The following is a 143419-nucleotide window of genomic DNA, read 5'->3' as shown; positions in this document are numbered from 1 at the left end:
GCTGAATCTTAAATGAGGAGGAATCGGTCCAGACAGGAGATGGGAGATTGGCCAGAGGGACCAGCAAGCGTTGAGGTGTGAGCCTCACGTACTGTGGAGAGCTGGGAGCAGGTAGCAGGTCAAAGCATCATTTAGCAGCAGGGAGTGGTGTAATCGGTGATGGGGACAAACACCGAGGTGGGGCCCTGTTCAAGAGTTTGGGGTTCCTTTCGTAGGCAGCAGAAAGCCACAAAGGGTGTCAAGCTCGACCGCTTCCACATCCAATCTATGTGGGACAAAGGCCACTCCGGATGGGGAGAAGGGGGAAGGGCAGGACTGGGGTTTGGGAGGCCAGTTAGGAGGCTGACTTGGTTACAGACAGCAGTGGCCTGGACCACAGGAACCCTGATAGAAAGTTGTCAGGATGCCCAGTAGATGGCTGATTGGAGAAAAGGGCTTAGAAAACAAAGAAGGAAGAGTGACCCCTGTTCGGCTCCAGGGCCCTTAGACTGGAATGAGGCCCCTTGCTTAGGACCCTTCTCACAGGGCAAGGAGTCTGCAGAGCCCACCAGGACCACCCTCCTTCCAGATCATTTTTCAGATACTCAGGGCCCTGAAACTCTCATGTGCAGGGTCTATGTGGGCTGCCTCCCCAGGTTCACCCTCCAGGGTGAAGCCTGTCTGGGTTGCAGGCTGAGTGTGGGGGATTACATGAAACTGGGATGGCCATGTGGTACTCTTAAAGCCCCTCTCAGCCCAGGTGAAGCTGGGGATGGGAAGGGAGGGGAGGCTGGCAGGGGTTGGGGGGTGCAGGTAGGGGAGCTCAGAGGCCCAGCTTCCCTGCACTGCCCTGTGCAGAACTCCAGGAAGCCTGAGAACTCTCAATTTGAACCTGGCTTTCCAGATCCTTAGAAGGTGTATGTGTCAGCCTGGGAGAATAGAACATATTTTATTTAACAGTTTGTTAACTTGATTTATAACTTTTAAATATTTAGACATATGGAATGTGGGCCTCCATTTGTACTTTTGCCCAGTCCAGGAGGGGTGAGTGGAAAACTCCCCAGAGCCGGGATTGTATCTTATTTGCCTTGCTCACCCTCTCTCCTCCACCCCATCTCAGGGCCCCTGGGCCTTGGTAATTTCCATCCAGCTGGACAGAGAGTCAGATCCCGGCCCGGTAGTGAGAAACGTGGACTTGCTCTGGCCCCAGGGAGAAGGTTCATCAGGCAACTGACTGCAGAGGCCTTTGGATGGTGCGGCCTGGGCAGGGGGTGGAGAGGACATGGGCTGGGGCCTAGACGGTGAGGACCTGGGACCCCAGGCACAGACAGCCCCATTCACAGCCCACCTCTGTCTGCTCTTTAAGACTGTGTGGTTCTTGTAGGACAGGATAATGAAAATAATCCCTAATTATCCCTACCTAGCAGAGCACTGGGGGGGAAGAGGCAGTGAGTATTGGCATGTAGTTACTGCTGCTATTATCACATAAAATGGTCCCTTTGAGGGAACTTTTAAGCCAAGTTAGAGGGCAGCTCCTGGCAAATGAAAGGAGCTGAAGTTGGATTTGGTGACAGAGCTTTCTCTTCCACTTTATTTTTTTTTAAACTATATATATACATTGTATATATAATATATATATCTGTCTGCAATGCAGGAGACCCCTGTTCGATTCCTGGGTCAGGAAGATCCCCTGGAGAAGGGATAGGCTACCCACTCCAGTATTCTTGGGCTTCCCTTGCGGCTCAGCTGGTAAAGAATCCGCCTGCAATGTAGGAGACCTGGGTTCAATCCCTGGGTTGGGAAGATCCTCTGGAGATGGGAAAGGCTGCCTACTCTGGTATTCTGGCCTGAAGAATTCCATGGCAAAGAGTCGGACACAGCTGAGTGACTTTCATTATAATATATATATAAACTTAAGTAAATGTATTTCATTTTATCTTAGTTTTTAGTATTTATTTAACTGTGCTGGGCTCTAGTTGTGGCATGTGAGACCTTCAATCTTTTTGCAGCATGTGGGATATTTAGTTGCAGCATGCAAACTCTTAGTTGCAGCATGTGGGATCCAGTTCCCTGACCAGGGATTGAACCTGGGTCAGCTCCACTGGGAATGTGGAGTCTTAGCCACTGGACTACCAGGGCAGTCCCTCTCCCCACTTTCCAAGTTCCCCATGAGGAGTCACTCAGTGATCAAGCTGTCCCTCCCCCTGACCCCCTCTAACCCCCCACCCCCATCCACCACCAAAGCTACCTGTTATTTCTTCATGCTTCACCTTCTCCATCCTTCCATTCCCTGGAAGCCTGGCCAAGCAATTCACTTGCACAGGACTTGTGGGATCTTAGCCCAGGATCCTAACCACCAGGCCACCAGGGAACTCCCCACTCCCAAATTCTTGAGGGCCCTGTTCACAGGAAGATGTCAGTGGGTGAGAATGAGCCCAGCACTGTGCTCACTGCCTGAAACACACCGTCTCATTCAATCCTTTTAAATAATCCAATGAACTTGGTTCCAGATGCTGGGGTCCCTGTTTCATACAGGAGGAAACTGGGGCAGAGAGAGGTTAAAAAAACTTGGCCGGGATTTCTCAGCAGATAAGTTACAAAGCCAGAACCAGCACCCAAGAATGAGTGGCTGGAGTCCATTCTCTTTCCCAGGAGGACTCCAGCCATATTTGGAGCTCCTGTGACACTCCCGTGGAATAGCGTTTAGACCTGCTGGAGACAAGGCCCTATTCTGATGGAGGCACTTTGATGGGAGGATAGCAGGCACTTTAGCTGGCTGATGGCAGGCTGAAGATCTGGTTTGTCCGGGAGAGGAAGTTCTTTTGTTTTCCTTCAGATTATAGCTGAGGACCTTCCAGGGAAAAAACAAGCAAACAAAACAACGCTCTCTTTTTGAGGGAGGAGGGCTGTGAGTGGGTCTGGAAAGGAAGATACTTGGTGTTTTTGAAGAGGCTTTTGGGGGACAGCACAGGTTCCCGTTGGAGGCGATTCTATGAGGACAAGGAGCTGCTCCTTCCCCACCACAACCCTGGTGACATGGGCTCCTTGGAACGCTGCCCAACATGGGGAGCAAAGGCCCATGAAGTGACACGTAGCCATCATTTGCTTGTTGAGTGGAGACCGACATTTGATTCTGGCCCCTGCCTTCAAGAGCTTACGGTCTCAAAGGATGATGGATACACACCCTGGAGGAGCTTCTCATGGAAAGAGCACTTGCTGAGGCCTGCCTTCTGGCCCCGTTGTGAGCCCACTGTGTGACCTTGGGGGAGTCACTTGCCTTCTCTGATCTTGTTTCTCATCCATACAGTGAGGAAGTTAGTATTGATCACTGGAAGAACCCTTGTTTTTCCTTTTAACAATGAGACCTGGAATTCTAATGCCATTCAACACAGGACTCTTCTGCAAACAGCTGAGCTGCTCTGCTTCTGAGAGGTAGGGAACCCATACTCTATCTTCTTCCTCTTCTTTTTAGATAATTTTCCAGGGCAGCTCTAAGTGTCTCTATGGTAAGGCCAGAACCACATGGAGAAAGCGCAGGAATGACATGGAGGAAGCTGGATGGTCTTGAAAGCTAGAAGGATTGTGATGGCAGGAGGTGTGGGAAGGGCATACCAGGCTGGAGACAGGATGTTAGAAAAGATGTAGAGACAGGGAAGGGCATGGTTGACACCTGTGCACAGCCAGCCTGGCCCAGATGGAGGAGTTCTACACTAGAGGTGGGGAAAAACAGCAAGAAAGAGATTCCCAGGTGGCATCCATGTGACTGTCGTAGGGACACTAAGAAGTAAAGATGATTTCCACCACAACTGGGAACGTTTCCAGGCTCCTTCATACAGAGGGGCAGGGTATGCCCTGCTGTGAGGTTGGCGGGGTGGGGGTGGGGGGGTGGAGCAAGAACCAGAATCTAGGAAATAGTAATAATAACGGTGTCTACCTCAGAGTGTTGTCTGGAGAGTGGAATGAGTTAGCATATGGAAAGCCCGGAAATGCAGCTGGCACATGGCGAAATTTGCATAAGCTTTCAGTAAAGTCAGACCATAGAGGACCCTGAGGTTGCCAAAGCTGTGCATCCTTTCTACCCGCTGGACTTGCATTGGCCAGTCAGTCAGTTCAGTCACTCAGTCTTGTCCAACTCTGCCACCCCACGGACTGCAGCACACCAGGCTTCCCTGTCCATCACCATCTCCTGGAGCTTACTCAAACTGATGTCCATTGAGTCAGTGATGTCATCCAACCATCTCATCCTCAGTCGTCCCCTTCTCCTTCCACCTTCAATCTTTCCCAGCATCAGGGTCTTTTCCAATGAGTCGATTCTTCACATCAGGTGGCCAAAGTATTGGAGCTTCAGCTTCAGCATCAGTCCTTTCAATGAAGATTCAGGACTGATTGCCTTTAGGATTAGTGATGGTTTTGGATTTCTCCAGCTTCTATGCTCGCCCATGCTGGTGATTCTGTGATGTGTGTGTGTGCATGTGTGCGTGCAGGCATGCATGCGCATGCACGGGAAGGGGATGTAAATGCAGGTGTCTTTCTGGGCCACTCCCTGACACACGCACACACATTCCCTCCCTCATTTCTCTGTTGCTGGTTTGCTCCCAGCCATCCCACCCTCCAGAGCCCCTGACTTCCTTCCTACCCCCGCTCCAAGCCCACACCTCACCCCAGCCTCCTCCCTCGCCTCTCCCAGAGCCCACAGCCCTCCCACTCACCATAAATCTGTAACTCTGGAGCGTGTGTGTTGGGGTGGTGGAGGGGGTGCTGGGGTGGAAAGGCAGCAAACCAAACCAACCCCAGCTAATGAAAAGGGCAATAAATCTCCATCCATCAGGTTTGTTGTGAGCACAAGCATTGCCAAACAAGGGCCCAGATGGCCTGTGGGCCCTCCTCCCCATGGTTTGTAGAGCTTTAAATGGAAACGGTTGCTTTATACATCTATTCACTATGTGGAAATGGGGGTGGAGAAATGACAGTATCCAGGGGTGCTGGGCCACAAAACAGGATTGGGCCAGGTGGGAACCCTTTATGCCCCACCCTCAAGCAGGGTTCCTCTGGCCAGTCCTTAATTCCCCTGCCCTGTTCCTGGAGAGAACCCAGGGTGAGCCCTGTCTGACATGGGCCAACTGGGGGAGGAGGGAGAAGGAAGAGGCTGCCTCCACAGCCTGGACTCAATCTGTTCCAATCCCCAGACACATCCTGGGGCAGCCAGACCCAGCTCCTCTCTGTTGTTTCCAAAGTTCTTCATCCCTTGCCCAGAACTTTCCTTCCTTTCCATCTGGTCAGTTTGAAGCCTACTCTATCTTTCAAGCTCAAGCCAAGCTCCACCTCCTCCAGGAAGTCTCCCTGCCCCCAATCCTCCTGGACCTGTCCTGGCTCATTCCTACAGCCTGGCCCACTGGGAGTCCAACTCAGTCATTACCAGAGGTGGAAAGGCCTAGGTGCACAGCTGGGCTTTACCGCTGAGCAGAGGGACCTGGAGCAGGTTAATATGTCAGCCTCAATTTCTTACTCTGTAAAATAGGTATAATCACGGCACAGTCGGGCTTCCCAGGAGGCTTGCTGCTGCTGCTAATTTGCTTCAGTCATGTCTGACTCTGTGCGACCCCATAGACGGCAGCCCACCAGGCTCCCCCGTCCCTGGGATTCTCCAGGCAAGAACACTGGAGTGGGTTGCCTTTGCCTTCTCCAATGCATCAAAGTGAAAAGTGAAAGTGAAGTCGCTCAGTCGTGTCTGACTCTTAGCGACCCTATGGACTGCAGCCCACCAGGCTCCTCCGTCCATGCGATTTTCCAGGCAAGAGTGCTGGAGTGGAGTGCCATCACCTTCTCCGAGGAGGCTTGGTGGGTAAGTAATCCGCCTGCAATGCAGTAGACTCGGAAGACGTGGAGTCAATACCTGGGTTGGGAAGATCCCCTGGAGTAGGGCACGGCAACCCACTCCAGTATTCTTACCTGGAGAACCCCAAGGACAGAGGAGCGTGAGGGCCACGGTCCATGGGGTTGCAGAGTCAGATACGACTGAAACGACTTCGTAAGAAGGTACACCATAATTATTTACGGACCAAAAAGGATGTTTGGGCTAAGGGATGGGAAAACCTGGACTCTCCCTACTGTTCAGTTTATTATTATTAATGTTTATGTATTTATTTTGTGGCCTTATTTCCCATAATTCTTTTTTTAATTTATTTTTTAATTGCACTGTTCAGTTTTTAAGTCAGTGTGCAATGCTGAGCAAGACACATGACCTCTCTGGGCCTCATCTGCTCCTTCTGTAATATCAGGACGCTGCCACCTTCTCTATCCTATAGTCCTGCTGGGATGACATGGAATGGTCTTTGGAGGCTGCTCAGAACAGGGAAGGTGTGGCTTGTGATGATGCTGATGTCAGGGATGGAGTTGGGGGGAGGTTCTCCAAGTCAAGTCAGAGGCACCCCGTGGCACATAATTCATACACGCTCTATGGTTAAAACACACAGGCGTGTTCCCCTACCCCTAATGGGGTACCTCCTATCTCTTCCTATCCCGTGACAACTCCAGACATAAAGGACCAAGAAAGAAAATGCCAGAGGCTTTGAATTCCTGATCCTCTGTGGGAAAACCCCCAAAGGGAGCCAAGGGGGTCCAAACGGATGCTCTATGGTTCCTTATTTCTAGGTCACCAGGGGGGTTTACCAATGGCTGGTGAGTGAAGAAACCATTTAGGATAAAAATACTTCACTTGAGAGTCTTGGAATCCCTAAGATGCCCATGGATAGGCTTTGCAGCTGCTGCTGCTGCTGCTGCTGCTGCTAAGTTGCTTCAGTCGTGTCCGACTCTGTGCGACCCCATGGACGGCAGCCCACCAGGCTCCCCCGTCCCTGGGATTCTCCAGGCAAGAACACTGGCGTGGGTTGCCATTGCCTTCTCCAATGCATGAAAGTGAAAAGTGAAAGTGAAGTCGCTCAGTCGTGTCTGGCTCTTAGTGACCTCATGGACTGCAGCCTACCAGGCTCCTCAGTCCATGGGATTTTCCAGGCAAGAGTACTGGAGTGGGGTGCCATTGCCTTATCCGTGGATAGGCTTTAGGAGTTGCTAAATCACTTGAAAATACTTGTAAAATTATGTATGTGAATATATGTGTGCTTATGAACTGCTCCATGTTGGTGATCTGGAACTTCCAGTAAATTCTCAGAGGAGTCCATGACTCAACAAAAGTAGACTTGCTCTATCCCTGATCCCTCATGTCAAAGGTGGAGGAAGCTGAGGCCACGAGAGGGAATATGAACTGCTGAGTGACCCATACAGAGCCAGATGAAGCCTAAGGTCCCTAACCCTGTGGGGCTGTGTGGATGGGTTAGGGCTGCACAACCAGAAATGCAGGTGAGGCCCCCCAGGAGGCTGTGCAACAGCCCACAGTGCAGTGCAGTCTCTCCTTGCTCCTGGGGAAACATGGACAGGAGGGTGGGTGCCGATATCTGTTTCCATGGAAACCAAACATGGAAAGAAAAGGAACTCCCTATTACCAAGAAGCCTGGGCACACTGGTGGGCCTCAGTTTCTAGGTCCACCTCCTATGAATGAGTGTGACCTTGGACAAATCACTTAACCTCATTGGGGTCAGACTGTCCATCTGCAAAGTGGGGACACACACTTACCTGACGAGGATATTATGAGGATGTGATGAGTCAGTGTCAATGAAAATACCAGTAACGGCGAGCAGCACTTAGTAAGTGTTCAACAAACAGCAATTTTGTTCCCGTTGTTTGATAGTTGGCAACTTTGCAGTTTCTTTGTTCACTACAAAGTCTCTGACTCTGTGCCCCTTGCATCTTCTCCACTCAGTTGTAAATTCTGCAGCTTAATCAACTGTCTTGTTTAGAGTTGTATCTCCCCAAGCCTGGCACGCGGCGTGCAACAGGTATTTATTAAATGAATGAATGGAAGTACCAAAGCACATTCTTAAGGATGAGAAGGAGCTCTGACAACGTGAGAACACTCATCAGTCTGGATCAGCCCCAAGATCAGCCCCAGAGCTGTGCCAAGAGCTGTATTAAGGATCAAGAGAGTTGGCTTCCGGTCCCAGTTCTGCCACTTAACTGCTGAGCCACCTCAGCCAAGTTGCCAGACCTCTCTGGGCCTCTGTGCTTCCTCCAAACCGTGGGAGCCCTGAGATTCCCCGGCTTCCCCCTTCGAGGCTGGCCTCCGACCAGCTGGGGAGTGTGGGAATGTGGGATCTAGGGATAATTCAGTCACTTCATTAATGACAAAGAAGCAGAAATGGGAGGGGATGTTAGGGCGGGGGAGGGGGGTGGGGGAGCGGAGTAGCAATCTTGGAAGAAAAATCAACAAGAGCCTGAGCAGCTGCGGGTGGGGGTAGGTTTGGGGACAACCACGCTGGTCCAAAGCGCCAGGGGTTGTGCGCCCCGGGAGCGTGTCTCCTCCACGGCGTGTGCCCCCGGGGCTCGGCCTGCCCCTCCCATCCTTGTGCGCCTCGCCAGTTCCCGCCGCCACTGACTTTCTGACTTCTTAACTTGTCAGCAAATCCCAGAGTTAAAAATGCACACGCACGCCGGCCAGCCGCCAGCAGGGCCGTCTGGCCGCGGCTCCAGATGTGGGGCCACCGCGCAGGCCGCCCGCCCCGCCGCGCAGACTAAACAATCAGCCTTGGCCGTGAGCGCAGCGCAATTCCAGATGCCGCGTCCCTCGCGCCGCGCGCTAATTGGGCCGCGGGCGCGAGGCTCTGTCAGCGCCGGCCAGGCCCTGCCGGGGGCGGCCTTGGCCCCGGGCCGGTCCGCTTAACAACTTAGGGCGGCGGCGGGGTCGGGGGTAGAGGGCGGAGGAAGGAGGGAGAAAGACAGGGACTCAGAGACAGACAGACAGCCAGACACACGGAGGCAGACAGCAAGGGACAGAGACATTCTCAAAAAGAGACAGAGCTAGACAATGAGAGAGCCAGGCTCAGATTTAGGGAACAGAAGAAAGGCAGAGACACACACACAGAGCGGCAGAGACACACACACAGAGCGGGAGAGACCGAGAGCAGAGGCAGGGCAGACTAACTCCACAGCGAAATCAAGAGGGCAGGAACGCGTGGAAGGCCGGAGAGACCTACGCGTTTGCCGCGAGTCTACGCAAGGGTGTCCACCCTCCTGTTTTAAAGAACCTCCTTCTCACATTCTCACTTTTTATAATTCTTCCTAGACCCCGGCGAAGCTGGGGACTGGGCCCGCCGCCTGGCCACCTAGCCCTGGCTGCGAGGAGCCTGGGGGACTGCGCAGACGAAGAGTCCTCGCCCCAAAGGAACCTGAGCCGTCGAGGGGTCACCACCAATCCTGGCTGGGAGATTTAGAAGTTGCGGGCGGGAGCAGGAGGGGGGCTCAGCGGGAGTTTGCCTGGAGGCTGGGGGATGCCCGGAATGACTCCAGCAGTGTCCCTCCTGTAACCAGGCAGGCACTTCGGCGGCGGCGGCGGCGGCACCCTCCTTCCCCTGGCGCCCTGGGGCCTCCGGGGGGGTTGAGGGGGCAGAGACGGGGGATGGCAGGTTAAGCCGAGGCCCAGGGCAGGGAAGCCCACTGGGGACCACCCGGGGGAGCCCCCCCAGCCTCTTGTTCCGCCCCCGCCGGGAGGCCCGGGCGCCCCGGGGGTGAGCGCGGAGGGCAGTGCGGCGGCCCGGCGGCTCTTGGCGGCCCCTCTCTGACAATCTTTCCTTTGTTTGTTTTCTTAAATCTGGGAGGCCCGAATTCCTGCCGGATTCCGTAGGTTTCTCTCAGGAAGGAGGCGCCCCCACCCCCACCTCCTCTCACGTCGGGCCCGGCTGCTGGGGGAAAGGCAGGTTCTTCCCGGAGGCCCGCGGCGCGTAGCCCCGCGGCCCCGGGCACAGCGAGCGGGCGCCGGGCGCGGCGGAGAGTCCCGGGCGCCCTGCCCGCGCGCGCCACCACGCAGCCCCGCCGCAGGGCCACCGGCGGCCTCCGCCGAGAACATTAAAAAAAAAAAAAAAATCAAACCAGGAGAGTTTAAAAAGATACAAAGAGCAGCTCTCCCCACTGCACCCCAGCCCCATTCCACACCCCTCCACCTCTCACACTCCCCCCCCATTTTTTTATTTTGGTCTCCAAACTTGAGCCTCATTAATTTCCAAAAAAAATTTCCCCCAATAAAAGGCAAACATGGAAAGAAAAACAAACTATTAGAAAATAGAGGAGGGAGGAAATGTTATTTAAAAGGTTAGCAGACCGCATCATTTTCCAATGATATTATATACTCCCAGTAGTATCCAAAATATATATGGGCCCTAGGCCAAGAATGTAAAAAAAAAAAAGAAAAAAGAAAAAAATTAGAAAAAACCCTCTCTTAGACACAACATCTGGAGCTGGGAGCGAACAAACCCCCCATTTATCACACTTAATCCTCCAATGAAGCAATCGACAGTTGACTTCTGTTTTGCTAATTTAGCTGCTTTCAAGCGCCGGCCCTGTCCAGACCGGGAATTAAGTGTCACTTGTGGAGGGCCTGCCCCACCCCCGCCGGTCTTTGCTCCCTCCCCGCGCCCGCCGGCCCTCGGATAGGGAAGAAAGACCATTTAAGAAGAAAGAAACTTTTTATGAATTCCCTTTATGACTGCCCACTCGGGTCAGTGAAAAACTCCACTCTGACCTTCTTCTGCCCCCTGGGTCCAGCACCCTGACATCCACTTCCTTGGTGACACACCCCTACCAACCAGCTAGCTGCCTCCCCCTTCAGACTGGCGTATCAATGCCAGCAGCTGGCACCAACGCCAGCAGGCTCCAGGCGGTCACCCCTGCTTGCTCACCGGTTGCTCCTCGGGTTGGCTAGGTGCTGCCAGCCTCCTGTCTGGCATCTCGACCCTCAGGCCGGGACAGCACAGCAGAGGGAGGCCCCTGGTGCTTGGGTGGCAGGGGCCTCTAATGGAGACTGGAGGCTCCGAGGTGGAGGCCCAGGGCCAGCAGCATTTGGAGACTTTAGGATTTGGGGAGAGAAGCGGGAGGGAGAATGAATCAGGGAGAGTGTATCATTTGAGGATTAGTCAATAAATCCCTGGGACCCTGGCCCAGTGGGGCTGGTGCCAGGGACTGGCCGGGAGCGCAGACTTCCCTCCTCAGGAACCTTCTTTACCGCCCACCCCCAAAGGCCTCAGTGGGTCTCTCCTCATCCCTCTCTGTCTGTCTCTTAGTCTCTAAGCCTCCTCTCCTAGACTTCGGAGCCCAGGGCACAGCCATTTGCTGTTCCCTTCCCCTGTTGCTGGGGACAGCTGTGCAAGGGAGCAGTGAAGGTTATAGGCTTAGGGGACTGTCCTCAGGGATCTGCAAACAGCAGAGCCTGGAGCATGTGCCCCAGTACAGCCGGCCCACTGTTCTTCACTCAGCCCACCCTGGCCTCCAGCTCCTGTGTCCTGGCAGAGCCCCCAGGAACAGCCTGCACTCCTGAAAGAGGCCCCCAGAACCCTGAATTCCAGTCTTCTGCAGGCTCTCATGGTGGCCTGGCAGGGCCTCAGACTTAGTTCTGGCCCTTATCTGGATGTAATCCCACCTCCTGACCCTGCCCTCCAGGGCCCACAAAAGTATCCTGCGTATGGACTCTATCATTCCAGTAGGCATCTAAGAACACCTACTGTAGGCCAGGCAATGTGCTAGTGTCAGGGTATGGAGCTGCAGGATGATCCTTGCCCCTGGGGGCTGAAGCCTCTACTGGGCCCTGTTTTCTGTTCCGAAGAGGATATTCAACTGTCTTCATTCAAAAAGCAGTCACTGAGCACATGCTAAGCCCCGGGGATCTGGAGATGCGTGTGTGCTTAGTTGCTCAGTCGTGTCTAACTCTGCGACCCCGTGGGTTGTAGCCTGTCAGGCTCCTCTGTCCATGGGATTCTCCAGGCAAGAATACTGGAGTGGGTTGCCAAGCCCTTCTCCAGGGGATCTTCCCAACCCAGGGATCGAACCCAGGTCTCCTGCATTCCAGGTGGATAATTTACCGCCTGAGCCACCAGGGGTAAAGCCAGCTATCTGGAGATGACGGAAGACCATTTGTGTCTTTAAACTTGCCAGAGAAACGGACATGCCAACAGTCAATTCTAAGACAAGGCAGAAAAAACTAAGAGCCCAAGTAAGACATTTATAAAAGATTCAGGGTGTGCCCAGTGGAGAGACTGACTCACCCATGGTGGGCTGGAAGGAGGGTATGATGGACCCTGGCTGGTGGGGAGGCCTCATTGCATTTGTTCTTGCAGCTCAGCCTAGGGGTAGTACACCTAGTGGTTATCAGCAAGCGGTCAGAAGCCAGGTGGGTGGTTCAGCTTCCTGCTCCGCCACACCACCTGTGGGATCTAGGACTTCTTAGCTTCTTTGAGCCTTGGTTTCATCATCTGTAAAGTGGGACTAACAGCAGCAATTGTTTTGGGAGGATCCAGTGGGATAACGCAGAGTAAGCAGCTGGCATATGGTGAGGTCTGAGTGAATGTCCACTTTAGTTTTCTTTCTTCCAGGGGATATGGATGGACACCTTGTAGCCTCCCTACCATCCTCCCTGCAGCCTCTCCCTCCTGCCTAACGAACCGGCACAGTATGCTGGGTACACAGAGTAAATAGAAAACCTGTCAACTCTTGGCTCAAGTGACCGCAGGTGGACAATGCTGTGCGCAGTTGGATGGTAGACTTGGATGTGCCCTCTCCTCCCTCTGATACCTGGCCACGGACTGGGTGAGCCATAATTGCTGTTTTTCTTGCTCTCATGTCTCTGGAAGCCGCTCAGAGGAGGACCCTCTGAAGCTCTCTTTCCCTGCTCAGCAGAAAGTCAAGAAATATCTTTTTGGCCTAGAGTCACTATTTTGTGACTCTGATTTGAGCTGAGACCTCACTTGCTACATGTCCTGGTGTAAGACATGTCCCCTCTCTGGGACTCAGACTCCTCGGGGGTAAAATGGGTGAATGTTCTCAAGCAGCTTTGCAACTCTGCTTCTCCTTTGAGCTGGGGGTGCCTTCTCGTCTTTTCTGGAAGCTGCCCCTTTCATCTGACGGTGTGGTTTCTACGCCTCCATTTCTCGCCTGCCTCTTGGCTTTTCTCTGTGATATCCCCTCTTTCTCCCTTCTTCTTCCTCTTGGGCCTCCTCTGCTTCTCGTTTTTAAAAAATTGCTTTAATTAACTTTTGGCTGCGTTGGGTCTTCCTTGCTGCACGGGCTTTCTCTAGTTGTGGTGTGTGGGCTTCTTGTTGTGATGACTTCCCTTGCTGTGGCTCTAGAGTGCAGGCTCAGTAGCTGTGGCACACGGGCTTAGTTGCCCCGCAGCATGTGGAATCTTCCTGGACCAGAATTTGAACCCATGTCCTCTGCACTGGCAGTTGGATTCTTAACCACTGGACCGCCAGGGAAGTCTGGCTCTCTTCTTTTTCTCTCTCTCTTTCTCTTCCTCTGCCGTAGTCCTGAGACCTAGAGAGTGTGTGGATGAACTGATTTCTTCTCTAGGTTTCCTCCTCCCAACTCCACCCAGCTTTTTGATCCCCAAACAGAATCTGGGCCCAAGAAGCCAGGCCTCTCCACCTGTCCTCCTGGCTGGGGCTCTGTCCCTCCTGGCTTGGGTGGTACCCTGACCTTTGACCTCTGACTTCTGAGAGAGTGGGGCATTAGCATCCCAGCTGGACCAAGAGAGTGCCTAATATGGGTCTTCTGTCCCCAGAGACTGGCAGGCTCTGTCTTCCCACGCTGCCTCCCCCCCCAGAATCCCAGGCTTGGGGAAGGGGGGCAGGAAAGGAAGCCTTTTCTAAGCTTGCTGATGCTCAGCCCCCCACCCAGCTCCTCCACAATGCCATTTCCCACCTCTGAGGCTAGGAGGAGCCTGTCATGGAGGCCCATGTGCCTGGAGGTTATTAGTGTCCCCAAGGAACTGACTCGTTATTGTCAGGAACCATTTCCAGAGAGCCTACTGCAGGCCATGTACTGTGCCCTGAGCTCGGAGGAGGCGTCTCTGTTGGAAGCGGGTAGGACAAAAGACTAGGGGGTGTGCTGCTGCCAAACCAGGCTCGTGGGCAGAGGGTTTGGCAGTGCCTGTGCGTGGGCCGAGTTGGAGTGGCACCTGAGATGAAGCCAGGTCCCGGAGGCAGGTAAACAGGATGCTGTGTGCTTTGTGTGGGGGAGGAGGAGGGGGACAGGGAGGGGTACAATGGGCTATTGTGTGCTCCACTCACTGTCACTCCTGGACTCTGGGCTTCCCCTTCCTCTCTGTCACCCTCCCTCTGGGCTTTACAAACATCAAGATGTGTGGAAGATGAATTCAGAGTCTTCCACTTTTGGGATCCCCCCCTGCCCCGTTCTTACCTAGATCACAGGGGACCACGATGGTGTGGTAGATGCTGCATGGCCCCAGCCCTGTTTCGTTTTTCCCCTTTTTCTCCCAGCTAAGGAGGGAACAAGGAGGGAACAAGGAGGGAACATCTGGTCAGGTGGTTGACAGAAGTGAGATCTAGCCAAGTCTGGTGACCGGGCTCTGGCCTCAGCTGGGTCCCAATGTCTGTCCTTGGGAAAGTCACACAACTGTTCTAAACCTCAGTCTACTCATCAGTAAAATGGGCTAAGGATGACCTTCACTCTGTCTGCCTCAGAGCATGGTGTGGTGTTGTGACATCCTCTGGACACTGGCAAGGGCCGGACACAGGGAAGAGCTGAGCTTGCCACTGTTATTTCTCTGCTGCAAGACCCCTTCTACCTGCCAAAGCTTCCCTGCTGGGGGCAGGAGTGGGGAGAACTGATGACTGCCCATCCCACGATTATAGAAAGACCTAAGAACAGGAATGAGAATTCGGATTCTCAAGGTATTCAGCCAGCCGATCTTCATCCGTTCACCATTCAGTCAACTTTTTTTTTTTTTTTTTAGTTTCTTCTCTAAGCCAAGTACTTTGAAATTCTAGGTCTTCAAAGATGAACAAGGCATACCTTCTGCTGTTCTGCTATTGGGGAACTAACTCCCAGTCAGATGGGAGAGGCTGAAAACACACATACACACACATGAGACTTGAATGTATAATAACAACAGCTAATATTTATTGAGCACTTACTGTGTGCCAGGAATGGGTTGAGCACTTTACATACATTAATTCATACAATCATAACCATTCTGAAGATGAAGCAGTTGAGGCCCAGAGAAGGTAAGCAACTTGCCCAAAGTCACATAGCTAGTAAGTAACAGCCAAGATTAGATTCAGGCACTCTCTTTAGAGTCTGGACTCTTAGCCAGTACACAGTACACACAACATACATGAACCTATACAAACAAGGGGGAAAGAAGAGTTAAGAGAAGATTGGGTTGAGCCTCTGAAGGAAGAGAAAAGGGGAGGAAAAATTGACCACTGTTCACTTCCACTGGGGCAGGGCAAGGTGAACCAGCCTTGACTTACAGCTGAAAAGACTTGGAGTAGGGGCTCTTGGGATATGTTTTTAGGGCAAGAGGCTGAGCCGGTCTTTCTTGAAGATAGCAGAAAGCTTTTTTAAAAAAATTATTTATTTATTTGGCTGTACTGGGTGTTAGTTGTGGCACGTGGGATCTTTGATCTTTGTTGCAACCTGTGGAATGTGGGTTCTTTCAGCTGGGGCATGTGGGATCTAGTTCCTCGACCAGGGATTGAACCCGGGCCCCCTGCACTGGGAGGGCAGAGGCTTAGCCACAGGAACACCAGGGACATCCTGAGAGCTTTCTTGTTGCGATAGATGCCCTGTCAGCCCTCTGCTTATGGTCCTTTCCAGCACAAAACTGGGAGGGAGGGTTCTCAAGAGGTTCTCAAGAAGGTAACTTCTATGTATGAATGGAGGGTGCCCCCCGAAGTCTGCTGGGCCCCTTGCTCTTTCTCGTGCCTGCAAATGCTGGTGAGCTGTGAGGAATTAAGTAGGACTGAATGTTACAGAAGGTATTTCTTTGGGAACAAATGATGGAAACCCACCTCCGACGAGTTTAAGCAGAAGGCAAGGATTCATCGACATAAATAAGCATGAGCAGGAAGGGCTGGAGTGGTGTATGTACACGTACAAACATGTGGGGTGGCAATGGGGGCCCCAATTTAGACAGTCCCAAGCCACATAAAGATACCATCAACTTTCTCTCTTTCTTTTTTGAGTTCATCCATATCTTGGCTGTGTTGTTTGTTGTGTGAGAGTCTCTTTTTCCCCGTCCGCCCCCCCCCCCCCCCACCGGGGATGGGGAAAAAAGGGAGGTCAGGGCTTCTCCTCTGTTAGAGGACAGGGAGAGGTCAGTAAAAGACCATGGCAACAATTTCATATTCACATCTCAAAGAAAAGAGAACATCTGTCACTCTCAACACCCTCTGTCCATAAAATCCTAGGGGAGGACGTCTATTGGCCTAGCTTGGGTCATGTGCCCACTTCTGGGAAAATGGTGTGCAGTGATTGGCTAGACCTGGCACATGCCCACCCTAAGTCAGGAGGGGTGGGGAATTATGACTGGCAGCCCCATGGATTGGGGAAGCAGGCCTTTTGTGAAGGAAAGAGGTGCAGTCACCAACGTGGACGAGGCTACCAGGCAGACACAAACAACAGATGCCCCCAGTACAAGGGACAGAGGAAGGAACAGAATAGACTTAGCACGTGTTCTTGGAGCTTCACGATTTGGGGGGAAAAGCTTTTATGACATTTTAAGCATGATTTTTATTTATAACACACATAGCTATGATCTGGAATAAAATTTAAAGTTCATATAGACTTCTAAGATAAAACAGAAGATATCAAAAAATGGGGGGCTTGTAGCAGGCTGTTTTCCTTACCTAACCCCCTCCTACTCATTTTTTCAAGCTTCTGTGATATTAAGGATGGAGATAGGATGGAAATGGGGTAGGAAATTTGAGTTTCACGTGGATCTTGGAGACAGAGAGATGTGATTTAAAATCTTGCTCTGTCATTTTCCTAGTGAGTCTGTTTGCTTCCCTGTAAAATGGGTACATCGCTGCCTGCTTGGGGGAAGGGTTACCATTAGAAGTAAATGACCTAATAATGAAACACCTAGCCTGGAAAATCCCATGGATGGAGGAGCCTGGTAGGCTTCAGTCCTTGGGGTCGCTAAGAGTCGGACACGACTGAATGACTTTGCTTTCACTTTTCACTTTCATGCATTGGAGAAGGAAGTGGCAACCCACTCCAGTGTTCTTGCCTGGAGAATCCCAGGGACGGGGGAGCCTGGTGGGCTGCCATCTATGGGGTCGCAGAGTCGGACATGACTGAAGAGACTTAGCAGCAGCAGCAGCAGCCCCATGTCTGGCTTGAAGGGAAGACACTTTGTGAATGTCAGCTCTTACTTCTGTCCTTCCCTCTGGCAATCTAGGGCCATGAGAGCAGAGAAGGAAGTCCCACTCAAGGCCCTGAGCTAACCTCCTGCTGCTCCTGGCAGAAGCCTTGTGGCTGTCTCCTCCAGGGAGCTATAATCATAGACATGAGTGCAGTGATAACTGGCTTTGCCACCTGGTAGATACTGAATAGGCAATTAATCCTTTACTAGTGTAGACAAAACATCACCCTCCAAGGGGGAATTCACTGACCCACGTTCCCAAAGCTCCTTGTACTAACTTCTCTTGTGGTTCACATAGCTGAGCACTGCAGTGATGCGTTTACCTGTTTATATGACTTGTGAATTCTAAGAGAGAGGAATTGTTTTCTCCATCCCTGTACCTCCCTTCAGTGCTCAACACAGAAGCTGGCATGGAGTAAGGACCCACTGACTCTTTGATGGCTAAATGAAGGAATGAATGGATGGACCTGCTGCCTTGGGTTGCTTTTTGTCCAAGGACTGAGTTACCATCACTGCTTGCTGCTGCTAAATCGCTTCAGTCGTGTCCGACTCTGTGCGACCCCATGGACAGCAGCCCACCAGGCTCCCTCGTCCCTGGGATTCTCCAGGCAAGAACACTGGAGTGGGTTGCCATTTCCTTCTCTGCTTACTGAGCCACTAAAATGTATTGGGCATATATTAGAGCTCTTCCGTTGTTCTTTCACATAATTCCCAAGACAACCCTGGGTCACAGAGATTGTAACTTGCCCCCATTCAATTCAATTAATTAATTATTTTTTTCCACATCATGAGGCATGGGGGATCTTAGTTCCTTGACCAGGGATCAAACCTGTGCCCCTTGCTTTGGGAGCACAGAGTCTTCACTACTGGAACGCCAGGGAAGTCCCCTTGCCCCCATTTAAGAGATGAGAAACTGAGGCTCAGAAGGTTAAATTATTTAACCAGGGTCACCCAGTCTATTCATGGTGGCATTGAAATGCAAACCCAGTTCTGTCAGATGTCAAAGTCAGGGAATAAACCTCTACATGCTTCTGTCTTCCATCTCAGGTTGTACTGAGGTGTCCAGAGAAGAGGGCTAAGGTAGAGAGAGCCCCCCTAGAAATGAAGCTGAAATGGGAGCTCTTTTAGAAAGAGGCAAGGGTTGGTGATCAGAGAGGCCACTGGCTTTGGTTGGGGGGAGGGGAGGGGAGAGGGGGGCTCTTGGGGGCTAGAGGTCATGGTGAAGTTCAAGGGGACTTGGGTCTGGGGAGAGGGAGGAGGTGGTCAAGTCCTGGCAGGCGGTGTCAGAGCAGGGTCTCCCTCTCGGAACTGGCTGGGGCTGAGAGTCAGCCCTTTCAGGTCGTTTTCTAGCTGGATTGGGGGGTGTTTAATATTAATAGTAATGACTGTGGCGGGAAGATAATAGGCCTCAGTCAGATTAGAAGGGGGTAAGCGCTTATCTCTGGCTGCTGAAGACACATGTCTTTCACCTGCTCCTTTAATATCCCCCCTCTTTCATTCCACCGCCCACCCCCTCCCACCAGCCTAGAACAAAAGGGGTATTATGGGCCGGGTGTTTTCAGGCTGCAGCCAAGGAGACCTCCCCTTCCCCCTCTGCTCCCCCTGCATACCCGCCTGCCGCGCCCCCCCCAAGTCTGAATGAAGCTTTTTCCTCCCGTAAGAGATTAGCTCCATTTGACAAGGCAGTGAACTTTGGGAGGGGTGAGTGGGGGGTCTCCTCCGGGAGCCTCCAAAGTGCAGCCCTAACGGATGCTGCTGGAGAGAGAGCCCAAGAAACAGCCCTGAAGACAGACAGACAGACGCAGGGCAGGAAAAGCATCGAGGTAGGGTCAGATACCGAGGCCCAAGAACACAGCATGTGCTTACACACTTACACACACACAGACACACACGTTCCAGGGTGTTGGAGAAAAAGAGCAGAGATGCGGGTCAGGGGAGAGACAGAGAGAGAAAGACAGACACACAGACATCCACAAAGAATGAGGAGACAGAGAAACAGGCACACACTTGTCACCAGACAGACCCAGAGAGGGACAAAGGTAGAAAGATGGGGGGCTGGAGACATAAAGCCAGAGACACCAAAGACGCAAACGAGGATGAGGAGAAGATGACAAATGGAGAAGATGAGGTGAAGTTGGCAAGAAGCCGGGGGAGCATGGAGCCCAGAAGAGACTTGCACAGGGGCCTGCTGGACCTTTGACCTTCCCTGGCGCTGGCTCTGTTGACCCTGGTCTTGGATCAGGGCCAGTCTGGAGCGGGTATTTTTATAGCTTGGGAGGAATGGGGTGGAGATGGAGCATGGGCTGGATAAAGGGAGTGAATTGGAAAAGCCATGGACAGACAATGCCCGAGGGAAATGTGAATTTCCTTGATAAGGTAGCCCCCAGTCTCTGATGGGTGCCATCAGGTGTGGGGGTGATGGGCTGGGGGACACAGCTCTGAGGAGGCTTCTTTGGGGGTCATGTAGGAGGAGGATCCATCCCTCCTGCTGGTGGCAAGATGGAGACAGAAGGAAAACCAGGGGCCACTTCCGCCACAGTTAAGACTCCTGGCCCCACTGCCTTCCATGTCGGAGAGTTCTGATGGCTTAGCAGTGAGAGAGCTGGGCTGTTGGACCACAAGAGTCCTGGGTCTTAATCTGTGCTCTGCCTCGACGTGACTTTAGGCAAGGGACAAAAACATCTTAGCTTCCCTTTCCCTATTTACAGAGGACTTCCCAGGTGGCACTAGTGGTAAAGAACCCGCCTGCCAATGCAGGAGACATAAGAGATGGGGGTTGGATCCCTGGGTGGGGAAGATACCCTGGAGGAGGACATGGCAGCCCACTCCAGTATTCTTGCCTGGAGAATCCCATGGACAGAGAAACCTGGCGGGTTATAGTCCATAGGGTCACAGAGTCAGATACAAATGAAGTGGCTTGGCACACTCCATCTACAGAATGGTAATAACAACAGTATCTCCCTCAACAGTGGTTGTAAGGTTCAAATTAGGACAAGGTCTTGGCATCATTGAGACCCAGAGTAAAGACTGATGTCTATTTGCTACTTAGTATTTGCAGCCTCTGTTCTAAACAATCTTTCCAGTGTTATCTCATTTAAACCTGAGACGAGCCCCTCCAAGACCTGACTGGAGACCACTGTGAAATCACAATCAATCCGTTCCATGGTGGAGCCGTGATTTGGTCCTAGCCGGCTGGGGACTGTCCACTACTGCTTCCTACATCCCCATTCTTATTAAGAAGAGACACATGGTCCCCATCCCCACTGTCCAGAAGGAGCTCCACTGCCTTTTCCGGAGGAGAAGCTGATTTTTATACAACCAAAGGGGCTTGCAGTTCTTGCTGGTGGAAGGGCAGGCGAGGCAGAGGTTCTCCAGGAGGGAAAAAAGAGTGCTTGCCAATTTCCATGGTGTAAATACTCCCACCATGGCCGGCTCCCCGCTACCAGGGTGACCTTGACTGGACAGGAATCTGGAAGAGATGCCTGCAATCTGCTCCGAAGCCTGGGTAGGCTGGGTAAGTGGGGCCCAGGTTGCCTGTGCAGAGAGAAGGTGACTTCCGTGTACCTGCTTTCACCCCTGGGAGCTTCCTGGCTCATTCAGGAGAGTAGAGGCACCTGGTACCCACACTCAGTGCCCATGCCAGGGGCTGAACCGAAGATTCTAAACCAAGGGCACATGCTATCGAATTTGTAGATGTTTAGAAGTGGGAAGGGAGCATGGTATGGGGGGCGGTGGTGCTGTCTCGTGTAACCCTCTGTCCTCCGTGGCTGGAACTCCTAAAGGTCAGGACCGCCTCTTCCCCTCCCCACCACCCTTGATCACTTCAGCACCCTTTTCCCTCCCGAGTGCCCAGAACAGCCCTCTAGGTGCTGTGAACCGGTGTGGGGTAACAACAGTGCCAGGGGTGGGGTGGCACCAGAGGCCTGTGGTCCCCCTCCTCTGGGTGCCCCCAGTGCCTTCTGTGAAACCAAACACTCCCCAGTGGCCCACCCGGACACCTGACTCCCTCCTGGGGCCCACTCAGGGTGCAAGCCATTTCCTGTCTGGGTCTTGGTAACCCCCTGAAATCCCAGCCTCCCTCCCCCGATCCCTTCCAAATGCTTATTAAGCCGTTTGCAAATCCAGGGCTGAACTGAGCGGCGTGAGTTTAATAAAGCAGAAGACAGATGCCATCCATCACGGGGGCCCCGGGTGGGGTGCGGTGAGCTGATGGACGCACACCCTTCTGGCTGCTTCTAGGTCAGCCAGCTACACATCCAAACAGACCTTCTCCTTGCCTACCCTGGCTGTGGTCCCCATCAGGACCACCTCCTGGCTGCATGTGGCTACTCTTAAGGTCACATGCCTGCCATGGATCCTGTTGGGAGGACCATGGCTCACTCTGGACAGAGAGAGTGTGGGAATCAGGTGAGGGGGCAGCCCAAGCCTGCATTCCACGTGAATATCTGTAACAGGCAGGGTCCAGAATAGGATACAAATTTAAGCGGGGGCCCTACACCTCAGTAATCAAGATAAATATTTTGATGTAAATTTTTAAAAGTCAAAAGCAATGCTAAAACATCCATGATGAATAAAATGGCATAATTTTGAATAAAGATGGTCCATTTTACTGATTGCCCTGTTGCTTTGGTCTCCGGTATGAATCATTGTGGTCTGATAGCAGACACCTCAAATGCAGAGGGTTCAGAAGCAAATTCCTGAACTGCCCCTAGATCTACTCCTTCAAGCATCTTCCCGTCTCAGAAGACTCTGTCTGGCCAGTTGCTCAGGCCAAAAAAAAACTGGAGTTATCCTTGACTGCTTTCTTTCTCTGATCTCTCGCACCCAACTTTTAGGCTGTGATTTCAAAATACATCCAGAATCTGATGACTTCTCGGCACCTCCACTGCTGTGTTTCTGGGCCCGTGTCACCCTTCTGCTCAGCACTCCCCACGGCTGGCACTGCACTGGAGTAAAAGCCCTTCCAGTAACCATGGGGCCCTGTGCGGCCCGCCCCCTTCCCTTCTCTGACATGCCTTCCTCGCTCCCTGCACTCTGGGAGGGAGAGTGCACACTCTTGCCTCAGGTCCTTTGCACGTGCTATTCCTCTGCCTGAAACACTCTTACCCGGATATCCACATGGCTCCTTCCCTCATCTGAGGTCTGTCCAAACATCACCTTACCACGAATCTACTGCTGCCCACCGTGGTCCTCCCTATCCCACGTGCCCTGCTTTTATTTTTTCCTCTCTCTCTTTTTTTTGAGGGCAGAGTTTGTCTCTAAGTCCCCGTTGTGACCACAGTGCCTGGCAGTTGGACACAGTTAATGCTGTCTGCCAGCCCCACCTTTGAACAGAAGGCTGTGCACTGAAAGTGTTTCCTTCTGCCTATCTGCCAGTTTTTGATCCTTGTCTTGTTCCAAGTCCTACAAAAGGCACCTCCTCCAGGAAGCCTGGCTCTTGGCCAAGGGTGTGCAAACCCGAGTCAGAACTAAGGGCTCTGAACAGGGACAGGAGCACTGAGATTCAATCCTGCTCAGGATCCAGCTCCCTGTGCCTCCTTGAGCAAGTCACCTCTCCTCTCTGGACCTCCATTCCTCCTTTAAAAAGGGTTTAGATCAGGTTCCTTCTATCTCTGACCTTTGAAGATTTTAAAGTCTTTCAAGAGAGCCTAATGTGGTTTCTGGAGTCAGACTGTCTGGGCTCAAATCCTGGTACCACCACTTCCTGAAAAATGAAAGTGTTAGTTGCTTAGCCGTGTCCGACTCTTTGTGACCCTATGGACTGTAGCCCTCCAGGCTCCTCTGTCCGTAGGGTTCTCAGGCAAAAATATTGGAGCAAGTAGCCATTCCCTTCTCCAGGGGATCTTCCCAATCCTAGGATGGAATTTGGGTCTCCCGCATTGCAGGTGGATTCTTTACTACTTCCTAGCTGGGCCTATTAGATGTTCCAGGCATCTTTTGTTGCATCTGTAAAATGGGGACAATTATGGGCCCCACTTCACAGGATTGTTGTGAAAACGAAATGAGAGGATGAGAGTGTGGTCAATGACTGAGAAAGCACCTAAAATGCTCCAGAAATATTTACTAGTTTCAGTTCCAAGGGTAGTAGAAGAATCCTGAAGAATTCTAGAGTTTCCTAATTGGCTTTTTCCCAATTTACACATATTTGTAAAGAGCAGGAACAACAAACTTTTCATCCCCAGGAAATAGAAAGGCTGACAAGGGGCCGAGGGGAGCTGCTCTCACGTCTTGCCCCTGGACAGTCCTGGCTTCGCTCATCCCAACCAAGGTGTAGTCAGTGGCCTACGTCTTCCTCCACCCCCTACCCTCTGCTCCCAGCCTCCTCCCTGTGGCAGCCCACGGTCCCAGCCTGTCCCACCGGGCATCCCCTGAGCTGGCTCCATAGCCCCCTGAGAACTCAGGCTGGGCTGCGGCTCGCCTTTCACACCCAGATGCAGGAGGCGGCGCGGGAGCCCTGCCTGGGGCTGGGCCAGGGGCCAGCTCGACATCTGGCATCAATTACCAACGGTGGCTGCGGAGTGGACTCCTCTGCCTGCCACTCACCTATCTGCCGGGGTGACAGAGGAGATGGGAAAAAGGTTTTCACAGCTGGAATAAATTGAGGGGAAGTGGAGGGGGAGGGTTGCAAAGAGACAAAAAACAACATTGAACTCAAGATGGAAGAAAGACAGTGTTAGGGGAGGTAATGAAGAAAATATGTGTGAGCGTGGCCTGCGTGCGTGTGTACGTGTGTGTGTGCGTGTGCGTGTGTGCGTGTGTGTGTGCGTGTGTGTGTGTGCGTGTGTGTGTGTGCGTGTGCATGTGTGTGTGTGTGCGTGTGCGTGTGTGTGTGGTGCTGGCAAGTCAGCCAGGGTATTCTATTTAGTGTTATTTAGTATTTTGTTTATTTGGGGGAGGGGCCGCCTACTTCTACTGAAGACTGGGTAGAATTTCTATTTGAGGTCTCCCAGTAATAAGAGGTGAGGTGGGTGAGAAGCGGGAACAGGGGGAAAAGCAGGGAAAAGGCCCCGGTGAGGACAGACCAGGAGGTACTTACTGAGGGGGCAAGAAAGGGAACAACAAAAAAATAAGGCCCTTGGAAGAGGAGAAGAGGATAAAGCCAAGTGGCCCATAAGATGCCAGAGCCTGGCCTCTAGCTCAGTGCCTGGTACCCTGGGTTGGGCCCGGGAGCCTGTGCGCCTCTGTGTGCCGGTGGAAGCTGGGGAGGGAAGCCCTCCCCTCCCCCACCTGCTGACCCCACACAGCTCACTCATCCCTCCCTCCCAGCCACCCACACCTCTGAGTTCAGGCCACAGGAATTCCCCTCTTTCTCCATCTGCTCCCCACTGACACGAAGGCACTTTCAATTGCCTGCTCATTAGTCATCAAGATCCTTCCCCTGGACACACCGGTCCGGTTTCCATCGAGAGCCAGGGCCACAGGGGTCCCCACCCCACACTAGGCCCCTATCGCAGAGAACTGGGCTGTAATAACCTCATCAGAAGGCGGTGGAGGGGGCCCCTCCAGAGGCCCTCGAAGGGTTATGTGAGGGGCTGAGGGGGGGTGTGGCCCACTGTGAACAGCCCACTTGAGGCGGCTAACGCCCCTTCATATTATTATCCCTGTTGAGTCCATAAAAGCCCCCTCTAGCGTTACAGCATTTGAGAGACTATTAAGTTTTAAGGCCTTGGACCTCCGGGGAGGAGGCAGCTTGACAGGGGCGTGTTGTGGGCTCGGGGTTTCCGTGGCAGCCGGGAGGCTGACAGGGGCTGAGGATGCGGGCACAGGCCTTAGGAAGCGGTGGGCAGGGGGCAGGCCCAGGGGCAGGGCAGAGGGTAAGGGGCACACAGGGCTTGCAGGGGCGCTCTCCCCTTCGCTCCGGGCCTGGTCAGTGGCTCCCACATTCTTGAGGGGGGTGAGCGGGGAGAAGACAGGGCTTTGCCTTATGAGAAGAGGAGGGCTGAGGGGCTCGGGGCCTTGGCGAGAGACCCTCGGTCTCCCACCCTCCGCTGGGCCAGCTCTTAGCCCCGAGTCCTCGCCCCGCTCTGGTCTCCTTCCCGGGCATGTGGCAGCCGTGCTTCGGAATCTCCCGCCTCCCTCCTCTGGAGGCTGGGGCAGGGGCCCCAACACCCCAGTGCCCCCTCCACCCACACTTGTCCTGGGCCCTCTGTGCCCTCAGGCCATCCCTGAGGCAGTCCTGGCAGGTGGAGAGGCCCACTTGGGAGCAACAAAGGTCCCCACACCCTGGGACCTTGGTGCTGTTCTTGGGACCTCACTTTTCTTGCCTGTCGCCAGAGGGGTTGGACTGGGTCATTCCTGCACTTAGCACACCAGTCCTCTGCGTCTAACATCGTGGCTTTGTGTGAGGAGTGAATATTAGCCTCAAGTGAAAACTCAAGCACGTTTAGAATAATAGCTGATGTACTTGAGCGCTCACAATGCGCTGGGGGCTTTACAGGTAGCCTGTCATGACAACGACCCTCTGAGTGGCACTCTTCAGTCCCTCTTTGCCAGTGAGAACACCAAGGTCCTGGGGGATGAAGTGCCCGGCTCTAGGCTGACCGGATGGAGGGCCCATGGCTCCATACTAGCCAGCCCACCGCAGGGCCTCGACCACCTGTAAACCCGTCAGGTGCTAGTGTTGTGTAGGAGGACTGGTCTCTGGATGTGGAGAAAGGACTGCCTCAGGCCTCTATCTGTTCTCAATACCCACCCATGAATACATTCTCGGGGCTAACCCATCTGAGCCTCACTTTCCCCCTCTGCACCTTGAGAATGATAGCGAGATGAACAGTGCCCATCTTCTGGACTGCTGGGAAAGAGGAACAGGCCCTGAGCCCAGGGCCAGACCACACGGAGGGTTCCACTCTTGTTAGTTACCCTCGTCATTGTCACCGCCATCCTCACAGGTTGCAAGAACCCCCTCTCCAGCCAGCTCTGGAGGCCAACCAGCCAGAGAGAGTCCATGTGGTAGCCCAGTGTGGTCTGGAGGCCAAAGAACCAACTCCCTACCTGTCTCTCTTCTCCTAAAGCCTGCAATTTGGAGATAATAGTAATAATAACACCGCACATTTGGAGAGCCCTCTCTTTAGCATTTCAATTCAATTCTGCAAATATTTACTGTGTGCTGACCATGTGAGGAGCCTTCACATTGATTACCTTCTCCTAATGGGCCAACCCCTCCCCTCGGCTCTGGCATCCACACACAAACCCATGTATATGTGTGCATACACGCACAAGCACGCAGATGTGAGCACAGGCACACAGGGACACATGCTGACACACGAGCACACACCCGGGGCTGTTGTTTGCCCTCTCTCACCTCTCAGACTCCATATATGTTTTAGCCTTAATTTGGGACATTCACCTTAAACTCTAAGATGCTCAGAAGGCTGGGACCCTGACCTCCTAAATCACCCTGCAGAGGATATTTGGGCAGGGTCATAGGAAGGCTCAGAGCTAGCTGGGTGATTCGCACATGGACTTGGGAGTCAGCCAGCTCCCGTTCAGATCTCTGTTCTGCTGTTTAGCAGTTCCGTGTCCCTGGACAAGTTGCTACATCTTTTTGTGCTTCAGCTTCCTTATCCGTAAGATAGGGATGACAATAGCAGCCACCTCGTAGGCTCAGGGAGAATTAACAGGACAACACACCTGGCCAGGGTACAACCAGGGTTGGTGGTGATGGTATGATGACGGGTATGCCGACTGCTTTCCTGCAGATAACTCTTCACACAATAACACTGAGTGTCACTGTGAGGGATCCCAGCTAAAATATATTTTCCCTTATCAGTTTGTGATCAATGCCACAATCAGTATTTTGGGTTAAGGTATTTATTCTTTAAAAAAAAAAAAACTATGCCTGAGATTCACTGGCTTATCATCATCACAGGAATGAGTTTAGCAGATCCTTTATAATTTGACCCTAGTTATGGGATGGTCCCCTTCCCCTTCTTCAGAAAACATCTATTGTTCACTTCCTATTTGCTGAGCGTCAAAGACATGAAAGTGAATCAGACACAGAACCTGCTCCCAAGAAACTCTCTGACTGGAGGAGGATCCCACCGTGGAGACCAGCGAGAAGAGCTCTGACGGCTGGCAATGCAGGAGGTGAGAACGGGATGGGGGGATTCCAGAAGATGCAGGGATTGAGTCTGGGAGGAAATGAGCGTTTGGTCTCCCTGGAGCAGGTGATGGTGGGCAGGCTGAAGGGCAGTGGGGTTTTGCAGACAGGGCCATGCTGGTGGTGTGGGGCACAAAAGGGCTGGACACAACGCCGAGGGCTCGACTGTGGGGGGAGCAGGTTGCATCTACTGCGACGCTCTCCAGAGGCCTCCCTGCTGCCCCGCATTTGCCCTCCTCCACTGCCAGTGCCTCCACTCCTGGACGAGGCAACCAAGAAGCAGCTGGTTTCCTTTCAGGGCCCTCGCTTATTGAAAAATCAGTCTCAGACTTTCCTGCTGGTCCAGTGGTTAAGAATCTGCCTGCCAACGCAGAGGACATAGATTCGATCCCTGGTCCCAGAAGGCGCCACATGCTGTAGGACAGCTATTCCCGAGCACCACAGCTGTTGAAGCCCACACGCCTGAAGCCTGTGGTCTACAAGAGAAGCCCCCTCTCACTGTAACCAGAGAACATCTGTGTGCAGCAGCAAAGATACAGCACAGCCAAACAGAAATACATACATGAATTTAAAAAAAATCTCTTTTAAACATGAGCCTCTTCATGGACAATGAGATGTTCGGGCCCTGGGAGGTGTGCTGGGCTGATGGGGAAGAGCGGATGGCTGTCGGATGGCGCCCTGTTTCCCAGCTCACTGGGGCACACCCCACCTCCAGGCTATAATTGGTGTCTCTTTTTCTGCCCTGTGGAGTAAAAGGGACTCCCCTGTCGCTCCCATTGGTGCAGCCCTCACCAGTTGGCGCCAGTGGCACTCCTTGCCACGCACCAGGGTAGCGTCCTCTTTATGTTTCCCTGAGGCTCAGAGACATGACATGCTTTCTGGGAACAGCAGAGCTGCTCCGTGACCGTGTTCCTCTTTGTATTTCCATTACGTACATCTCAGCCCCAGAATCCAAGAAGAGCTGCAATACCCGAGGAGAAAGAACCAGATTTTACAAGAGGGGCAAGTCCAGAAGCCCTCTCTATCATTCTACCCCGTGCCACCCTCCCCCTCTGGGTTACTTGCCTTCATTGCTCTAGTTTTCCCCAGTCTAACCCTTCTCCTGTAAACTAATCCTCTTACTGATGTACAATATACATAGAGCGGTGCATAAGTCATAAATGTACAGCTTGAAGAAATTTTGCAAAACCAATACAACCGTGCAACCGACACTCAGAGGAAGAACAGAACATTTACTAGTACCTTGGAATACTGCCTGGTGCCCCTTGCCAGTTGCTGCCCACTCACTGCCCACCAAAAGTCACCACTCTTCTGTATTAGCTTTTAATACCATAGATTTGTTTTGCCTGCTTTCGAATTTTATATACATGGACTCATTCAATATGTAGGCATTTTGCATCTTCTTCCTTTCGCTGGATATTCTGTTGACAAGATTCATTTGCAGTGTTGCATACTGCCACTGTATATACTTTGTTGTCTATCAATAGCATGTTCTTTGTCATTCTTTTCTAGTATTCCATAGCTTCAATATTATCTCCATTTATTGCTGCATTCTACTGTTGAGTTTTTCCAGATTTTTTTCCTACCGCATATAAGATTGCCATGAAGATTTGTCGACAAATAGAATTTCTGGGTCACAGACCATGCATGCCTTCAGTTTTATTAGATAACGCCAATGGTTCTCAGTGACCGATGAACCAATTTATATTCCCAACAGCAATGCAACTGAATTCTGATGCTGCCACATTCTCATCAACACTTGATGTTCTCTGTCTTTTTATTTTAACCACTTTGCTCCATGTACGGCAGAGTTGCATTGTGGTTTTAGTTTTGTATTTCTCTGATTCATGAAATTGTTTCTTATGTATAGTGGCTATTTGGATATCATCTTTCTGTGGGATGAATATCAAGTGTTTGGCCCATTTTTCTTTTCTTGTTTTTGTTTTTATTTTCTTACTGATCTATAGGAGACATTTAGCTTCTGGATATAAGTCATTTGGTGGACATATATTTTACAAATAGCTTTGTGTCCTTTCTTTAAGAACTCTATGGGGACTTCCCTGGTGGTCCAGCATTTGAGAATCCACCTTGCAGTGCAGGGGACACGGGTTCAATCCCTGCCCAAGGAACCAGAATCCTACATGCTGTGGAGCAACTGAGCCTGGCGCCACAACTAAGACTTGATGCAGGCAAACAAACATTTTTAAGAAAGAACTTTTTGCCTACCCTAAGGTCATGAAGATATTCTGTTTTCTTCTAGACGCTTTATTGTCTTGCCTTCCACACTTGTATCTCTAGCCCATCTGGAGTTGATTTTTGTGTATACTCTGAGATAATGGGTCAAGATTCATTTTTGTTTTTTTAAGATTCATTTTTAAAACATGGGCTAGCATCATCTTGACCTTGGGCCTACCTCATCCACTTCCAAATGAAAGATCTATTTTAATCAAGAAAGGCTTTTGTGTCCAAATGTGCCCTTTCACAGTCAAATTCAGAAGCAGTCCTCGGGGTCCCCATGTAGGGTCCAAGGCAGAACTCTCAACCCGTGTGGTCCTGAACTGTGCCTGGCTCGCCTCTTTCTGGGAAGTGCCCTGGCACAGGAGGAAATCCGGGGAGAGAGATGAAGCACACTCCCACCTCTCAGCTGGGACTCTACCACCCATTGGACTCCCGTGACAAGATTTAAAGATGCCCTGTGGAGCTTCCCTGGTGGCTCAGTGGTAAAGAATCTGCCTGCCAATGCAGGAGACACGGGTTCCATCCCTGATCCGGGAGGATTCCACGTGCTGAGAAGCAACTAAGCCTGTGTACGTCCCACAGCTACAGAGCCTGTGAGCTGCAACGGCTGAAGCCCACGAGCCCACGAGCCTGTGCTCTGCAACAAGAGAAGCCACTGCACTGAGAAGCCGAGCCCCGCAGCTTGAGAGTAGCCCCCGCCAGCTGCAACTAGGGAAAAGCCTGCAGGCAGCAACAAAGACCCAGTGAGGCCAAAAATAAACCAGCAAACAAATAAACACAATTAGAAAAGAAAAAAGAAGAGATGCCTTGTGGAGTTCTGACTCTGGGATTCTCTTGCAGAATTTGGGGACTTTCTGCTTTCTCTACCGATATTTATTGACTCAACAAGGGCTTGGTTGCCTACTCTGGTCACTGGTCAGTAGACCTACAGCCAGAAAGAAAACAGACAGCAAATCACGCCCTCGTGGACCTTGTATTCTGATGGAGGGAGAAAGGCAATTAGAATAGAAATAAGTAAAACACATAAAGAAGAGTATGAAGGAAGATGACAATATAGAGAAATACATATAAAAAAGCAAGACAGAGGGCTAGGATGCTGCGAGGTTAATTTTAAGTTGGATGGTGATAGGAGGGAGGCATTATTGAGATGGAGACATCTGAGCAAACACTGGCAGAGCCGAGTTGATATCTGTGGGGAGGAGAGGGAGAGCATTCTAAATGGAAGGAACAGCAAATACAAGATCCCAGAGGCAAGAAATGGTTACACAGCCTACGTTGTACACCTGAAATTAATATAAAATTGCAACTCAACTATACTTCAGTAAGAAGAAAAGAAACGGTTACACAGGTGAAGGAAGAGCTGAGAAGACAAAGAGGCATCGGGGAAACAAGTGGATGGATGCCACTATCAACAGAGACAAAAGGAAGAAGTGGTCTTAGATCCCGCAGATGGGAGTCATTCAGCAGAAGCGGCAACCATGGCGAGGTGTAAGCTGGGGGCTGGATTCGTGGAGATGTGGCCGGAGACACAGATTGAAGGGAAAAGGAGAAGCAGGAGGCAGAGGATGAAATGGTTGGATGGCATCATTGACTAGTGTTCATTGAATTAGAGCAAATTCCAGGAGACAGTGAAGAACAGGGAAGCCTGGCATGTTGCAGTTCATGGGTCACAAAGAGTTAGCGACTAAACGACAACACAGGGCAGTCTAGGGGACCAGGTGCCCGAGACTGAGAAAAGAGCAAGGGAGAGGAGAACCGGACTTGAAAATGGACCGTCCCACAAGGAGACACCTCCTCACACTCACTAGATGGCTAAAGTGAAAAAGGTGGATTCTGCCAAATGTCGACAAGGAGGGGGAGCATCTGAAACTCTCCCACCTTGCAGATGGTGTGCAAGATGGTAAAAGCCACTTCAGAAAATTGTTTGTCAATCTCTATGGAAGTTATTTATACACCTACCCTCAGGCCTAGCAATTCTACTCTAGGGATATACCCAGAGAAGTGAGAATCTTTCTTCGCAAGGACTTGCACTAGAATTTCATCCCGGCACTGATAGTAACTGCCCAAACATCCACCAACAAGAAAGAGGCCTCCCCGAAAAACAAACAGAAAAACCGAAAAAAAGGAAAGAACCCCAAATGTCCACCAACAAGAAAATGGATTAAATTATGATAAATGCATCCCATGGAATAGGCATTATAATAAGAATAAAACTAACTGCTGCTACATGCAACAACATGGATGAATCTTCAAGACACTACACTGAGTGAAGAAAGCCAGACACAAAGAACACGTAACCCAGAATTCCATTTATAAAGTACACAGACGGACAAAACTAATCCAGGGTGATAAGCGATCCAAAAAAAAAAAAGGTTGCCTGGGGGAAGGAGGATTGGCTGGAAAAGGCCACAAGGGAAACTTTCTGGGATTATGGAAATGTTTTCTACCTTGATCCGGGGTGCTGATAACACACTTACATTTGACAAAACTCGTCAACTGTACACTTAAGATCTATGTGTTTATCACTCTGAAAATTATACCTCAATAAAGGAAGGAAATGCAAAAATAAACCAAAAAACACTTAGATCACCATCTCCCCTCCTCTGCCCCCTGCCTAGCTTGGGCTCCTCACAGGGCGGGGATGGCCGTTTCATCTCTCAGCTGTCAGCCATCTGCAGCCTCTTCCCAGCCTGCACACAGCAGCAGATGCATCCTTCTAAATCAGCTGTTGGGGAAATGGTGGGGAAGAGGTCGGGGAGGAGCAGGCTTGGAGCCCAAAGATCCCAGTTTCAATCTCAGTTCCATGTCTTGCCAGCTGTGTCATCTAGTTGAGCCACATTGCTTCTCTAGATCTTTCTTTGTCATCTGTAAAATGGGACGACTCCTCCTTCAGAGGATTGTTGGGAAGATGAAAAAAATGGGGTAGTGTCTGGAAAAGAGCTTCAGAGACTGAGGAATCTGGAAGCCATAGCGTGTCACACCAATCCACTGCTTAGGCACTTTCGATGGCTGTTGCATAGCAGATGAGGTTGGATCATTGTCTCAGTCCTTCACTCCCAGCAAAGGGATCCTGTGGCCACATCCCCTGTCACATGACTCGACTTTCCCACTGCATTCTGGGTGGCTTGGTCATGAGACTTGCTTTGGCCAATGACTTGGCCGTGGATGTGGCCAGGGCACAGGGATGTGAGGTTCGGCTTGGTCTCCTGAGCTCCTGCTGGTCCAAGGAGAACATAGAGCTGTCTGGAGCCCCACCCACAGTCTGTGAGCGAAACAAAGACTTGTTGTTGTAAACCATGAGTGTTTGTGTTCATGTGATTTGCTGGCCAGCATTACTGTGATGCTGGCTGACTAACATAGCCTCAAGGTCATCTCCAAGCGGGTCTCTCTTCACTTACCTCTCCAGTCCCATTTCCAGCAACTCAGGTCCAGCCAAACCAGTCCACCCAACATCCCATGAGACTTAGCACTCCCTTTCGCTCCCAGTTGCCTAACTCAATGTTTTCTTTTCCATCTCAATCCTTCCTCTTTCCTGAGGGCCGAAGTTTTTCTCCCTTCATTATACTAGTCTATACCAGTTTGTGCCAGCCGTACCAATCCCCAAAAGACAACAGCAGTACCACTTCTTTCCAGAAGCTTTCCTTTACTGCCCATCCCCAGCCCACCTCGGCACAACCGCCCTCTTTTGAGCTCCTGCCGCCCTCCCCTTCGTGGGATGCTGAGCACACTCTGACCAGCATCACCATTGGCTAAAGCTTTCCTTCATCTGTGGTTTAGGAGTCTTTTGTTAAACTGTGCTTGGGAAATACCTGTTGAATGAATCAACAATAGCCTGTGTAACCTGCTGCAGAACACCCCACTTCCCAGAAACTGTGATTTGCAAGTCTAGCTTCAGGCTCAATCTAGCAGTTATAGTTGAGGTGGAGAAAAAGGCAATGAACCTCAGCCACCCAGCAAGAGAGAGAAGTACCCCTTAGGGTCAAGGGGAAGAGAAGGGCCTGGCCTAACTCTCCTCTTGTCCCTTCCCCATCCCCGTCCCGTCCTTTTCCTTGTCTCTGTCTCACCGAATGGCTGTACTGACTTCCTATTCCTAGACGGTAAGCCATCAACACACAGATGGAATCTAGATTGTCTTACTTATCTTAGTTTTGATCTTGGTGTGGGTGCCCAGTGCTTTGAATGTGTTGCTCAATAAATGTTTAATGTCTGAAAGTATGAATGACCTGCTCTTTTCAAGCCTGATTGGAAACTGATTTTATATTCGGCAGTTTGGGACCCAAACTGCCCTAGTCTCCCTGAGTTTAGAAACACTTAAAAACTCTCCAATGCCAGCTATTTTGGGTTTGGGGTGATGATGACAGAGAGCGCATTCTTTGCAAAGTTAAGGGGCCAACTGGCAAATGTCTGCTATTTGAAGGGGTCGTCCAAGACCAGGGACCATCCATTAGAAAGTCCCTCTCCAGAAATATCCCCCATCCTCAAACACCCACCTAATGACAAAATCTCTAGGTGAAAAAGCCCCTCTTTTAAAATTCAGACCTAACCCTTTGAGATCAATCTGTTTGCTCAAGGTCAAGCTCCCAGTGTGGCAGAGTGGGAGCCTCAGTCCAGGCCTAGAGAAGGGTAATCAAAGGGCGTAGGTTTCAAGACAAACATTCCGCATTCTGCACTGTTATCTAAGACCCTGGGGCAAAGAGAGGCCCAGGTGGAAGGGTAGATTATCTTGAGCCTCCCTGTGGATTCCTAGATGCAGGTGTAATCTTAGGTGGAAGAGTCTGGCTTCCAGGGCTTGGCTGTGAATGTTCTGTAGGGTGGGAAAAGGGGAGAAGGGAGTCCTGAACAGGAGTCCAGGAGAGGTGTGTGGGGGAGACGGGGCCCAAGAGGGAGTCTTGACATCACTGGACTTCCAGCCCATTCTGTAAGCTTCCTAGGGCACCAAGCAGAGGTTCTCTGTGGGACACCACTGGGCAGAAATAAAGGAGGAGGAGGAGGCAAGAGTTGAATTAAGGCACCATAACTCCCAGGGACTGACCTGAGTGCTCTGCGGGGCCCACCTGAGCCCCACATCTTCAGGATTTACGCAGCTGCTAGGCCTCCTTGGAGCCCTGACTCCTAATTCAAGTCATGGGATTATTTATTTCTGCTAGTGTCAGCTGAGAGGGTTGAAGTCAACTCCAGCTCACTCAGAACCCTCAGGGAGCAAGCCGGGGGCAGGGGACAGGGCAGGAGCACAGTGCGCCCGTGCAGACAGACAGACACACAGGCCCGAACGACCCCGAGCCCTACCCTCCTCAGCCAGGCTGCAGGCCCCAAGCTAGACCCCTGTGCCCGGTCCCCATGGGTGCTTAGGGAATTGTGGAGGTTATTTTAAGGTTGTTTCCATGTCCTTATCTCCCCACCCCCCATCCAACAAACAGTCAGACAGAAAAACAAACAGGCCAGGGCCTGGGCTGTTCTCACGGAGAAGCAGACCCATCCTCCCTTCCCCCAGCCCCAGACTCTCCCCAGCTAAATTCCTCCAGGCAGGGCCCCTGCGCTTCCGTTCAGCACATCAGCTCATCAAAGGGGAGAAGCCTGCCGTCCATGCCCAGAAGCTGTTTCCCCCAGCTGCTTTTCTTTTCAATTTATTTCAATTTTATTGGAGTATCCCAGTTGCTTCTCCTGCCCCATTTTCCAGGGATGCCCTGCTGGGGCCTTGGACAGGTTGGGTTGAGGGCACTTTGCTGGCCAAGGGAGCCCCAGCGATTCCCGGCTGTTTGGGTCAGATGCCCTAAGTGGAGGGTTTTCTTTTGGCAGGGGGTAATTTGGGGCCCCTGTACAACAACCTCCCAGAAACACTCAATTCCAGGCTTTGCAAAGAAGGAAATATTATATAAAAAACGTAGGAAGAGCTAAAGCCAGACATTAGGGTCCATAAAGGGAGAGGCCTTCTGTGTGTGCCAGGGGTGGGGGAGGCTTGCAGAAACAGACTGTGAGATTGATTTAATCAACCAACGTTGATTACTCAGTGGTCACCACGGGCCAGGCACCATTCTAAGGCTCTGCAGAAGATGAGTGATCCTGACAGCCTGGTCTGGGCATCAGGGAGCTTAAATTCTAGTTGAGACAGAAAGGTGAGGGGTATGGCTGGAGGAGAGTGAGAGGGGACCAGGAAGACGAGACTTAAGTGGAGAAAGAGGGCCGAGGCACAGCTTATAAGCCTTATAAGAGGTCTTATAAGTCCCCACTCCTTCGGATTTTATTCTAATCAGAACAAGAAGGGTAGGAGAGAGGTGCCCAGAGGCCCACAGTCTTGTAGAGGGAGGAAGGGGTCACCTGACATGGAGGTACCACAAGAGGTCTCCTATGAGCTGGGGTTTGTGAGGGATGTTGCCCACGTAGGGAGTGGGGGCAGGCGCTCTCCCTGTCTGTCTCAATGAAGGGGCTAAAGGAAGCCTGTGGGCCTGGTCAAGTTTTCCTCCTCCCCTCCTCTCTGTTCATGAACCCCTAATCCCCTCTGCTTGCCTCATTTTCCACCTTCTTTCTGCACTCCCCATCTGGCCTTCTGGGTGCCAGGCAACCTCCACCTCCCTCCCCATCTGACTCTGATTAGGGTCAAAGAAAATGGCGACCCACTCCAGTATTCTTTGCCTGGGAAATCCCATGGACAGAGGAGCCTGGTGGGCTATAGTCCATGGGGTCGCAAAAGAGTCAGACATGACGTGGTGACTGGATTTGGGCTGTGGAGCCCTTAGGTCAGCCACACAGCAGTGGCTGCCCAGGGCACTGTCAAGACATGACCCCAAGCCTCCTGGGCCAGCTGGAGCCCTGGTCTGAGGAGAAGAGCCCCACCCTCCATCTGGAACCCCTGCCCCTCTGCCTGGTCCCATTCCCAGCTCAGGCTGCAGCTCCCCCTTCACCCCAGGACAGCATGGACATTCTCAGAGCAGAGGTCAGAGCTGCAAGAGAGCTCAAAGATACCCATTAGACTATTAATCATTCCATCCATCAATTAAGCAGGTAGGCAGGGACAAAACTCCAATTGAGAGGTTCACTAATTTGGAGAATTTGTGGATGTCTAATCAAAATGGAAACTCTGCCTTGCTCTGTGGGGTAAAAGTGTCCTGCATGAGTGCTAAGTTGATTCAGTCTTGTTGGACTCTTTGCGACCCTATAGATTGCAGCCTACCAGGCTCCTCTGCCATGCCCTCCTCCAGGGGAGCTTCCCAATTGAGGGATCAAACCCACATCTCTTATGTCTCCCTCATTGGAGGCTGGTTCTTTACCATTAGTACCACCTGGGAAGCCCCAGAATGTCCTGTGATGTGTTAAGTCGCTTCAGTTGAGTCTGACTCTTTGCCATCCCATGGACTGTAGCCCACCAAGCTTCTCTGTCCATGAGATTCTCCACGCATGAGTACTGGAGTGGGTTGCCCTCCTCCAGGGGAGCTTCCCAACCCAGGGATTGAATCCATGTCCTACAGTTGACCATTTGATGCTTTTTGTATTTGCCCTGGGGGTGGGGCAGGAGGCAGGGTCCCATCACTTGACAATCTGGGGTGGGGGCTAGTGAATGATGGGAAGCTGTGAGGTGTCTCTGTTTTCCTTCTCATCCTTCCTGTCTCTTCTTCCAACCTAGATGGTAGAGAGAGGGAGAAGTGCAATTTAGGCCAGATTTTAAAAGTTGGTGGCTTATATATACACTTATGTGTAAAACAGATAACTGACGAGGTCACAGGGAGCTCTATTCAGTGCTGCAGCAACCTAAATGTGAAGGAAATATAAAAAAGGGGATATATGTATATGAAGAGTTGCTGCACAGCAGAAACTGACACAATAACTTCAATAAAAATTTAAAAAAAGAAAAGAAAGAAAGAAAAAAAAGTTGGTGGCTTGGCTTCAGCCCAATGCCTGGAGGACCCAGGAGCCCTTTGGAGCCTAAGGGAAGTCCTACCCTGCCTCACGTCTGCGACTCCATCCCTTCTAGAGCAAGAGGGGACAGTGAGGTCACCACGGTCCCCCAGGGCCCAGGAAGCCCCAACAGTGACCGGCATCTGAAGGCAGAGCGGTGACCCGGTGTCCCAGGGCCGCGCCCGGGGCCTTTCTTGGACCCGAAAGGAAGCAGCTCCTACCCCTCCCACCGTCCAGAACAAAGCCGGCAGCAACCGTATCTAGGCGCTCGGCAAAAGCTCCGCGGGCCCTCACTCTCGGGTCCACGCTGGCCTGGGCCGCATCGCCAGTCCCTCCTCCTCCGCCCTCCAGGCCCTTCTGTCCCCTCCCCCTGCGCGGAAGCGCCTGTTCGCGGTTTTCCGACGGTGACTAATCCGGCTGGTTGAGCAACTAGCCGGCCCCGGCGCCCTGGAGACCGCGGCTGCGTCCGCCACCGCGCGGCGCAGTGCCCCGGCCTTGAACTTCGCCGGCCCAGGGCCGACCCCGCTCGCTCACGCGGTCCTGCCGGGCTCTAGACCCCGCAGCCCGACCTCGGCCCGAGCACGCGGGGCCCGGCCCTGCTCGTCTTCCAGGACGCGCGGGCGGTGCGTGGGGCTCGGATCCCCTAGACTCTCCAGGTTAGGAAGGGGGTATCTCCTCTCGACCGAGCGCTGGTGGCGAGACTGCGGGGAGAGGGGCGCCCCGCGAGGGCCTGGGCGAAGTGAAATATTTGGCCCACTTTGCATTTTGAAAGCTCGGCGTCTTTGCAAAATTCTGCAAGGTCGAGATGTATTCGTGGAATGCGGTCGGAGGTGAAGGTGCTCAGAGGCACTCGCCCCAGAACCCGCATGTGAACACACACACACCCTCCCCAGGCCACTCCAACTCTTGGCGATCCCACGTTTCTCTGCCTCACCTGACTCCCAGTTTTGCCCCGTTGGCAACCCTCTCCCCTGTCCTTACCCGCACCCCCACCAGCCCCGGCTGTCAGCACCTACTGTCTTTCTGTCTGTCTGTCTGTCACCGTCTCTCTCCCTCACTCGGGGTGTTTATGTCATTGTTTTCCTGAGTTCCCCGCGCCAGGCTCTCCTGCCATCAAAGTCCGCCATCCCCACTCGGCCTGTGTAATTTAAAGCCATAGTTAAATTATGACTTCTCCGGACCTGTTGTGGCACCTACGCCTGAGCCTAATTAAATGATCACATCCATTCTGAAGGCAGCTCTCTTCTCCCCTCCAACGTTAATTACAACATAAGAGGCTTTAATGGCCCGCCTCACCTCCAGCTCCTGGAAAGAAAGGTCAGGCGATTAATTTTCGTCATTAATCTTTTCCCAGTGTGGACACTGTGCTGTCACCGGAGCCTATTAAACCCCCTTTGTCCCCCCTTCCAGCCTCCCTCGCCCCTCACGCCCTCCTCCCTGAGTGACTGCAGAGAAGGAAAATATTTAAGAATCACTTTGTCTCTCTGGCTTTTTTTTTTTTTTTTTTCCCTTTTCCTGGAGACAGCTTCTCCTTGGGGGGCTCAGGGTGAGATACAGGGAGGGGGGCACCAAGTTTGTTATCCTGCAGCTTCAGACTGCAGGCCCTTCATGTCTGGAATGTTACAAGTCCAGGAATCAGGCTGGGGAGCAGAAAGGGGAGCAGGCTGGGGAGCAGGCTGGGGAGCAGGCTGGGTCTGTGGCATTCTGTCACTCCAGGGTGGAGTGGCAGGGCAGGCGGAGCGGGTGGGAAAGGCCAGGCCCTGCCATGCTTGTGTGGAGGGAGAGACAGGAGCCTCCTGTCCCTGGTTCATCCTCCACTTGGATCCTCACAATAGAAAACAATAATGGGTGGACTTCCCTGGTGGTCCAGTGGCTAAGAGTCTGCACTCCCAACGCAGGGGGCCAGAGTTCTATCCCTGGTCAAGGAACTAGATCCCACATGCCGCAACTAAAGATCTCCCGTGCTGCAAGGAAGATCAGATCTACGATCCTATGTGCTGCAATGTAGATCCAGCTCAGGCAAATAATCAAATATTGAAAAAAACATGGACAAAAACCAATAAAAAATGTATTGACACGGTTTTCCAGTCTGGTATAGACAGGAAGTTCATTCTGTGGTGATCTAGATTTCTTTCTCCCTCTCCCTGCAACTTTAGCCCCATTAAATTGGGGATAATCTAGGTTTCTGTAGTTGCAGAGGGCTGGGCAATGGCCACCCGTCTGAGGAAGCCGATCCTAGACCCATCCTTCAGAAACTGGGTGTCTGCCAGCCTCGATGGTGGTCCTGGACTCTCAGTAAGGGGTGGGGTGAGTGGGGGTGGGGCGGCCTGGTGGACTAGCAGATAGGGCAGGGCTGGGGGGGTGTGTTGGGGCCAAGGGGATGGAGGCAGCCCTGGGGGTGTGCCTTCCCGGCACCCTGAATTCCAACAGCAGGCCCAAAAGAGGAAGAAGCAGGAGGCTGAATAAGTTCTCTGCAGACGACTTTTATTCCAATCCTAGAATTTATTTGATTTAAAGTTCTAATCCAGAAGAGAGTCCCCGGGAAATGGAGGGGGTGAGGATGGGCCAGGCAGGAACCAGGGAGATGAAGGTATGAGCAGCTCCCAAGCTGGCTGTGTCTGCGGGGGCTGAGCTCTCTGGGGGGCCCAGCTCTGTCCCCCGAGGGAGCATACTAGGGGCTCAGGCCAGTGAGGGTGATGATTAGAAAGTGACAAAACTGAAGAGGTGGGGTTTGCAGAGAGGGTAGGGTACTCATTACCAAAACTCATGAGCCTAGACTGGCCATACTCCTCAGCCCTTGAGACACAGATCCATCGCCTCAACAAAAGCTGAATTAGCCATCCCTCAAACCTCAGAAACCCAGGGCTGCAGTGATTTCTAGAACTTATGTCCCCCTAGGTATAAAGATGCTAAGTGTGTGTATCTATTGCAGGGCGGGGCGGGGGGGGGGGGAGGCAGGGTGATGGTATCATGGGAACCTGAGACTCCCCAGTGAGAGGAAAGGGTAGCTTGGCCCTAGCATTCCTTGACCCTAATGGTGGAGTTAGGAGAGCTCCTTTTTGGGAATCAGTCAAACATGTGCAAGGACTCAGTTCTGGACTGGGGCAAACAGGAAAGGCGGGGGCAAGGTGTGGGGGAGTGCGGAATTCAGTTTGTAAAAGGGACTTGGAAGACCCCACCAGTGACCAAAATTGTTTCATGTCCAGCAAGGCTGGTGGTGTCCAAGTCCTTGGCTTTTAGAAAGAAGAAACTTCTAGGAAACTCAAGAGTTGGCGGTGACCCAGGAAACTTAGATTCCTCAGACAGAGGCCTTCTTTCCAGGAAAGTGTCCCCTCTCCCCTCCACCTCCCCAAACCTGGCTCCTCCTGGCATCGGCCACAAGGTGGGCACAGGCATCTTCCAGTGGCCCAGGAGCACATCCCCCATTCGGAGTCAGTCCCTCCCCTGACACCCCCCAACCCACTCCAAGGACACTGGGGACATCACGTCCACAGAACCCTGCACAGCCGGAGAATAATAATTAATAACCATTAGGAACAATAAGGAATACCAGTGCCCAGTCAGCCCAATGTGCAGCCTCGGCTTTTTTCCTTCTTCCTTTTTTTTTTTTCCTTTTTACTTTAATGAAAACAATGATTTGACTTTGAAGAAAGTGACTTTTTTAAAGTGAAAACTGGATTGAGTTCCTCACCCGCCCCCTCCCCCTTGCCATCCCTCTTCCCTTCTGAGCTCCTCCTCCCATCTTGCCCCCTCCCATTTTTCTCTCTCCCTTTTTTCTTTTTCTTTTAATACTCTGCGTTCTATCATGCAAATCCCCTTTCAAATTATGAGAGTATTAGAGCCATCAACGGTAATGTCACCGCCACAAAATGAGAGTGGGGACTTAAGCACCTAACGAACAATGAAATGTGCGAGCCCTGGGACAGGACAATTAAGAACTGGGCTTAGCCAGCCAGGGAAATTTATTGCTATCAAATCCATATTTCTATTTTCCCCCTGAACAGTAACCTATTTGAATATGATTAAAGGGTTTCATTACGGCAGAGAGAAAGGCCCGTGTCCCGCGGTTCCTGGTGAGCTCACAAACACAGGCTTGGAGCCGGGGTGTCTCTGGGAGGAGATGGGTGGGGGGGCGGGGGAGGAAAGACTGTGAGGGATCAGGGGTCCAGAAAGTGAACATGAGGGGACTGGTTCCCCGCAGAGATGGGGCTAGCAGAGGACGTGGGGGGCAAGAAAGGAGGTCTGAGAGTCTCTGGTTCTCTGACTCTTTGCAGAAGGTGCTGGAAAGTCCATGAGCAGATAGGGAGACTGAGGCACTGAGAGGCTGAGCTGCTTGGTGGTGGCCACTCAAATTAGTGAGAGTAGGGGGAGCCAGCATTTGGTCCAAAACCAGGGCTGGTCTCCCTCTTCTTCCTACCCCGCCCCCCCCCCCGCCCCCCTCCCCCCCCCCCGCCGCCGCATTCCCCTCCTTCCTTTCCACCTACCTTCTTCCCCACCCCCCAAGTGATAAATGCTACAAAGATATACTAACAGCCATCCTGGCCAGGGAAGATTTACAGTCCGTCCGGGTGAGGAGACGAGACCAGTCAGAGGAGGCTGAAAGCAGCTGGAGACAGGGGACAGCTTGCTGTTAGGATGAGCAGTGCTGGTGCCGAGTCCTGAAGGGGTTCAGGGTTGGTTCAGAGGGGCCAGTGTGGGCTGGAGCAGCAGCTAAAGGCTGTGCTCTAACACAAACAGATGGCAAAGAATTCTTCTCCCCTAGAAGTCTGCACATTATCACTCTGCTCCACGGCAGAGCCTTAATAAGATCCGGCCATCGCTCCTTCCTGCTTTCTCAGCTGCACCCAAACCGGTGATGGCCGTCACAATGATACCAATCACGGCGGCATGGCTCCTGGGCATTTGCGAATCGTTTTAGTTATAGGGAGCTTTCATATCCCTCCTCGCCTTAAATCCTCAAGACAGCCCTTTAAAGTGGGGCACGGTGGGTGAGGGAGATTCAGAGGGGTTAAGTAACTTGTCCATAGTCACCCAGGTGATAAATGACAGATCTGGAAGTTGAACCCAGGACTCTAACATCCATGCTCACATACATGTGATTTCTGGCAGGGGGGCAGCCAGGAACACACTGCGGTCCAGCCAGCTGCTGCTCACCACGCCCCCCTGCCCAACTTGTGGCAGCTTCGATCTTGCTGGAATTCCTGATGGAGAGGATAGTGGTTTGCCCAGACAGATTAGCTGTATCAGCCCAGACAGTTGAGGGTGATGGATGTCCTGGGAGACTGCCCTCATGGGCAGTCCAGACTCACACTGGCAAATCGGGAATTACTCCAGATGGGAAAGAATTAAATGCTGAAGTTTTCTGGTGGTCCAGTGGTTAAGACCCTGAGCTTCCAATGCAGGGGATGCGGGTTCGATCCCTAGTCAGGGAACTAAGATCCCACACACCATGTGGTGCAGCAACCACCCCCCCCCCCAACAAAAAAAAGAGAAAATAATAGTAAGGACTTGATAATTGGTAGACATTGTTAGTTAAGTGATGCATTGTGTGGTCCTGAGCTGGGGGGTGGCATATGGCAGGGTGGGCCAAAGGTGAGAGATAATCTCTTCTGATAACTGGCAGCACCATCCCAGGGCCTCCTTCCCCTCTTTCCTTATCTATTTCCTAATAGCTTCCCCCATTTGTAACCCCCTTCCCATTATACTCCCTCCGTGGCTCAAATGGTGAAGCGTATGCTTACAATGTGGGAGACCTGAGTTCAGTCCCTGGGTTGGGAAGATCTCCTGGAGAAAAATGGCAACCCACTCCAGTATTCTAGCCTGGAAAGTCCCATGGACAGAGGAACCTGGTAGGCTCCTAGGGTCTTGTCCAAGGGGTTGCAAATAGTCAGACACGACTGAGCGACTTCACTTTCACTTTCCCATTATACTCTTCAGAGTCTGCACTCATTTCTCCATTACTCATCTATCCATCCATTCAACAAACATTTACCAAGCATGTGCTGGGATATAGAGATGTTGGCCCCAGCACCCCTGTTTTCAAGGGGCTCATCAGCTATTAGAGAAACGGGGAGGCATATGGCAAAGAATAATGAGCAGAGGCCCGAGGGGGAGCTTCCAACTGGGCACGCACATACTCCAAGGAAGGGAAGGCAGACGTCATCCCCACTCAAGAGGTGAGCAAGCTGAGGCTCAGAGAACTCAAGTGAAGAGCCCAAGGTGGTGGCTGGTGTGAGAACCAAAACCTGGCCACCTGACAAGCTATTTGCCATTTCTGTCCCACCCTATTTCCTTCCCATTCTGCCTTCCCTAAGACCATCTAATCTCTTCAGTCTTGGCCTCTGTTCATCTACCCACCCAAGGGTGTGGGTTAAAATAATAAGCCCGTACACTGGCCCATTGGGATGGACACTGATCATAGCAATGGAGCAGGGTCCTGAGGCCCCCTGCTGGGCTGGGTGCTAATGTTTAGCTGTTGAATCTTGGGGAAGTCCAATAAATTCCAGGGCAATGGCTAGGCTGGTAGGGGCAGTGAATTGGGCTGGGGCAGTGATTATTTACTAACTGGTATGGAAATGTTAACCACCAGTACAGGCACACCAGTATATACCACCCAACTCTCAGCATTATGTCCATCCAGCTGTGCACCCATCAATCATCCCATTCTCATTCCACCTCATAAACCCAGTCCACCTCAGCCCCACCCACTGTGTACAGGCTTGAGCACTTGCACGGGAGCATCTTGAAGCAGAAGAACTTCCTTCTCTCTAGGAGCTGACACCTGAGTTGGGGAGCCAGGATGTGTGAGTATGTGTTAGTCAACTAGTCCTGTCTGACTCTTTGCAACCCCAAAGACTGTAGCCCACCAGGCTCCTCTCTGTCCATGGGATTTCCCAGGCAAGAATGCTGGAGTGGGTGCTATGCCCTTCTCCAGGGGATCTTCCCGACTCAGGGATAGAACCTGGGTCTCCTGCACTGCAGGTGGATTCTTTACTGTCTGAGCCATCTGGGAAGCCTGGGGAGGCAGGCTAGACCCACTCAGATGCTCAGCAACAGCCCAAGAGGTGTCTTTCGGCAGCCCAGGATGAGTTGCCCAGTGCCTGGTACATGCCGAAATGGCTCAGAGAAGATGAAGAACATCTGTGTAAAAGAGGCTAGGAAGGCTGTTACAGCATGAGCTGGAGCTTTCGGTAAATGCGGTTAACTCTCCCAGCTTCTCCTTGGCTCAGCCTCTTGGGGACATCTCATGCTCCGTTCTCCATCCCCAACGTCCACGTCTGGTTTGCTGTGAGTCTGCCCTCACTCTGCCTCAGAAACTGGAGAGTGGGGACCAAGATGTGGCTTGCTCCCACTTTGACCTCTCTCTCCAGCTGAAACGTTACCTCCTGCGGGGAAGGAGTCAGGCTGTGCTTGGATTACCAGCTAGTCCTCCCCCCCGACCTCCCTTTTCTCCCCTTCTGTTTCCTTCCCAGGGCTGTCAGTTTAACGGACAGGTGTTTAATTCCAGCCTGTCGGGTGCCTGGCAATGCCAGCATCACTGCACATCAGTTTGTGGAGCTTGCTCTTACAAGAACAGTGAGAAGTTGAACTCTGCTCTCTGTAGCTCAGCTCTCTGTGTCTTTGTCTCCATCTCATCGGGCAAACGTAGTTGTACCTTGCTCACTGGCGTTTTCCTCTGGGGCAACTGGGCTCAGAGAGCCAGGCAAAAGAGGCCAAAAGCTTTTCCAAGTGCCTCCAGTGGAGAACGAGTTACCAAGCCCTAGGTGTCATCAGTTACATCCCTGGCACGTGCTGGGCCTGCTTTTTAACTATTAAAATCATGTAATAGCTAAAGCACACTGCTTCTGCAGCCCCAGGGCAGAGAGGCAGCTGTCAGTTGTGCTAGCCAGCACATAAGCTGCTTCTCTCTTCTGCACCAGTGCTGCTCAGGCATGAGCCAGGAACGGCATAAACCCAGGAAATACATGGAGGCAGCCCCAGGAATCTGTCCAGAAGCTTAGACATTGGTGTCAGTGCATAATCTGGGATTCACTGTGTCATGTTACCCCCAGCAAGACTTGCCATGCAGCCATCTATCAGTCTTTGGGAAAGTCTCCATGCTGGGGGCTAGGGACAGATCGGAGGTCAGAAAGGAGGACCCATCTTTGATGGTTAGGGATGAAGCTTAAGGAACTGGGTCAGAACTGGGCACCTCTGGGACATGTTAACTGTGGCCAGAGGACAGAGCTGGACAGCCCAGCTCAGGTGTTGAAAGCACCTGAATGGCGTCTCTGAGCGTTGTTGGGCTCACCCTGGCACACAGCTTCCCCTCTTCTAGTCCTGCCCACCCATACCCACTCCCTTCCTCGCTTATCTATTTCTTTCTGCTTTGACACCTCCTACCTGTCCCCCCACCAGACCTCCACCCACCCACATACACCAACGAGGCATCACGGTTCCTAACGAAACGGAACCACTGCCAGATGAAATATATTACTATTAAATACTTAATTCTTCTAGTGAGCAGAGAGCAGGCAGTATGAATACGATTATTAAAGAAAATTACTTTGGCTGATCAGATATTTCTGCATACTAATTTCTGACCCCTCTTCCCTCACTCCCGCTTCGCGTCCCTCAGAGACCAGGACAGATAAAATTCCATCACAAATAGCTGATTACCGAGGCTTGCATTAAAAATCACATTTCCCCTGCCTCTCTCTCTCTCTCCTGTGCCTTCTCTAGGCTGATGTCCTTGCTGGAGAAGGGGTGTCCCTAGACAACAGCAGCCACTGGACAACACATAGGGAGACCCTAGTCCCTCCTTCTCTTCTCTTTCTCTCCATTTGCTCCAATGTCAGCAGATCTACTAATCCAACCAGTTCCCTAAACGGGCAGAAGATCCTGTAAGCCTGAGAGTCCCTGCCTTTAGCGTCTTAAACATCTTATCACAGCCTCAAGCTTCAGTGTTCTGCGCTTAAGGACATAGAGGGGCCATCCACCAACAAAAATGGCCGACTTTACGCTGAGTGGGGATCTCCCGCTCTCAGGAACAGGAAGCGTGTTCAGAGGCCCCACCCCAAAGGGTAGGGACTTCCTAACTTCAGAGCTTTCTGATTGGCTGAGCTTTAGGTTTCTTTGTAAACATCCGAGGAATACAGAGTGAAGGAATTCATTCATTCACCACTGAAGTCAGCATACGTTGGCATGTGTGTAAGACATGTGTATGTATCTCCAATGTCTGACTCAAAATCACAGTCGAACCTTCAATACCTTGGTTTTCTCATCTGCAGAATGGGGGTAATAGCAGTACCTACGTTTGTGAGGATTAACAGAAAGCGCTTAGAACACCATCTGGCACTTAATATGTACCATATAAGGGTTACACCCAACCCATTCATGAATGACTCATCCCATAATTCCCTCCTCCAGAGGAGTTTCTCCAGGCTTCTTTCCTAGACTCTCACTTGGCTTAACTAGGTTCTCAGTGCCTCCCAGATCCCCTTCGCAAGGATCCCTCAACCCCACACTGAGCATTGGCACCGGAGCAATTATCAGAGTTCTGGCAATCAGGGGCGGTGAGGGGAGCATGCTAAAAATATACCCATTCCCCACAATCCCATAAGCCTTCAATTTACCTGCTTTTATAAAAAGATGCTTCCTTAGGTGTCACCCGTGGAAGACATAATTACAGCTTGGGAATGTTAATTCCTCTGCTCCTGATACGTGGATCACTGCTCTGCAGGGCTCCTGCCCTCCCCAGAGCGTTGGGTGGGGGCGGGGGAGATGGGCAGGTGGCCTGGAGAGAATCAGGTAATGCCAGGCCTGGAGACCTGCAGGGATGTGCCCATAAACCAGAGCACCTTGGCGGGACCTAGGGTGATGAACGAGGTCTGCAGTGGGTGTCTTCTCATCCCAGATTATCCTCAGGAACCCCCTGGGGAGCTGGGGCAGGATGGGGAGGACACCCTGGACAGAGCCCTTGCCAGCCTTGTGAGGAAGAGGGAATTCTGCTCCATCCCCCTCCACCCCACCCTCTCTTCAGCCCTTTCTCAACACAACAGCCAGAGGGATCTCCCTAAAACCTGAGAACTATTCCCTCCTCACTCAGAATCATCACAGTGGCCTCTAGCCCCGACCCACCCCTTCCCCCCAGCACTCTGCAGCACCCACTCTTGTACGTATTGTCCTTCTTTGTTTTGTTGTAATGCAGATCCTTCACTAAGATATAATTCCAGGAGGACAAGGATTGCTGTTTTCTTCGGTATTTTGTTCCCAAGGCTCAGGACAGCACCAGGCACACATAGGTGCTCATTGAGAGTTTGTGGATGAAGGTGACTCTTCAGACAGGATTTCCAAGCAGGAGGAAGCATGAGGGCAAAGCACAAAGGCACAGGAGGGACCCACGCATTTGGCAAGCATGAGTGTTTCTCCATGTTTGGTGCACAAGCACGAATGCTAATGGAAAAGAGGAAGAGACGCAGAGCTGGTGTGGCCTCCGTCTCTCTGGAGCTGGGAAGTAGGAGGGTGGCAACATGAGTAGATTTGGGTTTCTGGGGACTTCCCTGGTGGTCCGGCAGTTAAGAATCTGCCTTCCAGTGCAGAGGACTTGGATTCCATCCCTGTTCGGGAACTAAGATCCCAGATGCTGCGGGGCAACTAAGCCTTGGGGCCATAACTACTGAGCCCACACACTCTGCAGCCCAAGCGCCACAACTAGAGACCATGTGCTGCAACAAAGACCCAGCACAACCAAATAATAATAATAACAATAAGATTTGTGTTTCTGGAAGATCCTGGGGGCTGGTGGAGAGTGGATTATAGGTGAGCAAGACTGGAGGCAAGAAGACCAGGAAGGAAGCTGCTTAGATTTGCAGGAGGGAGAGGATGAGGTCCTGGCCCAGAGCAGGGTGGTGTGGATGGGGGTGAGTTTCTAAGAGATGCATAGGGGTCTGGAGTGAAAAGCAAGGTGGCAGGCTTCCTCCAGTCTCTCCAAAGCAGGTCTTCATGGTCCCCAACCCTAGCCGGACTGTCCCCAGCTCCGCCCCTGGGAGATCCCTCCCTTGCCATCTGGCTTCTATCTAAATTCTGTTCAGCTTACAAAGCTCAACCCGATGGCTTCCTCTGGCCCCGAGCCCTCTGTGTCACACCAATGTTCTCTGAATGAATGTCTGTTGCTCCTCATTGACCACGCGGGTCATTGCCTGTCCACAATGACATGGACATATTTCAAGAAAACTTTCCTTGAGAATTCCTTGAGGGTAGGGATTGTGGCTTTTCTACTGTGAGCCTGACGGAATTAGACGGTGATTTAGAGCCTGGGAGTTTTGCCTCTGGCTGTCCTGGGTTTAAATGCTGAGTTTCCCACTTCAAAGCTAATTGACTTTAGGTAAAGTAACTTCCCCATTTGTAAAATGAGAATAAAAATATTATCCCCTCACAGGATTGTTCTGAGGATGAACTGAGTTAAAACATGTAAGAGAGATGAGCACCTTTATACAGTCCTACAACATCTATACGTCTCCTGTGTTGCACGTCTGCTGCTGCTACTGCTGCTAAGTCGCTTCAGTCGTGTCCAATTCTGTGTGATCCCATAGACAGCAGCCCACCAGGCTCCCCCGTGCATGTCACACCCCTACAAATATTTAGCGGAATGCATCACAACGGTGACTGATGCTCTGTCTTTCCCACTGGACTGTAAGCACCTGGAGGGCGGGAGCGAGCAGAGCCCAGCACAATCTCTTGACACATCATAACTCAGATAAGTACATGCTGAATGAATGGATGGGTATAGTATTAAACATGTAACATTGAATTCAACTGAAACTAAGATGCCAAACAAGAGAGAAGCCTAGGGACATCTCTTGGGGGGCCCCAGTTCGACCCTTGATTGGGGATCTAGATCTCACATGTTACAACTAAGATCTGATGCAGCTAAAGAAATTGATTTTTCTTTTTTTTTTAAAGAGAGAAACCTAATCTAGCCAAATTGAGCCTGCTTCTTCCCAGGAATTCTGGTGTCCTGGGGGAGCATCCGTGAAAGGATTTTTTTCATCACACCCTTGCTGAGGGGTCCAAGCCATGACTCCTCAGCTGGGCCTGGCCTAGGGCAGGGTGGGCAAGTCTGGAGGGAGGTCCTGGGCTGTCTGGCCCCCACCCTGCCTCAGAACTGAGGATTCTGGGATCAGAGGCAGGGGCAGGGCTCAGCCTGCCGGACCCTCTGGGGAGCTGGCAGGCCCCGAGCCTCTGTGGAGCACTCGTCCCAAGGCTGTATATACACAGGGCCGGGAATGTTTATTTTTCCTTATTGACTTTCTCCAAATAAACCCCTGGCCAGCAGAAAGGGGCTCCCAGCAGCAGCTGTTTACCCAGTGTTTGTGATAAAGAGGCTTCTCCATAGCAACAGGTGGCAATGTGCAGCTCTCAGAACGAGGCAGGGCCTTGCAATGGGGCTGTGTTTACTCAAAGGGGAAGAGAAGGGGGAGGAGGGAGGAAGGGAGGGTGGGAGGCAGGCAGGAAGGAAGGGAAACCAGGAGACTGAAGGCTGGGAAGTGAACCAAGGGGACACCCGGGAGGAAGCCCCAGGAGGAGTGCGGTTTCTGTCCTCAGCAAGGCTTCCGCTGTGAGTTCCTGGTGGGCCCGGAGAAGGGAATTCCATCCAGTGACGTGCAGGGAAGCATGTGCTCGGCGGGTGTGGGGCAGCTTTGAGCACCATACCCAGGAGACACCCAACACGGACTTGTGTGAGCTGGTCAGTGTGAGCCTCAGTAATTGTGTATTCAAGTTACCGTGTGTGTGTGTGTGTGCGTGTACACGTGTCCTTTCATAGTGGGAGGGGAGGGCAGACTTGTTTCCTAAGGCTGCCACGTTACCACGGAGTTGGTGGCTTAGAACAACGGGAACTGATTCAGAGTTCAGGAGACCAGAGGCCCGAGATCAAGGCTGGGGCGAACTTGGTTCTGTGTGGAGGTTCAGAGGGAGTGTCTGGTGCATGCTGCTCTCCCTGCTTCTCGGAACGGCCAGCCGCCCCTCGTGTTCCTTGGCTGCGGGGCATCACTCCGGGCTCCGGTCCCACTTCCACGGGGTGTTCTCCCCGCGTGTCTCTGCGTCTGAGACTGCGCTCCCATCTTCTCATAAGGACACCAAACATTCGATTAAGGGCACCCCCCGATCCGGTGTGACCTTATCTCGACCAATCTGCAAAGACCCTATTTTCAAATAAAATGATATTCACAGGCACGAGGGGTTTGGACTTGAACACATCTTTTGGGGGACACAACTGTAGGACAGGGGTGGTTGTCAGTAAAGCTTTGGTGATAAACCCACAAGTGACTCTTTGAAAGCAAGCAGCTCCCTCATGCACTCTCCATCCCTCCCCTGCGCAAGGTGGTGGGGTGTCTGGGGAAGGCGGGAAGGAAGCTGCCTCACCTGGGTGAAGCCTTCAGACAGTGGCCAGAGCAGGAGACGGGAGGCACCAGTGTGGTGCTGGGTCCACCCCACCCCAGTTGTGTGACTTTGCACAAGTTGCTTCTTCCCCCAGTGCCTCCGTTTCCTCGTTTGTCCGACAACACCCACCCCACAGGGCTGGGAGAATCAGAAGGCTATTGGCACAATGCCTGGCACGCAGCAGGCACGACTCAAAGTCAGGCCATCACTCTTATTTTCACAAGAGGCCTTGACTTTTCCATGAGAAGCACATGGAAACCGGCTTGGGACGTCAGCTCCACTGGATGGTATCTCCTCCTGCAGACAGTGGCCTTTGCTCCAAAGCTGGCACAGTGACCCCGGCACCCGGGGGGATGTGATTGAATGTGGGCACACCTGATAGAGTCGGTCCCAGAGACCCGGTGTGTGGTGGGGGTTGGGGAGAGGGTATCAGCAGGGATCTTCCAGGGAGACACCATGCACCAGGGCACGCAGACACACACCTGCACCCCTCTGCTCCCTAAGCATCTGTGCAAAGAAGACCCAGGCCAGTACCTGAGCCCATACAACCACCTGCTCTGTGGTGTGCAGGGAGTCAGTGACCAGGCTGAAAGCCTGCACACACACACACATACACACACACACGCACACTCCCCTCATGAAGACATGTGTGTGCCTCTGAGACACACACACACAATTCACAGGCATACACACCTTACAGATATACACACCCCTCACAGACACACACCCCTCACAGACATACATGCGCATGTACATGCGTGCGTGCGCACACACACACACACCCCTCACAGCCTTCCTCCCACAGACAGGCTCAGCCACAGGAAACCCATCTCCAGTCCCATAGGTTCGGCAAGTCCACACAGCCCATGGAAATCCGCAACTATTTGTCCACACACACACATTTCTTGAACAACTACCATGCTCCAGGCACTGTCCTCGTCCCTGGAGAGGTGGCAGGAGACAAAACCTGGAGAGTCCACGCTAGACAGTAAGAAAAATGAATACGGAACTTACTTCATGTATAAGAAGGAATTTAGTGCAGTGGACAGACCTGAAGGCAGGGCAGGAGGGAGAGAGGGGGACAACCTTAAGCGGGTCCTCTGCGCCCTCCCGGGGCGCCCTTGCCCCCCAGTGCCAGGGCGTAAGGAGAGCCCCACGGGCCCCCCAGGGACGGTCAGACGCGTGTGGGGGCTCCGGCATCCCCCTCCCTCGAGGGTGGGCCGCGCTCCCCGAGCTCTGCTGCTCTCTAACTGCAGGGTGTCATCCTCCTGTTACTATTCTGATCCTCATTACAGGGACCTGTCCTCACGCTCAAGCACAACAACCACGCAGCCTGTTACACAGCTCCACGGGGAGACAGGGCATTTTTCTGGCGCTGCGGGGAGAACAGTCAGAGCAGCCCGGGGAGGAAGAGTTGATGCCTTCGGGAGTTTCTCGCGGGGGGTGCAGTCCCTTCTGGATGTCAACTCTTTCTCTCTTCTGTCCTCCCAGCTCCTATTACCATCCTTACCGTCGAGCGTGCAGCTAATTGTTTACTGCAAGCTGCTGCCTGCCACTAGCTGAGCCGGGAGGACCTCAGATCCCGGCCGGCCCTTCGCTCCCTTTATCTCTGTAGCTGGGTACACGCGGCAGTGCTGGGCACAAAGTTGGTGCCCCATAGATGCAAGACAGGAGAGGAACCAAAAGAAATGCGGGATTTGATTGGAGGAGAAGCGTAGCCTGTTGCCTTAGGCCCCCGGGTGAGGCAACAGGGCACAGGAAGGATGAGAGGCAAGGGGCTTCCCGCTTCCAGCCTCCAAGGAGCTGCGCTCTACCAGAATCATAGTCCTTGAACTTCTGTGGCAGTGATTCCTTCGTGCTGAATGTGACCCCCTCCTTCCAGAGTTCTCGTTTATAACACAAGCATCCTCCCTGGGAAAATTAATATATTTCATGACCAGACTGTGATGTTGAATGACCTCGGGCAGGTCCTTGAACTTCTCTGGGCTTCAGTGTGCTGTTCTGTAAAATGGGGCTATTTCTCATGCTTCTCTCAAGGTTGTCATACTGATTAAACAAGTGACTCTAGAAAGCACTCATCAACGTGCCTGACACACAGTGACTGCTTACTGACTGGGTGAGCATGGGAATCTGGGGTATCGCTCCGACAGGACACATCACTGGGGTGGGGGTGGGGGGGGAAGGAGAATTTTGCTGGATGGATCATTTTCCTGAGGGCTGGCCAGCCTTGGTATTGCCCAAGAGACTGGGGCAAGAGAGGGGACCTGAGGGACTCAGAATCTCAGGCAGCTGGGTGGGCTTGGGCCCTTGGGAGCAGAGCCCTGGGGAGGCAAGGGACAGGGCTGCCTGGGAGACAGAAGTGGGAAGGTGAGGGACCGGGGACCAGCAGGTTGACTCCCAGCTCCAAGTGATGAGCACAGGGGAGACAGCTAGAGAACAGAGCCCTCAGAAAGTTTCCAGCACATTCCTGCTAAAATTAGCCTTGTCTTGCATACGCAACTCTATATTTAAACCCGTGGCCTGTCAGAGCCGCCGCGCCGCTGGCACACGCCAGCGGGCTTGGGGCCCAGCACAGAAGCAGGGGTGCAGGCGGCAGCCCTGGGCATGGCCGAGGCACCCAGGGGCAAGGCCATCACCCGCCCCACCTGCTGGTGCAGAGTTGCAGGGGGTGCATGAGCATGTGGTGCACGTGTGTTCCTCCCAAGCAGTGTGCCAGGCCTCCAGCCTCTTGTCCTGGCCTCAGGGGACAGACTGCAGCAGGACAGACAGACATAAATAGTCCCAGATGCCGGCACATGCAGAAGGGATGGAGACAGGCACGTGGGCAGAATGACTGAGGGAGGGGCGTCAGCTTGACATCCAGGCAGCACGTCCAAGGGACCAAAGGGCAGGCTCACAATGGGAGCTTGGCCCCCTCTGACCACCGAGCCCCTGACTCTGAGGATGAGGAGAACCCACCTGTCCCCTCCTTTCCTCGCAGCCGCCCAGCTTTCTCCAGGGAGAGCGCTGGATGATAAGAATCCGTTTTTACCTGAGGCCTGGAACATTAACTTTGACACTGAAAAGGGGATATTTTATTACCCAGGAATATTTCTGCATCTCTTTAGAGATCTTCTCGCTCAAGCCCCACCCTCAGCAGCAAGCCTCTTTAGACAAATAAAGCTGACTCTCCAGTTAGACCTCCCGATGGGGCCGCTCCGGGCCCCACAGGGCTAAGTGTCATATGGGTAAGTGTCTCCCTTATCTTGTGAGGCTGACCCCTCACCCTTGCCCTACTGTTGTGTGTGGATGTCTGTGTGTGTGTGTGCATGTGCGTGTGTGTGCACAGGCCTGGGGCAGGAGTGGGTGACCCTGATGCTCTCTCACCAGGCGTTCCTGCAGCCCCCGTCTCCCCAGATTGCGGACCTCCAAGGGGCCCGCCTCTGGGAGCAATCAGTCCCCTCTTAGGCTACAGATGGGACAACTGAGTCTGTGAGAATGCCCAGGGTCACCTAGGGAGCTCACAGCTGACTTGGGCCTGAACCTGGGTTCTACACCTTTCCACGCATCCTTTGTCTTCTGTTGAGCCAAGTCCCTGTCATCCTTAGTGCATGCCCGGCCCAGATGTCACTTCCTCTCTGAGATCTGGCTCTGACTTTCCAGGCAGGGTGACCAATGGGCCAATTTTCCTGTGACTGTCCTGGTTGCAGCACAGAATGTTCCACAACCAAGCCAGGATGGTTGGTCACCCTATTTCCAGGTCAAAATGGTTCCGGCTCTTTCTGTGCTCCCAGAATATCCAAGAATAACAGCTAATATGTATTGACCCACTCTCCCATTGTCCTAAGCCCTCAACAGGGATTCCCTGGTTTTACCCTCATAATAACACTAAAGTAAATACGATTATCCCCATTTGGCGGATGAAAAGAAGAAGGCAGAGAGAGGTGAAAAGGCAAGCCCAGCTGAGAGGGGCAGAGCCAGGATTGAACCATTCAGACTCTAGCTCCAGAGGCAGGGCTCTCAGCCACTAGGTTATCAGGCCCTCTCTTGGAGGGCTCCTCTTGTCTCTTGGAGGGCTCCTCTTGTGGTTGGTATACAAGGCTGTCACCTTGGGACTTCCCTGGTGGTCCAGCGGTTAAGAATCTGCCTTGCAATGCTGGGGATGTGAGTTCGATCCCTGGTTGGGGAACTAAGATCCTAGATGCTTCAGAGCAACTAAGCCCACAGGCCACAATGAAAGATCCCACAAAGAAGATCCTGTGTGCTACAATTAAAACCCAATAGCTAACCCTAACACAGCCAAATGAATAAAGAACTTCTTTTTTTAAAAAAAGAGACTGTCTCGTTGCTCAACCAAACTCTCGGCAGAACAAAACCGAAGTCTCCTTAACCCTGCGTGGTGCTGGGCACATGATAGGCAACCAAGCAAAACTGTGCTGACTGAATCCATGCCTGGCCTGCCCTCCCTCCGTTAGTGTGAATTCCTTCCTTTGACCCACACCCTGGGCCTCTGGCCTTCCCAGTCATCTTCCCTGCTCCTATTTGGTGTCTTTCTGGTTCCCCAGCCCTCTATCCCAGAGTGCTGAGAGAAACTACTTTCTCATGAGCCAGCGAAGGCCGGAAGAAACCCGTGCGGGCGTTCTGAGCGGTTCCAGACTCGGCCTTTGGCCCGAGGCCACCGCAGACCCACCTCTGCATGTGGCCCCAGGACGGGAGCGCTCAGACTCCAGAAGCTGGACCCTGCTGGTGGCCTCTGGCTTCTGGGGCCTCCGCGCCAGCCACCCCGCTCCTGAGCAGCTGTAATCCCCCACCGAGGGGTACGGGTGGTACAACTCTTGCGGTTTACTGTTTCCAGAAACCCTTAGTGAAATTACAGCTTTAATTAAATACAGCTGGCTGTACGTTATACTCCATATAATTATCGTGTTATTATTATTATCACTTAGACAAAAGTTCAAACAAAGTTTATTGTAAATACTGTTTGACAGAAACAACTGAAGGAACTGAGGGCTATTGGCTCGCCTGAGTGACAGGGGGCGTGGCTGTGGCCGCTCGTCCGCAAAGGGGCGAGGAGCCCTTTGGGGCAGGCGGTGTGGTGAAGGCAACCAGGAAGGGAGAGCCCTGGGCTGGGCTCAGGCTAAGGAGCCGTGGGACCTTGGGCAAGTCCCCACCCCATCTCTAGGCCTCGGTTCCCTTCTCTGGAATAGGGGAGTTTCATTTATCCTATGACTGTTGCTTGAGACCTACTATGTGTCAGGCACTGTTCCAAGCCCTAGAGCTCAGTGGTCAACCAAGCAAACAAAATTCCTACCCTCAGGGAGCTTACATTCTAGTGGAAAGAAGAGAGACAGAGCATGAATGCATAAATAAACGTGCAGTCTAATAGTAGGTAGCGGGACTTCCCTGGTGGTCCCAGTGGTTAAGAATCCTCCTTCCAATTCCGGGAACATGGGTTCGATCCGTGCTTGGGGAACTAAGATTCCACATGCCTCAGGGCAACTAAGCTCGCATGCCACAACTAGGGAGAAGTACACATGCCACAACAAACAGCCTGTGTGCCACAACTAGGCCCAACACAACCAAATAAGCAAATAATAATTAAATAAAATGTACATTAAAAAAATAGCAGGTAAAAAAAAAATAGCAGGTAGCAATGAGTGGAGAAGTGAAAATTGCTCAGTCATGTCTGACTTTTTGTGATCCCATGGACTGTGTCCATGGAATTCTCCAGGCCAGAATACTGGAGTGGGTAGCCTTTCCCTTCTTCAGGGGATCTTCCCAAACCAGGGATTGAAGCCAGGTCTCCTGCATTGCAGACAGATTCTTTACCAGCTGAGCCACAAGGGAAGCCCAAGCAATGAGCAACCTGAGGAAAAATAAAGCAGGCAAGGACAGAGAAAGGAATATTAGAAGGACTGCTGCTGCTGCTAAGTTGCTTCAGTTGTGTCCGACTCTGTGCGACCCCACAGATGGCCTCCCACCAGGCTCCTCTGTCCCTGGGATTCTCCAGGCAAGAACACTGGAGTAGGTTGCCATTTCCTTCTCCAATGCATGGAAGTGAAAAGTGAAAGTGAAGTCGCTCAGTTGTGTCTGACTCTTAGCGACCTCATGGACTGCAGCCTGCCAGGCTCCTCCGTCCCTGGGATTTTCCAGGCAAGAGTACTGGAGTGGGGTGCCATTGCCTTATCCGAGAAGGACTGGGGAGGGGTTACTATATCAAGAAAGACTCCCCTAAAAGAGGTGACCTTTGGCCAGGGACCCCAGTAAAGTGGACGATTGAGTTGTTGAGAAAATAGGGGGAAGAGGACAGCCAGCTGAGGGACAGGCACTAGCAAAGGCCCTGGGGCAGGAGCCTATTTGGTGTGTTCAAGAGATTATGAGGAGGCCGGAGTCCTTGGAACAGAGGAAAGGATGAAAGAGATGATGGGAGACAAGGTCGGAGGGAGAGTGGGGCACATGTTATGTTTGGTAGGCCATAGAGCCGTCTCTTTGGGGGGCTTTGGATTTTATTCAAGTGTGATGCAGTGACTTCCCTGGTGGTCCAGGGGTTAAAAATCTGCTTTGCAATGAGGGGGCAAGAGTTCCATCCCTGGTTGGGGAACTAAGATCCCACATGCAGCAGAGTAACTAAGCCCGTGTGCCGCAACTACTGAGGCCACATGCTCTGGAACCCATGGGACATAACTAGAGAGTGAAAAATGCTGAGTCCTAACCATTGGACCACCAGGAAATTCCCAAGATGCCAGCTTTAGAGACAAGCTGCCATAGGCTTCCCACTAGAAAAGCCACAGAAATAACAATAGCTTCTATTCATTGAGTGCTTTCTATGAACCAGGCACTGTTCTGGTTTCGATATTTTTTTTCTCATTTAATCTTTATATCCACCCTAAGAGGTGGGTTCTATGGTTAACCCCACTTTGCAGATGGGGAAACTGAGGCACAGAGTTTAAGCATCTTGCCCAAGGTCACATAACTAGTGAGCAGGGAGCTGGGATTGAACCCAGGCTGTCTGGCTCCAGAGTCTTTGCTTCATCAGATTCAAGCTTCCTTGACAGTCTAGAGAGAGACATTTCAACATAGCTGGAGACAGAGGGACCATCATTCCTGATCTCCTTGACTTCCCACGCCCAGAGCATGGCAAGTGTCTGACTGAACTGGATCACTGAAAGGTACAGCACAAGGGGAACTTTCTATGTGTGGAAGGAGAGGGTTCTCGGAGCCTACTGTCTGAAAACCTCCATGGCCCTTCCCTGGAGGCTCAGATGGTCAAGAATCTGCCTGCAATGCAGAATAACTGGGTTCCATCCCTGGTTCGAAGGACCCCTGGAGAAGGGAATGGCTACCTACCCCAGTACTCTTGTCTGGAGAATTTCACAGACAGAGGAGCCTGGCGGACTACAGTCCATGACGTGGCAAAGAGTCAGACACGACTGAGTGACTAACACATTTCACTGAATATGGCCCTTACAATTGGTACCTAAAGTCAAAGACCCACAGCATATTTAAACTGGGAGAATCTTTAATATCAAGCCTAACTTGTATGGTACAGACATGGGAACTGAGGCTCAGAGAGAGGCGGTTACCCTGCAACCTATCCAGAGAGATTCATAGCTCAGATTTTACCCCATGACAGTACTTGGGGTCCTCACTGAGGGCTGTGCAGGGTAGAAACTACACATTATGGGGTAGACCTGGAGTGGCGGCCCAGAATTTCTCTGCTCTAACTTCAGCTGTGTGGTGTGCATGGCCCTGTGTGTGCACAGGTGTCAGAGGGCTGAGCTGGAGGAGGTGGGCGTGAGCCTGGGCTCTAGGAATCCAGGAAACAGCCTGTGACTTCCAGCACTCCCAGCCCCAGCCACAAGGGGCAGTGTGGTGCCCAGTAGGGCCAGGAGCTTCTGCAGACAAAGCAGGGAATAAAAGGGGTTGGGGGCCTGGCATTTCACAATTCTTGTGCCTATAAGGATGGGGGCAGGTTGTTACTGGTGGCCAGGCCACCGCAGTGAGCCTGCTGTTTGTCCTCCTTCCTGGGAGACGCTTGGCCCATCACCTGGCTCGGAGTGCAGAGCAGGTTGCTAACTTCTGCTGACACACTGGCAGGGGCAACCGTTCCCAGGCTGATACCTCATGGCAGCCACACTTGCACAAATCTTTAATTGTTTAGTTTAAAGAATTGTGTTTTGACCGCGAGGGGATTTTGGCTGGAGCTCAAGAAGTGATAATGATATTTCGCTGCCAAGACGTCTCCTTGGCGCTCTGTGTGTTAATGTGCACTTCCAAGACGCTCCAATTAACTGCATCAGCTCTCGGGGAGAGAAAGGAGAGGGAGAGGAGGCAGGCAGGGGAGAAGGGAAGGAGAAGGCTAGTGATCCGGAGAAGGCAGACAGGCCCCCCTTCATCTTTTTTATTAGCAAACAAATGGGGGGGGTGGGCGACAAAGTTCTCGAAGCTCCAAGTGAAGTGGTGTCTCACGCTTTGGAGGGGAGATCCTGGATAAGAGCAGGAGGTCCTCGAAGTCAGATGCCCCATTCCAAGCAGAGGCTCTCCTGACCTGCAGTTCCAGGGGTGGGCTGGCTTCACAGGCCCCCACAGGTTTCCCAGCTTCACCCATTTCCTCCTTGCTGGTCCCTGCCTACAGGCCGTCTGCCTCCCCATGACTCAAGAGGGAGAAGACAGAGCTGATACAGACCCCTGACTCTGATCCTACCCCTGACCTCAGCCTCTGACCATTCTGGCCTCCTCCCTCCTGCTCGCCCCCACCCTCCCCACCCTTCTAGCAGCTCTGCTGTTCCTTGAACTGAACATGCTGCGCGCGTGTACACACACACACACACACACACTGCAGAAACTGCATTTGCTGTTCCTCTGCTTACAGAGCTCCTCACCAAGGTATCTGCTGGCGGCCTTCCCCACCTCCTGGAGGTTTTGACACGTGTCACCTTCTCAGTGAGGCCATATCACACATTGCAAGATGTGCCCCATCACTCCCTCTCCCCCCTTCCCAGCTTTGTCTCTGCAGCCTTTACCACCATCTAAAAGATCATTTATCCAGTTTCTAATTTTATTGTCTGTCCACCACTGGCATGGAACCTTGGAGGGGGGCAGAGTTTTGTGTTCTGCTATCTATTTCCAGTAAGTAAAACAGTACCTGGCACACGGGAGACAATTAATATTTGGTGGTTGGGGACCTCCCTGGTGGTCCAGTGGCTCAGACTCTGGGCTCCCAACACAGGAGGCCCAGGGTTCCATCCCTGGTCAGGGAAACTAGATCCCACATGCTGCAACTAAGAGTTTGCAGGCCACAACTAAGACCCGACACAGCCAAATAAATTTTGAAAAGACTGCAGGTTAAAGACAGCGTGAATGAACTCTGCACTTACCACCACGCCTTGTCCCACCACAGTTCCCTACTCTGAACCCGAGCTCCAACTCCGTGTCCACCCCTCCAGTTAGGCCTGCCACTACATGAACCCCTCCCCCTAAGCATTTCTTGACCCTCATTTCTCACTCCTACTCTCGGACCCGCGATTCACCCGCAGCTCTAGCCCCGCCCTTCACCTCTGCTCTTACCCCTGCCCTCACCAATCAAATCTTGACCCTTCCCCCATCCAGTCAGCGCCTTCGTAATTAAATGGTCCTCAGCCCTTCCCAGAAGTCTCTAGCTCCCCTGTGATTTGAGGACCCACTCCACCCTGGGCCTTGAAGTAGGCCCTCCCACTGGAAATTCCAAAGCGCCGGTAGGGGGGCACAGCTCTCCAGGTGAACACGTTCCCCCTCCCAACCCTGCCCCCAAAGAGAGGACAGGGGGTCAGGATGTTCTGGCCCAGATGGCTTCCCAAGGGCCAAGTTCCCAGGCAGGCAGGCTCACTTGTTAAAGAGCCTTGGAGAAGGACTCTGGGCAGACGGCAACCCCTTCAGCCTTGCCTCTGGTCAGGAGTGGCTGTGGGAGGCCTTTGTGGGGTTACTTCACTCTCCCCAGGGCTGAGGGGAGGGGAAGGGGAAGGAGGAGGGAGCAGAGAAAGGGGAGGAGGGGGGAGGCGGGGAGAGGAGGAAACGGAGGAGGAAAGGGAGGAGGGAGGGGGAAGGAGTGGGGCTCCTCGGTCTTCCCACGACGACGGTTGCCCGACTTAAGCCCAAAAATGACTTTTCCACATGCTGAGGTGTGAGTTCACAACAGCCACCCCCCCTCCCTTCTCACACACAGACTCACACTCTGTCCACGCGCAGAAGCATCTAGAAGCGCAAACACAGGCCAAAGCGGCAGTGTATGTGAAAGCAAAGGCTTGCTCTAAAGCAACATTCGCCCACTGTACCCCCCGCCCCACCGCCGCCAAAGTGCAGGGGTGGGGGCGGCCGGCCGGGCGCCCCTGAGAAGGAGGGGTGAGGGCTGAGGTCCCAGCGGCGTGGGTCGGCATTCTCCATCCCCTCCCCTCCGTCTTCCTCCCACCGCCTTCTCCCCTCTCCCGGTACCCATTAGGCCTCCGAGGGAGGGTCAGCTCTGCCGGCTCAGGTTACCAGAAGCTGAAGACAGGAAGATTTAGCGAGGGAGCCGGGACCAGCACAGTGTGCTGTTTGTCCGCCTTTGAAACCGGAGGCCGAGCGGCGGGGGCGGGGAGCGGGCGGGAGGCCGCGGACACTCGGGTGAATTATCGCTGCGTTCGGGTTCTGACTTCCAAGGCTCTGGCCGCCCTCCCCCGGCCCCAGCTCCTGTTTCTCCAGGTGCCGGGGTGTTTTCCTACGTGTTAATTTGCCCCAGTTCACGCGCCCATTCTTGGCCCCGGCCCCCCAAGGGGCGACCAGCCCGCCCTAGGGTGTGGGTCAGGGGGGCCCTGGGTAGGGGGGCGGCGGAGAGAGCCGGGAGGTGAGGCCGGAGTCTCGCTTTGGGCTGGGAGGAACAAGAGACCAGGCGGGTGATGCGTGTTTGGGGAGGGTTGGTGTCGGCTCAGAGAAGCTCCACTGCTCTCTCCACGCCCGACACCCCTGTCCCCAAAGCCCCAGGGAGGTCCCGATGGGCCTGCGCACTCACAGCGACCCCTGCCGGCCCCTCAGCACGCCCCAGCCACCTCCTCCAGAAAGTTCGCCAGGGCTTCCCCTCCCTGGAAAAGAGACCGGTAGACAATGCTGTGAGATGCTTTTGGCTTACCAGATGTCCTGTCGCTCCGTCTTCCCCAAGACATCATAAGCTATTCATGATTTTTAGAGATGACATTTTAGAGACAAGGGAAACAGGCTCTGAGAGGTTAAGCGACTTGCCCAAGACCACACAGCTACTTAGAAGCAAAGTCAGTTTTTCTGAGTTTTTCTGAGTTGAGTGTCTACAATCTTCCCTCTCATCAATGTGGGAAGAAGGTGTCTGAACAGGAAGGAGAGGGGGTTGGGATGGGATGGTAAACCCACCCACCCCTGGGCTAGGGGAGGGGCCTAGCAGCAGGGAAAGCTCTCGGGAATGCCAGAGACCACCTGATCTCACTCTTTTGATCCCTGGCACTCCTCTCCCAGGCTGGGATGGGACCAGGGTCTGAAGTTGAGGCAAGAGTCTGCTGACACTCAGGGTGGCCTGTGTGGGGTTGGCCTACACCTCCTTCTGTCCCTAACCCTCCAGGCCTGGGGCCCTGGGGGTGGGAGGGAATTCCTATCAGCCCTGGGAGTAGGAGGCTGCCGGTTAGAAAGGGGCTATTTCTGCTGCAAAAAGCTGGCAGTACAAAGGGTCTCCTGGTGACAGGACCCCTCCCCACTTCCCTTCCCAGGCTGGGTGGAACTGGGTCGGGGGAGGCTGTTCTGACAGTGGTCCACCTTGGGTCCTGCTCTCCCCACCCCACCAGGGCCCCTCCTTCTCCACCAGCCCTGGCCTTCTCACCCCTACTTGGCTGCACTGTCCTGCCCCCTCCTTCCTGGCTGCAGTCTTCTCTCCCAAAGATGAGCAGAGCCACCTCCCTCCCACCTGCCCCCCTCTTCTTGCCTCAGCTCCTGCGAATGCTTTGCCTATCAGGTGGGCTGTGGGGACTACAGGCAGGTAGGTCAAGGAGTGAGGAGTGGTCCCCTTCCTGCCCCTCCCTGCCTGCCCACATGGGAATGGCAAACCTGCAGCCTCCTAAGCGGAGCTGTGTGTGGCAGGCGAGGCAAGGAGACAGGCGTTCAGAATTAGGGTGCTTAGATTTCCCCATCATGCCCCACCCTGGCCATCTTTCCCTTTTACCATCCCCTCCTTTCACATGCCCACCTGAAGCCAGAGCTCTGTTCCTGCCTAAGACCAAACCCCACATCCCCCGACACTATCACCCTGACCTTACCCTCCCTGGATTTCTAACTTTGGGGGTCCTGATTTCTTACCTCCTGCTTCTGGTGGAACCCCCAGGGCTAAAGGGCAAGAGTGGGGTAAGCATGCTACAAGGAGGGAGGCCTTAAATACCTTCTCACAGGGATGTTGCCTGGTGGTCCAGTGGCTAAGACTCCATGCTCTATGCAGGGGGCCTGAGTTCAATCCTTGGGCAGGGCACTAGATCCCAATGCCACAACTAAGACCCTGCACAGCCAAATAAAAAATAAATATTAAAAAACAAAAACAAAAACCTTCTCACGCCTCCCCCCCACACACACTAATTTGGGGCAGTTAAAGTAAATCAGATTGTCCTGTATTTCCCACTCTTTCCCTTGTAGCTCAGTCAGTAAAGAATCTGCCTGCAGTGGGAGACCTGGGTTTGATCCCTGTGTTGGGAAGATCCCCTGGAGAAAGAAAGGGCAACCCACTCCAGTATCCTTGCCTGGAAAATCTCATGGACAGAAGAGCCTGGTGGGCTGCAGTCCGTGGGGTCTCAAAGAGTCAGGCATGACTGAGCAACTAACCCTTCCTTCCTTCCTTCCCACTCACTAGTGTGGTCTTGGGCAAATGATTTAGCCTCTTTCTGGCCATGTCTTTTCATTTCTTGTTTTAAATCTATCTTCTGGAGTTGGTTGGGAGGACTAGCTATACCTGGCACATAGTAGGTGTTTTAGAAATGAAGCTTTATTCCAGGCATGTTGTTAAAGGTATGCCTGGGGAGAGCAGAAGCAGGAGGAAAGGCCAAGGTGGCCAGATGGCAGGCAGAGTAGAGCAGGCTCAAAGAATTCCTGGTGCTGAGACCTTTCGAAAAGTCTGGAAGGGTTCAGGGATGGACCAAGATGGTAACTAAATGGTCTTCAGCATCTTTACCGAGTTCCTAAAGGCCTTGGCCTTTTAGGAATGATGGAGAATTCCTTTGTTGAACAAATAGAGAATTTTTTAACATGTTTTATGTGCCAAGGCCAACACTAGACCAGTTGTGCTGAGGAGATGGGCATGTTTCTTGCCCTCATGATTCTTTCATTTTAGTGGAGTGACACAGACCAAAAAGAAAAAAAAAAGAAAAAAATCAATGGATGCATAAGACAACTACAAAAGAATTGCAAGAAAATTAACCAGAGGCTAAAATGGCTGGTCATCCAAAAGCATAGTATGGAACGTGAACCTGCAGGATGAGAAGGAGCTGAGGGAAGCACAATGGCAGAGGGCCAGACGGTGCAGAGGAAGCCGGGGTGGAGGCGGGAGGGAAGAGAGAGCGAATAAGATGCAGGGGAGAGGCCACTGAAAGGCCCTGCTGTGTGTGTAGGATGCTGTGGGCCATCCTAGGGTGTTGGGAGTTCCTTGCTGTATGCAGTTGGAGGTCACAGGAAAGAGGAGCGAGACGCCATTGGATGAATGCTCCAAGGTCATCTTTGCTGCTCTGAGAAGGGATGGGTGAGGATAAGGGTGGGAGCAGGAGCTCGGTGAGGCTGAGCCAAGCTCAGGCTGGAAGGGAGAGGGACTGCCCTTGGTGGTAGCAGTGGAAGTGTGACTGAGCATGAATTTGACCCGGAAGGACTGGCTGATGGGTTGGAGAGGAGGAGTAAGGATAAGAGAGAAGGACGACTGATGGGACTCCCCTGATGGCTCAGTAGCTAAGACTCCACTGTCTTGATGCAGGGGGCCCCGGGCTGGATCCCTGGTCAGGGAATTAGATCCCGCAAGCCTCAACTAAAGATCCTGCATGTCATAAGGAAGACTGAAGATCCCGCGTGCCGCAACTAAGACCCAGCACAGCCAAATAATATAATATAATGTTATATATATATATACTTTTTTTTTCTTTTAAGGAGGATGGCTGAGCTTTGGGCAGACTGGCAGATGTGAACACCATTTCCTGAAAACTTGAGGGAGGAGGTGTGGGGAGCCACACCAGAACTCTCGTGGTTCTATTACATCTTAGATGACTTTGCAGAAGGGAGGTGAACAATTGGGGAAATGGATCAAGAGGGAAAGTTCTCTTAACTGTTTTCTCTTAATCTATGTTTTCTCATCCGTAAATCCAGGGTAAGAATAAAGTTCACTTCCCAGGACTGTACGACGAGAAATAATTTGTATCTGTGAACATGCCTGGCGCGCTGCCTGCCACACTTCAGCACGTGGGCACGGCAGGTGGGGGCAGCTCCTCCCTCTCTGAGACTGAGCACCCCCACAGCGGAGATGCTCCAGTGGTGACCACTTTGAGGGGACACCCAACCCACAGGCTGGCCGTGAACAGAGACCTAAGGCACCTACAGAGCAGGAGCAGATAGCAGGCTATGTGAGAGCAATCAGGAATGGCTTCTAGATGGGGCCACTGGGACTGAGTTTTGTCCTGTTACTTTAAGCTTTTACTCCAGACATTTCAAACATATATGAAAGTAGACAGAATAGTATGAGAGCCGCCCTGTATCCCATCACCCTGCTTCAACAAGAAGCAATTCGTGGTCAGTTTTGTCCCACCTCTCCCTATATGGTTTGAGGCAAATCATAGGCGTATTACTTCACCCATAAATATTTATGTATATATAAAAAAAGATACGGACTCTAAAAAATAACTTTAATGCCAATATCAAGTAAAACATTAAAATGACATCTTTAACTCCAGTAGCAATCCCAGCACCCACCTCTAGGTTATGAAACCCACCCCACTCCATCCTATCCTCTCTGGGGTGGGTGAAGGGACAGGGGCCTGGGAGGAAAGAGGCGCCCCTTCTTAGTCCTTCAAGGTCCAAAAAGAAGAGAGCTCAAAGGTGCCAACCACACCCCCAAATCCCATCGTGACACCATATCTGTGGGGCATACACCCCAAGAAGTCTTTGTGGCTTTACCAAGCCTGGCCTGGGCAGACTCTCTGGGAGCCCACTGTACCCCCATTCCTCCCTGTGCCCCTCAGATGGCCCTCAGCTCATTGGGGAGGCTCTTTCCTTCCCTGAGGGATGAGGCATTCACCCCACATCTTAATTCTTGTGATGAGCTCTGGGAAGGAGGGTGATAGGACCTGGAGGCAAGGGCAGGAAGAGGCATCCTTCAAACACCTCTGGGCCCTGAACCCGAACCCGTATCCAGGCCTCCAGAGCTGGGAGGAAGAAGGAACCCCCACCCCCCACTCGAACATAACACACTCCAAATAACCCACTTGAGCAGGAAGCAAGACTGAAGACAGGAAATCTAGGGCCTGGGATGAGCTCCCAGGGGGAGGGGAGCCCTCCAGGGACCCCACTAGGCACTGGGTTTCTCTCTTTCTCTTTTTTAAAAAAATATTTATTTATTTGACTGCATCGGATCTTAGTTGTGGCAGGCAGGATCTTTAGCTGCAGCATGTGGGATCTAGTTCCCTGACCAGGGATTGAGCCCAGGGTCCCCTGCATTGGGAGCTCGGAGTCTTAGCGACTGGACCACCAGGGAGGTCCCTGGCTTTCTCTTGTCCTTCCTCCTGCTGGAGTCTTCTTCTGCTAACCCCTTCCCCTAACTAGAATCCACTGGACACTGTTTCCCATTTACTCTTTCAGGGATGCTCCATCTTCTCAAGGACCCCCTCCCCCACACCAGGGACTTCTCAAGGACCGCCACCATAATGTATCCCTTCTCGCCCCCAAAAGCTGTCCTCCCACCTGAGGGTCCTTCTCCTTTCTCCCATGGACATCAGCTGCCTGGATGGTATTTCAATTCAGAGATCAAAGAGAAACCTACACACTAACTCTGAATTCAATTTAATTACAAGTAGGACCTACATTTGTTCAGTAATGTAGGTGGAATCCTGGGGTTGGATTGATTTCTGAGCAAACAAGCCAAGGAGGACTCAGGACTTTCTCTGGCACCACCCTTGGGCTTGGGGGCCTCTAGACCCTGCTGACACATTTTAAGTAATGGGAGGCTCAGTGCCTCACGAGGCTGCCCATTCTGCGGTAGAATAATCCTGCACCACCAGAAACACTTTCCTTCTTGGGAACCACAACTGAGACTCCTGTTTTGGGGTTTGTGTGTGTGTGTTTGGATGTGCATGTAGGTGCATGCATGCTAAGTCGCTTCAGTTGTGTCCTACTTTTTGTGACCCAATGGACTGTAGGCTCCTCTGTCCATGGGGTTCTCCAGGCAAGAATACTGGAGTGGGTTGCCATGTCCTCTTCCAGGGGTTGCATATAGGAGGCACTTCTAAAACACTAGCCAGTTTTCTTGGAAAAAAGTTCTGTTGTCATTATGCAAAGAGCTTCATAACCTGATTGCCTTTACTTGCCTGAATTGCTGGTCTAAGTGCAGCATCACATAGAGTTTGAAGTGAAGTGAAAGTCGCTCAGTTGTGTCCGGCTCTGCGACCACATGAGCTATACAGTCCATGGAATTCTCCAGGCCAGAATAGTGGAGTGGGTAGCCTTTCCCTTCTCCAGGGGATTTTGGAGAACCCAGGTCCCAACCCAGGGACCAAACCCAGGTCTTCTGCAGGTCAATCTGCATTGTGGCAGATTCTTTACCAGCTGAGCCACAAGGGAAGCCCGAATAGAGTTTATCTATGCAGTTCATTCCAATCCCAAAGAAAGGCAACGCCAAAGAATGCTCAAACTGCTGCACAATTGCACTCATCTCACACGCTAGTAAAGTAATGCTCAAAATTCTCCAAGCCAGGCTTCAGCAATATGTGAACCATGAACTTGCAGATGTTCAAGCTGGTTTTAGAAAAGGCAGAGGAACCAGAGATCAAATTGCCAACATCTGCTGGATCATGGAAAAAGCAAGAGAGTTCCAGAAAAACATCTATTTCTGCTTTATTGACTATGCCAAAGCCTTTGACTGTGTGGATCACAATCAACTGTGGAAAATTCTGAAAGAGATGGGAATACCAGACCACCTGACCTGCCTCTTGAGAAACCTATATGCAGGTCAGGAAGCAACAGTTAGAATTGGACATGGAACAACAGACTGGTTCCAAATAGGAAAAGGAGTATGTCAAGGCTGTATATTGTCACCCTGCTTATTTAACTTATATGCAGAGTACATCATGAGAAATGCTGGACTGGAAGAAACACAAGCTGGAATCAAGATTGCCGGGAGAAATATCAATAACCTCAGATATGCAGATGACACCACCCTTATGGCAGAAAGTGAAGAGGAACTAAAAAGCCTCTTGAGGAAAGTGAAAGTGAAGAGTGAAAAAGTTGGCTTAAAACTCAACATTCAGAAAACGAAGATCATGGCATCTGGTCCCATCACTTCATGGGAAATAGATGTGGAAACAGTGTCAGACTTTATTCTTTTGGGCTCCAAATCACTGCAGATGGTGACTGCAGCCATGAAATTAAAAGACACTTACTCCTTGGAAGAAAACTTATGACCAACCTAGATAGCATAATGAAAAGCAGAGACATTACTTTGCCAACAACCGTCCATCCAGTCAAGGCTATGGTTTTTCCAGTGGTCTTGTATGGATGTGAGAGTTGGACTGTGAAGAAAGCTGAGTGCCAAAGAATTGATGCTTTTGAACTGTGGTGTTGGAAAAGCCTCTTGAGAGTCCCTTGGACTGCAAGGAGATTCAACCAGTCCATTCTGAAAACGATCAGCCCTGGGATTTCTTTGGAAGGAATGATGCTAAAGCGGAAACTCCAGTACTTTGGCTACCTCATTCGAAGAGTTGACTCATTGGAAGGGATTGGGGGCAGGAGGAGAAGGGGACGACAGAGGATGAGATGGCTGGATGGCATCACTGACTCGATGGACATGAGTTTGAGTAGACTCCTGGAGTTGGTGATGGACAGGGAGGCCTGGCGTGCTGCGATTCGTGGGGTCACAAAGTTGGACACAACTGAGTGACTGAACTGAACTGATGCAGATATTCCTTGGCCTCTGGGACTGAGGAGCCTAGGGTTTGAAGAGGGGAGGCAGTGGGGAAGATGGAGAATAGGAGGCATGAGGAATACTTGAGGTAAAGAGGTAGCCTGCATAAAAGCTTGTAGGGGGAAATGGAGGGGGGCAGGAAGAAGCTGGGCTGGTATGAAAGCCTTGGGGTTGGTGAAGGAAACCCAAATTAACAAACATCCCCAGAAAAAGGGCTTTCCTTACAGGCAACCTCGGGTAAGTGACTTAACCTATCAGAGCCTCAGTATCTTCATCTGGAAAGTGGGCACAATGTTAATACCCCTCTCCTAGACTTGTTGTGGGGATTAAATGAGACAAATTGTGCAGTAGCATCTGGCACATACTAAGTGTCAATACCAAATAACAATAACACACTATATATAATACAATATTATATTACAAATAATATACTATTATTTACTCTTTTCTGAGCCCCAATTCTCCTTCCAGCTGCAGAATCTGGGCTCCCTTTCAGTATCTGTTTAAGAAATTGATTCTTCCCACGTGTGTGGTTCTCCTTGCAGCAGACAGCAGCCATCCCTGGGTAGGGCAGGGCAGAGGCTCCCCTGTCCATTACTCAGGGTTTCCAAGACCCTGGCAGGGACTCCCTTGCCCTCCTCCTCCTCTCTGGACAGCTCCCAGCTCCTGAGGGACAGGAAGCATGTGTTTGGAGACGGGGGAGTCCTCCCTTAGTTGTTGTACCCGGAGTCAGCATCCCAGAGCCAGGCCCTGGGGCTCTGGGTGCTGGCTGCCCTAGGCAGCCTGATACTATTACTATTATTAACTAACTAACTCATTCGCGCAGTCGTGTCCGACTCTTTGCAACCCCATGGACAGAGAAAGCTCCTCTGTTCATAGGATTTTCTAGGCAAGAGTACTGGAGTGGGTTGCCATTTCCTTCTACAGGGAATCTTCCCGACCCAGGGATCGAACCCAGGTCTCCCGCATTGTAGACAGACGCTTTACCTTCTGAGCCACCAGGGAAGTCCCTTTAGGTCCTAGTAATAAAGCGTCTGTTTACAATGCGGGAGACCTGGGTTCGATCCCTGGGTCGGGAAGATTCCTTGGAGAAGGAAATGGCAACCCACTCCAGTACTCTTGCCTTGAAAATCTCGTGGACGGAGGAGCTTGGTGCAGGCTACTGTCCATGGGGTCCCAAAGAGTTGGGCACCACTGAGCGACTTCACTTTCTTTCTTTCTTTCTAAAGGGGTCCTGATGGCTGCGGAGTCAGGCAAACTATGTGCTGGGCTGGGCTCTTGCAGACTTGCTGTGTGACTGTTGGGCAAGTCTCTTCCCCTCTCTGAGCCTCAGTTTGCTTCGTGATTCAAAAAAGGAGAAAGGAATTATGATTCCGTGATCTGATGTAAGTTATTCAGATGGGACAGGGGAAGTTAGGGAATCCAGGGAGTTTAACCAATAGAGTCCAGTCACTGGGACTCAAAGAGAAGCGATTGGGGAGGATTATCTTAATAGCTCTCCCCAATTACCCAGGTCACCGCAGGAATGGAGACCGAGTTTGACTAACTCCCTGACTCAGGAACACAACCGTCTGCTTTTCTTCCCTGGTTCCAACCCAGCCTCTTCCAGGGGCTTTAACCCTGTTTACAGAAATGGGAATTTGCATGATGAAAATAACTCTAGCCGGACTGCCATTTTACTGAGCTTGGCACAGGGCTCGGAAAAAGCGGCTGCATAGCCAATTACTGGAATTTTTAAACACAAATAATATTTTATGGGATCAGTGGGCTGGCGCGGAGCCGCCGCACCCGGCGCGGCTCCTCCGCCCACAAACAAGCTCCGATTGTACGGCGGGCGAGCGCGCCAGCCCGGGGCTGGGAGGTAGGGTGGGGGTCCGTGGGGGGGCCGGGGTCCCGGCGCCGGCAGGTGCAGCGCAGGGCTCGACGGCGCGGGCTCCGGCGGGCAGCGAGCGTTGGCGAGGCCCCGATGCGGGTGGGGAGCGCCGGGCGCCCAGCTCACCTGCAGCGCCGCGCCTGGAAGCGTTTAGCGCGAGAGGGCGCGCCCAGCGCGAGGCTCCCCCGCCCCGAGGCCGCCCGCTGGGCCTGGGCCGCGCCCCGCGCCCTTGGCATAGCCGTGGCCGCCGCGCCGCCTCCGGAAGGCCGGTTTCCCGGAACGGCCTGAGGGCGGCGGGGAATCCGCGCAGAGGCCCTGGAGCCACCCCTCGCCTTCCCGATCCCGCCCGAGGCGAGCTGGCGCGTTGGGGAAGCCGACGCCCGAGCCCGGGGCTGCGCGTGAGGCCAGCCCCGGCCTAGGGCACAGTCCCAGGGACAGGGACCTCCCTCGGGTCCTTCCAGGGGTCCCCATTCCTGCGTGCCCCGAGCCCGGGGGCCTGGCCCGGGACCCCCGGGGGCTGGCCCTCCGGCAGCCGCGCACTCCCTGCCGGGGACTCGTCGCCCCGCCGTCCGCCCGCCTTCCGCGGCCGAGCGCCCGGCCCCAGCACGCACAGGGTTAAGCAGGAGCAGGTGTGTCGCCAGATGCTGCTCACCACCCCTCTCCCCCGCAGCCCCGTCGCCCCCTCCTCCGCCCACCCGCTCAGAACCAAACAGTCCCAAATAAAAGTGCTATTGTTGCCTTTCCCCACCCCCGTCGCTGCCCCGCCACCTGGAGCGGAGCCCGGTCCCCTCTTCACCTGCCCCGGGGCCGGCCGGGGGGAGGGGAAGTGGGGCCTCCGAGCGGTGACTTCCGCTCCCCCTGGGCCTCCAGCTTCCCCGCCCCCAGCGCTCCCAGCACCGACCCCTGGGTTAAGGCCGGGGTGCGGGGAGAGCGGAGCCGGGGACGTGGTTTGGGGGGGAGGTAAGGGGTGGGTTCCTTTCTGACCCGAGAGCTGGGTTCTGACCTCCCCGCGCCCCTCTCTCCAGCCCCCCATCCTCACTGGCTAGACCGCGGCGGGGTGTGCGAGGCTGGAGAACAGCAGGCCCTGTCGAGGCGCCCAGGACAGTGCCAGCCTCGCTCGGCAACTGGCAGCTGGTATTTTTAAAACATTATTTGTCCCTCAGCAAGTCAGGGAAGGCGGGGTAAGAGTAAGGACTCTCTTTTACAGACCGAGGAGCGGAGGCGCGCGGAGGTGAAGTGTCTAGCCCAGACAGGAGGCTGGTCAGAACTCAGAGGTCTGTGGGCTGCCCTGGCACCGCCGGGCCTCGGGCGCTCATTGGATGGACAAGGAATGGGGGACCCCAGAGACTGGCAGCCTGGCACCGCCTCGGATTCAGTGTAGGCCGTTAGACTAGTTACTCCTCCCCAGGTTTCCTCTGGTCTTAACTCGACGGGGGTGGGGGTGGACCAGCGTGATTCCTTATTTCCCTTAACTCCAAGAAGCTGGCTGACCCCCGGAGGTCTGGGGCCCCGGGGTGGGACCCCACGTAGGAGCGAGGCAGCCGCGGCCTGTCGGAGGGAAGAAAATGTTTCCCCTTTCGCTCCCCATCTCCGCCAGCCTCCCCCGCCCTGCCTCCATCCCTCCTGCTGGCCCCAGGGAGGCTGAACCACGAGGTTAAATAAATATCTGACGGTGACTCAAGGAAACGAGTCAAGACCGTTGCCGGGAGAAGAAACCCAGACCTCAGTGAAGATCCGCCCCCGAGTCCGAGCGGCCCCCGCTCCGCCCCTGATGTGTGTGTGCGGAGCCCTGGCCCTCTCTGGTCTTGCCTAAGAGCCCAAGGAGAGCCACCCCCTCTCCCGAACCTGCTCTTGCTTGATAGTTGGCACTGCTGAGGCTGGGGGCGTGCGCGCAGGGTTACCGTATTTCCTTTCCCTGCGCCCTAGGTTTTGAGCGCAGGTATTTAACTTCTCCAACCCACGGGAAGAGTCCTTTCTGTACTGAGGCAAGTCGCGAGGCTTGAGATTTTGTTTTTGTTCTCTTAGCTCTCCCATAACCTCTCTCCTGACGTGCCAGCTTGTCAATCCTGTTTCCTATCCCGACCTGAACGTTTAGTGGGCATCTCACAAACTCAACGTGTTCAACTCCGAAATTCTGATCTTTCCCCCAGACCTGCTCCTTTTTGTCTTCTCCTTCTCCGAAACGGGCAACTTCATCCTTCCAGTTGCTCGGGAAGAAAATCGTAGAGTTATTCTCAACCCCTCTCTTTTTCTGTCATTCATCCAAATGCTCAAGCGAATCTTGTTTACATTACCTTCAAAATATGTCCAGAATCTGCTTGCTACCCTTCACCACTCTCCCCACTTACCCCCACCCCGCCCCGTTCCAGCCCACCAGCTTCTCCTGCCGGGAATATCGACGCCCCTCTTGTCGCTCTGCATCCCTTGTCCCCTCAGTCTGTTCTCAGCAGAGCAGCCAGGATTATCTTTTTAAAATCGAAGTCAGAGCCTGTCCCTCTTCTGCTCAAATATTGAATGGGTGCACATCTCACTCAGAGAAAAGGATCCTTCAAAGATCCTAGAGGATCTGATCCGTGCCCTGCCTTTCCCTCCCACTCCTCTCCCCCTCGCTCTGCTCCACTCCCCGTTGTACAGGCAGGACAGCAGGTTTCTGCCTCAGGACCTTTGCACTTGCTATGGCCTTTGCCTGGAACAATCTTTTCCCAGATCCCTGCAGTGCTTTCTCACTCATTGTGCTAAGGTTCTTTTCTACCCTCCACCAACCAATACCCCCAGGTTCCCCCATCTCCCTTCCCTCGCTTTGCATATCTCAGTGGCTTTTAGCACCATCTAATATAGGCTACATACTTACCTGCTAATTTGGTTGTCTGTCTCTTCCATTGTAGATGCTATGAAGTCAGAGACTTTTTTTTAAGTCTCAGCTCAGGACTTCCCTGGTGGTCCAGTGTTTAAGAATCTGCCTTCCAATGCAGGGTACATGGGTCCAATTTCCGGTTGGTGGGTTTGATTCCTGGTCAGGGAGCTAAGATCCTACATGCTGTGGCCCATGTACCACCAGATCCCATATGCTGAACTAGGATTCCATGCAGCTGAATACACACACGCACAGATAAATATTTTTAAAAATCCACTTAGTTTAAAAAAAAGTCTCCGACGGAGAACAGAGTTTCACACATAGGGAGCACTTGATGAATATTTGTTGAATCAATGAAAGAATGACCCAGTCACCTTCCCTTTCTGGACCTTACTTTTCTCACCTGTTCAAGTGAGTTGGATCCAATGAAAATCCCCTCAGCTTTGAGAGTTCCATGAGGGATTCCAGCCAAGCCAGGGGGAATGCCTCTGTATACAATATCCCCAAGGGGAGTGGTTTAGAGGGGTTGAAGGTGGGCTGAGGAGGGTTCTGAAGTATTTTCGGAAATCTGGAATTGACACCTTTCCCGGTACTTAAGGGGTCAGGATAGAAAAGGGGGGAGGAGTGTGCTAATCAGTCATTCATTTGTTCAGGGCAGATGAGCTTCAGATGCCTTTACCAGAGGGTCCCCAGGGCAGAGGCACTACTGTAGAAGGAGAAGGGGGCAGTACTCAGAATGACTCTTTGGTGGCTGAGCTGAGCTTTCATAGACACTAGGAGTCCAAGATGATTAAGACTCAGGTCCCTTTCTGGGAAAGCTCAGACTAGTATCTAATAACTTTAAAACAATGATTGGTGTGTTGTGATCAGGAAGCTTATCTGGGAGGCTGACAGGAGAACGATCGTAACTCTACCCATGGTGGGAGCAGATGTCAAAGGAGGCTTCCTGGAGGAGGTGACACACCCGAGCAAGGCTTGAAAGATAAATAGAGGTGAGTAGGGCTTTTGGTGACAGCATGACTGTAGTGCCAGCACTTCTGGATCATGGAAGTGATTTGGTAAGAGATGAATGGTTGATTTGGGAAGGTAAGAGCAAGGGGTAGAAAGCGGAACCAAGGTGTTACCAGAGGACACTTATGCACAGCGGTTGCAGCCTCACCCAGAGCACCTACTCATTCATTCAGGAAGCATTCGTGAAGGTCTCCCATGTGTCCAGCCTGGGGCAAGACCCCAGAGGAGACCTGGGCCAGTGGACAGGACACTTGGGCCATCAAAAGCTCTGCTCCAGGTTGGCTGTGTGACCCTGGGTGAGCCTGGAGCCTGTCTGAGTTTTAGTTCTCCCAACTGTAGAGGCAGTAGATAATTTCAGCTGCACTGTGTGACTCAAGGAGTACATTGAGGATCAAAGGAGATAAGCTCATCATATGCACTTATAAGTGTATGACAGAGAGACAAGAACTAACACAAAGCAAGGTCTCAGTCCTTCAGGAGCTTGGAGTATGGTCTTTGTAGCTTACAGCCCCCTCCCTTGTTCTCTCAACTTTCTTTTTCCATCTGGGTCTTGCAGCCTCTTGGGACTGGCTGACTCCCACCATAACCTTGCACTTACTTGCCTAGGCTTCCTTCCTGACCCCAGACATCCTAAGAAGGCTCCCCCTTGTGGTATTTCCTGGAATAACAAAACAGGTCTCTGATAAAAAATGGGGCCAGACTGACCACAAAGAGGGAGCTGGAAGAACCCAGAAGAGAAAGGACCTGAAGACCTGGGAAAGGATCGGGGCAAACCTGCAAAGAAAGTACATCCTGAAACAGAATGTTAGACTGGAAGGGACCTGGGACCTCCTCCCAGACCCCATTTTATAGATGAGGAAACTGAGGTTCAGGGAAAAGGAAGTTAGGGGCAGGACCATGACTCAGGTGTCCATACACTCCTATGCTGGGTTCATTCTGTCACACCAAGTACCATATGCAATCCAACTCAATGAACAGTATATATTGCAAATTCCCACTAAATCTGGCAGCATCCCTCCTAAGAACCTCAGACTAAGCAGTAGTCTCTGCCAGGGCAAAGATTAACAAACGCCAAAGACTCTGTAGCTGGAGAGGCTGGTATAACTTGAGTTAATATATTCTGGATCCAGAGATCAGAGATATACCACTCACCTGGATTTTTTTCTTTTTATTGGGGTATGGTTACAGGGATGAGGCTGGGGACACAACTAAATCCACATCTAAATGACCAGCTCAGCCGGAGGGGTGTGTGCATTGTGGTGTGTGTGTTGTAGTTGCAAGTATAGAGTGCTTTATCCAAAAATTTTCCAACCTACATCTTTTAATTTAGCTCTTACTATTATTAGCCCACTTTAGAGATAACAGTGAGTCACCAAAGGACCAAGTGATTTGCCAAGGTCAAGAAGAACATTGAAGAAAGACCACTGTGGTGCATATAGAAGGCACGGATAGACACAACACTCGCCCATGAGACTATCTCGTTTTTATTGAGCCGCTTTTGGGAGCAAGTCCTTGCAACCTGCAGCCCTTTCCTACCACAGAGGAGATTTCTGCTGGCTTCCTTGGATCCTGGCAGCCTGGAGGGGCCTCAAGCTTTATGCTTAAAGTAAAGGGTGAGTTGGGTGATGGACACAAAAAATACAGCAGAGGAAGAGGGGTTTCCTCCCTGCGCTGAGCTGAGGGGCTTTCAAATAGCTTCATTTGGCTCACTGGCTGGTTGAGGGGAGGCCTGGATTTCTGATCACCGCAGGGATTGGAAAGCAAAGCTGGGCTTGAGGGCCACTGTGAAAATAGACCAAGAGCCAGGAAAGACGTGGTTGCTGTGTCCCATTGCTTCATCAGCAGGATGCTAAGTGGATAGAGAAAAGCCTGGGATCGGGTGCGGAGCACACTGGGCCCTGGGTTCAAGTGCTGTATGACCCTATACATTGCAGAGCAGTGGTCGGGAATGCAGGCTCTGGAGCCAGGCTGCCTGGGTTCACATCTCAGCTTCCCCACTCAATAGATCTGTGGGACTTCCCTGGTGGTTCAGCAGTAAAGAATCTGCCCACCAATGCAGGGGACTTGGATTCTATCCCTGGTATGGGAAGATTCCACAGGCCGCAGAGCAACCACGCCTTGGAGCCTGAATGCCTTAACAAGAGAAGCTGCAGCAATGAGAAGCCTTCACACTGCAACTAGAGAGTAGCTCCAGCTCACCACAACTAGGGAAAAGCTGGTATGCAGCAATGAAGACTCAGAACAGCCAAACATAAACAAATAAGATAAAATAAATAGATCTGTGGCCTCGGCTTCACCTCTCAAAGACTGTTTTCTTATCAGTAAAATCTCCCACCCAGAGATTTTTGGAAGCCTTATACGAATGAATCATGTGATGTACTTAGGAAAATGCCCAGCAATATAGTAAATGCTCAATAAATGCAATCTATTATTAGAAAAGACCCATCTGAGTTACAAGATCATCACCTGTGCAGTGAAAGGGGCTCTGTCAGTAGAGTGATTTCTGGTTTGGTGACCACAGCTCTCTGGGGAAGGTTTTTTTATTTTTATTTTTCGCCAGGAGGGGCAAAAGTATAGAAAATAAAGCTTGGCACAACAGTTTGTGGTGTAGCTTACAGAAGATTTGAATATTTCCCCGAGAGCATGAGTTTTACAGGGTGGAGTCCCAGGACCAGAGCATCCAAAGATTCCTGGACCGGTTAGTCTGTAGCTCTGGGGATATCTTCTCAGTCTGGAGGGTGAGTCCAGGGGCCACCCTGCTGAGTGACTGGGGCCCCTGACCCTAAGCCTGGCAGCTTAAGCCTTGGTGCCCAGAGGGCATGCTGAGGTGAGTCCTGGGGAGCTGAGTTCCCGGCATTGTCTTGCATCCCAGCCTGTCCCTGGGGGGTAGATTTTGGGGGAGGAGGAAAGAGAGGCCTTTGTGGAAGAAGGCAGGCAGAGAAAGCTCCTTGCCCATCATGTTTACTGAACTGCACTGAATTATGACTAAATGCCAAGATCTGGCTTCAGGCTATTGACTAAATCATTTAGGGGTTGACAGAGGAGGGAGGGAGGGGACATGGGGGAGCTTGGGGGAGAATGTTCTTGTAATTCTTCAGTCTGAGGTACATTAAGGAGCCATAAGCCATGTCGAGAGCTTGAATTACATTAGAGAGATTATCCTGTTACAGTTCATAATCCTGGATAATATACCGTCTCGGAGCACACCTGCCCATGATAAATCTCACCCCATCACGGCCTGACCCTGGGGACCCAGGGAGGCTGGGGCAGCTGGCAGGGGCTAGTGGTGTGGACACAGCCTCGGCAGAGGCACCTGTGAGGCCTTCTGACTCATTTTCGTGCCCCCACACCTGCCTCAGCTCAGAGGGAGCGAATGGAGCCTGGAGCTTCAAACTTCTCCATCTCCATTCAAGGCGATTGGCATCCTAGCACCCCTCTAGCCATAACCCCCATCCCATGAGCCCACCTCCTGCTCTGGGGGGACAGGTTCTTGGCGTCCCTGTCCCCAGGCTCTCCTCTCCCTGAAAGCTTTCCCCTTAATCTCTCCAAACCCAGCTGGCATTTCATGGTCCCTGAAGACTGTGTAGAGAACACACTGACATTCCCTTCCCTCCAGTTCACAGCACTGACAGCCCTGGTGAATGGGTGTGTCACCTGCCACCTGCGTGTTTCTGAGCCTCCACCTCCCCAGCTAGAGCACAAGTACCCCGAAATCAGAAGTCGTGCCTACAGCTACAGCACTTAGCCCAGAGGTGCTTGTCCACTGTCATGCAACTGGTTAGAGGCAGAATCAGGGTTCAAACCCTACTTGTCTGGCTCCAGAGTCTGAGCTTTTGGCCGCCAGGGAACACCGTCTCTCTGACCTGTGCCACCTGTGGACCTGCTGCCGTATCCTTCCTAGATTCTATTTGCCTTATACTGAGGATCCTCGTGAGTGAGGGATGACCCTCGTGGTGGCTGTTAGGGTGTGATAGCACCCGAGCCTCCTAGCTTCACCCCCAGCCTTTTCAAGTGGCCCGCTCCTTTGCATGACCTCACTAACACCCCCAATTGCATGGGGCCTCATCCCAGTCCTAACATTCTCTCTCCTGCAGGTCATTTCTTGGCCCCTAGCTCCCAGCAGGCCCAGAAGTGTCTGGGAACCTAGTACCTGTCCTGTTCTCTCTTTGCATGACACTCCAAACCCCATCAGCCTCAGATTCTAGTTTACCTCCCTTCCCTAGACCCACATTCCATATGTACCTCTCCCTGGGGGAATGGAAAGGGTACCTTTCTAGATTTCCTGGGGTGAGCTAAGCTATGAGGGCTTCAGCAAAAGCCAGTCACTCCAGGTCTCCTGAAAAGAAGCCACAGGGACTTCTCTGGTGATCCAACAGCTAAGACTCTGTGCTCCCAAAGCAGGGTGCCAGGTTTCGATCCCTGGTAGAGAGATTAGATCCCACGTGCTGCAACTGAGAGGTCCTGAACGCTGCAACTAAAGACCCCACGGGCCGCAGCAAGGATGGGAGATCCCACGTGCCGCAACTGAGCCCCAGCAGCACAATTAATGAATAAGAGGTGCTCCCGGAGCGTCAAGCACTGGGCTATGCTCTTTACCCACATGATCTCATTCACCTCAGGCCGGCCCTATGAGACAGGTAATTTCTACAGATGAGAAAATTGAGGCTTAGGGCAGGTAAACACAGAGTCACAGGGCAACACCTAGTAAAGGGCAGAGCTGGGATTCAAACCCACGCCTGCTGGTCCCAGAGTTCGTGCGCCTCATCCCTGATGCCACCCTGCCTCCTGATGGCGGGTGCCAGACTCCCCGGCTTGCCTCCCCGGCCCTCACTCGGCACAAGCCACCCTTCTCCATCCCTTCTCACCCCTGCAGGCATCTCTAACACCTCAGTCTCTACCTCTTCTCTTGCCAACTTCCAGAACTCCTCTGGATTCCAAGTCACGCAGGTGCATCAAGGATTCTGCCCCTCTCTTGAGTACCCTTCCCCTTTCATCCAGAGATGGAACATGATGGTTTGACCATCCACTCATCTGTTTATTCCTATCATTCTCATGGAATCCTGGAATGTTAGGGCTAGAAGGGGCTTTGATAATTGTCTGGTCCACTGGCTTTTAAAGCAGAATGCAGGGGACTTCCCTGGTGGCCCAGCAGTTAAGAGTCCACTTTCCAACGCAGAGGACAAGGGTTCGATCCCTGGTCAGGGGACCTTTAAGATCCCACATGTCTCAGGGCAGTTAAGCCCCTGCACCACAGCTAGAGAAGCCGCAACCCCCCGAACCCACGCACCCTAGAGCTGGCGCTCAGTCCTGTGTGACTCTTTACGACCCCAGGGACTATATGTAGCCCACCAGACTCCTCCATCCCTGGGATTTTCCCAGCAAGAATACTGGAGTGGGTTACCGTTTCCTACTCCAGGGGATCTTCCCAACCCAGGGATAGAACCTGTGTCTCTTATGTCTCCTGCACTGGTAGGTGGGTTCTTTACCACTAGCACCACCTGGGAAACATCGAAATAAAGACCCAGTAGAGTAAAAAATAAAACAAACTGAAAGAACCCAGGATGCATTTTTTACAGTCTTCTCTGAAAGTTCTAGAGAAATCAGACGAATGAGTGCGGGGTGTTGGAAGGTTGGGAGTAGTATCCAGGGTCCTGCCTTCTGGCTCCACCCTTCCTCCTGCTCCTTACTCTCAGAGTGCAGTTAGCCCCGGGCTGTGTCCAGACACCCAGCCCATGAGAACCCGTTGCTTTCAGCCACTACCTAAGGGATGGCCAGGCTTCTTGCTCTCTGTGGGCCTGCAGGACCTCTCCTCTCCTCATGAGCTCTGCAGGCAGATAACCAGACTTCTTACACAGCAGCTCAGAACTCCCTGAAGCACACAAGTGGAAGATTCCAGCGTTCTTAAGACGAAGGCCCAAAAGGAGAATGACTTCACTTCTGCAGCATCCACTTGGCTAAATTCAGGGCGAGAAGAAATAAGCTCCACGTCTTAGTGGAGGAATGACGAAGGATCTGCGGGCATCTTTAGCCCACCACCATCTGTGTGACCTTGAGCAAGAAAACTACTTAACCTTCCTCATTTTCCATCTGTGTTCTCATCTGTGAAGAATAAATATATGGAATCCATGGCAATCCATGGAAAGTACTTAGAACAGTGTCTGGCATATAGTAAGTATTTACTACGTGTTAGCTGGTGCTAGTTTTATTTCTAACCCATATGCCTAGCACTGTGCTAGGCAACTGGTGACGGGAGGGAGGGCTATAAGAGTAACGGCAAAAACAGTTTATACTCCTGATAATAAATAATCTAGTTCATGAGATAAAATTAACACACGCTGAGATCAAAGTACTAATTCAAGGCATTGTGTAATTAAAGAGCCCATGAGAGGCACAGATAACATATTTGAGGAAGCTGGAGGACAAAGAGACTGGACGTGGGGGCTGGGTGGCCAGTGAGGGCTTGCAAGGAGGGAGGGGTGCGCATGGAGGGGAGGGCAGTCCAGCTCTTCAGCACAGACTCAGCCACGCTCCCTGCCTTCAGATCTTAGCTCTGCCACTTTCTGGATGTGCCTCTGTGATCTTGCAAGATGAGCAGCCTCTCTATATATCAGTTTCCTTTCTGTTACGTGTGTGTATCTCCCTGGGCTCCAGTGAGGAGTAGCTGACTTACTTCCTAGGAAAGGCAGCAGTGTCTGGCATGGAAGAGCTGCTCAGCAAGCTGAGTTGACATTATCAGCCCTCCTAGGAGGAGACTTTGGCTAGATGGAGCGGAGGGACAGGCGTCTCCGGGTGGATGGACACAGGGACTGCAGGTGTAAAGTGGGACTGTGCCTGTGTCTCTGCTCAGGGATGGGGAGAGTGTTTGGGAGTGAGGGTGGGGGCATGGGCAGCAGGAGCCAAGGCAGAAAGGAGTGTGAAGGGCAGACCGTGGGAGTCTTCAAGCCCAGCTAGAGTAGTTTGGGCTTGATCCTCACAGCTTTCTAACAAGAGAGGGATGGGATCTGGGCTGTGTGTGAAAGAGCCCCTGGCAGTGGCGTGCAGGTGGATTAAAGACGAGAGAGATGGCTTAGGAGACCATGGCCACAATTCAGGCATGAAATGGGCAGGTCCCAGACTTAGGTGGTGGCGGAGGGAAAGGGAGGGACTGGCCACCTGGAGAGGGAAGTCCCTGCAGCTCTAGGGGAGCCTCCTGCCCATCCACCCACCACGCCCGGCTTCTGGCTTCTACTCTGGCTTCCTCCCTTCCGGGTCAGGCTTTTTGAAGGCTGCATCCAGGAAGGGGGAAGTACAGGGTCAGCCCCACCCCCAGAGAAATGACTGGACCCCATCTGGTCCCCGGTGTGGACCTCCGCCAAGAGAAGCAGTTCTGGGAGGGGAACCCAGCCCTGCCTGTGTGTGTGTGTGTGCGTGTGCGCGTGTGTGTGTGCGTGTGTGTGCGCGTGTGTGTGTGCGTGTGTGTGTGTGTGTATGAGACAGAGATTGTGTGTGTGTTAAGGAGAGAGTGTGTTTGTTGTCTGTGTGTTTGTCGTGTGTGCCTGTGTGTGTGAGAGAGACTGTGAGTGTGTGACAAGGAGGGAAGAGGAAGGACCATATGTCTATTTTCTCTGGAAAACAGATGTCTCCTCAAGTGGGTGAGAGAGTCAGCAAAGGAAGAAGAGAAGTGGGGTTAGGGGATCAGCTCCACATTAGCAAATAAATTGTCCCACACGCGGGGCCCTGCTTGTGTCGGTTTTTCTGATTTTTCAGATATTTTCCTTTCTCTCTCTTGAAATCTTTCCTTTTCCGGTGTTTTCTTTTTTTCCTTTCTCTCTCCCCCAGGCTCACACACCTGTGCCAGCCCCAGGCGGTGTTCCCTCTGTCTAGCAGCTCGGATGGCAAGGAGCCGGGGCGGGGGGGGGGTGCCCCCTCCTTTGCTCAGGCTTCTCCTGGGGGTGGGGTGGGGTTGGGTCAGAGCCTGGCCATCAGTGGGCTAGGGTAACAGACCAGGTCACTCTCCCTATCTCGCCTCTGCCCAGCTTGCCTTGTGTCCATGTTCTCCTCTCCATCTCTCCCCCAACCAACACGTGGCGGGCACCAGTGATGCATCGGGCACTGGTCCAGGCCCAGGGTCCAGCGGATTCTGGAGTCCCCCTTGCCCCGGCATCCTTGCTTTGGGAGCGTGGCATGGGAAGGGAACATCTTTTGCTTACTCTCCAGGCATGATGCTTCAGAACAGAAACCCCCATCAGCTCACCTCTCTGGTTTTGCCCTGGTGTTTCCCAGTGTGTTCTCTGCTCTCCTATCTCCTTCCTGGGGAGAAACGCAGAGACATGGGAGCCAGAGAGGCCTGGGTTCACATCCCAGTCCCGCCTCTTCCAAGCTGCGGCATCTGCAGCAAGAAGAGGCTTCACCTCACTGGCCTCTGTATTTCCTCATCCAGACTGTAACGTTTCCTGTGGGGTTGTTGGGAGAATGAAATTGGAAAAATGAGCTGAAGTGTCTAACAAAGCCATTTTCTCTCTCTCTCTTTATTTTGGGGGGAGGGAGTCCTTGTTTCTTTTCTCTTGCCCTTTTATTTATTTAAGATACATTTTCTGAGCCTTCAGTATGCGGAAACTGAGCGAGGGGGAGAGGGTGGGGGTCCTGATGTCCCCTCTCTAGGAAACAAGATTCCCGCCAGAGCTGGCAGCCCACGCCCTTGGCCTCTGCTTCCTCCCACCTCATCTTCGCCAGTGGGGCGCACGGAGGGCCCCGCGCTCTAGGGCAGGGATGGGAGGAGGAGGTGGGGTAGCGGTCCTGCTCCCGTCACTCCTCTTTCCCTCCATCTCCCCTTCTCCCGCCCCGTGACACTCTTTCTCTCTCCCTCCCTCTCTCTTCTCTCCCTCCATTCCTCTCTCCCCTTCGGCTCCCCCTGCGGCTTGCCAGCTGCCAGCAGATGACATCTCCTTTCATGTTTGGGGCTGAGCGCGGCTTTGAATGTTCGTTTGATTCCGTTAAGATAATAGCTGGTTCACTGTCAGATGCAGACTGATCAGTTAAAACCTTAATCACTGCCTGTCTCCTCACACGGCACTTATTTTTTAAGAGATTAATCCCCTCAGCCCAGCTTCGGCTCACATTCGCCTTGGAGGAAAAAAAAAGGCAAGGTTTTGCTATCCTTGTTGTTATTATTGTTATTATTGTCACCCTTGTTACGCTGCGTGTTAACCCCCTCCCTCTCTTCTTTCAGCTGCTCCTTTCTTTCCTTTCCCTGATTTGGGGTCCCTATTAGCTCACTTGTGTTCTCTCTTTCTCACTCCCTCTCACACACAGGCACACTCGCTGTGCCCCTCCAGACAGAGAGTGAGCACGGTAGCCCGTGCATGCCCTCCTTGACATCATGCGCACATGTGGAAGTTGTGTATACCACGCAGGGACAGGACTCAGTCCAGGCACATGCAGATCAGGGCAGCTGAAAGATGCAGCTAAATGCCATGGGCAAAGCCCGATCTTCGGAGTCAGACAGATATGCCCCATGCCTCCCTTAGGTATTCACTTGCTGTAAATGTGAACTTGGACAGGAGCTTCAGTTTCCTCATCTGTACAATGCGCATGAGAACACTCCCTTCAGGGAGGCTGCGAGCACTGACTGCAAGGAAACACGTAGGATACCCACAGCAGGGCCAGGCACAGGGCAGGAGCACTGTTATTCTCCTTCATTGTTCCTGCCTCCCAGATTCTATGGAAAGACCTCCCAGAGGTTGCCCAGTCCCTCCTAGAAGAGGACTCCTCCTCTCTAGGCCCTTTTGCAGATGCTCCTCACATGATCACCTGTCTCAGCTGATAGGTCTCACCCAGGATCTGGGAAGGAAACTTTCCTTGACACTGACCCATGAAGGCAATGTTTATAGTTGAACGTAGAATTTAACAGAGGAAAGTAATTCAGAGATGGTCTAAGTCACCCAACCCCTCTAAGTACAGGAAGAGGTTGAGGTTCCGAGAGGGGGTGGCTTGCCCTGGGCTAGGATTCAGCCCTGGCCTTGCACTACACCAATATTTACTTAGCACGTACCATGGGCCCCCACCCTAGGCCACTGGAGAGAACAACCAGGCTGAACCACACACTGGGTGGCACACAGGCTGGCTTCGACTCCTTCCTACTCTGGCAGGTGCTGCAGACACAGGAAGCCTTTCTGGAGGAGGTGGCATGGGGAGGATTTGGGATGGCAGGACTTGGAGGCAGGGAGAAGGGAATGAACACCCGAGGGCTCCTGGGGCCCCCAGGAGCCTGGCTCCAGCCTGGCTTCTGTGCTTAGCGAGATGATCTGACAGACTGGGAGCTGTCCACACCCTCCTCCTCCTTGAAGGTTTCAAAACAAAGCTCTAGTGGTGTTTGCAGTTGAAGAGACTGGTGTCAGGAGCAAGGAAGAACTTTCTGCCCCAGAGGCACAGAAACAAGGGCCAGAGAAGGGCTGGCATGCCCATCACTGGCGTCACGCTGTCCTTCCTTCACAACCACGTGTTGGGAGTTTGCGCTCTGGAGCCAGAATGCCCGGGTTAGAATTGCTTGCTAGCTGGGTACCTTGGACAAATCCGGGACTCAATTTCCTTTTCTAAAACAGGAATGATGACAGCACTTAGCCCTTAGCGCCTGACACACAGTCAGTGCAATAGAAGTGTTTGTCATGACTATTCACTAAAGATGCTTGGGAGCGCTGAGGAGGCGGGGTGGGACCGGACATGGTCCTGCTGTCCCGATGAGCTTGGCCTAGTGGGGAGGCTGACAAGTCAACCCACAGTTGTGGTCCCACGTGGAGGACACTTGGCCCAAACTCAGGGATGGGGGGCTGCCTTCTGGAAGAAGTATTGGGTTGGCCAAAAAGTGCGTTCAGGGGGTTTCCATACGATGCTATGGAAAAACCATAATGAACTTCTTGGCCAACCCAATAGATGGTCCCACCTATGGATAGGGCTGCTCTATCCCCAGCTCTGAGAACTGGGCCCGGCACAGAGCCAGTCTTTGCTGGATGAACAGGTGAAGAGGCAGCTGAGCTCCGTCCTGAAGGAGGAGCAGGACAATGCCCTCCCCTCCGTCCAGAGGCCTTGCTGGCTGTTCTGATAGCAGTGGGATGCAGAGAAGGAAGATGAGGGTGGAGGTGGAAGTGGGGGTTGGGAAACATAAGGAGGATGGGGTAGGGGTTTCCCACCACGTGGTGGAGGTGGCGGTGGGGGATGGGAAAGTAGAGGTGAAGGTGAGTTCTGCTCCTGCTAGAGAGGGGAGCTGGAAAGGGTTAGGGGGCCTGAAACATCCTCCCCCCACCTTGCCAGTACCAGCAGGAGGCAGCCCGGGGTTAATGGCATGACACCCCTGCGGCAGTCGGCCCATGGGCTTCTGACGCCTTTTCTAATTTGGTGAGCACTGAAGATTAGGAGGCAGGGAGAAGAGAGTTTTCCTCTCGCAGGTTATTATCCTGCCAACTCCCCGGGCGCCCGAGGGAGGGAGTCAGCGTGTTCCAGGAGAAAAGGAAGCAGGGCCTGGCATTCTGGATCGAGTGCCCCTGGGGAGCGGGGAGGGAGCCAAGGCTGGTGCAGATAAAATTGATGCTATTAATGGGTCTGGTGCTGGTTGAAATGGGAGCAGCAGCCGCCACAGCAGCGGCAGAGCCAGTGGGAGGAGGGAAGGGGCTTCTTGGAAGTAGAACTCACAGATGCTGAGCATCTTTGGCTTGAAGAGACCCCAGATTTGCCTTTTCTGGAAAAAGAAGGGCATCCTGCCTGTGGGGATGATCCTTCCCTCCACCCCCACCCCATCCACCCCTCCTCAGTCTAGGCCAAGGGTCCACAGGTCTAGGTTGAGGCTAATCTCAGTTCCTCAGGGAAAGACCAATGCCTCCAGGCTGCACGTCATGTGGACGTGGTTCTAGAGAATTCCATCTCACACCTGGCTCTGCTCTCAGCTCACACTGGGGGAGGGAAAGGGAGGATGTGTGTGTGTGTGTGTGTGTGTGTGTGTGTGTGCTCAGTTGTGTCTGACTGTTTGCAACCCCATGGACTGTAGCCCGCCAGGCTCCTCTGTCCATGGGTGTTCTCCAGGCAAGAATATTAGAGTGGGTTGCCATGCCCTCCTCCAGAGGATCTTCCCAACCCAGGGGTCCAACTCATATCTCCTGTGTCTCCAGCACTGGCAGGCGGATTCTTTACCACTGAGCCACCCGGGAAGCCCAAGCTGGAGGTGGGCCCAAGCCAGGCTATTCTGGACTCAGAAGGGGGCCCAGGATGGCCCTGTTGGCCAGAAAGAGCATCCATGGAGGCCCGTGCCTCATGCCTGAAGTTCCCCATTAGTCCATTCCAGTTGGGCTAAGGCTGGGTGGTGTCCTGGAAGGGGCCCAGCATGGAGGCCAGGAATGCTGAGCTCCAGTTCTCCCCTGACCCACCGAGAAGATGGGTGACCTCAGCCTGGGTACCATCTCTCTTTGGGCTTCAATTTCCCCAGATCTGAGCATTATGTTCTCTTGGGTCCTGCGGAGGCAGTGGCCGGTGCTGAAGTGTGCCTGCCCCTCAGGTCATACATGGTCTCCTCTGGGAGCTCTCCCTAATCAGTAACCACTGAGACTGCAGGGCTTAGGGGGCCAGATGGAGGAGAAGGGGCAGGGGTGAGGGGGTGCTTCTGGGGGAGGGACCTAGCACAGGCGGGGCCTCGGGAAGACAGGTGGGAGAGAGGCACAGTCCCCCTCGGGGGAGAAGGGGTCCCAGGGCAGCTATGAGGGTTTGGGTAGTGGCGGCCTCATGAGGAGACCTTTCCAGACTAGTGGGGGACCTAATTATTAGACACCCCAGGTGAATCCTTTCAAACAACCCCACATGTAACAAAATTACTGTCATAATAAATAAATAATAATAATGGCTGGAAAAAAATCAGTGAAAATGTTCTTTCGTTAAACTTTCTGTAGGGAACTTCTCAGGTGGTTCAGTGGTTAAGATTTCACCTTCCAGTGCAAGGGATGTGGGTTCAGTCCCAGGTTGAGGAGATAGGGTCACACGTGTCTCTTGGCTGAAAAAACCAGTACATAAACAACAGAAGCAATATTGTAACAAAGACTTTAAAAATGGTACACATCAGAAGAATCTTGTATAATCATATCAGCCAATAAGTAGTAAATAACATGAATATTATACTGCAGAAAAGATAAAAGTAATTGACTAATACTTCATATTAATGGCTCTTTTGGGGACTTCCCAGGTGGCACTAGTGGTAAAGAACACAGCTGCCAATGCAGGAGATATAAGGGACGCGTATTCCATCCCTGGGTGGGGAAGATCCCCTGGAAGAGGGCATGGCCACCCTCTCCAGCATTCTTGCTGGGAGAATCCCATGGACAGAGCAGCCTGGCGGGCTACACTCCATGGAGTTGCAAAGAGTCAGATAAAACTGAATCGACTTAGCACGCATGCAATGGCTTTTTTGGGGGGCTGGGGAGAAGGAAATAGATGGAGGAAAGCTCCCCAAAGAGTGACGTCAGCAAGCTGCTGAGAATGGCTTGCACAGAGAATGACAGGACTGAGTCTGTGACTTTGTCTTTGGAATCACTGCACATCATGGTTTATTTTTGAAACTGCCGTTTAGTCGCAGGGGTGTGTAAAACTCCAGGAGCCGAGGTACTGTGACTGAAACCAGCACTAATGACCCTGAATTGTTATAAACTGACTCTGGGAGTGAAGAGGGTAGCGAGGTCTGTGCGTTCCAAGCTGACTGTAGCCAGGAGAGTTCTTCAAACGAACTCTCTGTACAATCTCTATGAAAGAATAAGTAACAGAGATGCGCTCATTTGAAGCTCATGTCTATATTATTGAAACTTAACAGTAACTGCAGTAATTGCTTAGAACATAGCACAACAGAAGATTCTTTTTTTCCTCCAAGGGAGGAATATTTTATCTCTGACACAGAATTGCTGGCACATGGTGATAAGAAAAAAGCAGACCGACTTTTAGTCAATTTTATTGTTTTAAAGTTCTCGTCACACAATGAACCTTTTCTTTGCCTGCACCTGAGGCAGACTGCTCCCTCTGCCCCGCCCCCTGCCCCCCTCCCCCCGCCCCCCGCCCAACCCCAGTTCTCCACTGGGCTTTGCAAATTCACGGCCCCTTATTCCCCCAAAGCCTTGGCTCCAAACTCTTCCCAATCTATGCAAGTTAAGAAAACAGAAGCAAATAGCAATATATGTTAATCATCGTCATTGTTATTTTTAAAAAGTAAAGAACCTAGTGAATTTCTATTAGGACCTGCACCAAGGCCTAACTGTTGCATTTAGTAGGTCACATCTGTTCGTTCACTTGATGTCCACGATTGTCTTAGGAGGCAGGTTTTATTAAGCCCATTTTTATTGATGAGAAAACTGAGACTTGTGAGGCTTGCATACATTCCGTTTACACAGCTGGCAAGCATCAGAGATGAATTCAGACTCCAAAGCTCATGCTCTTACCCCCCGTGCAATGGACGATACAATGGCTTTTGTTTATTTGTGGCTGTGCTTGGTCTTCGTTGCTGTCGCTGGTCGTGGTGCGTGGGCTTCTTGTTGGGGTGGCTTCTCTTGTTGCACGGGCTCCAGGGCCCGTGGGCTCAGTAGCTGTGGCCTGTGGGCTCAGTAGCTGTGGCCCGTGGGCTTAGTTGCCTCACAGAATATGGCATCCTCCCAAACCAGGGATCGAACCCATGTCCCCTGCTTTGGCAGGCGGGTTCTTAACCACTAGACCCTGTCAGGGAAGTCCCTACAAGGCTTTATTTGATTACATATCCAATGAGTTGAGCCAGTAATATTGCAGAGACTCAGAGAAGATGGGGTTATTTTGAAAGGCCAAGGGGTCTGAGAAGACTTCCTGGAGGAGGGTGCTCTTCATTTTGGCTTTTTAAATTTTAATTAAAAAATTTTTTGGTCACGTCATACAGCTTGTGGGATCTTAGTTTCCCACCTAGGGATCAAGCCCTCACCCTTGGCAATGAAAGCTCAGAGTCCTAACCACAGGAGCATCAGAGAATTCCCGTCATTTAAGCTTTAAGGCAGACTGCCCTCAGGAGCATCGCTTGCCTTGCCCATACCACTTCATCCAGGTAAAACATGCTTTGTCTTGGTGACCGGTCAGGACAGAGCTCCTACCATCCCAGGGCCAAATCTTTTCCTTTTCCCATCTCAAGGCCACCTCTCTCCTAGGTAGTCTTGCTTCCTCCGCCACTCCTGCCTCTGGGTAACCCTTACCTGATTCTGTTCTGCATTGTACTCATTTGCAGACACTGGAGAAAAATGCTTCCCCACCACCCCTTCATAGCTTCCCTCATAGCTCAGTTGGTAAATTATCTGCCTGCAATGCAGAAGATCTGGGTTCGATTCCTGGGTTGGGAAGATCCCCCGGAGAAGGAAATGGAAAACCACTCCAATATTCTTGCCTGGAGAATCTCATGGACAGAGGAGCCTGACAGGCTACAGTCCACGGGATCCCAAGAGTTGGACATGACATAGCGACTAAACCACCACCACCACACCCCCCTACCCACACAGAAATGCTTTATTTCTATTTTATTTACCAAATACTTATTGAGGGCTTACTGTGTTCCAGGCCTCTTCTAAATATCAAGTCTTTCAAACATGAGCTGTTCAGTTCTCATCATAAGCTGATGAGGTCGTTACCATAACTGCCTCCCTTTTGTAGATGCGGAAACTGAGGCACAGATACTCACCCGGTAAGTGGCAGTTGAGATTCAACTAGGCCATCTAGCAGCAAATGCCATGTATTTAACCACCAAGCTAAGTTTTGAGAGCAGGAAGGGTTCTTTAGTCTTCTCTGCAGGCCTGACAAACCTGGCCCTCAGGTCTTTTTCCTACAGTGTCAGACGATGCAGAAAATTTTCTTTGAATGAACTGAACCAGGTGAGTCTGACACTATGGGGGACCAACTGGATCCAGTGGTTCTCAGCTGGGGATGGTTTGTCTCCCTCCTTCTTGGGGACATTTAGTATCTGTCCCCAAGTATCTGTAGTGATCACAAGTGGGAAGAAGTGTGCGTATGTGATGTAGAAGCTAAACACGATGCTGTTAATACCCTGTAATGCACAGACCAGCCCCTGAGGCTCAGTTTTCTCATCTCTATAGCAGACTCTGGTCAGGGGCAGCCAAGATAATGGCCAGGAAGGTAACTGCTATTGTGACCATTATGGGCTGGGGAGTGTGGGGCTTGGGGTAAATCCTGCAGGCCTGAGCCTGCCCGTTCCTGCTCCTCCGGAAGGAGCTGCTGTCTGTATTGTTGGGGGGAGGGGGACAGACCTTGCTCCTCCATTCCTCCTTCTCAGAAAGAGGGAGAGATGGGTGGGGAGTCCCACAGGAGTCCCAGGCCAGCAGGTCTCCAGGAACAGTAGGCAGAAGAACCAAGGGGAGGGGAGGCACTCAAGGGTCAGCAGTGGACCCACACACACACACAAAGACAGCCCTTAGTCGTGTCCAACTCTTGGTCATCCCATAAACTGTAGCCCGCCAGGCTCCTCTGTCCATAGGCTTCTCCAGGCAAGAATACTGGAGTGGGTTGCCATTTCCTTCTCCAGGGGAACTTACTGAGCCAGGGATTGAACCCAGGTTTCCCGCACTGCAGGCAGATGCTTTACCAACTGAGTTACCCGGGAAGCCCCGGCAGTGGGCCCAGCCGCCTGCAAACTGGGCTCTGTCCCATTGGGGCCTGGAAGCCACTTCCTCAGACAGTAGCAATTACCGCAATCAAACAGTTGACACCAATTACGCACCAGGCCGGAGAGGCGACAGCGGCTGCACACGGGCACCTCAGCTTTGCATATCTTAATGCGGACTGACAGACGCTGACCCTCAGGGCCACCAGGCTTGCCAGCTCTCAGCTGTTTCTCTGGCACCCATTTTGAGAGCCAGATGACTGCCAGGGCCCGCTCCTTTGCAGCATAGAACTGACTGCATCTGGAAGATGGAAAAGTTCATGCCCCCAAGGTCCCTGGAATCTGCAGTGCAGGGAGCACGGGGCTGGGGTTGAACCCAACCTTCCCAGGAGGGCTGAAGGTGCCCAGTGGCCTGGAGCGCTGGGTCCAGGCAGACGGGAAGCGCCTCGGGAAGCACCCACCAGGTCGCTGCTGCCCTACTCAGGGAACACACCAGGCACCACAGAGAGGTCGCTCAGCTTCACACTGTGAGGTCTCACTCTTTGTCCCCCATTCCCAGGGAGAAGAGAGGAGGAGAGTCTTTTAGGAAGAAGAGCTCCCCCCAACGGAAGCTGGTCCTGGACAATTTCTTTTCTTCGGGGGTGGCAGGGAGGGCAGTATTTTCCATGCTGTTCTGCCACTGGTAAAGAATCCGCCTGCAATGCGGGAGACCAGGGTTCAGTCCCTGGGTTGGGAACATCCCCTGGAGAAGGGAGAGGCTACCCGCTCCAGTATCCTGGTCTGGAGAATTCCATGGACTATGCAGTCCATGGGGTCGCAAAGAGTCAGACATGACTGAGCGACTTTCACTTTCGCCTTCACTTTCTGCTGGGAGCTAGGGGTACAGCCATACACAAGGGGCTGGGCTGCAGGCAGCAGAAGCCCCAAACTCAGCCTGCACTGTGTGGGTGGGAGGATGGATAGGCCTGTGTTCATGACATGGTGTAGGGCAGTTAGGGACTCGTGGAGCTTCAGCTTTTCCTGACCTGTAAAGGCCTTCCAGTTTTAGGATCCCCCAAAGCAGGAGGTTCATCATAAGGGAAGTCAGGGTCAGGATTGGAACCTGAAGCGTTGATTTCACCAGGGCAGCGCACTTTACCTGAACTTACTTCTGACTTCATCCTCCTCCCTCTTATACGGTGCAAATTCCTGTTTGTCTCCCCACCCTGGCTCCATCCCAGGGACCCCAGAAGATTACTAGGTGGCAAAGGAGAAGCGAATCCAGTTTAGGGCTGATATTTCAAGTACAAAGCACAAGCCCTCTGTCCACTAGCGCCTCTCAGCCTCCGCAAGGCTGGTGGTGCCCTGTGTACCCAAGGCGTGCAGTGCCATGAGGCTCTAAGAAAGGAGGCTCCTGGCCATCTTGCATGTCACCTCTTTGCCCCCAGGCCGTCCCTAGGCCCCATTCCCGCCAGCCATCAGGCTTCCCTGAAAGTCAAGGACTGTGGTGGGAGGGGCGCCTTCAGGAGAAGGAAGACTAGTGGCCCCTGGGGTAGGAGGCGGATCATCTTACCAGAGCACTTTGCCAGGCAAGCTGTTTTCCTAATGTGCACTGAGGGGGTGCCCCCAGCCTCCCTCCAGATTTCCTAACACACCCCTTGCGCTTCCCACCGCCCCCTGGGCACTGCTAGCCCAATCTCTTAGACGCATTTCCATCCTATTTTCTGATCTTGTGAACAGGAACTCTTCAGAAAACTGAGGATGATTCCCTCCCGCAAAGGTGTTCGGACCTCCCCACTGTTCAAAGGGAAAAACAGGATTCGGCAGGGGAGTGGGTCCCAGAAGAGCTGGGAATAGGGCTGGGAGGCGGGGGGGGGGGGGGGGGGGAGGGCATGAAGCTCTGAGCGCCACCGATGGGCGAGCTCCGACTGGGCCCTTACAGGGCGCCTCCTGCGCGCTCCCCGAGGGTTCCCTCCTTGGGCCGCCCATCCTCTACCCCGTCACGAGGATGGAGTGGCGCCAAGGTAACTGCCCTGTTTTCGAGACTTGGCCTGGGGACCCTATTTGAGTCCTAGGGGCGCTTCTGGCTGGGTGTCTGGACTGAAAACGCAGTTTCCCCGCGGGTATCCGGAGGCGATCTCCGGCCTGCGGAGGGCTCCCTCCTGAGTCCAGCTCAGAGCCGGCGGCCCAGGGATTCGGATTCTAGGCCTTCATCTTGGAGAAGCGAGAGCAGAGTCGTCGGCGCGAGAGCATCAACGCTACGCCCTGAGGTCAGGGCAGCCGGGCGTGGCGGCGTCCCCTCGGGCCCTCGCCGCCACGTGCGCGTTCCGTCGGGCGGCCGCGTGAGTCACCGTCCCCGCCTCGTGTGGCGCCGGGCCCGGGCGGCCGAGGCAGACGCCGGGCCCGGGTGCCAAGCGGAAGAGGGTGAGATCCCGCCCGTGCGCCGGGCAGAGAGAAGCCCGCGCCCCGGTGCAGGGCGGGCCACCACCGCGCGCCCCTCCGCGCCCACCCCCGCCAAGCCCGGCGACTTTAAACCCAGCGCGTGGCGGCGATTCCCCGGGCCTCCGCGAGGGCGGGCGATGCTCCTGACAAGGACCGGGGAGTGTTTATCTGGATACCGCGTCAGCAAGTGCATCGGCTTTAAAAGGCCAAGCGGGGTGCCTGGGGATTAAGGATCAGACACTGGGAGCCCTGTTCTCTCCGTCCCCGCCCTCTTTCCCACCCCAGGAACAAGAAAAAGAAAAATCTGTTGGAAACGCACTCCCCCCCCCGCCCCCCCCCGCTCCCCACCGCCCCCACCTTCTCCTTCTGCTTTCACCGACTTAAAAGAAAAATAAAATACATTCCAGGAACCGGACGGCTGCGGAGCAAACTCAAACCAGAAAATGCTTAAAGATGTTTTAATGACTTAAACACAGGGCCGGTTTGTGTCTAAAAGTTTCCACATTAAAAAAAAAAAAAGAAAAGCAAATTCAATATTAAATATCCTTCCACCTCCTCCTGGGCCTCTCCACCAGCCTCTCCCCCCCTCCTCCTGGTTCCCCTGGCCTTCTAGGGGCTCCTCGGCCCAGTTTCCCTCCGCATCTCTGCTTTCAGCTGTGGGCTATTAGCACCCGGTGTGAACAGAGACCAGGCCCCTCCATAAACTTTATATTCACATTCCAAAAACGAAAAAAACAAGGAAAGGGGAGAAGAACAACACCCTGGGTACAGGCCTAAATGCTCCTGCGAGCAGAGGCCACCCCTCCCCCCCAGTTCAGGGCCAGAGGAACTGTTAACTAGCAGCTGACAGATTTTTACAGCGTGAATTAGACCCTCATTTGGCTCAGGATTAGCCCACATCTTCCATCTCACTATTGCTCTGCGTTGTTGGAGCCCCCTTTCTTGAAGCTGGGGGGTTGCAGATAGGTCTCTGGGGCCCTGATCAGAATTCTCACTCTCTGAGCTGGGGTGGGATGGGGTGAGGAGACAGGAAGGGTGAGACTTGGAGTCCAGGATGGAGCTGGGGGTGGCCAGCTGGAGGGCCTGCATGAGGAATTTGTCAGGTGAAGTGAACTAGACACCTGCCTTATGATGGAGACACATTATGTGGTGGTATTGCAGGCGCTGGCTTAGAGACTGATCTTCTTATTATTCCAAGGGATCACAAACCTTGGGAGCAACAATAGTGATTGTAAGATTTACTGAGTACTTACTATATGCCAAGCCCTCTGTAGAGTCCCTTTGTATTTCATCTTCAAATTAATCCATGATGTCGGTACTATTGTTATTTATGCCCATTTTACAGATGAAGATGCTAAGGCTTAGAGAGGGTAGGAAATTTACCTGAGGACCGAGCCAGTAAGTAGCAGAGGCAGGATTCAAACCTAGGACTAAATCTAGAGTCTGAGCCTTTAGGTCAAACTCTCTCTAAGGCCAAGATCACAGTGGGTGCCGACTATGTAAATATCTATTTCTAAGCTCCTGGTTTTCATTTCACTCACTGAGTTTTAGGAACTTTAAGCCTGAATTCCTGTTGGTATAGATAGCTCTGACCATCTTCTGTTGTCTGTTATTGGTGTTTAATCGTGAAGTCATGTCCGACTCTTTTGCGACCGACCCCATGGACTGTAGCCCACCAGGCTCTTCTGTCCATGGGATTCTCCAGGGAAGAATACTGGAGTGGGTTGCCATTTCATCCTTAAGAGGATCAGGGAACGAACCTGAGTCTCTTGCTTGGCAAGCAAATTCTTTACCACTGATAACAGGTAAGCCCCCTGACATCTAGAGTGAGACAAAGACAATGATCCCCCTCTGATCCTGGATCCACCTCCTGGGTTCAAGAACTGTTAGGATAGGAAACTGACCAGGGTTCTTTCCTTCTCTTCCTGGACCTGATGAAGCCCTTTACAGGGTGTCATTTTTCATGAGGTAGTTAGGCATTTTCCAAGAGGCCTGGGGAGAGAGAGGGGCATTCATGTCATCAGAATGGAGAAAGGCTGAAGAAGCTGGAGTCCTGGGCAGGTGCCCAGATGTGTGGCCTCTGGGAGCTTGACTGCAGAGGCAGCTCCAGCTGTTGCTGCCTTCTGCTTCTTGTGAAGGTCAGTGCATGGTGGGGAGAGGGGCGAGTAGTGGACCTGCTGGTGTCCAGACACAAAGGACGTGGTGATGCTTTGGTTTTCTCAGCTTGAGAGCTCTTCCTGGGAAAGGCTGCTTGGTGGACAGCACTTATGACTCAAGGGTCAGCCCAGAGCAGGAAAATGTCTGGGAATTCTAGAGCTGCTCAGAATCTTTTTTTCTTTAAGTGGAAATTTGAGGAAATTTTGAAGCATATGTAATACTTTGACTTTAAGTGCCCTTTACAAAGTTAAATCACTTTGTCAGTTTAGGAATGTAAAAATGCTTTATGTATAACTTGGTTTGCTCATAAAATATCTTCATTTGGGTGTATTTAGAAATGTGAGGCCAGAGAAGGAAAGCTGAAATTCGAGGAAAAACCTACAACCCCTTAACTTGGAGTGAGAAAGCAAATAGGAACTTCTTTATAAAATTTGCTTGTCTCATTGTGGGGTTAGGTACTTGTGTGGTTCTAAAGGTTGGGGGTCAGAGGCTGCCCCCATCTCTTTTTGGCCTCACCCCCTGGCCTATGGGATCTTAGTTCCCAGTACCCGTGACCCGTGGGCAGTGGAAGTGCCAAGTCTTAACCACTGGACCACCAAAGAAGTCCCTAGTCTCCTTTTTCCCTAGTCTTCTTGCCACCCTCTGGCTTCTAATCTTTCTCCCCTGGAGCAGAGAGTCTCCTTGAAGTTTTCAAAAAGCTCCCAAACTCCATTCATTCCAATCAACACTTATTAGGATCCTTTAGAGACAGTAGTGTGAGTTAGACCCAGCCTTTGCCCTTGGGTGCCAGATGCAGGCCACGTCAGAAGAGGATACCTGCTGTTTATTGAGTACTTTCTATGTGCTGGGCACTGTATTAAGTGGTATATGTATTATATTCACACAGTTAAACCCAAGAGTTGAGTTTCATTACATCCATTTTACAAATGGGGAAACTGAGGCACAGATTAAGTAATTTTCTCAAGATCAACTGGGATTTGAATCCAGGTCATCTGAGCCCTTACCCATCCCTGTATCCCCAGGCCAGGAGGGCTCCCCGAAAGCTTAACGAGCACTGAGGAGAGCACGCTCCCTGTCCTTGGGCATCTCAAAAGGGCTCTTCAGGGAGATGACCCTGGGGTGGCTACAGAGGCAAAGGAAATGGGAAAGAACATTCTAGGCTGAAAGGACGGCAGAAAGAGGCATCCCAGTATAAACTCCAGTACTGAAGGCCAAGAGATAAATGTTTTTTGGAATTCCTAAGCATGTAAATAAAGTATGAAGTCAGAGCACACCAGGGAGGAGGCTGGAGAGGCAGGTAGGAGGAGAGCCAGACCACAGCAAGCTTGTTCCGTGCTTGCAACTAAGGGTATTTTCTGTAGCAGATGGACAGCTATGCAAGGGTTTATGGCAGGGAATGATGCAAGAGATGTGCATTCTTGATAGAATTCCCTGGGGGAAGGAAACCTAGCATAGAAAGGACTGCATACAGGTGAGACTGGAGGCGTGAACACCATCTGGGAATGGAATGGGGAATCTGAACAGACAGCTTGACACTGGGGATGGAGAAAAGGCTTGAACCAGAATGGTTTTTCCTATCGTTTCTATTGCAGTCTGCCTTATTCCACTGTGTGTGTGCTCAGTCAGTCAGGCACGTCTGACTCTTGGTGACCCCATGGACTATAGCTGGCCAGTGTCTCTGTCCATGAAAATTTCCAGGCAAGAATACTGGAGTGGGTTGCCGTTTCCTATTCCAGGGGATCTTCTTGACTCAAGGATCGAACCTGCATCTCTTGCGTCTTCTTCATTGACAGGTGAATTCTTTACCACTACACCACCTGGAAAGCCCACCTTATTCCATTAGAGATTCTCAACTAGACCTCTGACTTCCTAAATTCTTTAAATTCTAAATGTTAAATCTAAATTCTGCTTAGAATGTTTCCTTATTTTTTCCCCACTAATTGCTCACCACTAGGTAACCTGGCCCAGTTCACATCACTCAGTTTCTTCTCTGAAAACTGGCCCATTTATTACAGTGAGGTGACCATGCAGGCGGGTGGCTGAGTTCAGTCCTGATTCCACCTGTTACACAATCATTCATAGCAATCCCTCTCACTCGGCACCGTGTTCTTCTTTGAACTATGAATCATGTGGTCACCTTAGTTAAAGCACATACACACAAAAAAACTATTGGAACAAAGCCTTGAACTCAGTTCAGTTCAGTTCAGTTCAGTCGCTCAGTTGTGTCCGACTCTGCGAACCCATGAATCGCAGCATGCCAGGCCTCTCTGACCATCACCATCTCCTGGAGTTCACTCAAACTCACGTCCATCGAGTCGGTGATGCCATCCAACCATCTCATCCTCTGTCGTCCCCTTTTCCTCCTGCTCCCAATTCCTCCCAGCATCAGGGTCTTTTCCAATGAGTCAACTCTCTGCATGAGGTGGCCAAAGTACTGGAGTTTCAGCTTTAGCATCATTCCTTCCAAAGAACACCCAGGGCTGATCTCCTTTAGAATGGACTGGTTGGATCTCCTTGCAGTCCAAGGGACTCTTAAGAGTCTTCTTCAACACCACAGTTCAAAAGCATCAATTCTTCAGCACTCAGCTTTCTTCACCTTGAATCTAGATGGTATTAAATTGTGTGTAGGTTCATGAAAACAATCTTACTTGTTTCAGTGATAACTCCTTCCTGCCTTCTTTTTCTTCCTTCCTTTCGTTCCTCTCTCCCTCCCTCTGTTCCTTCTTTCTTTTCCTGTCTTTCTTTCCTTATTTCTTTGTTGTTTTTTAATACATAAAGAAAAAGAGTTTCAAGTGCATTAAATGAATTGCTGAAAGCACACATGTGGTAAGAAGTAGAGGTTGGGGTTGGACTTGAACCTTCTGATGTCTGCTATACCACAGTTTCTCTTTTATGCTGTGATAGATTAAAGATGGCCGCATGCTCTTTGCAACCCTCTCATTCAAAGGTGAAGTCTAACCTCTTTCCTTGAACCTGGCTTGGCCTTAGTGATTTGCATAACCAATAGAATGTGAGAGAAGTGACAAGGGTTGAGTGAGTGACAGTATTAGGTCCTGAGCCTAGGTTTCCCAGGTTCAAAGCTTCCTTCCCTCTTGGCCTCCCCACATCTCACCCCCAGCTTCCCCTTTGTCCTGGAGGCATCCTCTCAGCCCTTCCACTCACCACTGATGCCCTGCATCTCCGTCTAGCATCAGATAGGAATGGGGAGAGGGATGTCGTCTTTTATCCGCATATAAAGATCTGAAAATGGAAAAAGTTTAAGTTTTACAGCCCTGGAGAAAAAGAGACTCAGAGAGTGAATGCTGGGAAAACATGGGGGGGAGGAGCGTGGTGTGAGAGGGAGACCCTGGAGGATGTTTCAGTAGGTTAATAACCTAAGCTGCTGCCAAGTTGAAATTAGAAAGAGGAAGGTTCTGCCTCCTGAATGTGGAGGAGGGGGGCTAATCCTGTCCTTTGATAAATGGATGACATCCTAGCAAAATGAGATGCTCCGCCCCAGTGGCTGCAGGGGAACACTGGGCTGGGGAGGCAGAGGTGGGTAGGGGGCCTTGGGAGCCCCAGCAATGAGGTTAAGATGCAGAACTGTGAGGCACGGGGACATTAGCAATGAAATTGCAGTCACTTTGGCGGCCCTTTATTAAATAACTTGCAATAGCGGTGATGGGCGGAGGTAGCGGCTCAGTCTGGCTTACTCACCTCCCTACCCCGGGCTTTCTGGGGACCTGTCCCTTCCCTCTGCCTTTCTGGGTCCTCTCTAATCAATTCCCCAGCTCCGCGCTGTCCCTTGTCACTCATTCCCTTTGGTTCAGACCCGGACTTGAATGACCTTTAGCAGCTACAGCTTTTACCGCCTCTGCATGGATGATGCTTTCGAGGCTCCCAGGGGGAGCTCAGGGACTCTCTTCCCCCCTCTCCCTTTCCAGTGTTCTCATCTCTGGATAGTGGCTGGGAGTGAAGAGGTCACTTGCCTTTTGTACATTTCAGGAAGGCCCAGTGCTGCTTGGGTTTTCCCAAAGAGCGGTGACTTTCGCCTCCTGGGAGTCCCTGGGTACAACTACTCCCAGCCCTCTGGGGATGTATTTTTTAAATCTCGTTTCCCCTAGACTTTTATACCTCTAAAAGTCTCAGAGGTAGAAACTGGCCCCTGCAAGCTTAAAAAGAGCTCCCAACTACAACAACATCCCCCTAAACCTCTACCCTCAAGTCTTCCAAATGCTGAGTGAAAGGCCAGACATGATTTAGTGGGATGATTTTCCCCACTAAAAAATTTAGTGGGAGTTTAGGCAAAGCTCTTGAAACCTAATTCAAATGATGCAATGAAAGTTTATTTCAATTCTCTCCATCTTTCATTGGGAAAAAAATGACTGAGATTTTTATACATGCTGGGTGAAATCCTAGGCAATGGGGATTTAGGAGAGAAAGGGGATGTGGCTTTGCTTTCTCAGATGGCTCAGTTTGGTGGAGGAGACTAATGATAATAATTGCGAGTTTATTACAGCTGTTACAAACCACTTCATATGCATCACAACATACGAGTATGTGTAATATACGTCCCATTTAATTCTCACAGCAACACGATGACACCACTACTGTTACTTGTGCTTGTTAGCTTTGAGGTGCATACACGTGTGCTCAGTCCCTCATTCGTGTCTGACTCTTTGCTACCCGAGTCCTGCCAGGCTCCTCTGTCCCTGGGATTCTCCAGGCAGGAATACTGGAGTAGGCTGCCAATTCCTCCTCCAGGGGATCTCTCTGACCCAGGGATCAAACCCACATCTCCTGTGGCTCCTGCATTGGCAGGTGGATACTTGACCACTGAGCCACTTGGTAAGCCCATTACTATTACTATCCCCCATTAAATAGTGAGAAAATGAGGCACGGAGTGGATTACAAACTTATTCAAGGTCACACAGCTAGTAAGTGGCAGAACTGGGATTTGAACCCAAGCTGTTTGTCTCTAGCTCCAGAATGTATGCTCTTAAAAACTAAGTACAATTCAGTGTAATTACAATTCAGGGGAGGTGGTTAGTACTGGAGAAGAAGGCAATGGCACCCCACTCCGGTACTTTTGCCTGGAAAATCCCATGGACGGAGGAGCCTGGTGGGCTGCAGTCCGTGGTGTTGCTAGAGTCGGACACGACTGAGCGACTTCACTTTCACTTTTCATGCATTGGAGAAGGAAATGGCAACCCACTCCAGTGTTCTTGCCTGGAGAATCCCAGGGACGGGGAAGCCTGGTGGACTGCTGTCTATGGGGTCGCACAGAGTTGAACACAACTGAAGTGACTTAGCAGCAGCAGCAGCAGCAGCAGCAGCAGCAGCAAGTTAGTACTGGACCAGAATGAGATGTTAAAAATAATCCAGACAAACCCTCATATCAGCTGAGAAACTGAGGGTCTGAGAAGTTGAGTGACTTTCCTAACGTTAGGGTTACTAAGTGGCTGTTGAACTCACATCACCCATTCTAAGGAGTCTCTTTCCCTTCCTCCATCACTGGCTGGAATCTGGGAGAGATGCACACAGTGGGGGAAAGGCATTCTGGGCAGGAAGCCTGGCAGGAACCAAGATGGAGGCCCAGGATTCCTGGCAGGTTCTGGAAACAGCAAGTAGAGGGGGTGCGGCTGGAGCACCTGAACATGGGGGCAGGGAAGGATGAGGCTGGAAAGGAGGCAAGGTGGGAACGGGTTGGAAAGGGTCAGCATATTTTGCTAAGACAAAGAGGAGTTATGAAGGATGCCATGATCAAATGCTCTTCATTGACGTTCTCTCTGGCCATTGTGTGGAAGGAAATGAGAAGATATACAAAGGACTGACTTGGTGGAGGGCAGGGTGTCCCCGGGGATGCTCTGGTGTGAACAGGACACTGCTAAGGTGGTTAAGAAGAGCATGTAACAAGGACAAAAAAGGGGGAAATATAAACTGCCTATAGGTTAGAGCCCTAACTTAAGGTTTTCATAAAGTTAAAAAGAAGCAAGTGTCAGGATGAGCTGAGAAGCCTTGGACCAGTGGGATTTTGCTAACAGATAAGAGAGGGAGTGAGAGCCTTCAACTGGTATTTTGCACTCATCTTCATAAGGAGACTCTGCATCGACAAGTGGAAGGTAAATGGAAGTTAACAGCTGCAGCCTAAGAAGGACTAAGAGGCTGTGAGACAGCTCTTGGGTTCTCTAAGCAAATTCAAGTCCTCTGGGACAGATCTAGAGAAGGAGCTTGACCAAAGCACATCAGTGTCCCTGGGGCCACCAGGGAAGACGGAGATTCTGTACACCACTGAGCAGTTATCCAACACTGACCTCAGCTATGGTTCCTGATGGGTTTCCTGAGGGTATGCTTGTGACAGTCTCCCTGGATTCTATCTTTATTGTTCAAGCAAGTTTTGTTTAAAAGGTACATATAGTTTCATAAAAACAATACATGTGGATAGTTTAAAAAGTCAGACAATGCTCAGAGGCGCAGACACAACCCAGCAGTCTCCTGCGCTTCACTCCCCACGCTGGTTACTTTCCAGGCTCACTAGAGGTGCTGTTCTCAAATTTTTTGCCTTTTCCTCTTAGCTTTTCAACATGTTCTGGTATTTACTTTCTCAATTTAAAGTAGTATGCCTGAAACGCTGTCCCTCGCTTCACTGATCTTAGGTTGTTTTGTGAACTTCTCCTCACAAACGTTACTAGCCCTCCTTCCCTTCGGAGCCAGTGGAAGACCACTGCTGAGTCTCCTTCCGGTTGAGAGGGACACGTGACTATTTCTGGCCGATGAGACTGTAAGAGGAAGTGATGCCTATCACTCCTGAGGCAGGACAAGCTCATACATTCTTCAGGGCGCCATGTGTTCAGATGGGGGTAGCTACACTTTGGTAGAACCACTAACTGAATGACTTTATGGAGCAGAGCCCCCTGACGACACATATGAGGAAGACATAAACTTCTGGTATGTTATGCCATTTAGATTTTGGGGTTGTTACTATAGAGTAACTCTGTCCATCCTGACTAATATATGTCTTACGAGTTTAGCCCACTTATACCCCTTCACCGAATCCTACTAATTACATCTCAATTTTCAACAACTTAAAAACATTTTTTTTTAATTTATTTTTGGCTGTGGCAGGTCTTAGCTGCAGCATGCAGGATCTTTTGTTGTGGTAAACAGGCTTCTTTCTAGTTGTGGTGCACAGGGTCAGTTGTTGCTGAGTGCTGGCTTAGTTGCCCCATGGCCTGTGGGCTCACAGTTCCATAACCAGGGATTGAACTGAATCCACACCCCCTGCATTGGAAGATAGATTCTTAACCTCTGGAGCACCAGGGATTTTCTGCAAGTCCAACAAAAAGCACCAACAACTCTTTATAAGATATACCTTATTACATTTTTCTACTCTGCTGCTGCTGCTGCTAAGTCGCTTCAGTCCAGTTCAGTTGCTCAATCGTGTCCGACTCTTTGCGACCCCATGAATCGCAGCACGCCAGGCCTCCCTGTCCATCACTATCTCCCGGAGTTCACTCAGACTCACGTCCATCGAGTCTGTGATGCCATCCAGCCATCTCATCCTGGGTCGTCCCCTTCTCCTTCTGCCCCCAATCCCTCCCAGCATCAGAGTCTTTTCCAATGAATCAAGTCTTCGCATGAGGTGTCTGAAGTACTGGAGCTTCAGCTTTAGCATCATTCCTTCCAAAGAAATCCCAGGGTTGATCTCCTTCAGAATGGACTGGTTGGATCTCCTTGCAGTCCAAGGGACTCTCAAGAGTCTTCTCCAATACCACAGTTCAAATGCATCAATTCTTTGGTGCTCAGCCTTCTTCACAGTCCAACTCTCACATCCTTATTGCTAAATTCAGACTTAAGTTGAAGAAAGTAGGGAAAACTGCTAGACCATTCAGGTATGACCTAAATCAAATCCCTTATGATTATACAGTGGAAGTGAGAAATAGATTTAAGGGTCTAGATCTGATAGGTAGAGTGCCTGATGAACTGTGGAATGAGGTTCGTGACATTGTACAGGAGACAGGGATCAAGACCATCCCCATGGAAAAGAAATGCAAAAAAGCAAAATGGCTGTCTGGGGAGGCCTTACAAATAGCTGTGAAAAGAAGAGAGGCAAAAAGCAAAGGAGAAAAGCAAAGATATAAGCATCTGAATGCAGAGTTCCAAAGAATAGCAAGAAGAGATAAGAAAGCCTTCCTCAGAGATCAATGAAAAGAAATAGAGGAAAACAAGAGAATGGGAAAGACTAGAGATCTCTTCAAGAAAATTAGAGATACCAAGGGAACATTTCATGCAAAGATGGGCTTGATAAAGGACAGAAATGGCATGGACCTAACAGAAGCAGAAGATATTAAGAAGAGGTGGCAAGAATACATGGAAGAACTGTACAAAAAAGATCTTCACGACCCAGATAATCATGATAATGTGATCACTAATCTAGAGCCAGACATCTTGGAATGTGAAGTCAAGTGGGCCTTAGAAAGCATCACTATGAACAAAGCTAGTGGAGGTGATGGAATTCCAGTTGAGCTGTTTCAAATCCTGAAAGACGATGCTGTGAAAGTGCTGCATTCAATATGCCAGCAAATTTGGAAAACTCAGCAGTGGCCACAGGACTGGAAAAGGTCAGTTTTCATTCCAATCCCAAAGAAAGGCAATGCCAAAGAATGCTCAAACTACCACACAATTGCACTCATCTCACATGCTCAAAATTCTCCAAGCCAGGCTTCAGCAATACGTGAACCGTGAACTTCCTGATGTTCAAGCTGGTTTTAGAAAAGGCAGAGCAACCAGAGATCAAATTGCCAACATCTGCTGGATCATGGAAAAAGCAAGAGAGTTCCAGAAAAACATCTATTTCTGTTTTATTGACTATGCCAAAGCCTTTAACTGTGTGGATCACAATCAACTGTGGAAAATTCTGAAAGAGATGGGAATACCAGACCACCTGACCTGCCTCTTGAGAAACCTGTATGCAGGTCAGGAAGCAACAGTTAGAACTGGACATGGAACAACAGACGGGTTCCAAATAGGAAAAGGAGTACGTCAAGGCTGTATATTGTCACCCTGCTTATTTAACTTCTATGCAGAGTACCTCAAGAGAAACGCTGGACTGGAAGAAACACAAGCTGGAATCAAGATTGCCGGGAGAAATATCAACAACCTCAGATATGCAGATGACACCACCCTTATGGCAGAAAGTGAAGAGGAACTAAAAAGCCTCTTGATGAAAGTGAAAGAGGAGAGTGAAAAAGTTGGCTTAAAGCTCAACATTCAGAAAACGAAGATCATGGCATCTGGTCCCATCACTTCATGGGAAATAGATGGGGAACCAGTAGAAACAGTGTCAGACTTTATTTTTTTGGGCTCCAAAATCACTGCAGATGGTGACTGCAGCCATGAAATTAAAAGACGCTTACTCCTTGGAAGAAAAGTTATGACCAACCTAGATAGTATATTCAAAAGCAGAGACATTACTTTGCTGACTAAGGTCCCTCTAGTCAAGTCGCTTCAGTCGTGTCCGACTCTTTGTGACCCCATAGACGGCAACCCACCAGGCTCCCCCGTCCCTGGGATTCTCCAGGCAAGAACACTGGAGTGAGTTGCCATTGCCTTCTCCAATGCATGAAAGTGAAAAGTGAAAGTGAAGTCGCTCAGTCGTGTCCGACTCTTCACGACCTCATGGACTGCAGCTTACCAGGCTCCTCCGTCCATGGGATTTTCCAGGCAAGAGTACTGGAGTGGGGTGCCATCGCCTTCTCCATTTTTTTACTTTATCACACTGTAATTTATCAGATCCACTCTTCTGTTTTCTTGGAGAGAGATCTCCTGGAGCCCTCCAAACTTCTGGTCCAATATGGACTAAAGGCTCTCTAGATCAAGACAATTGTTATTCCCTGTTTTCTGGATTCCACGTTGCCTTCTTTTTGGGTTTACTTTCTCTTCTTGGTGGAGCACATCCTCCGGTAGCTTTCTGGTAAAGGGTTATTGGAAGATGTGTTTTTTAGACTGTGTGTGTCTGTAAATGTCTTTTTGCCATCCACATATTCAATACACGTTTGGTAAATTCTCTGGAGATGGAAGCCTTAGGTTGAAAGTAACCATGGTATCGTCACCAAAATCTTGGGCACACAGGTTGAGTGCATTTACCAGCCTCTTTTGCAAGAAAGTTTGGCCATGACGTTAAGTTCCCTCTCATGGAAATTAAAATTCCAGACCACAGGAAGACCTGTGTATGCTTTTCCATAGTCTTCTCCTTTCTGGCAAGGTGGATGGAGGTGGTGAAAATGAAATTCTATGGGTTTGCAAAAACCAAGAGATGAAGAGAGTATCAGTTCCTGAATAACCACCTGGAGAACTGTCCTGACCTGAACAACCACACAGCTATGTGATATGCGCTAAAAATAAACATCTATTGTGTTAAAAATCTACTACCCCAGTGAAATTTTAAGGTCTATTTGTTATGCAGTCTTATCTACTCTGATTAGCACAGAAATTGATTCTACGAGTGGGGTGATGCCATCCTAAAACAAAACTGGTGGCATTGTCTAGGGGTAGATGGTGAGGAAAGAAATATAGCAGGATGGAGAGCAGGTGCTATTGCTTATGCTGGGACAAAAGCATTTGATAAAACTGATACCAGAGATAATTTAACATTCTACTGAGACTGTACTTCCAGTGGGAGAGGTTAAAAACTGCAGACAGGCTTTGTTGTCAGTTTTTTACTTCACTTAGGTTGTCACCAGGCAAAGATGAGCTCAGGAAACCATGTAGAGATTCACATTTGAAGAAACAGTTTCTGGATCTAATGAAGGAGCTGGTTAATAAGACTGAAGAAGTCTTTAAGTCACAAAGACCAAGAAGTCGTCTCAGTTAAACAAAGGCGCTCAGCCCTGTAGTGGGATGAAGTTAAGGACATTATCTCTCTAATAAGCCTCTTGCTACAGATGGCTTTACAGTAGCTGATATTAATTTGACAGCTAGAAATTGGCATAAGGACAAAGAAACAAAAAACAAATAGATGCAAGAACCATGTCTAGGAAACCTTGGATGTGGTTACCGGCACATGTGATCAATGGGAGGCAAACAGATCAGAAATCTATCTGAAAGAATCAATTTAATTCCCAAGGAAACCACAAACATAGACTCATGTTTTATTATTATTTTAAAAATTTTGGCCACACGCTCCCTAACCAGGGACCAAACCTATGCTCCCTGCATTAGAAGGTGGAGTCTTAACTGGACCACCAGGGAAGTCCCCCCAAATCTTTAAAACAACATTGGATTCCCAAGAATCCATGAACAACACATGGGTGGAGAAAGCAGTGAGACCCTGAAAAAGGGAATGCTCCCAGTGCCCACTTCATGTATGAACACAGGAGATAACGAAAAATTTCCCAGAGTGCAGATCAGGAGTGATGGAAGACAATGGTTAGTGTCTGAAAGAGAGAAGGTGCAGGCTCCTGAGAGGTAATCATCTCCATTACCAAGGCTGTGGATCCCAGCAGTGTTCCACCATTGTGATGGACCAGGGAGTGTGTGTTTCACAATCTTAGCCACAATTATCCTATATAACAGGTGTGTGCAGAGTTGGACGGTGGAGCACAATTCCTAATTCTTTGGACCAGGAGAGATTCCATCAGACTTGTTAGAAAAGACTGCACATCGCCTAGAGGATGTGGACATGAAGTATAATGCAGAGGCTGGGTGGGGCTTTGCTTTGATACCCTTGGAAGGGGGCTGACTGCATTCTATGAGTGACAAGAAGGCCACACATGCCTCTGACTGTGGAAGAGACTCCTAGCTGGGCTCTCAGATTCGTTCTCTTCTTTCTGGGCACACAGATGAGGTTACATTTCCCAAGATCCCTTGTTGGAAGGCAGAGCCACGTGGCTAAATTGTCTCCAGTGGAACATGAGTGGAAATGATGTGTGTCAATTTCAGACTTGGTCTGTGCAGACTTATCCCGTGTGTGCAGCCTCGCATGCTCTTCCTTTCTACTGGTTGGCTATAGACAGAACATGAGGGCTGGACTTCCCTGGTGGTTCTGTGGTTAAGAATTCACCAGCCAATGCAGGGGACACAAGTTCAACCCCTGCTCCAGGAAGATTCCACATGCCTCTGGGGCTACTAAGCCTGTGCACCACAGCTACTGAAGCCTGCATGCCCAGAGCCCGTGCTTTGCAACAAGAGAAGCCACCGCAGTGAGAAGCCCATATCCAAAACTAGAGAGTAGCCTCTGTTCACTGCAGCTAGGGAAAGCCTGCATGCAGCAACAAAGACCCAGTGTAGCCAAAAAAAAAAAGAAAAGAAAAAGAGTGCTCCAGAGCAAGCGTCCTAACCTGAGGTCCAGGGACCAAAAAGTCGGGGCGGGGGGTGGTCTATGAATTTGGATAAGGGAAGTATGTCTTTATTTTCCCTATCCTTGAACTGATATTTAGCATTTCTTTTTTATTATGGCTGTAGATGACAAACTACAATAGCATTATCAGTGCTTGAGATTTTGTCACCAGTAGAAATCACAGATATTTTCATATCACATTACAGTTCTTGCAGATATCTCAAAATATCATTATAGTCATCACTACTTGGAAATTACGGCACTGATTAGACCTGCCACGGGATTGCACGTAATTGCAGCCTTCCTGTTGACAGACAGTCGTGTAACACAACTGGCCAGCACTGAGCAGAGGAGGAGTTCAACCACCAAATAGTGAAGTCACACATTCTCATTGGTAAAGAGAGATTTGTGCTGCTTTCCAGGGGTCCCTGACTGTCATTGTTGATCAATTAATATGTGAAGGGAGGTGAGTGGTTTTCATTGTGTGTTTTTATTTTAAAAGCTTGCAAAACCAGATGATTCAAATAAGAATTCTTCACGTTCCTTACTATCGAGAGGTATGCAGACCACAAATGTTGTCAGCCTTCCCATCAATAAGACTTTAAAAAATAAATGAAACTTCATTTTCAGGTTTTTAAAATTTTTTTGGCCATGCCACGCAGCATGTGGGATCTTAGTCCCCCAACCAGAGATCGAACCTGTGCACTTGGCATTGAAAATGAGGAGTCTTAACCACTGGGCCACCAGGAAAGTCCACAAATGCAGCATTAAATCACCTGTGCTTTTAACTGTATTGTCTTATTAGCTAATGAATTAATATGGAAACACGTATTAATTATTACATCTCAGATTGTCTTTTTGTATTTTGATAACTGTATGTCCATATAATTGGTTTGGTTTTTACTGCTATGAGCTGTGTTTTACAGATTTAAAAATATCCTGAGAAGGAGGCCACAGGCTCCACCAGCCAGCCAAAGGGGACCAGGGCACAAAAGAGTTTGGGAAGGGAGCCTGTGGTACAGTTGGGTCCCATGGGAGAGAGCCTGCCTATTGCCTGAACATCCATCCAGGACTATTACGTGAGCAAAAAATGAACTTCTGTTGTGTTAATTTTAGGATTTCTTGTTAACAGGGCATATCCGACCTCAAGCAAAGACATTCATCCATTGATTTGTTGCTTGTGCCGTTACTTCTAAGCAACTCAGTGCCATACCAGTACTTGCTCTGTGTTCTCTGCCGTGTGTGATCCTCACTCCCACAAATTAAGCAAATTTTTTACCTTAATATTTTTGCTCTGAAATTTCACATGTGTGCCCTAGAATGGCTTCATTACTTTTGCCGGACCCTCAGTGGGCCTTTTGAAACCTGGCAACTCATCGTATCTTTTAATCCGGGAAATTTTGTTCTCTGAGGCAATGTACTGGTTAGCTATTGCCATGTAACTCATCACCCCCAAAACTTGGTAATCTAAAGCCATTACAATCATGTTATAACCTCTGATGGATCTGGGGAAAGTTCAGCTACATGGTTCTCTCTCAGGGGGTTGCAGTCTGATGGTGGCTGGAGCTGGAATAGTGAGGACTGGAGCAGCTGGGGCCTTACTGGGCATCTCTCTCTCTTCTCAGGGTAGGCTGTGTGCTCTCTCCGCATGGCCTAGCTTGGGCTTCCTTGCAGCATGGTGGCCCTGGGGCAGTCAGATGGCTTCCACGGTGGCTCAGGGCTCCAGGACAATACTTCTAGCAGCAAAGTGGGAGGAGAATTAGCTTTGACCACCTAGCTTTAGAATTCACACAGGCTGCCCTTCCCCATACTCTACTGGTAAACACAGTCAGAAAAACCTTTCAAGAGGCAAGGTTAAGAGAACTAGACACCACCTCTTGATGGGGTATGGCAAAATTCTAGAAAAGTGTGTAAGACAGGATCTATCGCAGCCATCTTTAGAGAATATGACTAGAGCCTGCTGCCATTGCCTCTTCCTTTTAGGCCTTTTCACTATATATCTCCTAACAGTCAGTTTTGATCCTCTGGACTAACCCTTTAATTTTCTTATCTGTCCTCCGTTATTATCCCTTGTTTTATCTTTTTGTTCTACTTTCGAGGAGATTTCATTGGCTTTATCATCAACCTGACTTTTACATTTGGACTACCATCTTTATGTTTCTTTCTTTTTAAAAAAAATTTATTTGGCTGCTCTAGGTCTTAGCTGCAGCAGGCACAATCTAGTTCCCTGGCCAGAGACTGAACCCCAGCCTCCTGCATTGGAAGTGTGGAGTCTTAGCCTCTGGACCAGGGAAGTCCATCTCTTTTTTTTTTTTTAATAAATTCTGCATCCTGTTTTCATGTCATGGATTTTCCATTATCTTTCTGAGGCTATAAATTATAATGTCTTTGAATCATTCTGCTTTCTATAATTCCCTCTTTTCTTTATGATTTCCTTTCTTCCCTCCTCTCTTATTAATTCTTCCTTTAATGTTTGAATCTTTTCTCAGATACTTGTTTAATTTTGGATGTTTCTTATTGGAAGCCTTGGTGGGCTTACGGGCTCACTAGTCTCGATCAGGTGGCCAGTGGCTGTTTTTATTGGAAGTTCCAGATCCACTGTGTGTTGGTCCTTTCTGTGGAGTCATTTGATTGGGCTCGAAAAGGCTTCTCTCATCTTCCGTGCAGGAGCCCAGCCACTGGTGTCCAGAGTTGAGTGGGAGGGTCAGTCTAGGGAGTGCTTCACCAGGTGGACTCTGGTTTGATTTTCTTGGGTCTGCCATTTACAGAGGAAGTGGAGGACCACAGCTGCAGAACAGTTCACTCAGGGCACTGTAGGTCCAAAGTGATGGCTTGGCACGTGAGCCGAGGTGTGGAGAGGGCAGGAGATATGAAGCAGGAAAAGCAGGCACCAAGTGTGGGCTGGAGATATATATTTGGAAGTTAATAAAGCTGGTGCTAGTGGTAAAGAACCCACCTGCCAATGCACGAGATGTAAGATGAATGTGGGTTCAATCCCTGGGTTGGGAAGATCCCCCGGAGTAGGAAATGGCAACCCACTGCAATATTTTTGCCTGGAAAATTCCATGGAATAAGAAGCCTGGCGGGCTGCAGTCCATGGGGTCACAAAGAGTCAGACATGACTGACCACAGCACAAGTTAAAGTTAAGATGTATGGATGGTATTCAAAACCATGAGATCACATGAGATCACTATACTGAGCTGAACAGTATCACCCCTTGCCCAGCCCCATTTATGTCCACCATGAACTGTGGATGTGATCTTATCTTATTTACAAATAAGTTTTTGAAGATTTAATCAAGTTAAGGTGAGGTCATTCCAATGACCTCCAATGGACCTTCCAATGGCCCAAATCCATTGACTGGTGTCCTTTAAAGAGGAGGAAAATTTGGACACAGACTTACAAGAGGGAAGATGTCCATGTGAAGATGGGGGCAGAGATTGGAGCTTTGCTGTTTAAGCCAAGGATTGCAGGCAACACCCAGAAGCCAGGAGAGACAAGGAGAGGGTCTTGCCTAGAGCCTCTGGAGGGAGCGTGGTGCCTTGATAGACTTCTAGTTACCAGAGCTATGAGGAAATACACCTTAAAAAAAATTTTTTTTTAATTGGAAGATAATTACTTTACAGTATTGTGTTTTTTTTTTTTTGCCATACATCAACACAAATCAGCCATAGGCATACATGTGTCCCCTCCCTCCTAACCCCTCTCTTACCTCCCTCACCACCCTATCTCTGCTTTTAAAGCCACAAGGTACTTTGTTACTGCAGCCCAGGGTAACTAGTCCAATCACCAAGGATGTGTGTGTAGATTGTGGGCAGGGGGCTCCAAGGATGGAGCTCTGGGACACTGACTCTCACTGAGGTCAGGAAGGAGAAAAAGGTAGTGCAAGAGAGACTGAAAGGGCGCAGCCAGGGAGGGAGGAGGATGACTGGGAGCGCTTGAAGTTCTAGAGCAAATGTGAAGCAAGTATTTCAAGAAGACAGGAAACCCCAGATGCTCCAGATACATTGATACCAAGGAGGACCGAGAACTGATCACTGAATCTGGCCAAGAGGGGGTCACTGGAGACCTTGACTTGTCCAGTTTGGGTGGAATGATTGATGTGAACTGGAGGATGGAGAGAAGGACGTACAAGTAGCAAGTACACAGTGACGACCATTGCCCTTGATTTTGTAGCCAGCAAAGAGGATTTGCTCACCTCTTCCTTATGGCAACCCTATGAGATGAGCATCGTGGTTTATAGAAAGGGAACACAAGGCCCAGCGGTACTGGAGAATTTGTCCCAGCCCTTGCCAGACTAAGAGTGTAGAAACCCAGGTTTTCAGAAACAAAAAATCCAAACTCTTTCCATGTTTCCAAGTGGCAACTGATCTGATAAATAACCCTGGAAAGCGATGGAGGAAAAAACCCCAACACACTAGTTCTTGCCTGTACCCAGATGGCTCCAGGGCCGTCCTGGGAGACAGTTCTTTGTAAAGACGCCCTTTCCCCAGTCCCTCACCTGGACCATACTCTCTCTTGGCCTTTCCCCATGTGCAGGGACCTATCCCCTCCTCCTTGGGGTATCTCTGTCTGGGATAGGGGAGGTGCACAGGGCTGGGGAACCTCAACCTGAATGGCTAGTCTATTTTCTCCTCTTCACTCTGTGTCCTCAAGTAGAGGCTGAACACTTAAATGCCTCCTGGGGCTGGGCACACAATGGACAGCAGTAAGTGGGCCCTGGACACCACAGCAAGGCATGGTTGAGGCTAAAGGTAAATGAGCATGAAGGCCCCACCTGAACATGTTCAAATTCAACTTTCAAACACTGAGAGACTTCCTTGGTGGTCCAGTGGTTAAGAATCCACCTTCCAATACAGGGGATGTGAATTCAGGGAACTAAGATCCCACATGCTGCGGGTCAGCTAAGCCTGTGTACCCCAACTAGAGAAACCCATGTGCCCCAACAAAGACCCAGCACAGCCAAAAATAAAAAAAGGGGAGCCTGCCAACTAGTGTGACCAGGTCTAAGTTTGATCCTGGGCCAGAGTGCGGACTCAAGTGCCCTAAGTGCCCCCATCAAACTTCCTCTTCCAGGATTTGGGGTCCATTGTTCTACCCTAAGGCTTCCTTCCCTGATGTAAATGGGTACCCAGGGTTCACCTGCATGACTGGGGCCTAAAGAACACCAGGCTCGAGGGTTGGGGAGGGACCGTCACCCCACAGTCTCTGTCCAGAACTTTGTCCCTCGTGGGGCCTTCGTCTGCCTCCTGTCAGGGTGTCGTGCCGACTGTCAACGCCTTGCTGGTGCTATGTGACCTCTTGGATGGCTTCTGTCTGCCTCTCCAGAACCCCTTGGCCATGCTGGGAGGGTGATCTGTGTGGGCTGCCTCAATGGCCCGCTTGCCTCTGGCTTCCTGTTGGGCGGGAAGCATGACTGAGGTGTGAGGGAGCAGGGAGAGGTCACGGCAGGTGCTGCCCTGCTGTGCTCCCCACGGGGTTGGTTTGGGCTCCAACAACACTCACAACTCTTCTCAAGGTGGTCTTCTGTTGTTGTTTATTTTAATTTGGCTGTGCCAGGTTGCGGCATGTGGGATCTAGTCCCCTGACCAGGGATTGAACCTGGGCTCCCTGCGTTAGAAGCACAGAGTACTAGCCACTGGACGTCTCTGGTGGGAAGTCCAAGGTGGCCTTCTCTGTCTGACATTCCTTCCCCTTGCCTTTAAAAAGCGCCTACAGTTCTCTCCTTTTATAGCCTTGGATGCTGCACTCTTCCTTGGGGTTTCCCTACATCTGTCTATACCTTTGTAAATGATAGTCTTTTCGTGCCGAGTTGAATCTTGTCCCACTACCCTAGATTCACGTCTACCTAGAATCTCAGAAGGGGACTTCCTTTGGAAAGAGGGTCTTTGCTGATGCAATTAGTTAAGATCATACCAAGTTGGGGTAGATTCTAGCTCCAAAAGCCGGTGTCCTTCCTCATAAGAAGGCCATGTAAAGACACCTAGGGAGGGAGGCCATGTGATGAGGGATGCCAGGGACTGTCTGCAGCCACCAGAAGATGCAAGAGAGGCATGTGACAGTTTTCTCTGAGTCTCTAGAAGGAACTGACCTTGCCAACACCTTGATTTCAGACTTCTGGCTTCCAAAACAGAGAGAGAAGGAAAATTCTGTAGTTCTAGCACCCAGTTTGTGGTAATTTATTACAGAAGCCCTAGTAAAGAAAAACATCCTTTATCAAGCTTTCTTTCAATTCTCTGAACTTGAGTGCACCATCTGATCCTGTGAGCACCCTGCCTCTAGTTCACCTCATTTCCCAGAGACTTTCCCTTACCCTGGGGCTTCCCAGATGGCTCAGCATAAAGAATCCACCTGCAATGCAGGAGATGCGGGTTTAATCCCTGGGTCAGGAAGATCCCCTGGAGAGGGAAATGGCAACCCACTCCAGTATTCTTGCCTGGAGAATGCCATGGACAGAGAAGCCTGGTGGGCTATGGTCTATGGGGTCACAAAGAATTGGACATGACTGAGCACGCATGTTCCATTACCCTCAGTTAAGTCCCCAGTCCTCACCTAGGTACCTAAGAGCTTCCCCACTAGAGTTCCCTGCTGCTTCTTCACACCTTTTATTGCCTGGTTCCCACAAATGTGAATCCAGGGATTTCCCTGTTGGTCCAGTGGTTAAGACCGTGCTTTGGGGCTTCCCTGGTGGCTCAGTGGTAAAGAATCCACCTGCCAATGCAGGAGACACGGGTTCGATCCCTGATCTTGGAAGATCCCACATGCCTCAGAGCAACAAAGTCCACGCGCCCCAACTATTGAGCTTGTGCTCTGGAGACCAGGAGCCACAACTACTGAACCCCAGATGCTGTGATTACTGAAACTGAGCACCCTGGAGTCTGTGCTCTGCAGCAATGGAAGCCCCTGCAATGAGAAGCCCTCATGCCGAGCCTAGAAAGTAGCCCCTGCTCGCCACAACCAGAGAAGAGCCCATGCAGCAGCAAAGACCCAGCACACCCAAAAATAAACAAATAAAAGAATAACAATGAAAAGACTGCGCTTCCACTGCAGGCGGTGTGGGTTTGATCCCTGGTTGAGGAACTAAGATCCCATACGCGGAGTGGCACAGCCAAAAACAAACAAACAAAAAGCAAATGTGAATCCGCGGCCCAAGCCCAGCTGGTCTCTCGGCTCCTGACCCCGCTTTGCATTCATTCCCGGCATCTTTTCTGGGTTCCTCCACCCACATCTCATACGTCTTTAAGGCCGGCTCCACCCGTTGTCCTCCAGCAGGGGGCTTTCAGGATGCCCCAGCCTGCAGAAATGAACCTTATTAGCTCTTGGTGCCATCACTCGTGCTTCAGGGTACACACCAGTGGGGTACACACCAGTGGGGTACACAGAGTGTCCCGTGTGTGCTTCTCCGCAACTAAACTGCAAGGCCCAGAGAGCCGCACGTCCTTCCTATGAGGAGCCCATGCAGGACACGTGATAATGTGCGTGAAGAACGAGCCTGAAGTGTTTCTGGAAAGGATGCTCCTACTGTACCACCAGGGGAAGAGGCAGGACTTCCTGGCTGCCAGGGGAACCTGGGTCCACAGCCCTTACCAGCTGGAACCCTTCTGTGACATCACAGTAGGGACAGGGGCCCTGAGTGATGCCTACCAAGCAGACTTCTGTGGACTCGGAAAGGCGCTTCAGTAGGTGGGATAAGAGAATCCCCCTCTCTTCCCCAGTTAGATCCTTCTATTTTCCAATTTCAGACTGTACAATAGTCTGACTGCTCCCCCTCCCAGAGGTGTGTGTGGGGACAGAGGGTTTGGGGGCATTCTAATCCTCCAGCCTGGAGGCCCCACACTGCTTCTCCTGGTCCTTCATCCCCACACCTCATCGAAAGCTCCTCCAACTCACTGCTATTCCGAGCCCTCAGCCCACTCCCCAGCAGCTCTCAATTCCTCCTCTTTTCAGAGAAAATGAAGAGATCCCCTGTGGTAGAGTCTGTCTCTAAGTCCTCGATCCTGCAAGAAGAGAACTTGCCCCAGAAAGAGGCTGAGTGAGTATTGTACTGAGGCAGGGAAGCACTGTCCTTGCATTAAGGAAAAAAAAAAAAATCTATCTCCTGAGTCTCTTCTCAACTGATCTGACATTTCCCCCTTTTAGGAAAGGCTGGCACCCCAGGGAGTTCGGATGGGAGGCAGAGTGCAGCCTGGGGGGCCGGCCCTGCCCCTCTGCAGCCCATGTCTCTGAGCCCTGCCTCTGCGGGTGCAGCCTGAGGACCAAGGCCGTGCTGCACCCTCGGCCCTCTCCTGTCTCCCGCCCAGCCTCTCAGGCGCTCCCCAGCTTGTCGTCTGGAAGGAAGCAGCTATCTTCTCTGGGGAATGCATTCAAGTCTCAGTCCTCCCAGAATTCTCCGAAGCCCAAGGGGAACGCCAAGTCCCAGCTGGTCTCTGGGGACAAGCCAAGAGCTTCCTGCAGTGCCACACCACCACGCAGGCTGGCACCCATGGGCATGTGGCCTCGGGGATTTCTTAACCCGCTCTCCAAGTCCTGGCCAGAGGAGCCCCTGCACACCTATATCCCACTGGGAGCGAGCCACTTTCTCAGCCTGGAAGCCCTATCCCCAGTGATGTCACTCGTGGAGGGTGACAAAGCCCGGTCCTCTCCACCATTCTGTTTTAAATAAAAATATATTTAGTCAGTTATGGTCTTTCTCTTATAACTACTGAAAGCAGAGTAAGGATCTGTTTTAACTGAGAATATATTTTCTCAATTTTATTCCAAATTGGGCTTTCTAGGGTCCTGATTGTATGACTGAAGTCCTGATGGGCTTTCAGTTATGTCTGCCTGTATCCCTGTGTATGGGGGACACTGTGACCCTTGTATTTTTTCCTATTGTGTCCAGTTTTGATGGGCCATGGAGTCAGGTCCACCAGGGTTCAATTTCCATAAACACGATGATGGGATTTTTATTGGAATTGTATTGAATCTACAGATCTGTTTGGTGAGAACTGATATCATTAAATTATGAATCTTCATGAACAGGTTATATCACTTCATTTATTTAGGTCTTTAAATTCTCTTAACAATATTTTATAGTTTCAGTGTAGAGGTCTTATACAGTTTTCATCAGATTTATTCCTAGGCACTGGATGGTTTTCGTTGCTGCTGAAAATTTTATTTTTTATACAGGATTTTTCTAAGTATTGGTGATGGGTAGTGTAGGAATGAGAGGCCTCTGTAATACCCTTAATTTTGAAAATAAGAGCTTTATTGACATATAATTCACGTACTGATGATCAACATGAATGCTCAGTCATGTCTGACTTTTTGCAACCCCATGGACTGTAGTCCGCCAGCCTCCTCTTTCCGTGAGATTTACCAGGCAAGAATACTGGAATAGGTTACTATTTCCTCCTCCAGGGGATCTTCCTGACCCAGGGATCAAACCCATGTCTCCTGCATCTCCAACACTGACAAGTGGATTCTTTACCACTGTGCTACTTGGGAAGTCCAATTCACATACTACATTCACCCATTTAAAAATGTACAACGGCTTTTAGTATGTTCATAAATATGTGTAACCATCACAATCAATTTTAAAACATTTTATCACTTCAAAAAGAAGCCTCATTTTCTTTAGTTATTACCTGCCTATTGTACTGCTTTTATAATATCATTTTCTATTTTTTTTTTTGGCTGCTGGTATAGATGTATCTAGGTATATCACTTGTATTCAGTGACTTCATGAAGTACACATATTCTTATAGTTTGTAGATTCTTCTGGATTTTCTTATGTATGACATGTCATCTATGAATAATAGTATTTTGACCTTCCTCTTTCCAATCCTTAAAAGCCTAATATAATGTTGAATAGAACATTGTTGTGAATGGGTATCTATATCTTATACTGATCTGAAGGAGGAAACTTTCACTGATTGCTATAAGGTTTTGTTTGCAGACAGTCTTTATCAGATTAAGGATGTCCTCTGTAAATTTACTAGATGTTTTTAATCATAAATTGGTCATCTAATTTCAAATCCTGAATCTTCCATTTATTAGTCCCTCTATTATGAGGAAACCACTGACCTTCTCCTTCTCTGGGACTCAGTTTCTCCATCTTAAATGGAGAAAAGAATTTCTACCTTAAAGCTTCTTGTGAAATTGGAAATATTTATGAAGAACAGCTAACCCAAGTAGGTGCTCAACTGAATGCATGGCATTGCATTATGTACCGTCTTATTTATCCTCCTCCTCCCACTCCACCCCCGCCCATGAAGCTTTGCTTTGCCTCTCGTCGTCCAGTGCTGTATCCCTAGTGTTACGAACAGTACCCGGCATATAGGAATTGCTTCGAGAAAGAATTTTTTACCATGTTTGGTTGAGCTGGGTCTTTGTTGCTGCCAGCTTTCTCTAGCTGCAGAGCTTGGGACTTCTCACCACGGTGGCCTCTCTTGTTGTGGAGCGCAGGCTCTAGATGCATGGGCTTCAGTAGCTGAGGCTTGCTGCTTTTAGGGCACACAGGCTTCAGTAGTTGCGGCCCACGGGCTTAGCTACTTCTCCGCACGTGGAATCTTCCCAGACCAGGGATTGAACCCCCGTCCCCTACATTGGCAGGTAGATTCTTATCCACTGTACCACCAGGGAAGTCCAAGAAAGAAAAATTTTGATTAATCAATGTCTATTTTCTCTTTTCTGAAACCCTATGGCTATAAAGCATGGTTTGAGAGCCCAGAATTATACTTGTCCCTTAGAGAATCACATAATTCTCTTGGGCACTTCCAAAGTTCAGTCCCAACTCTCCTTCTGACTTTTAAAAAGTGTCATATTTTCCAATTCTAGATTAATCAATTTCTGCAGTCCCTTCTCCGCTAGTTTGTTGTACATCAACAATAGAGCTCTAGGACTTCCCTGGTGGTCCAGTGGTTGAGATGTTGTGCTTCCAACGCAGGGGGCACGGGTTTGATCCCTGGTCAGGGAACTAAGATCCCATATGCCATGCTGTGCAGGCAGATCAATCAATCAATAAAACCTTTGATTGAAAAAATAGAGCTCTGGGGCCAATTCCCAGCATACCAACCTGCGCTGCATGATGGTGGACAAGTCCCTCCCCCGTCTGACCCCTGAGACCTCAGGGGTTTCCTCCAATTGTGGTTCCAATGAGATGTTACACTCATGGGCTTGCAAATCTCCTGAGAATCTGCTCTGCTTTATCCATCTCTCGTAAGAGCAGCAAAGAAACTGGATGAGCCTTCTAAACTGTCAGGAAGTTCTGAAATCTGGGAGGTGGATGAGGAACTTGCAGCCTGAGGGATGAAGACTGGAGGGCACTTCTGGACATCCCCCAATACCGTCCAGCCCCAGTTTGTATCAGGATTTCATTATTCCTGTTGGAATGCCTTCCCATTGCCAGTATATCCTCTCTACCCTCCAGATTAGGATTTTCAACCTTGGCACCATTAACATTTTGGACCAGATAATTCTTTGTCATGAGGGCCGCCCTGTGTATGGGAGGATGTTTAGAAGCATCTCCGACCTCTACCCTCTAGGTACTAGGAGCACTGCCCACCTACCACACACACATTCTGAGTTGTGACTACTAAAAATATCTCTAGACAATGCCAAAAGACCTTTCTAAAGCCCCTCTTTCACCAACCTCTCCCAGTTCAAACTGTCTCTCCCACAGTAGGCCTTTCCTGCCTCCCCCAACTTACATTCATCCCCCTCTTCTCAGAACTCTGAACAGTGTGAGTCAGAGCTGTCACCATCGCAGGGGAGAATGGTATCTAACATCTAGGGAGCACTTATCCCATGCTGTTGCACAGACTATCTGGTAGAATCCTCACACCAGACCCAAATGTAGATTACATGTGTGGTCCTCTTCATATTTCAGATACGGGAGCCCAGAGAGATCAAGTCACTTGTCCAAGGTCACATAGGCAGTAGGTGGTGGATGTGGGATTCAAATTCAGGCTGTCTAACTCACCCGCTCATAAACCAATCACTCTATGCTACACGTCATTTCCTCAACTGTTTCCTATGTATTCATCTGCCCCTAAACTCAACTGCAAACCTTTTGAGGGTAGGGACTAAAATACATCTGTGTATTTTTCCCAGGGCCAAGCATAGGGCAGGAGAGCCAAATACACTTTAGGGATTGATTTCCTGCCAGTATGGAGTTTGAGGCATTAGAAGGCATGAGTATGTGGATGAGATCAAGGATTGGGGAGAAGAAATGTTCAATATAAGGTTTAAATATCCATAATATTCATAAAATATTCAAAATATTCATAAAATGCACTGAACAGAGTTGCACATCTCAGTGAGTTTTCACAAACTGAACACACTGTGTGTAACCAGCTCCAGAATCAGATCATCATCAACCCAGACGCTTCCCTCATACTCCTTTCCACTTTATCCATTACTTCATCCTCTCTTGAAGTAACTACCATCTTGCCTTGTAGTAACAGAGATTCATTTTGCCTCTTTTTGTCCTTTTAATAAATGGAACCAAGGGGAATGTAGTCCTTTGTGTTTGGCTTCTTCTGCTCAGCATTGTGAGAACCATCCATGGTGTTTATATAGCTATAGTTTGTTCTTCTCTTCTCGAGAGAGTTCCTTCCATTGTGCGACTATACCAGTTTATTTACTGTTAATGAATATTTGGTAGTTTCCAGTTTGGAGCTATTGTGAGGAGCACTGTATGAACATTAGTGGATATATATCCTTTGGCAAATCCAGTATGCATTTCTGTTGCAGCAATGCCTACCTATGGAAGTGCTAGGGCATAGGTATGGTCATGCTTCGACTTTAGTGGATACTGAAAGGATCTCAAAGTTTTTGTATTTGGAGGCTTTTAAAGCACAATCGATGTGCCTCAGCCCCTGGGTGCTGTTTTGAAGAGATGGGAGAAGAGTGGTATGGTCTCCCTGGAATCTTCCAGAAGATCACACCTGTATAAGAACCTTCTTTTTAGGAAAATAAAATGGTCAGAGATGAAAGGGACCATGTAGATCTCAAGTCCAAGGCCTTCACTGTACACAAGGAGAAACAGGTCAGAGACAAGGGTTGACTGGTCTAAGGTGGTGTGGTTCTAGCCTGCTCTAGAAGCCAAGTGTTTGGATTCGAGATCCCCATTTTGCTATTTGAGTGCTTGAAGAGAGCTGCTCACCTGTGAGATTGTGGGGTGGAACCAGATGCTCCATTGGACCCAGCAGGATTCTATATGAAGCATGAGAGTCGGGAGGAGGGGAACTGGGGAGCTGTCTTGCTCCCTACATTTTCCTTGAGTCTGGGCTAAAGCCAAAGAAAACACAAGTCTGGCTGCTCCTCTCACAAGGGGAAGTCAAAGTGAGAGGCTTTACAATTAGAGTCTGGAAAATCTTCCACTTCACTGCCCCCAGCTCCCCGACCAGGGAGAGGATGGGGTGAGGGGTGAGGGAGGGCCCTGCTGGCAGTGGGGACAGGAATTCCAGGGTCTGGAAACAAGACGGGCTTCTCCCTCAAGGGGCTCACAATATTCGGCAAAACCAGACAGCCTTTGGGCATAGAGCAAAACCCCACTTATTACGTACGTACTGAAATTCCATCCACTAGGATCCTAGCGGGAGGCTTGAGCCCACCTCGAAAGGAAGCAGCTAAGCCCACGAGACCACCAGCTGCAGCCTCGGTCCTTACCTGGTGTCCCAAAGCCACCCCTATCTGCAGCCCTCAGACTTCCGCATCCTGATGCTGGTCCCCGCTCCACGGTCCACATCCGCCCCGCCTGAAATTCACTTTCTATTTTCATGAAGCGGTTTAAGCCGACCATCCCGAGGGAATAGAAGGTGTTCCCCTACCTTGCGCCAACTTCTCTTCTCTCACACCTCCTTCCCAGATCCAGAGGTCCCCGCCAGGTAGACGAGACCTAAGAGAAGGGTAAAAGAGAGGAGGTTGCTTCTCTTTGCAAACTCTTCTGCCACCCCCTCTTCCCTCCCCAACCGTTTGCCTTCCCGCCCTGGCTCCCGCGCCGGGCTGGGACGCCAACTAAATCTGATCAAAATGCAATTGCCAAGTCGTTAAGGTATTTGAATTAAAAAAAAAAAAACTCCCGAGAAAGAAAGTATTTGATGGCTAATAATCTCATTTCAATATAATGGGACCTTCTTCTGCAGAGAGCAAGACAGGTTAAGAGATATAATTATGACTTTGCAAACTCTCTCCCAAGCGCGGGAGACGCGCTGACAGGTCTGCGCGCGGCTGCGCCCGACTCCGCTCGCTCCGAGGGGAGACGCTTTGTCTGCAGGGCCTGTTAAAGAGACACGGTCCTTTTTTTCCACCCCCACCCCACCCCCCACCCCCTGCCTCTGCCTACATTGCAATTTAACTGTCAGCCGCGTCCTCGCCCCAGGATCAGCTCTGAGTCCCACGCGAGGATCGGGGGTGGGGTGGAAGAGGAAGACCGGACTAGGGGGACGGGGAAGAAGAGCGAAGGGCCGAGTGTAAAACGCTGCCCCCAGGAACTCGGAGTTGGGCTTGCAAACCCGCTCCCTTAGTGGGCTCTTTAAGGTCACGTCTATACTGTAGGGTCGAGGTGGAGCAATGGTTGGGCGGGATGGTGGTGCTGGTGGCGGCGGTGGTAATTCAGGCCGCTCAGATTTATCTATCGCCCGTCTCCAAAGTAGCCCTTCTTGAAGGACCTCGAAGGAACGGATTCCTTCCTCGTAGAATCGCTCGGTTTCAGCTGGCGGAAAGGAACCGAATTGGGGAGATGGGGAGAGATGGCGTTGGTGCTGTTCATAGCTACCTTTCCTCTACACTCTGAACTTTTTCTCCTCCCCTTTACTATATTGGGAGGGGGGCGGGGGTAAAAAAAAACCAACTCTTTGGAAGCCCGGATAGGAAACCCTTGAAGAAAGATTTTCTCGGTGTCACAAAAAAAATTGAGAGAGAAAATCTCTAATGCGGAGTCTACGTGTGTGCGGGGTGGGTATTGGGAGGAGGCAAAACGAGCGGCTCAGCGCCGTTAGAGAGTTTTGATTGCAGTTCGGGTCAAGAGACTGGGGGACAGTCGATGCCAGGAGTTGGAGAGGTGTTTGAACCGCGGCAGCCGATGAGCTTAGCGGCGCAGCGGTGCCAAGGGACCCTGGGCCCTTACTTGGAAAGGTGGGCGAGCGTCTGTGCGCGCGAGTGCGCACGTTCGTGAGCACTGCTCCGGGGAGAGCCCTGCGCTCCCAACCCGGCCAATAGTTGGAGCCGAAAAGCGAACGCAGGGAAAGAACGCACTCAACACAGACCGACAGACAGACACTCTTGTCCCGAGAAAAGGAGTCGGGGCTAAAGGGACCGGAAGCTGGTGGAATTCCCGGTCTTCGCTTGTCCCCGGCGCTCTCGAAGCAGACGGGAGATTGATACTGGGTATTTCCCGCCGACCTCGGCGCAGCCCAGCTTTGCGCGGAAAGAATTCGGAGGAAGCGGGTGCGTCACCGCCCCTCCTCGGCACTCCGAGCCCCTCGAACGGTGGCCGGGAGGACGCCGGCCACGTGGCCGCAAGGGGGTGAGGCTCGGGCGAACCCCGGGGCCACTTTGACGAGAGGGGCCGGCAGGCCTAGAGGCGCCGCGACCCCTCTTCTCCAACTGGTGAGGCCGTGGAGCCGGGGTCCCAGGACTCCCTCTAGTCTTCGCGCCCGGCCCCGAGGACTGTTCGAGACGCCTTGTTGCACACCAGCCACGGCGAGTCCCTAGAGTCACTCGCGCAGCAGTAAAAATGAGGTTGGCACGGTCGCGTCCTGCGTGGACCGCACACCTGGAGGCGTATCCTTGAAGGGCGGTTTGTAAGCGAGAGTCGTCCTCGCTCGCCCGACGGCTCCCCCTGGTGGCCCAGGTCGCAGGTTTCCCCAGAGGCAGAGGACTTGGGGGAGAACCAGGCCTCCGAGTAAGAGAGAAGCGATGCTCACCTGGTCGGCCTGGGCTGGGCACTCGCCCCAGCATATGCCGTCCCTGCGGCTTCTTCGGGCCCGGGGTGGCCATAGCCTGCTGTAGCACCCTTAGCTTCTCCCGTCGCTCACCGCAGGATGGAGAGGGGGCGTTTCTGGAAGCAGCACTCCCCACCCTGCTCCACTCACTAGGCAATAACTTTGCTAGGCGGCTTTCTGACACCCCTGCCCATCTTCCTCTCGGTGTTTAATGATCCAATAGGACTGAGGCCTGGCGCGCGGCCGCCACAGGGGGCCGTGGCTGCTGGGAGCCCACGTGGCCGCGCGGGACTCGGCTGGGATTCCCCGGGTGGCGGGTCGGGCTGGGGCCGGAGCCGATGGCTCTGGGGGCGGGGGTAGTTCGGGGCGCCGAGGACGGCGGGCCGGGGTCCCGGCCCGGTGGGGGGCGCCGGGGAAGGCGGGCGCGGGCCGGGCGCGCCGCCGGCGGGGTCAGGGGCGAAGGGGCAGGCGGAGGGCAGCGCGCGGGGAGCCGGCGCGGCGTCTCGGGTTACGCTGCCCAGCCCTCCCACCCGCAGCTCGGGCGCGGGGCCCCGGGCGGACTCGGGCCGTCCCCCGCTGTTTGCATTTCTCTGGCAGGCGGCGGGGCTTGGGTTGAAAGGAATCGCCTCCATTTGGAACGTTGTTTATTTTTCTTAACTAGCCAGTGCCGACAGACGACCCCGAAAGCACGGCGGCCGGACCCGGCCGAGCTCTCGCTGGGAAGGGGGTCAGGACCGGGGTGGGGGCGGCCCGACGAGAGGGGAGGCGCGAGCCTCAGCCAGGGGAATGCGCCCGGGTCCCCTCCCCGCCGACTCGGGGGAAGGGTCGCGGAGGAGCCGAGAAAGACTTTCTTCCGTGTAGGAAAACCTGCTTTCTCCTGTCGCAGTTACCTTCGCTTTGACCTTGCACCAGGCGGGGCGGGCGAAGAGGTTAAGCTTTCCGGCTTTGGGGTCCCGCCGCCTTGGGTTTCAGTTCCGCTTCCTTCATTTTTTTTCTTTTAGCTGCATGACCTTGATTAAGCCGTCTTTGTGACTCAGTTTCCCCAGTTCTCAAATGGGTATAACGTAGTGCTTAGCGGTTTGGGGTGTGGTAAGGACTAAATGCGCTTCACATAAACCCTTAGCGCTGGGCCTAGAACTTGCCAAGAGCTCAGGAGACAATAGTTCCGCTCGTCGGGGCGGTGGACGGTGGTCGGTGCCCGATCCAGGCGAGGGTGAGTGAAGCGGGGGGAGGCGGGTGCAGCCAGCAGACGTGCGGCCCACCGGGAAGAGGCTCGGGTTGGAGGCCCACGACTCTCGAGCTCCGGGGAGAGGTGCGGGCTGGGGAAGAGTTCTGAGCGTTTTGACATGAAATGAATAAAATGCAAATGATATTCAAAGCCAGATGCTAATGAGGATCTATCCTTTGAGCGTCCACAGCCCCGGCAGTGCCCAGAACAGTGGCGGAGCTGGTGTGAACTCAGAGATGGGCAGCGTCCTGCAGCCGGGGACTTTGTGTGTGTGTGTGTGTGTGTGTGTGTGTGTGTGTGTGTGTGTGTGTGTGTTTCGGCGCGCGCCTGCTCCGGAATGTGCGTAGCCGGCTCCGGGTGTGCTCGCGCCGTCATGAAAATGAGGTCAGGGAAGGTCGTTCCACTCTGCAGCATAAATCAAGGAGGAAAGGAGAATGGATGTGAGAGACAGTCCCTGGAGACCGCCCCGAGAGAGGCTGAGCGAGGGAAGCGGGAGGGGGAAAAGTTCTGCGGAGATTGGGCGAGAAGCGGGCCCAGGAGCTCGCCCTCCCCGCGCTTCCCGCCCCGGAGGGTCCCTTCTCTGGAGCTGCGGCGCCCGGACTCAGGCGAGATCGCGCTTTTAATACCCGTATCCAACCCCCTCCCCAGGCTCCCAACACTTTCCCCTCGGTTCCCCCCGCCAACCCCTCATTTAAATGGTCCTCATCGAAGAGCCCTTTGTGTGGATGGTGAAGCTCCTTGCACCCAGCCTCTTCAGGAACATGTCAGTGCCCCCGAGCACACGCCAGTTGCACTCGTAATCGCACACTTGTTACTTGCGCACAAGCGTCGGGGCTCCCCGGCGCGGGGAGGCGGGGGAGGCGGTGGTGGCGTCCTGCGGGGATCGGAATCCAACGCTCGGGAGCGGGCTGCTCTCCTCTGTCCGCGCCGAAGGACTCCGGCCCCGGGTTCTTTCTCCACGCAGTCCGCTTCCCCGGTCTTGCTGACACTCACTGCTGTGATCGTTCGGCCTCTCTGGCTCTCCGCTTTCCACCAGCCGCCAGGGGAGCGTGGTGCTCCAGGAAGATATTTTCCTGCGCGCTGTCCTGTGACCCCCAACCCGGAATCTCCGGGGGCTCAGGCACAAGTTTCAGGCGACCTGCCTCTCAGGGAAAGGGGGACCAGTGTGGAGCGGCCCGGTATGGGGAGGAGGGTGGAAAGGGGTATCTCTTCCTTCTTTCTTTGAACTCCAGGCCCAGAGGGCTGAAAGGGGGGCAGGGCACAGTGAAGAAGGACCACAGTCCCCAGCGCATCTGTGGAGCCTGGGGAATTTGCTCTTCGCTGGTATGATGGGTACCCCCAGCTCCAAGAACCAGAAGAAAGAGGATGGACTGGATGGCTCCCACACTCCGATCAGATTTCTTTCCCCATCACATTCTCCTTATGAAAATAACAACAGCGATGCTTAAAGCCTGTATGGTAGGCAAAAAAATCAGAACACAGTAATATACATTGAATTAAATTTACAGGGAGCTGTCACCGTCAAGAGTCTTCCTTGAGCCTCCACATTTTGTAGATTAATTAATTAGATCATGCAGTCATTCATCAAATATTTAGTGAGCTCCTACTAAGTGACAGAGGAACAGAATGCCAAGAGCCTGGCCCTCCCTGCACTTACATTCTCCTGGGACAGAAAGTGAAGATAAACTCAGACATATAATCCGATGTTAGGCTGGGTAGCCCTGTGTGCTGTGAAGGAAAGATTAAGGTTGAGGGTTAGAAAGGTCCTCTCTGGGGAGAAGGCAGGGACCTGAGTGAAGTCAGGGAACGAGCCATGCCAATCTCTGGAGGGAGAAGGTCCAGGCAGAGGGCCCGGCCAGTGCAGAGACTGAGATGTGGAAAGTGCCTCCTTTGCAGCCTGACAGGGAGGGGAGAGGGAGGAGGTGAGATGGAAGGTTAGGCCTAGCTTTGTAGGTCTGGGAGGGGGGTTTGGGATTATATATACTAGGTGTGATTGGGAAGCCGTTTGAGAATTTTGTTTAAAAAGGACCGACACAACTTGCGTTTTATAAAATAAAGATGGCATTTAACTACCTTATCCAAGTTCTCCAGGTTTGTGAGTTCCTTAACTCAGACCTCCAGCTTGTCTCAGTCCAACATGTCAAAGATACATGCCCAAGCGAGACTGCCCCAGAGGGAGCCAAAGACATCTTAAACAGTACCCCCTTTCTCCCACCCATAACTTTTAGGAAGATGTCCAGAATGGGGCAGTGGCTAGGGGCTCTAAATGTGTCAGCTGGGTCAGATTTCTCAGCCTCGGGGGATTCCCGACTCCCCATCCCAGCTGTTGCCTCTGCTTTAGCTACCCTGGGTCTTTTCCGGTCTGTGGAGACTGTGAGGGCCCCTCTGGAGTGAGAAGGGAAGCCCCAGTCTCGCCGCGACGCTCCAATTCCGCTGCTCCTGCTGCAGAATTCTTTCTCCCATTGAGTGAGTCCCCCACTGTGCCCACAGCCTGCACCGTGGTCCCACACCGCCTCCCGGTGGCCAACGGGGATACTACAGTAGAGGTCGGTGTTGGGTGCAGAGCAGTCCCAGGGACCGCAGAGGGCGCCGGAGCAGGCTTACTGCGGGTTTACGAGGGGCCAGGTGCCACGCAAGGCTCTTCACTTACTCTGTTTAACCATCAAAGTAACTTCGGGAGACAGAGTTATCATATCCCTCACTATACAGAGGAGGAAACTGAGGACAAGAGAGGTAGCGTGCTTTGTCTGAACATGAAAGTCGTGTCCGACTCTTTGCGACCACATGGACGACTATACAGTCTATGGAATTCTCCAGGCCAGAAAACTGGAGTGGGTAGCCTTTCCTTTCTCCAGGCGATCTTCCCAACTCAGTGACTGAACCCAGGTCTCCCACATTGCGGGCGGATTCTTTACCAGCTGAGCCCGAAGGGAAGCCCAAGAATACTGGAGTGGATAGCTTATCTCTTCTCCAGCGGATCTTCGCAACCCAGGAATCGAATTGGGGTCTCCTGCATTGCAGGGGGATTCTTTACCAGCTGAGCTACTAGGGAATCCCTGTATGAGAACGTAGAGCTAGTCAGTTGCAGAGTGACTTGGTTTTATGCTATCTCTGGGTGACATAGGGTATGTTAAGGGACAAATGGGGAAGGCAATGTCACCCCACTCCAGTACTCTTGCCTGGAAAATCCCATGGACAGAGGAGCCTGGTAGGCTGCAGTCCAAGAGGTCGCTGAGAATTGGACACGACTCAGTGACTTCACTTTCACTTTTCACTTTCATGCATTGGAGAAGGAAATGGCAACCCACTCCAGTGTTCTTGCTTGGAGAATCCCAGGGATGGCGGAGCCTGATGGGCTGCCGTCTATGGGGTCGCACAGAGTTGGACACGACTGAAGCAACTTAGCAAGGGACAAATATTGGCTTCCATCCTAGGGAGTTCGCCCTCCCTTTAGCCCTAAAGAATCAGCTAGAAAATGCCTTTAGCAGGTGCACTGAGCTTCCGAATCTGTGTCTGGGAATGTTCAGAGGTTTCCCCCCCTTCTCAGGTCTGAGCCTGTTTCAGAGGGGTCCATGGTCGGCAGGTTGAGGCCAGTTTGGGCACAGCTGCACAACTCTGTCCTGCTGCACGGTCAGGGGTCTCTGTCCCCTCTCTGAGATTCAGGCTGGTTGAGCACCCTTGTCCCTGATGGGGAAAAGCAAAGTGCTCTAAGTAGGTAGCTCTTAAACCATTGACAGCACAGAGGAAGGGAAGGCAGGGGGTGACCATACTGAGCCCACTCAGTGCTCCTTCTCTATCTTGAGTCCCAGGGTCAGGAGACCCCTGATTGACATGGAGGCCCCCTCTTCTCAGGGCTCTGGGACTGCTCAAGCTGGTTTTACACCTGCAGCCAGTGGGGAGAGGACGCCTGGGCAGAGCCCTCCACTCCAGAGTAAATGTGGGCGCCGTTCATCATCCTCTGCTGCCCCCTAGTGGGCTAGGATATGGCTGCCGCCTCCTTCCCACTCAGCGGCTTAGCCTTCCCATCTTCTCACTTTTCTTCCCAGGACCAGAAGCCAAACAGGTTTCCTAGGAAGGAGATGTGAAACTTCCGGGAAGGTTTGGCCACCCCGACCCGTGTCCACCTAACATCAGGATTATTACCTCCCAACAAACGTTTAATAAGAGGCTACGGTGCAGTCTCCCCCAACCTCCTTCAGCCTCGGGAGAAGACGGTGCCCCAAATGACTCCTACAATCTTTATTATTATCAATATTTTTAGCTCTTAACTTTTAAACAATTGTAGATTCAAAGGAAGTTCAAAGATAGTGCAGAGAGGTCCTGAGTACCCTTCTAGGACATTAGTGGATTCTTATATAACCATCACAGCAATCAAGAGTCATAACTATTTCAGCACAGCCAGAAGCCCCTCCCCTCCATGCACCCCTTTATAGCCACACCCACTCCTCCCTGTCTCAGCATTCTTAAGCACGGACAACTGTTAATGTGTTTTCCATCTCTGTAATGTTCTCATTTCGAGAATGTTATATATAAATGGAATCATACACTATTTGAAATTTTGAGAGTTATAACTCAGAGAAAACATTGAGATCCATCCTATTTGTGGCATGTATAAACAGTTCATTGCTTTTTACTGCGGAGAAGTATTCCACGGTTGTTGTTGTCGTGGCTAAGGTGTATCTGACTCTTTGCGACCCCATGAATGGCAGCACGCCAGGCTTCTCTGCGCACCACTATCTCCTTGAGTTTCTTCAAACTCATGTCCACCGAGTCAGTGATGCCATCCAACCATCTCATCCTCTGTCACCCCCTTCTCCTCTTGCCCTGAGTTTTTCCCAGCATCAGGGTCTTTTTCAATGAGTCACCTCTTCGCATCAGGTGGCCAAAGTATTGGAGCTTCAGCTTCAGGATCAGTCCTTCCGATGAAGATTCAGGTTTGAGTTCCTTTAGGATTGACTGGTTTGATCTCCTTGCAGTCCAAGGGACTCTCCAGAGTCTTCTCTGCCTTTTGGTTAAGATCAAGTGTAGTACCCTATGGAGATAAACATAAACAGTTTGCTTAATCGTTCATCCATTGAGGAATATCTGGTTGTTTTCAGTTTCGGGTTTTTACAAATAAAACTGCTCTGGACAGTCATGTATAGGTTTTCTTGTAGACATAAATTGTTATTTCTCTGAGATAAATGCTCAAGAGCACAATTGCTTATGGTTCCTTATCATAATTGTTTCTTAGGGCAAGTGTACATTCCGCTTTTTTAAAAAACTGTCAATTCTAGTTTATTTTGGCATCCTCTTAATGGAGGCTTTTGCAGAGCAAAAGTTTTTGGTTTTGGTGAAGTCTTTTTTATCAACTTTTTCTTTTATGTATTGGATTATGCTTTTGGTATCATGTGTAAGAACTCACTAAGCTCTATGTCCCAAAGGTTTTCCTCTAGTTTACCTTCTGAACTTTTATAGTTTTATGCCATACATTTAAATCTATGCTCCGTTTTGAGTTAATTTTTGTATAAGGTGTGATGTTTAGATCAAAAGGTTTAGATCAAGGAGTCTTCTTTTTAACTTATGGATATCCTGTTGCCCCAGCATCATTTGTTGAAAAGACTATACTTCCTCCATAGAACTACTTTTGCATGTTTGTCAAAAATCAGTTGGCATTATTTCAGCGTTTTTCTGTCCCATGGGTTCTCTCCACTAATACTGCGCAGCTTTGATTACCGCAGATAAATAATTGACGTAGACAGCCATATTTACGATTCCTCCTTCTCTGTTCTTCCTTTCACAGCCGTTTTCCTTCTTCTAGTCCCTTCGCCTTTCCATATACATTTTGAAACAATCTTATCTCTATCTACGAAAAAATAATCTTGCTGAGATTTTGACAGGAATTGCATTAAACTTGTATATCAGTTTTGGGGAAAACTGATATTTTTCCAGTGTAAGTCTTCCAGTCCATGAACACTCCATTTATTTAGATGTTTGCTTTCTTTAGTGTTTTGTAGCTTTCAGCATAGCAATTCCTGTATGTGTTTTGTTAGATTTATATATAAGTACTTTATCTTTAATGAGTGATTATAAATGGCGTTATATTTAAAAAAATTATTTCCACGCATTTATTGCTAGTATATAGAAACACAGTTTATTTGTGTGTATTGGTTGTCTGTCCCTTTGTATTGCTGAGTAGTATTCCCTTTGTATGGAGGAATCACAGTTTATTTAGCCTTTTGCCAGCTGGGTTACTTCCAGTTTTTGACAGTCGTGCCGAAAGGGTGCTATGAGCATCATGCCTGTTTTCTTTTTTTAATGAATGTAAAGTCAACCTACCTGCTGGGTTGTGTAGTGAGTGAGAAGTCATGGAATAGGTGGGCGTGGAACAGGACTTTTTCAGTTGGTCATGTTAAGCTCGCTGGATGATGGGGGGAACAGCTCATATGTGTAATTAAAGTGTAAGGGAGCCAGTAAGAACACCACATGAAAGATGAGTGTCCGGAGAGGACGCTTGAGACTTCCTGCCACCAGCAGACTTGATCAGGACCAGACACATACAACCTCCCACTATCGTCCCAGGGAAGGGGGTGGAGACGGTGAGGGGGGTGGTGAGGGAGAGGGGGGTTGCCAGGGTGCTGCAGCCTCCGACATCCTCACAATCTAGTCACTTCAACAGCCGGGAAAACATTGCCATCTTCTTTTACCCAGGTGCATTTTAAGAATATTCAAGCAATGCAGAACATAAGGTGGAATGTAAATGTTCCCCTTCCCTGGTACCCAGACTTGACTCCTGTCACCATCAGGAGGCAATCCTTGCACATTCTTTCCTGTTTCTACACACACACACACACACACACACACACACGCACACAGACACACACCTGAGTATCTACGGATATGTCTTTATCTTCGTTTACGTTTATGTTGACGAAGTACTGTAATACGTGTCACTCAGCAGCTTGACTTTTTTGTACTTAAATATTTTGGTGCTCTGACCTCTGCACAGATCTTTCCCACCCTCAGCATGGTGCTCTGTACTTGTGATGAAGCACCACTTACCTAGCTCCTTTCCTATTCATGGCCAGTTGACTTACTTGTCAGTTTCACTATTACGTAAAATATTGTGACAAATAGCCTTTTATTTACGTAGCTGTGCACACATGACTGTATTCTCTCCTGTGGACCCCAGAAATAATTGAATTGCTTGCAGGAGGGGGTGCCTGTTTAATAGTTTGATAAATCTGGACAAATTGATTTCCTAAAAGGATGTGCTCATTTATATTCCCGCCAACAGCTTTTGACTATCAATTTTCTCAACCTTTTCACCACTAGAAATGACCAATCTTTTAAGTTCTTATTGGTTTAATGGGTGGAAAAATGATCCCCTCTCCCAGCTGCTTGAATTTGCATTTTCCCATTTACTAATAAAATTGATCCTGTCTTCTGTATATGAATTTTCCATGGATGTTTCTTTGGAATGCAATTCCTGTCCTTTTCCATTTCTTCTATGGAGTTGTTGCCCTTGTTATAAAACCAAATTCATCCCAGTAAATCTGAAGCTCTAATTAGCATTCATGAATCGGCAGCACACATCTAGAAGGGTGCTCTGAGGAGCTGCACAGAATAGGAGGTTTCTACAGCAAGAAGGGTTGGGGGGTGGGGGCAAGGAAGCTTTTAGGAAAAGAAATAAAGGATTATTTTAAGGCCTGGACATCTTTTTGGAGGGGTGGGAGAAGGGTTTTATCATGCAGATGGCCTCTTCCTCCTCTAAGGGAGGGAGAAGGTCCAAGTGGCAGATTAGCTCATGGGTGCTGACCACGGAGTTCCAAGCTGGTTGATTGAGACCGTCCCTGGGGGAGCGGAGACTACAGTTAGGTCAAGTGTTATGTCTGGATCTGTTGTCACGGGCTTTGGCAAAAGTGCCATCATTTGGGGCCTGTTGTTTTTCTCCTTAACACCCTTTACTGATTGATTTTATGAGTTCCCTATACATTCAGGATAGTTTTTTTTTTAAAATATTTTGAGTATAACATTATTTTTTTTCTATCCTGTCACTTTTCTTCTTATTATTAGTTAATGTTTTGGCCATGCTGAACACCCTGTGGGATCTTAGTTCCCTGACTAGGAATGAAACTTGCTCCCTCTGCATTGGAAGCACGGAGACTTAACCCCTGGACTGTCAAGATCCCGTCACTTTTTAAAAACATCGTTTATAAATAGTATGTTTTATTATACGTGAGAAAAGTAGTGTTTTCTAAGTAGAAAATCTGTAAGGCTTTTCCTTTCTGGCTTTCCTGAGGGAGTTGCTTGTGTGGAGAGCCAGTCCTCTGGGGAAAGGGTTGGGGCGTTTCTCGCAGAAGCCTGCTGCCCATGGAGACCCATTTCCTAAGGGAAGGAGTTCACCAGAGACACGGGGGATAATTATGAATATCTGGTGGCTGCAGGGAGCCCTGTGTTTCCTACCCGTGTGCCTGGGCTCACCTCTGGAACCAGTCAGGGGGACAGTGAAGCCAGACCCAGGCCGATGTGGGGGCACATAGCCTTGCTTTACACCTGAGCCTGGTGCCTGGCAGGTCACCGTGGTTTGCTGAGCCTCCCTCCTTTGCCTTGGGAACACAGAACCAAGATCTTTCCTCACCACCCAGTTCTCACTGCACCCTGAGAGGAATTCAGGATGAGAAACAATCTAAGGCACAAGGAGCTTTGGATAAACCTGGGGTGGGAGCGCCCAGAGAGTTAGATGCATTTCCCAGGAAGAATTCCAATGGCCCCAGATTCTTGCATCTTCCCCGTCACAGGAAAGCACTAAAATCATTAACTCGAGGTGTCTGCTCTCTGTGATGAGCAGGAATGTTTTACCAAGATGTAAGCTTGACCGCTGCAGGAGACGCAGGTTCAATCCTTGGCTCAGGAAGATCCCCCCAGGACTCTTGCCTGGGAAGTCCCGTGGACAGAGGAGCCTGGTGGTCTATGGTTCATGGGGTCACAAAGAGTTAGACATCACCGAACAACAGCAAAGCTTGACTGCACGTGGCTTTGACTGGCCAAAAATATCACATATACACTGGCTTCTCCCCTATCTCTTTGGAGCAGATTCCTCAGGGTTACTAAGCAGCTGTCTCCCAGGCTATAGTCCTCAGTAAGGGTTCCAGAATAAAACTTTAACTCATAACTCGTATGTTGCGCATTTTTCCTTAAGGCGACAGCTCTTCTTCCTGGGGTGGGCAGGGTCCTACCCAGAAAAGCCCTTCCCATTCCCTCCGGCTTGGGTGTCTCTCCCCAGGAGCCTGGGATACAGGTCTCAGGTCCAGGGGGCCCTCAGGTGGGGGAGGGTCACGCCACACTGGAAGCAAACCTCCTGGCTGGCCCTCTGGCTGCAGGGCCACTTCCTTCTGGCCCCCTCTTCCATCTCCCACCTTCTCTCGCATCCTCCTCCTCAACACCCCCTCCTCTGAAGTCGAGGCCACCTGCACCCCGGGTGGAAGTGGTGTTAGCGGAAGGGGTCCTCCCAGCCAAGCTGCCCCTTGGTGGGAGGGCGGGGAGGGGCTGCAGAACGACAGGGTCCCTGGGAAATGGGCCTGATTCATCAGGGCTCCCCCAGCACCTCTGAGAACTGGGAAGGATTAAGGCCTCCTTGAGAAAGTGGGGGGCCTGGGCTGGTGGGCTCTAAGGGAACAGGGTAGGAGGGAAGAGGAGTCAGGAGAAGCCCTGTCCCCTGCTGGGTGTGCAGAGCATCGATGGGCCCTGACCGGCCTCAACTCTGCCCCCTGGGGCAGCCACAGGAAACGGAGGTGCACTTGGCTCCTCCTTTCCCCTTCCTGGCCCCCAGTTTGGGTGAGGCAATAGTGGGGTGGGCAGGCAGGGGAGACGTTGAAAAGTTCCCGGACAAAACTATGGGGCATCTCAAGGCTGCCCACTGTTTTGACTCCCCGGCACCCCTGCCCACCACCATCACAGTGTCTCTCACTTCCTGGGTTCCTGGTTTTAGGTCTTGCTAAAAGACTAAAGACAGTTGACAGGGTCTGAACATCATCTGGATCCTGGCCATAGTCCTAAGCCCCACTGGACCCCATACTGGACCCCACTGGACCCCATCGCGCCCAGGTCTGACTGGTGAGTCAGTAATGTGTTTCCACCCCTGGGAGGTTTTATGGGTGCTGGAGGAGGACGGAAAGCTGGGAGCAAAGGAGGGGAATGTGCTGAGCAGCAGTCTCCAGAGGGGCAGGGGTTCCCAGAGGGGCAGGGGCGGCTCAGGAGGAGGGCTGGGAAGAGGGAGAGGCAGCCTGGGTGCTGTGGGCTCAGCTGTCCCTCACTTTCCCGCCACCTGACTTGAGGCTGGTGAGATGCTGCTTAAAAAAATAAGTGGATGAAAGAATTTAATGTACTTTCGTTTAGTGAACTTGAGGATTTTTAGAATCAGGAAATCATTGACATTTATACATAGTTTACATAGAAAAGAGGAAAGGAAAAAACCCCTCAAACCTGGTGCAATTTGAGGTGCGGTTATTGAAGTCTGCTGGCCAGTGCCCAGTTCAGAGTTTTGCTGAATCGGGGACATAGCTGGGACTGGGGCTGCGATGCTGGCTGCATCTACTATCATCTGATGACACCAGGTGGGATGCCCCAGGTGTGCCAGTCCTCAGGGCCGCCCAGGGGGCACAGATGAGACTGAAATCTAACCAGGTGCTACCTGAGTACCCCCCTAAGAAGGGGGTGCAGTTTTCTAATCAACAGGCCCCTCCACACAGGAAGTGGGGACTCATTTGTCTAGTTTCCAGAGAGGAGCAGGATCTGCCTGCCGCAGGCACTGTCACTGGAGCTCGGGGTCCAGATATTCCACTCCATTTCTTTATTTTTAACTCACTGTATTTTTTATGAGGACGTATTTAAAAATAAATTGCAGCTATCCTGACACTCCACCTTTAAATAATTCAGTAGGCAACTCTAAAAAAAGAGCCTCTCGCTACATAGGAAATTAATATTATCACAGCCAATGCAATTAAAAACCATTTCTCAGTAGCCTGCGTTCCCAGTTGGATTTCAGATTTTCCCAGTAAATTCAGCACTCTAACCTCGAGCAGGAACGCATCTGACTGAGACCTCTGGCTTCTCCAGAAACGCCTACCTTGGATCCGGAGGGGAGCCTGGGCCCCAGAGGAGCTCAGAAAGAAGGCAGAGAACTAGAAAGAGGAAGTGGAATACTGGAGTTTCTGAGGAAAAGACCTCAAACCCATGAGCCCAAATTGCCCCCTGGACACCTGGCATGCTGCCAGACTCTTAGAGGTGATTGCCAATGAAGAGATGGCTTCGGCACATTCCTGGGACTGTGTGCCTTCTCTTGCAAACCGTTAAAAGAAAAAAGAGGCATATTAAAATGTTTAAGAGTTTATTTGAGCAAAAATCAATTTGAATTGGGCAGCATCCAATCTAGCAGACAATGAAAGACTTTCATAGAGGAGTGGAAAAACAAGGAAGTTATCTGGCAAAAAAGCAGGTTGGTTATTGCAAAGCTGCTTTCCTCTGGTAGGGGTCTATCAGGCAGATTGCTTAAATAGGGCTCATCGGAGGACTCCTGATTGACTAGGTTAAGATTCCATTTCTGGGAGAGCTGAAAATACAGGTTAAGTCTCACTTTGGTGACACGGGGCTTAGCATAAGTCACTCCATTTGGGGCCTGTGTCTTGTTTTTAACTGACCTCATGTGAAGTCATGGCTGCTCTAACTTATCTTCATCCCACCCATTTTCCAGAGAAAAAACAGGGGTTCAGAGAAGGGCAGTGACCTGCCCAAGCCCACACATGGCTGAGCTAAGAAACTAGCCTGGGTCTTGGGCCCAAGCCTTGTTCACCCTGGGCCCTTCTACTCACTGGGCTTATGTACAGAGTCCTTCCCGGCTCCCAACAGCACCCAAGGGGCTGGAAGTCTTCTGGTTGGTTGGCCAACAAGAGAACTGAGGATCTGAAAGGGGGATGATGGGAAAACAGAGGGCCAAGTGGAGAAGGTGGCCCCTTCAAAGAGATCAAAGGTGGGAATGCAGAGCAGAGTTTTAGAGCCTGGAGGAAAAGTGCTGTTTAGTCTCCAAGTCATGTCCAACTCTTTGCAACCCCACGGACTGTAGCACACCAGGAAATGTAGGCAGCAATATATCAATATATTCATATAATTTTATAATTTACAAGGCTCTTTCATTTGCATTACTTATTATAACCCTCACAACGACAGTATGGAGGTAATATTCCTCTCCCCCTGGGTGAGGAGGGCTTCCCAGGTGGTACAGTGGTAAAGAATCTGCCTGCCAATGCAGGAGATGTAGGATCCCTGGGTGGGAAAGGTCCCCTGGAGAAGGGAATGGCACCCCACTTCAGTATTGTTGCCTGGAAAATTCCCTGGACAGCGGAGCCTGGCAGGCTACAGTCCATGGGGCTGCAAAGAGTCAGACATGACTGAGCACACACATACCACACACGTGGGTGAGGAAAGAGTCCAGAGCAGGCCTGCTGAAAGGGGCAGGTGGCTTTGTACTGGTGTCTGAGGCTCCTGAGTTCCATCAGGATTTTCCACTGTGTGTCCCCCTGCAGTCAGAATGGTGCTAGTGGTAAAGAACCCGCCTGCCAATGCAGGAGACAAGGAGACGAGGATCAGAAAGATGCCCTGGAGGAGGAAATGGCTACTCAACCCACTCCAGTATTCTTGCCTGGAAAATTCCATGGTCAGAGGAGCCTGGTGGGCTACAGTCCATGGGGTCTAAAAGATCTGGACATGACTGAGCACACACACAGACACACACACACACACAGACACACACACACACACACACACGCACACACACACACCCCTGCAGTCAGAACAGGAAGCCAGGAGGTTGAGGTTGGGGCAGATTGGCACACAAAGGCAGAGGCAACCCCATCCCCTTCCCACCGTGTATCAGGTTGGCAGCCACAGCCTCCTGGCAAGGAGGAAGGCTGCCCCTGGCTACTGCAGGTCAGAAAGAGGTGTCAACAAGGAAGTATGTGCTGTGGGCTCAGGTTGGTCCTTTTTCTCACCCTGATCCTTTCCTGGGTCCCGTCTGCTGTCCATGGAGAAGCGGAGCCAGCTTCCCGTAGGTCTGGAGCTCACCATCTGCCCACACGTGGTCGTCTGCCCTCCGGCTGGGATCCGTCTTGAGTTGTCTGCTGCGCCACAGGCCAGTCCTCTCCCGCACCTCACCCCCTCGGAAGCTCTGCATTCGCTCTGTGTCCTCCAAGTGTCTGATGCTTATTGATGATCCTACTTGTTAACGGTAATCCAGATAGCTTGGTAGTGTGGATAGTATCAGTCCTGTTTTTAGCAATGAAGAGATTGGAGGTGGACACCATAAGAATGGGGACAAGGTTCACTTAGCCAGGAGGTGAGGAGGAAAGGGGTCCTCGTCACGTGGTGGCAAAGACGTTGGCAGCGTTGCCACCTTCAGTAATGTGACAAGTGGGGAACGTGCCTGATGAACCGGGTGGTGGGGCCGAGGTCTCCAGGCAAATTGTTGAGCACGCTGCCTTGTTTCTCCTTATGCAACGTGAGTGAAAAGAGAGAAACTAGAGGCAGTGCTCTTAAATGTGAAGGGAGCTGGTACTTGATGGCTTTGAAAATTCTCAGCCTCTCCACACAGTCAGTCAGTCAGTTCAGTTGCTCAGTCATGTCTGACTCTTTGCGACCCCATGGACTGCAGTACGCCAGGCCTCCCTGTCCATCACCAGCTCCCAGAGCTTGCTCAAACTCATGTCCATCAAGCCGGTGAATTGGTCCATCCAACCATCTCATCCTCTGTCGTCCCCTTCTTCTCCTGCCTTCAATCTTTCCCAGTCTCAGGGTCTTTTCCAATGAGTCAGCTCTTTGCAATCAGGTGGCCAAAGTATTGGAGTTTCAACTTCAACATCAGTCCTTCCAATGAATATTCAGGACTGATTTCCTTTAGGATGGACTGGTTGGATTTACTTGCAGTCCAAGGGACTCTCTCAAGAGTCTTCTCCAACACCACAGTTCAAAAGCATCAATTCTTTGGCGCTCTGCTTTCTTTATAGTCCAACTCTCACATCCATACATGACTACTGAAAAAACCACAGCTTTGACTAGATGGACCTTTGTTGGCAAAGTAACTTTTCTGCTTTTTCATATGCTGGCTAGGTTTGTCATAGCTTTTCTTTCAAGAAGCAAGCGTCTTTTAATTTCATGGGTGCATTCACCATCTGCAGTGATTTTGGAGCCCAAGAAAATAAAGTCTGTCACTGTTTCCATTGTTTCCCTCTCTAATTGCCATGAAGTGATGGGACCGGATGCCATGATGTTGATTTTTTGAATGTTGAGTTTTAAGCCAGCTTTTTCACTCTTTCACGTTCATCAAGAGGCTCCTTAAATGATGCTAAAATCAAATCCAGAGCACTCTCAGGAAAATCTGGCCTAAAGATGAAACCAAGAGTGTGACTATAAATCCCTTGTGAAGACCTCAGAAAGATGAAAGATAGTGCCTCAGACCAAAGGACTTTAATGATTTTAAGGGCGACTGCCTCACAGATTCTTTCAATCAAACATGAGGTCTTCTAAGAAGCTTAAAGACAGTCTGATTGTTTCTAAGAAGCTAAAAATAGAATTACCATATGACTCATCAGTTCCACTTCCGGGTAAACATCTGAAAAAACAAAACCAAACCACGAATTTGATAAGATACATGCGCCCCAATGTTCATAGCAGCAGTTTTTAGAGTTGCCAAGGTAAGGAAATGGCCTAAGCTTCTATCAACAGATAAACTGAGAAAGAAGATGTGATTGATACATACATACAAACATACAATGGAATACTGCTGCTGCTGCTAAGTCACTTCAGTCATGTCCGACTCTGTGCGACCCCATAGACGGCAGCCCACCAGGCTCGGCTGTCCCTGAGATTCTCCACGCAAGAACACTGGAGTGGGTTGCCATTGCCTTCTCCAACAATGGAATACTACTTAGCCTTAAAAAGAATGACTTTTGCTATTCACAACAATATGGAGGGTTTGGAGGTATGGTTAGTAAAATAAGTCAGACAGAGTAAGAAAAGTACTTTGTAACATCACTTACATGTGGAAGCTGAAAAATACAGTAAACTAGTAACTGTAACCAAAAAGAAGCATAACATGTAGAGAACAAACTGGTGGCTACTGGTGGGGAGAGGGAAGGGTGGAGGGGCACCATAGGGGTAGGAGAGTAAGAGCTACAAATTATTCTGTACAAAATAAGCTACAAGGATACTGTATAAAGTAGGGAATAGAGCCAATATTTCAAAGTAACTATCAATGGACTATAAACTTTAAAAATTGGGAATCACTATATTGTGTGCCTGTAACATATAAATTATATATCAACTATATTTCAATTTAAAATAGAAGAAAAAAAGCATTATGACTCAGCAGCAGAATCCCAAGGTATAGAAGAGATCTTGTCTTGAAGAGACTTGTGGGAGTGGCTTTTGTCTAATTGAGTGAATCCCAATAAGATACACAGGCGACCCACACTGTTGTTGTTGTTGTTTTTTTTTAAGAGAAATGACATTCATAAACACTGCCAGCTTGACTGAAAGGAACAAGGGGGCACAAAATTTCAAAAGGTATTTGTATCTCCCAAGGAGGGGCAGGAAGCAGGCTAAGAAAACCACAAAGGTATAAGCATGGGTTGCCTTTCATGGAGAGTGAAGGATGACTCAGAGGGCAGGATTGAAAGCCCAGAAAGAGAAGCCAAGAGCCATGGGGAATTATTTTCAGGTAGGAGCAGGGCAGAGTCCTCATCGAGGAATTTCCAACACTTGTCCAGCTGAGTTTTAGCTTTTCTATGGATCTGTGGTTCCTTTTGCCTCCTGTTTCCCATATATATATATATATATTTTTTTTTTTTTTTCTTTTTTGATGGCACTGCATCTTCTTTGCGGCTCGTAGTCTCTCTGCTGAAGCATGAGGGGCTTCTCTAGTTGCAGGGCATGGGCTCTAAAGCCTGAGGGCTCTCTAGTTGCCGTGAGCAGGTTTAGCTGCCCCACAGTATGTAGAATCTTAGTTCCCTGACCAGGGATCAAACCCACATCCCTTGCATTGGAGGCAGATTCTTAACCACTGGACTACCAGGGAAGTCCTTTTTTTTTAGGTTCTCACTCTGTTGAATAAGCACTTCTATCAGGGTTATCCCATGCCTGAAGCACCTTTGTCTGTTGGCTATATGTCTGATAACTTATCTCTCTAGCTCACAGGTCTGCATATTGAGAACTGTACCTGAGGAGCTTCATCCACACCTGGGCCCGATTCAAATGGGAGTTTCCTGGACTTCATTCTGATGAAATTTTTGATGGCCTTTTGAAGGCATGAGCATATTTTGCATGTGGGAGAAATGTAAATATCTTGTGGCCAGATTATGCACTGTGGCAGTTTCTGAGCAGTCCACAGAATCTTTAATATTCCTTTCTTCAAGAGATGGAGCCGAATCTCTCTCCCTTTGAGTATGGGCTAGACACAGTGACCAGCTTCTAATGAACAGAACACAGCCGAAGTGTGTGACTTCAGGGATTAGGTTGTAAAAGGCACTGGGAATTCATCTCCACCCTCTCCAGCATTGATCATTCTGGATAAGGAACCAAGACCTTGGTCCTACATGCACGTGGGGAGCCACCTGCCAAGTGGTCCTCCAGGCACGGCCAGGCTCTCAGGTGACTGCAGCGCGTGCTGACACCCCGACTGTCACCACGTGAGAGTCTGAACCGGGAACACCCAGTTAGGATGGAGGCCCCCAGAGTGCTCTGTGAGATAATACACATGTCGATAGTTGTTTTCAGTTTCTAAATTTGGGGGCAACTTATCGTGCAGCCTCAAATGAGTTAGGAAGGAAACCACAAGTCTTTTTTCTTTTCATTAGAAGCCAATGGACGATGGCATTTCAAAAAGGAAGGAGAGTGAGCTGTACCCACTGTTGCTTATCTGTCCAATATAATGATGTTTGAGCACTGGCCAGTGGATTTAGCAATGTGGAAGCTGCTGGAGACTGATGAGATGTTTCAGGGAGTGAGCCACGAAACTAAAAGACGCTTGCTCCTTGGAAGAAAAGCTATGACCAACCTAGACAGCATATTAAAAAGCAGAGACATTACTTCACCAACAAAGGTCTGTCTAGTCAAAGCTATGGTTTTTCCAGTGGTCATGTATGGATATGAGAGTTGGACCATAAAGAAAGCTGAGCACCGAAGAATTGATGCTTTTGAACTGTGGTGTTGGAGAAGACTCTTGAGAGAGTCCCTTGGACTGCAAGTAAATCCAACCAGTCCATCCTAAAGGAAATCAGTCCTGAATATTCATTGGAAGGACTGATGCTGAAGCTGAAACTTCAATACTTTGGCCACCTGATGCGAAGAGCTGACTCAGTTGAAAAGACCCTGATGCTGGGAAAGATTGAAAGTGAGAGAAGAAGGGGATGACAGAGGATGAGATGGTTGGATGGCATCACTGACTCAATAGACATGAGTCTGAGTAAACTCCAGGAGTTGGTGCCAGGAGTTGGTGATGGACAGGGAGGCCTGGCGTGCTGCAGTCCATGGGGTCGCTGAGTCAGACACGACTGAATGACTGAACCGAACTGAACTGAAACAAATTTGAGTGGGTTCAAGAGAGAACAGAAAGAGAAATACCACAGGCTGAGAGTGTATTCAGCCTTTATGAGGGAGTTGCTGTGAAGAGCAATAGAACACGGAAGAGTAGCTGGAGGTGCCCTGGGGTTGAGAGAAGGTTTTTACTATGTCATAGCCCATTGTATCGTAATTGTTAAAACACAAGAGAGAGGGAGGAAAAATGTTGCGGAAGAGAGGGGAGAGCTTCTGGAGTAATTTTTTTCCAGAAAGAGGGGATTTAGGGCTGATGTGGCAACGTCACCCGAGAGGTGAGCAGGAGAGTAACGGGGAGAAGAGCTTGTGTTGATAACTCTGGGCTTCAGAGGGCAGAGTGAGAGGA

Source organism: Capricornis sumatraensis, chromosome 22 (genome assembly GCF_032405125.1).
Source record: "Capricornis sumatraensis isolate serow.1 chromosome 22, serow.2, whole genome shotgun sequence".
NCBI classification, from domain to species: domain Eukaryota; kingdom Metazoa; phylum Chordata; class Mammalia; order Artiodactyla; family Bovidae; genus Capricornis; species Capricornis sumatraensis.
This window is presented reverse-complemented; position numbering follows the sequence as displayed.